The 139,254-nt window shown below is 44.9% G+C and overlaps 8 protein-coding genes across 20 annotated transcripts; 3 read left to right on the forward strand and 5 right to left on the reverse strand.

Annotated features, from left to right (window-relative positions):
- The first annotated feature begins 8,956 nt into the window (after nt 1-8,956).
- Nucleotides 8,957-10,693, forward strand: B3GALT9 (beta-1,3-galactosyltransferase 9). The gene is made up of 2 exons (XM_065648812.1): nt 8,957-9,151; nt 9,593-10,693. The coding sequence occupies exons 1-2, from the start codon at nt 8,957-8,959 to the stop codon at nt 10,691-10,693; spliced, it is 1,296 nt and encodes a 431-aa protein (XP_065504884.1).
- Nucleotides 10,694-11,410: 717 nt separating this feature from the next.
- On the reverse strand, nt 11,411-18,527 carry PSMD5 (proteasome 26S subunit, non-ATPase 5). The gene is made up of 10 exons (XM_065648580.1): nt 18,354-18,527; nt 18,045-18,189; nt 17,269-17,382; nt 16,697-16,825; nt 16,181-16,290; nt 15,627-15,769; nt 14,950-15,141; nt 14,579-14,688; nt 13,881-14,021; nt 11,411-13,397 (listed from the first exon to the last, which is right to left on the reverse strand). Exons 1-10 carry the CDS (start codon nt 18,524-18,526, stop codon nt 13,140-13,142), a joined length of 1,515 nt encoding a protein of 504 aa, XP_065504652.1. The 5' UTR covers nt 18,527; the 3' UTR covers nt 11,411-13,139.
- A 960-nt stretch (nt 18,528-19,487) lies between these two features.
- Nucleotides 19,488-27,128, forward strand: LOC135996604 (protein CutA homolog). Of its 2 annotated transcripts, XR_010607286.1 has the most exons (7): nt 19,488-19,565; nt 21,282-21,430; nt 24,274-24,333; nt 25,389-25,434; nt 25,568-25,617; nt 26,150-26,367; nt 26,450-27,128. XR_010607286.1 is itself a non-coding variant. In XM_065648721.1 (6 exons), the coding sequence occupies exons 1-6, from the start codon at nt 19,533-19,535 to the stop codon at nt 26,250-26,252; spliced, it is 441 nt and encodes a 146-aa protein (XP_065504793.1). In that variant the 5' UTR covers nt 19,488-19,532; the 3' UTR covers nt 26,253-27,128. The 2 variants fall into 2 exon arrangements, 1 of the variants encoding a protein (XP_065504793.1); XM_065648721.1 differs by having other exon boundaries at nt 26,150-27,128.
- Nucleotides 27,129-27,942: 814 nt separating this feature from the next.
- Nucleotides 27,943-36,611, reverse strand: PHF19 (PHD finger protein 19). 2 transcript variants are annotated; one of them, XM_065648709.1, is made up of 15 exons: nt 36,542-36,611; nt 35,024-35,224; nt 34,704-34,785; nt 34,432-34,527; nt 34,235-34,335; nt 33,971-34,119; nt 33,537-33,632; nt 33,302-33,370; nt 32,124-32,244; nt 31,726-31,793; nt 31,456-31,626; nt 31,287-31,371; nt 30,925-31,010; nt 30,655-30,750; nt 27,943-30,323 (listed from the first exon to the last, which is right to left on the reverse strand). In XM_065648709.1, the coding sequence occupies exons 2-15, from the start codon at nt 35,213-35,215 to the stop codon at nt 29,960-29,962; spliced, it is 1,776 nt and encodes a 591-aa protein (XP_065504781.1). In that variant the 5' UTR covers nt 35,216-35,224; nt 36,542-36,611; the 3' UTR covers nt 27,943-29,959. The 2 variants fall into 2 exon arrangements, with proteins under 2 accessions (XP_065504781.1, XP_065504783.1); XM_065648711.1 differs by lacking the exon at nt 36,542-36,611 and adding an exon at nt 36,029-36,230.
- A 3,792-nt stretch (nt 36,612-40,403) lies between these two features.
- Nucleotides 40,404-55,445, reverse strand: TRAF1 (TNF receptor associated factor 1). 2 transcript variants are annotated; one of them, XM_065648596.1, is made up of 11 exons: nt 55,369-55,445; nt 53,545-53,753; nt 51,769-51,853; nt 49,824-49,922; nt 48,170-48,331; nt 45,994-46,065; nt 45,798-45,863; nt 44,802-45,239; nt 44,116-44,293; nt 43,381-43,529; nt 40,404-42,234 (listed from the first exon to the last, which is right to left on the reverse strand). In XM_065648596.1, exons 2-11 carry the CDS (start codon nt 53,751-53,753, stop codon nt 42,016-42,018), a joined length of 1,677 nt encoding a protein of 558 aa, XP_065504668.1. In that variant the 5' UTR covers nt 55,369-55,445; the 3' UTR covers nt 40,404-42,015. The 2 variants fall into 2 exon arrangements, with proteins under 2 accessions (XP_065504668.1, XP_065504669.1); XM_065648597.1 differs by having other exon boundaries at nt 53,545-53,766; nt 55,369-55,393.
- Nucleotides 55,446-63,421: 7,976 nt separating this feature from the next.
- C5 (complement C5) lies at nt 63,422-84,582 on the reverse strand. Of its 2 annotated transcripts, none has more exons than XM_065648508.1 (41): nt 84,518-84,582; nt 83,387-83,579; nt 82,928-83,090; nt 82,285-82,355; nt 81,586-81,677; nt 81,163-81,245; nt 80,571-80,661; nt 80,141-80,246; nt 79,473-79,599; nt 79,040-79,155; nt 78,612-78,812; nt 77,818-78,021; nt 77,138-77,347; nt 76,830-76,979; nt 76,487-76,616; nt 76,322-76,387; nt 75,557-75,757; nt 75,275-75,365; nt 74,833-74,909; nt 74,136-74,275; nt 73,309-73,527; nt 72,657-72,717; nt 72,213-72,302; nt 71,739-71,951; nt 71,519-71,594; nt 70,958-71,117; nt 70,604-70,699; nt 70,134-70,305; nt 69,074-69,279; nt 68,136-68,288; nt 67,712-67,774; nt 67,105-67,186; nt 66,400-66,451; nt 65,977-66,079; nt 65,545-65,619; nt 65,343-65,448; nt 65,056-65,142; nt 64,678-64,767; nt 64,071-64,154; nt 63,831-63,969; nt 63,422-63,551 (listed from the first exon to the last, which is right to left on the reverse strand). In XM_065648508.1, the coding sequence occupies exons 1-41, from the start codon at nt 84,580-84,582 to the stop codon at nt 63,422-63,424; spliced, it is 5,034 nt and encodes a 1,677-aa protein (XP_065504580.1). The 2 variants fall into 2 exon arrangements, with proteins under 2 accessions (XP_065504580.1, XP_065504581.1); XM_065648509.1 differs by having other exon boundaries at nt 66,400-66,444; nt 67,098-67,186.
- Nucleotides 84,583-86,190: 1,608 nt separating this feature from the next.
- Nucleotides 86,191-115,651, forward strand: CNTRL (centriolin). 7 transcript variants are annotated; one of them, XM_065648288.1, is made up of 46 exons: nt 86,191-86,444; nt 86,956-87,069; nt 87,851-88,106; nt 88,543-88,676; nt 89,226-89,356; nt 90,458-90,599; nt 91,407-91,593; nt 91,685-91,878; nt 92,751-92,807; nt 93,656-93,775; nt 94,155-94,377; nt 94,827-94,936; nt 95,388-95,582; nt 97,951-98,104; nt 98,388-98,608; nt 99,300-99,476; nt 99,665-99,799; nt 100,288-100,433; nt 100,752-100,932; nt 101,213-101,392; nt 101,709-101,888; nt 102,313-102,429; nt 102,859-103,003; nt 103,575-103,714; nt 104,170-104,356; nt 104,598-104,896; nt 105,231-105,439; nt 105,610-105,802; nt 106,181-106,311; nt 106,450-106,590; nt 106,703-106,829; nt 107,156-107,320; nt 108,049-108,208; nt 108,420-108,535; nt 109,031-109,248; nt 109,655-109,812; nt 110,069-110,142; nt 110,717-110,905; nt 111,421-111,646; nt 111,943-112,148; nt 112,431-112,571; nt 113,200-113,472; nt 113,579-113,644; nt 114,205-114,408; nt 114,634-114,741; nt 115,133-115,651. In XM_065648288.1, the coding sequence occupies exons 3-45, from the start codon at nt 87,884-87,886 to the stop codon at nt 114,730-114,732; spliced, it is 7,074 nt and encodes a 2,357-aa protein (XP_065504360.1). In that variant the 5' UTR covers nt 86,191-86,444; nt 86,956-87,069; nt 87,851-87,883; the 3' UTR covers nt 114,733-114,741; nt 115,133-115,651. The 7 variants fall into 7 exon arrangements, with proteins under 7 accessions (XP_065504360.1, XP_065504359.1, XP_065504357.1 ...); XM_065648287.1 differs by lacking the exon at nt 86,956-87,069; XM_065648285.1 differs by lacking the exon at nt 86,191-86,444 and having other exon boundaries at nt 86,911-87,069.
- Nucleotides 115,652-115,954: 303 nt separating this feature from the next.
- RAB14 (RAB14, member RAS oncogene family) lies at nt 115,955-132,471 on the reverse strand. Of its 3 annotated transcripts, none has more exons than XM_065648618.1 (9): nt 132,264-132,284; nt 128,157-128,214; nt 124,326-124,384; nt 122,934-122,987; nt 121,267-121,444; nt 120,111-120,177; nt 119,153-119,240; nt 118,803-118,833; nt 115,955-118,033 (listed from the first exon to the last, which is right to left on the reverse strand). In XM_065648618.1, exons 3-9 carry the CDS (start codon nt 124,375-124,377, stop codon nt 117,856-117,858), a joined length of 648 nt encoding a protein of 215 aa, XP_065504690.1. In that variant the 5' UTR covers nt 124,378-124,384; nt 128,157-128,214; nt 132,264-132,284; the 3' UTR covers nt 115,955-117,855. The 3 variants fall into 3 exon arrangements, with proteins under 3 accessions (XP_065504690.1, XP_065504691.1, XP_065504692.1); XM_065648619.1 differs by lacking the exon at nt 132,264-132,284 and adding an exon at nt 127,710-127,800 and having other exon boundaries at nt 128,157-128,211; XM_065648620.1 differs by lacking the exon at nt 128,157-128,214 and having other exon boundaries at nt 132,264-132,471.
- Between the last annotated feature and the right edge of the window lie 6,783 nt (nt 132,472-139,254).

Raw genomic sequence — 139,254 nt, forward strand, 5'->3', positions numbered from 1 at the left:
TCTCAGGAGTTCGGTGTCCTGGTTCCTGAGGCACTGCGGTGCCTTGGCCACATCGGACACTGTGCCTCTGACAGACAGGATAGCAAGTGGAAATGATGAGGGACTTAACCCCAAGAACCAATATTCAAGGATTTTGCCAATTACCCAGTCAGTGGCAATGTACTGACAGTTAAAGAGCTCACTGAACAGACTGTTCCTTCTTTTTTCATCCAGTCTTTTAGGAATAAAAGACGGTCTCCCTAACTCATAGTGAGCAGATTCCAACATGGAAAACCCCAGCTGACCAGCCCAGGGCACAAACCCAGCCAGGGTCCTTATCTGCCACGAATGAACTGATACACAGATTTCATTTGCTCCTTTAAGCTGACATTTGATGGGTGTGAAGAGCCGTGCTGGTAAATATAAAATCAGATTAATGATAATATAAAGGAGTTATGAGGTAAAGCTGAGATACTTCAGCAACAAACACTCGTCCCCTTGTGAGACACGTCAGCTGCTGCTCAGGCACAAGAAGACGGTGGCACTGGGTCCCCATGATCCCCTCGGAGCAGCTCTTCACTTCTACACCACAGCCCCCCCCCGCATACTGGAGATTATAACTTTGGCATAAAAGCAGCCCAAAGCTGGAGCGTGGGCTGTGGTGCTCCTACAGAAATGCAGCATTTTCACCTGTGTGCACGTTAGTCCTCTGGCATCGGGGTGACTTTGGGGCTCAGCCAAAGCAGCTCCACAAAACACTGCCTGACCCACACACCATGGAGCACAGCCTTGGTCCGTGCCAGGTGACACAGAGACCCTTTCTCCATGAAGAATATGACCGGGAACAACTGGGGGATCTCCAAGCACCCCTGTACGCAGGTAGCCTCCAACCACTCCATTCCCAAGGGGATGGCGCCGTGAGGGGTGTCCGCAGAGGACCCCGGTCACGGCTGGAAGTGTCGTGGAAACTTTCTTCCAGGCGGGGGGCACGGGGAGGGCGGTGGGAATGCCGGACGAGGGTCCTGCCGGGCTGAGCCCGGTTCCCCGCACGGGGTCCCGGCGGCAGCACGGCCGCCCCGGAGAGGGAAGGGGCTCCCCCCGGCTCTGCACGGGGGGCTCCGCGGTCCCCCAGCCCCAGCACAGGCAGCCCCCGGGGCCCACCCCGACACCCACCGACCGACCCCCGGTACCTGTGGGCGCTGCCATCGTCGTAGACGAAGGAGCGGTTGGTGTAGCACTCGGTACAGACGGCCGCTCCGCCGGCCGCCCTGCCCTCCGCCGGCCCCGCCGGCTTGTAGATCCCCTGCAGGCTCCGCTCTTCGCCCGAGAAAGGCATCAGCGAAGCGGCGTGGGCGCCCGGAGAGCCGAGGCGGAGCAGAGCATGGGCGCCCCGCGCTGCCGCAGGCGCGGGCCGGGGGCTGCCGGCCGCGGGCAGAGCCACCGCCGTCCCGCTCCCGGCGGCCCATCACGGCGCCCCCCGCCGCCGCAGCAGCCCGCGGCCCGGCCGGGCGCTCCGCATGCCGGGGACAGGGCGGCCGCCGCGGGGCAGCCCGGCGGGGAGCGGGCGGCAACAGGTGCCGAAAGTTAGGGAGCGCGGGGCGGGACGCAATGGGGAGGGGGCTCCGCCCTACGCGCACCGGGGCGGGAGGGGGGGCGGGTCTCGCCCTACGCGCACCGGCCCCGCCCGCCGCGGGAGCCGCCCGGTCCCGCCGCCGCCCGGTGCCCCCGCCGCCGCAGCACGGCGCCCCCTGCCGCCCCCGCCGGCACCTGCCGCCGCCCCCGGCCCCGCGCCCCGCGCTGTGCCCCGGCAGCAGCCGCTGAGCTGAGCCCCGGCCCCGCACCGGGCGTCCAGCGCCCGTTTCGCCCCCAACCTGTGCCCGCACCCCTCCCCCGGAGGCGTTTTGGGTCGCTTTTTTTTTTTCCTTTTAAATTTTTTTAAATTTTTTTATTATTTTAATTTTCTGCTCGCTATACAAATATTTGTGTTGAGCGCTGCTGCGCCTCAGGGTTGTGCTGAAAGCAAACAGGGCAGCCCAGCCCTGGCCTGGTGCGGAATTCCTGTGCCGTGCTGCGCAGCCGGAACGGGGAGCATTGATCTTCCCGGGGGTCCCGCTGCAACAACACCGCCCTGCTGCAGGCACAGCTCTGCCCCTGGAAACCAGCCGGCCACCCCCGGGAAAGGGTTAACGGGATGCAGCTCAAGGTGCCTTCTCTCCCCATTAAAGTTCAGCCCGGTGCCAGGAGGTGCCATCCATAATGATGTGGCCCAAAACTGCCGTAGCCCAAGCTGCATCCCCCGTTGGGGTGCTGGATGTGAGACACTGTGAACAGAGCAGCCTCCTCGCAGGCCCCCACTGCACGCCCACCACCCACACTGGTCCGGGACACCGGGGACACTGAGCCAGCCCCGTGGCAGAGGCAGTCGTGCCACCCATGGTGCAGCAGAGCCCTGGAAGAGCAGTTCTGCTCCAGCCCTGCCCCACTCCTCTCCCCTTTTTCCTCTTTTTTATTTGTGTTCCAGACACCACGCTGTTGCACAGGCACTGGGGAGTTCGTTGTGGGATGTCGGGGCTGTGCGGGGTCAGTTTATTACAAAGGAAATGCTCCCACAGAAATGCAGCGGCCAGGCAGCCCCCACACCTTGTGTGACGCTCCCCTGCCAGTTCAGTCCCCAAAATGCCAAAGCCCACTTAAACCAGAGCCCAGGGCAGGGTGACGGCAGCCGGGCCAGGAGCTCGCTGCTCCCAGAGTGGTGGTTTCTCTCTGACAGCTCCAGGCAGCCCCTGGGCCCCCGGCCCCTCAGCCCCGCACTCCTCAGCCGCTGCTCCCGGAGCCCTGGCCCTGGTGTGATGCATCGGCACACGGTGCCCGTTCGCTGCCGCAGCCTCCAGCTCCGGAGGAAGGTGCCTACTCAGATGCGCTGGGGTTTACGCTTCTCTCTAGAACCGGAGACTTTGTTTCCCCCGCAGCATCTCTTCCTCCTCCTCTCTCTCCATATGGACTCTCCTACACGAGGAGTCGTTTGAGAGAAAAGCAATTAATACTCCCCGTGCAATCCATCCGTGTGACGCTTCCAGACCCATCATGCTTTTAAGCAGGAAAGTTATTCTTCATTCACTAATTGCCTCACATTAGCGGTGCAGAATGTTAACGTGCAGCTCTGCGAGGAGAGGGGTGGGTGGCACAGCGGCGTATTGACATGCTAGGTGATAACATAGGCGTGGAGGAGGAATTATTTAAAACAGCTACGGGGGGTTGGGTACGGTGAGAAAAAAGAAATGAGAAATGAAAGAGAAAGAGCCAGAAGAAGAGAACATCCCCATCCAAATGCTGTTGCCCTGCTCTTATTTAACTCTAGAAAGTATTTCAGGGCATATTGTGTGTTGTAATACAGAACGACAAGGGGATGGGGGTTTATTTACCCTCTGACATTATCAGGGCAGCAGTGTCGGCCCCTGAGCTGAGCTTGCTAGTTCTTCCTCTGCGGTTTGGCAGAGCACAGTCTGATTTTATCCTAAACTCAAGGTAGGAGCCCAGACAGTCGGATGTATTTGGGAGCTGGGTGCCTTTGGGAAATGTGGATGCTCCGGCCAGAGCCCATGTTGGATTTCTACTCCTTCACAGTGCCAGACAAGACTGTTTTGCTCTCTCCGTCAGAGGATAATGGTCTATGCCAGAGCCCAGAGGGGCTGACTTGGTCCCTTCGTCCCTCCCCCGGCACGTGAGGCAGGTGACATCGCGCCCCTGGCCACCCTGGGACCATCCGACCCCCAGGGAGGCGTCTGTGGATGCTGAGATCACCGCATCTCCCTCCCTCGGTACTTCTTTCCCGTGGCTTCCCCGCACGCCACCTCACTCGTTAGTCAGCCGCACGCCCTCCTCATAACGAGGATTCGTCTGACTGCAGCTTCCAGCCGCAGCAGAGCCTCTTCCCACTGAACCGAGCCTGCTTTCATCCTGCGTTTGCTCTCTGTGAAAACATATCGCAACACAAAACACCTCTTCCTTTTCTTCATGAAAAGCGAGGCAGGCTGAGGGCTCTCCCTCCTCCCCAGGTCATTTTCTCCAGCCTTTGGGTAATTTCGCAGGCTTTCTTCATGCTCTCCCCTTCCCACCTGCTCATCTGAGCACCAACCAGAGATGCTGCCCTTCCCCTCTGCCCCTGATCTTCCAAGGTCAATTGCAGTAAAATTAATTTTTCTTTGGAAACGGTGTTAGGTCTTTCAGGTTGCAGCCAGCACTACCCTGTGATAAAGGCTGTGTCTTCCCAGCTGCCTCTATTTATCATCTTTAATGTTGATGTTGCAGGTTCTTGGCCCCTCCTCAGCCCCTGAGATGCTGCAGGGGTCGGGCAGTGGTGCTGTCACACCTGCCCCACGCGCCCAGAGCCACGGGGGGACGGCAGGAGGAGGCAAAGGGAAGGCAGGGCAGGGATGGAGGCAGGGCAGGGATGGAGGCAGGGCAGCCCCCCAGCAAGGGCACCGTTCAGCATCTCGGGGGCACAGGGCAGCAGAGACTCAACTGCTGTTTCTGTGTCTGCAAGAGCAATAAATAAATCTGTGGGAGGCACTGGCGGGGATGAGTCAGAGACAAGAGGGAGAGTCATCCTCTCAGGAACGTGTACCCAGGTCCAGCACGTCACGGTGCTCCCGAGCCATGTCGGGATTCGTGTTGGAGGGTGTCCCTGTCCTGCTCGAGCTGCCCAGTAACCCCCTGCCAGGAGGGCGATGGGGCACAGCCCCTCTGGTCCACGCGGCCGGACCCAGCTCCGTGGGACCCAGGGGAGATGGGCTGGGGCATCGCACGACCTCCAGGACCTGCACTCAGCGCCTGTTTCCCTCCACGACCTTGAGAAATCTTTGCATTTTTGGGTACAACACACGCACATACGTGTACCCCAGTAATCCCAGCACGAGGGCCTCCCCAGAAAGAAGAAATGTCCCGACTGGCTGTCCAGCTTCACTGCAGCTACAGAGCAGTTGTGTAGTCAGGCATGGAAACGCCTGGTTTGCTCCAAATTGCAAATATTGTCGAAGCATGATTTGAATTTAATTGAAGCAAAGCTTAATTCAAGACTCAAATGCTTCAGATGTTGTGCGTGTTGAACAAATTTCATGTGAAATCTCTATTTGCCAGGCACAAACACAGCCTGCATCTAACTTCAGGGAATGAAAGGGCAAGGCAAAGTAACCTGCACAGCACACTGTGAAAATTAATAACGAGGGGAAAACTTCTGGTCAACTGCAAAATAGGCAACTTTTCTGTCAAGCTGACATCTTGGTGGGGAAACAAGCTCTCAGGACCTGGCTTGATCCAAGGGCTGGAGCCCTCTGGCCTCGCAACTTGACATTTTTAACAAGCTCCTGCTCTCCCCTTTCAGCTTCCATTCAGCTCGGTATTTCTGAGGCTGAAAGCAACACTTGCAAAATGCACAGAGGGTTTAAGCTGTCTTTATCAAGAAATATAGCAGTAGTTAGTTGTCAAAGCTGTCATTAAACTCAAGAAGTAATAATCAAACATACCCATACAAAAAGATAGAGATTTGTAACTCTGAGACTGATGTATGCCAAGAAAAAATGAATGCTAAGAACTCAGCTATAAAAACATGGTTTTAACCTCATCAGCTGAGGCATTAAATAGGAAGAAAAGACACCCTCATTTGCATACCAGGAGTGGCTAATCTATTTGTCGACTGCGTCAGCCCTCTATTTTGTTGGCTTGATTTTAGGTTTTCTACTTACGTTTAACACCCAAATGGATGTTAAATATCAAAGCCCAAATGAAATGCACACCGTGTATCTTTTATAAAGCCTTCTCTGCCGTCATCTCCCAAGCCTCATAGAGAACTTCAGGTGAAGAATTGCCTGCGAGAGCAGAATCGTGTCTTTAAGTAAAAATTGTTGCTCTGAGGTGACTCAGACCAAAACAATTGTCTCCTTTCATTTATTGCAACTGATGCTGTTATTAAAAACCAGACGAGTCCCTTCCCAGCCCTTTGCACTGTCGGGTCTGGGTGTGCTGGTGAAACGCTGCAAAGGCAGGTTGTAAATAAAGGGGGCTCTTTGGGCAGGGTCCGAAACACGGGGAAGGTGCTTTGTGCTCCAGGAGCTGGGGACCTGGCACGGAGTGACTGCACAGACACCTGGGGCAGGCAGAGCTCAGGCTTCTGTATTCAAGGAAATAAATATTGGAAAAATCAATTTTCATCGGTTTTCCCCAATAAACCCCGTCCGCCCGCCCTCGCCTGCACCATCGCCTGAGAACAGTGCGTCATCCAAAGCCTTCGCATTTCCATGAAGCGGAGTCGAGCAGAACCGAAGCAAGCCGGGCTCTGCTCCCCCTTCCCAAATGTTCGCAGCGTTGGGAGGGAAGCCAGGAGGATGTAAAAGACATTTTCAGAGCTGTGGGTACAGCTGCTCCCCTGCAGCACATGGCACCGCAGCTGCCCCCCCAGCAGCAGCCCCCGGCTTGTCCTGCCCAAGAGCATCTCCCATCGCCCTGCGGGCATCTCTGCTTCCATCTCTGAGCATCACGGGAGTTCAGACCCCCGGCCCCTCCAAAAAATCAAACCCTAAACATCCTTTGGTCTAAACATTCTCCGTTCATATGGTCGGTCAAGTTGTCTACAGCATCATTGGTACATCGCTGCTCCCGTTACGAGCTTTGCTTGGATGTAAAATATAAGAATAATGTGAAAACATCTTATGTAAAGCAAATTACAGCCCCGTGGCTCGGGAAAACCTGCTTTCCCGGTTGTCTCCCTAATTTACACCCAAAATATACTTCAGGGTTTCAGTGCAGCTGTAGGACAACACTCCTCTCCCCAGACTGACCCGACCGCAACCACCCCGGGTCCTCAATTCACGCTGCTTCTGGAAACTCTCAGACCTCACTGGGAGTGAGGTTTTGCCTAAATGTGTTTGAGCTGAAAAATGAGATAAGGTCACACATAAGCTGCTGTACCTCACATTTGCCTGAGGCCTGGGTTTTAAAGGCGACAGAGGGATCGCCCCCAGGCAAAGTCCCTGGAGCTGAGGGGTTTGTGGCACTCCCAGACCCATTATTTTACCCTTCGGCAGCCTTTTTGTCTCTGTTCCTCAGCTTTCTCCCAGCAGGACTCAGTCAGGCTCTTCAGATAAACAAAATCCTCCATCCCGGAGCTGCCCGCGCCCCGGCTGTGGTTGGACAGCGTTAATCTTACGCAGGCGATATCGGCGACTGTTTGAAGTCGCTGCCGCCACCACGGCGCAGCACTAAAGAAACGGCTTCAGAAGTGCTGCAAGCACCACGCTGCGCGCAACTGCAACAGGGGTGATACACATGTGGGGTTTATTATTATTCTAAAAACGCACAATTGGGAAAGCCAATATTTTTAATGGAAGTGGTTTCAAATGCTGGTATTTATTTGCTTATTAAATGGTTTAGCTGGAGACAGAGCATCTTCAAAGGGGGAATTTTTTTTTTCCCAGAGTGGGTATCTGGGGCTATGGTGCTATATTATTGTACGTGAGAAATATTTCCGTATTAGCTTTTTATTTCAGAGAACACATTTAACTGACACTTCCTGTGCTGACAGCTTGCCAAGCTTCAAAGCACGACTTCTGCAAGGATTACAGTGACTTCGAGGCTGGTCCAGATGAAGCTGTAGCCCAGATCACTTGCAAGCTCCACAAAAGGACTTTTCCCATTTTTTTGGAGACCCTAAAGCTGATGTCCATGTTGGACACACACACTGTGCATTCTGGCCATCTATCAGAGGGGCACAATGCACTTCCAAGTTGTAACCACATTTTGGGGACCTGGTTTCTTCTGTGATTCCAGCCACTCCTACAGCAACGCAGATTTCCCTGCACCCCCACAGCCCAGGGACAGGCACCAGGAGCGCTGAGGGGCTCGGCCAGAGCTGGGGGATCAACCTTTGCTCACCCAAAACCAGAAATCAAAGCTCTTTTCCATCCGCCCAGGACATTTGGCTCCTCTAAGGACGCTCCAGGGAGGATTGCAACGGTCAGAGCATCACACAGCTGAGGCAAACCACAGCAATGCTGCATCCTCCTTGCATCCTCTCACCTGAAGATGCATTAACAGAAATGCACCCTTACCTATGAGAAATCTTTTCAAAATTTAAACAAACAAACAAACCAACCAACCACAATCTCTCTGCTCTCTCACACAGGCTGGAGTTCCCACACTTGTGCTGATGAAGGCTGACACCTCCCACCACAGTTTGCCCATCAAATGGCACTGTTGCCATCACCGACCCCTTCCACCTGCTGTCGCTGGGGGTGCTGGGACCCACAAGCCCCTCTCCCCCTCGGTGCCCCGTGGGTCACAGACCTGCTGCCGAACCCGGCTCTCCCCCCGTGCTGAATCTCCATCCTGTGTGTGGTGCCTTTGGCGCTTCCCCTTCCAGCACTTCCAGTTCCCCACGGCTCCCCAGCCCCGTCGGCTCCCGCGCAGCCCCGGCTGCGCCAACACTAACAGGCAGAGGCTCCGGCACGGCCGAGGCCACCGCCGAAGGCAGGAGCGTGTCCAGGGGTGGGCCACCGCAGCTCTGCACCGGGACGTGCAGCCACCACGAAAGCATAAAGCCACACAGTCCTTTAAACCCACAGAATGACATTGTGCAGACAGAAAGCAAAGGACCATCAACGCAGCTCGTTAGGGCTCACGTCCCCGCTTCGGTAAACGGATGGTGGAGGGGCAAGAGGTGGGGAACACATCAAAAGCGCTCAGTTTAGGGGCCAATTGCTGCAGAGCAGGGAACCAAGGCCAAAATTGCACAGTTATAAAAAACCAAAACTCCAGACAACCGGCAACAAACCGTCAGACCTAACACAGCTTCACGGAGGGACCGGGGCCCCTTTCACCAAGGGAGCTTGAACAGTTGCTTCACTTCTTTTTTTCTCACAGACCCAACCCCAAGTGCCAGAAATTAATAAAGGGAAAGGCTAGAGTTTTCCTTGCTTTGTGTTTTATGCAGCTGCAACACGATCGTCCCCTGGGATCGCCTTTCCTCCGCGCAGGCAGGGTGGACGCCGTCAGCGCTGGGTGCTGGGCGGTAACTCAACCCCGCAGACCCAGATACGGACGCTGCCCCGCGAGCCTCTGCTGGGGAGAAACCACCGCGACTGCAGACCCCGCTGCGGGGAGAGCTCCCACCGCCATGCAGGTGAGTGCCCCAGCTTGAGGCTGTTCCCTGGGGACAGCGGGGACAATGGGGACAACACCTTCCCCTTTGCCTTCTCACCCTGCCAGGCGTTGTCAGGCAAAGGACGTCTCCTTTGAGGACACGTATTAACGTTACAGGTCCTTGTCAGCGTCTCAGGTCTTCAGTAACAGCTTAGAACCAGAAAATATTAATAGCAAGCTATTCTTCAGTATTTCCACGCAAACTACAGAGTGGTAATACCCTTCTCAGCTTGGGATCTTGCTGTGCTACAAGGAGTAGGGTTGCTCAGGTTTCTAGGAGGAAAAGAGCCTTACACAAACAATACAAAAACCACACTCTAAAAGTCATTATTCTGTTTTGCATTAACGTATTATAAAATGAAGGAAAACTTTTCTGTTCTAGTAGCAAGAGAATTCAGTGCCCACGTCTTCTCTTCCCCAGCTGACACCCTGCAGGCTCCGGACTCACCAGTGGTGCTTCATTCTCTTTAACGTCTTGCTTTTCCACGTGCTGCTTTTTGGAGCAGATTTAATGGAGGAATACTTCCTGCGGTCATTGCCTCTTTCTTACACTGACGCAAAGACTCTGGAAGTCAGGGAGAGGGCCAGGAAGCTCCATATGGATCCTCTAAAGGCCAATCTCTCTTTCACCATCAGCAGCGCAGCAACATGCTCTGATCAAGAGGTATTTTTGCTCGTTCTTGTCTGCAGCAGTCCAGAAAACAGGACAAGGCGCAACGTGATCAGGCAGACATGGGGCAACACGACAGATGCCAGAGGTTATGCTGTCCTTACTCTGTTTGCTTTAGGAAAGCCGGCATCAGTAACCACCCAGCTGGAGATCAATGAAGAGGCTGAGAAGCACAGAGACATCATTGAAGGCAGTTTTATCGATTCTCCTGAGACGGAGACACAGAAGATGTTGATGAGCATGGAGTGGACAGTGACTTTCTGTCCCCAGGCCAGGTATATTCTCAAAACAGATGAAGACGTGTTTGTCGGTATTCCAAGTCTGGCTGGATTCTTGCTTAGCTTAACAAAACTAGAGGACGTTTACATTGGGAGAGTCATTCATCAAGCAGCGCCTGACAGAGCCCCCCAAAGCCCCGGCTTTGTCCCCGTCCACCAATACCCAGAAGAGTTTTACCCAGATTACTGCGACGGGAGCGCTTTCGTCATGTCCCAGGACGTGGCTCGCAAGGTGTACGTGGTTGCCGAGGAGGTGCCGGTTTCGGTTCCCCCCGATGTCTTCGTTGGAATCTGTGCTGAAAAAGCTGGCGTCACTCCCATTCACAGCTCACGATTTTCTGGGGAGAAGCACATCAGCTACAATCGATGCTGCTATAAATTCATTTTCACCTCTTCCAACATGAAAGAGGATGAGTTATTCAAAGACTGGAAGGAAACCAGCGGTGGGGGAGATTGCTCGTTACTAGAGACTTACTACAGTCTGGTGTCCTGCAAGGTTCTGACCTATATTGATAAGTTCAAACAGTTTAACTTAGATAGAATTAAAAATGAGGTTCTTCATTTTGCCGATTAGGATTTAGCTTTTGTGAAAAAAGTCTGAATTTTCTTTTACCAGCTGTTTGACCCTGTTAACATTCAGTAATAACTATCTCCTCTCAAAGTTAGCTCTCTTCAACAGCAAATTAATTCTCAGTGCTATAGTGTGTTACAGCAGCAAGAGAACTGGATGTACTCTGGCTACATAAGTACCTACAAATGCATGTATACAAGTAAAAAAAAAAAAAAAAAAAAAAAAAAGAGTATTCCAAGGAACTTTGTCTGTATCCAGTATTTTCCAGACTTTTGAAGTCCTCTACCTTATGCCAAAACTCTTTTAAATCTGTGAGGGATCATCTACTTCCTAAGTATTTGGTAACAAAGAATCTTTCCCTCCACAAAAAGGGAGCAACTTCTGAGCATTTAAATTTTTCCATTGCATGAGATATAGCAGCAGCAACATGTAAACAAACCGTATGGCAACACATAGGATGGGTAGGGAACTACCCATGAGTAGTAAGGGGTAGGTGTCTGATCAACTCATTGGAATGTTGAGCTCAAAGCTCAACAAAATAAAGCATATGTGCATATATAAAAAAATTCCCTTTGTTTGGCATCTCTGTGTATTCTAAAATATTGTATTTGGCAAGTGTGCCATGCAAAGCAGATGCTAAAAACTTAGCACACAGAGTAGCCTTCAAAAGCAACAGCTGAAAACACACATGGAAGACTCATGAATTGCAGAAAAGGCTTATATATTGATTTATTTTACTGAGATGTTAGTACACAGCTCATAGAGAGCTACCAGCACACAAGGTCACCTAAAATAACAAAGCTGAACTAGCCAATACAAGTGCAAACTAAGAACTTATATACTCTATTTCCTTTTTAGTGCTTTCATGGTTTTTTTCTGGATGCGGGATTCACGAAGCTTCTGTGCTCTCTGTTCACAAATGAGACGCTGTGTGCCGCACTTCTCACAAGCAGATGTTTATTACGCACATCTAGGACGAAAGCGCCAGCAGGAGGATAATGCTGGATGACAACTTTTGTACATATTAGATCACAAGCAACAAGGCAGATCACCTACACCGAGAGGTTATTAAACATTAAAGGATCTTCCCCACCTACCTCTGCTCCTCTGAGCCCACTTCAACTCCCTGCCAGCAGTTTTTGGCAGGTGATACTGTCACCTCTGCTGCAGCACAAAGCTACTGCAAGAGAGGAGTTACTGCATGCCCAGATCATCCTGCTTCACTCGGCAGAGCAGGGACACAGGGCAACTACTTTCCACAGAGGTACACCTGACCTCACACACCACTAAAATAAACCCTAAAGTAGTAATTTCGTGCTTTATTATGCTCCTCCCAGCTATTCCTCAGATAATATAAACCTTTTGTATAAAGTACATGGTGGTGTCTGTTTCATGGACAGAGACATCACCTCAGTAGCATTCAGCTCGTCCCACATCTCACCCTCTGCAGACGATCAGCTCGCTGTGGAAGATACACAGCCTTGTAAAGTACTTACTACATTTCCATCCTCCTAATCCAGTTCATGGCCCTAAACACGAAAGCTTTATCTTCTTACTCCTTTTATTCTGACCCAGGCAACTAAAATCATACCCTTTTAAAAATAACACTTCAAATTTAAAAAATGTCTGTTAAAAATACTGTGTAAACAATCTAAGATTTGGTTCTGAAGTAGATTTGTAGTGCTATAGGTCGTTGCTCCTTTTGAGCAAGTAAACTGGGCTGCCACGCACAGTCGCAGTCAAGCAGGGAGACAAAGCTCCCAGTTTGGTTTTATACACTAGAGTGTGCATTCATTTTTAAAAGGGCTAAAAGCTTTTTTTATCCTCAGCATAAAATGTAAACAATATTTAGGATTATTTATTCCAGCAAGACTCGCATCCAGCAAGTTGGCAACAGAAGGGAATCCAGTTCGTACTCCCTCATGTGGACAGAATGTTACCTATTCTTACGGACAGGGTTTCTGACAATACAACTGACTACAAAAGTACATTCCACGTGAGTACCAATTTGGCAGATATAAACAAAAGAGAGAGACTATGGCAGCATCTGAGGTTACAAACCTCGAGGTGTTTTGGTGGGTTTTTTTAATTGAACGGTGATCTACTGAGAAAACACGATAGAAACTCCAAACCCATGAACAGTTTAACTAAACGCTGATAAATTCTGCAAAATAAAAGTCGGCAGGTGACAGAGTGCTCACCTTGGTTAGTTGTCTCACAACAGTACACAGAGAACTTCTGCCATGACATTCTATGGGAAATTATGCTGTGGCCTCGAGGTTTTTTATTTGCTCTCATAACTCTGATTTCAAAGAGACTCAAAGTGCTCCACGTTCCTTTAAAGAGATAACGTAAAGAGACTCCAGCGTGAGGAGTCCTTACACCTTATATCATAACACCTATTTCAGTAACATGGTTTGCAGGAAGGGGAACCAAGACACCAAAGACATTATTCTGCTCCTTCCACGGCTGTAGTAGAAGCTGCCTGAACATAGTAAGGGCCTTCATGCAAGTAAGCCCTAAGCCTCAAGTAATACTGATTTCCAAAGACTTCCGCAATTGTTTTAGAGTTTACAAGGGCCTTAACCAGTTCATATTTGGCATCCTTTGAAGCTTTGTCGGGCTCCACAGATCTGTCTACAATGTATTCCACAAATCCCGGACTGTCAAGCATCAACTTCTGGGCCCATGGTTGATTCGCAATAGCCTAAACATGAAGACAAAAGAGGGGAGAGGAAGAAACGCTGCATTTTAAAAACCCAAAAACCAGTAAGCTGTTACACAAATAGCCAAGAAACAGAAAAAAAAAATGGAATATTCATTCTCCACAGTAGTTGCACAACCACTACTCAAACCAAAGAGCAGGGTCTAACACTGGAAAACAAGTACAGCTCAGTGCTTATCATTAAAGTTTTAAATGAATTATCACAGCAGTGCCTCCGACATCGAAGCAGCCTAGAGCACGTCTTTCCCCCCCACTCCTCCAATTTATAAAATAAGCATTACAGACATGACATGTCTGCTGCATTATTTAAATGGTGAATGCAACTGGGAAACAATGAAAAGGGTCTTATTTCTGACCACTTCTGGGCTTCAGCAAGAAGTTTGTGGCATTCACTTAGAAAAAAACATCTCAGACTGAATGGCACTACAATTCACTACCTGATCTCCAAAACCAAAAAGCACTTACGGTAAATACCCGTAAAGCCCCACAGTGGAGATCAGGGAATGGCTGAGTACTGATGCTCCTGAAGAGTTCCAGTGGCTGGTTAGACAAGGATGTGAACCACGATTCAGTCATTCGTAAAAGGTCTTCAGTCTGCTGCTCCGGCTACACACAGAGAAACGTCCAGAAATGAAAGCGTTTGAGTAGGTTTATGAAAAGCTGTCAAGTTTGACTATATGTTCAACAGTTAAAGAAGTTATTTAAAACAAACCACTAGCAAATTAAACTCAAGTAGTATAAATTTTCAAGTTATTCTCATGAATGAAGAAATGGCTTTCTGTATTTCATTTACCTTGGAGAACAGATTTAAATAAAAAAGCAGATCACTGGACCTAAAGAACTCACACGGGGATCAGAGCAGTTTGCCACTATCCCTCTAAAGCAGAGGTACAGCAAATGTTTACTATCATTCCCTTGCTAAGGATGTCGTGTCTTCATGTTTTATAAATAGATTTCAGAACACCTGGCTTCTTACAAACACTCAAACTTTAAGTGAACAAATAAACCAGGGAATTTCAAAACAGCAAAGTTAATGACTCAGAATACTAGAAAGATACCACTGCTGCCTAAGCTAGATGCTGCAAAAGGTCTTCACACAATTAGCCAGATGCACAACAATTTCATTCTTGTAGATTAAAAAACAAAACAAAACACAGACTTACAGGCAAGTAAAGAAGAGCTGAAATCGCATCCAAGCACCGAAGCCGTAACTCTGTGGGGGCATTCTTTGCCTGGTGCCCTATTCTGTTTAACAGATTTTGAAATCGACTTCCTTTGAAAATAAAAACAAAGTGCTTGTAATTAATTCAGATAGACCTCTACTGGACTACAAAGTTACCTGTCAGTCACATTTGACAATACTCCAATAGCTAGCTGCTAATACAGATATTTCACTTAAAAAAAAAAACGAAGTATGGACTAGCAGCAAGAAGCCCAACACCTACTTCGAGCCCTCTGAGCAGTACTACATTAAAAGAAATAATGCCGTCTTTACAGGAAGCACCATTACATGAAGCAAAAAAATGATACGAACTTGCTTTCTGCAGAACCTGTTTGCCTTCCACAGTTGATCCCAGGACGCCCAGCGTGTCCACAGCCACTCCAATCATCGTCGGGTCGTGACTTTCTGCCATTTCAAAGACTTTTTCCATAAAGACCGGGTATCGTTCACAGATCTGCTGTGGACTGTCTACAACAGCCAGATTTCCAAAAAATTTAACAAATCCTAAGAATACACGACAGAAGAAAGCATTCAGAGTGGCGGAACAATCATTTTAGCAATGTCAAAATTAAACATACATTAACATAAGACTGTTTCGCTGCTGAACTAGCGTTATTAAATCCAAATACTGTTTGTGAAAGGCATCAGCATAAGGACAGAACTAAGGAACAAGCCAGTATTTTGGAAGTTACTTAATTCATGATGTAACAGCTGTATTCTTGAATTATATATTAAAAAAAAGACTACAACAACACAAACCTCAAACCCGCACTACAGTCTCCCCAGATCTTACCTGTACTACCACTGTTAATCAGTAATATTATTCATGTGTTAGACTATCCTGCAGCATTTTTTGTATACACCAAACATTCATGTTCTAATATTCAAAAATTCACATAAGCTACCAAAACAGAGGCTTAATAGTCCTCAATTTAACTCATTAATAAAAACAAGTGGTAACACTGGAAACAAGAAATGCAGGATGTAACCTGGTAAATAGAAGCCTGAGAAAGGATCAGACTCTGCACCAACAATGATGTTTGAAATTTTATCGATAATTCCTTGTTGAGCAAGATACTGGCGCCCATGTGGAGTGTGGGCCAGCGAGGTCACCATCTCTATACACGTAGCTCTGTAAGAGACAAATGGTTATTTTAGCCTATTTCTGATGGGGTTTTGAAGTTCTCAGTAATTAAGAAAAAGCAGGTTGCTCTACCCTTAAGACAAAAACCAACTAACCAAAAACTAAACACCCCCCAAGCTCACTCAGCTGTATCACTTTAGGTGTAGAGTTGGAAAGAACTGTAAAGCATTTATATTGCAGCCCAGCATTACAATTACGGAAATTTCATCTTGGTTCTCAAATTTAAGCACACCGTTTTTTACACTCAAGGTTGTTTAAGAAGAGGAAGATAAACTGCCTTCCTAAAAAGGGTTTCACAAGAAACACATAAAAGTGTGTTTAAAGAATGTTATTTTAAGACTGAACATGACAGTTTTAACAACGGGGGAAATCTCGTTGGCACACTCACTACCAACACACCTGACCAGCACGTCGTCTCCAGTCAACTCTCCAATTAACTCCGATATCAACCCACTGTTTGCACAGTAATTTAGCGATTCTGCTGATACTGAAGAAATCTCAACAATTAACTAAAGAAAAGCACAAAAAAAGGATGGTTTATAAAAACATTGTAATGTTAACAATTCACAGTAACGGCAAAATACAACTTATAATGCTAACCCTACACATATATTAAACATACAATTTCATTATGTTTTCATAATGAACCTAAACGTTTGCCTAAAACAAGCTCATAAGGAGTCGCAAGTTTACAGCACATGCATTTGATTTCTATTCAGAGTCATCTTCAGAGGATCATCACTGCGATCCCCAACCAGCTCTACAACAGATGGATTGTATTATTTCTCCTCTGCCACACATACCTACACTAACACACTTGGCATCTCTCTCTCGGTCTCTGCCCCCCCTCCAGAAGTTTCAGTAGCACTTCACATCCAAAAGTTGATAGAATGCCAAAACTGATTGTATCCCTACCTCATACACTCTGTATCGAACAACATCATTTGTTGCCATGACATTTTTCAAGTCACTCAACAAACTGCTCACGAATAAAGCCTCTAAGCCATCCTGCGTCTGTGCCAGTCTTGCGAGAGATTTGATGGCCTGGAAACAAAACCAGCAACTTATTATAAGAAAAACACAAAGAGAAGAAAATCCAAGATGATCTGACTTAGTTTCATTGTTTTTTTACTAAGACATTAAATCATGTTACACATCTAAAACTTGAATTGTGATTCACTTTTCCATGAGAATCACTGTATCATTGACAAGAGCGTGATGGTTCTTGTGACCCAAGTCTCCAGCATTAAACTCAGATCTATGAGTTCACTTTGGCATCAACAGCTACTGGAAGGTAACAGATCTGAGTAAATCTTCTATCACCTCTAAGTAATATTAGGGCACCTACATGGTTATAACTTCTTTCAAGCAACCCAGGCTCTCTTTTCTTCAAAGAAGAGCAGAGGCTGTCATCTCAGAGTACAAAAGGTATTTTGTGCAGTGTCTGCATCAGTTTGTACAGGAAAAAAAAAATCAGCAATGCTCACCTCTTTAGCCACTGCTATCTTTTCTCCACCAATGCAATTTATTATTTGCCGTAATAGCTCAGGACTGTTGAGAATTTCTGTAACAGCATCTGAATTTTCAACAATCCGCCCAACCTAAAGACATGATTAAATAATTAGAGAAAATAACATGAAAACAGGCTTTTTCTGCTATAGGGACACTCAAGCACTGAAACAGTTACTCAGACAGAATCACTGTTTTTGGAGAACCTCAAAACTCAAGAGGACAATGCCCTGAACAGCTGCAAGCAGGTCCCGCTTTTAGCTGGGGGCTGGACCTGAAACTTCTAGAAGTCTATTCCAGACTATGCTGCTCCACAACTCTGTTCTTTTAAATTAATGCAACAGGTGTCCAGCTACTACAGCCTATTCTTCTTCAGTGTTTCCACAGTATTGTTCAAAATATCCTGAACATCAAAACGCTGCTGCACTTCATTCTTATGGCACCTGCTGCCAGTGCTGGCTTAGAAAACTTTATCCAGAACATGAGAGAGAAGATTCATTTACAAGTTACTTATATCAAGACACAGTTTTATACATTGTGTTTAACAGACACATCATAAAACATGATATACCAATGCATTGCACATATTTACCCAAAACTGCATGGGCATGCAGGAGCACAATTCCTGCAGATAACACCTGATGTAGTGGTTTCGTCACAAATTAGGACGTGAAACAACACTAATAGCTTTGGACTAAGCCAGCCTGGCTCAAGCCAGAGCTCTGCTCCGTGCTCCCAGAGAAAAACCCCGTACCTGAGATATGCTGAGGATCTTCACGGAGTCCTCGGGGTGGAAAAGCCCTTTCTGGAGCTCTTCTCGGAGGTTCTGGATGACATAGAGCGGGTCCAGGGCCGGCAGGAGCCTCTCCAGGATAGAAACACAGGCGGACACCTGCTCCCTGGGCAGACACAAACCCGAGCCCTTCAGGAGAGGGACGCCCCCAGACCCTCAGCACTGCCCAGGAGGGCAGGGAAGGGACGGGGAAGCAGCAGGAGCCACCGTGAGGGGAGGCGGGAGGGGGAGGCGGCCGAGCTGGGTCAGGCGCGCCGGGCCGCGGCTCACCGGTCATTGACGCTGAGGAGGGTGAAGAGCGCTGCCAGGTGGTGGTCGCTGAGGCGGGCGCGGAGGGCGGCGGGCGGCACGGCCTGCAGGGCGAGGCGCAGGGCCCGCAGCTCCTCCAGCGGCGCCTCCCGCCGCGCCGCCCGCTCCAGCAGCGCCGCCACCGCCTCCGCCATCTTGGCGCCGCCCGGAAGTGTCGCGAGAGCCCGCCGCGCCTAGCAACCAACGCGCCTAGCAACCGCCGCGCCTAGCAACCACTGCGCCTAGCAACCAACGCGCCGTCGCCAGGGCCCCTTTCGCATCCGCCGCGCCGTAAAGAAAATGGCGGTCGCGCCCCGCCCCATCTTGGCTCTGATTGGACAGATGTGCGAGGGGCGGTGCCGGAGAGGGTGGTGCCGGGCGGGGGGCGTCTCCCCTGCGGTGAGGGGCGTGGTCTCGAGTGCGGAGGGCGTGGTCTGGGTTGCGGGGGCGTGGTCTAGGCTGCGGGGGCGTGGTCTCGGTTGCGGGGGGGGGTGGTCTCGGCTTCGGGGGCGTGGTCTAGGTTTGCGGGGGCGTGGTCTCGGCTGCGGGGGGCGTGGTCTAGGCTGCGAGGGGCGTGGTCTGAGTTTTGATGGGCGTGGTCTAGGCTGTGGGGGCGTGGTCTAGGTTGCGGGGGGTGTGGTCTCGGCTGCGGCTGTGGTCGGGGCTGCGGTGTCCCCGTGTCTGGGGTGCGGTGTCCCCGTGTCTGGGATGGGGTGTCCCCGCGTCGGGGCTGCGGTGTCCCCGTGTCTGGGGTGCGGTGTCCCCGTGTCTGGGATGGGGTGTCCCCGCGTCTGGGATGGGGTGTCCCCGTGTCTGGGATGGGGTGTCCCCGCGTCTGGGGTGCGGTGTCCCCGTGTCTGGGGTGCGGTGTCCCCGTGTCTGGGATGCGGTGTCCCCGTGTCTGGGGTGGGGTGTCCCCGTGTCTGGGGTGCGGTGTCCCCGTGTCTGGGGTGCGGTGTCCCCGTGTGTGCCCGCCCGGAGCTGCCCGCGGGGGGGCAGGGGCGGTGGGTACCAGCCCGCAGCAGCCGGGGAGGAAGAGGAGGAAGAGGAGGAGGAGTTAGAGCAGCCTGGCCGGGCAGCCGTCCCAGCCCGGGGCCGAGCAGGTGGAGGGACGGAGGGACGGAGGGACGGAGGGACGGAGCCTCTCGGCCGGGCGGGGAGATGGAGTGGCCGGGCCGCGGCCCTTTGCTGCTGGTGAGTGAGACCTTCGGGCTGGGGACAGGGGGACGCGAGTGACCTGGCGGGGAGCGCGGTGAATGCCGACCCGGGCAGCCCTGGCGATGCATCTCTCTGTACCTTTATAAGGCAACCTCTGCAGGGGGGAAAAAAAAAAATATATATATATATATATATATAAAATCATGCAGGAGGAATGTACTCTCAGTCTCTGCAGAGAGCAAAGCAAGTTTTTTTCCACTTGCACTGAGGACGCTCAAAACATACTCAAGATTGCCACAAGTTCTGTTTGGTGGAGTTTTGGTTTGGTTTGGTTTTTTTACAGAACCTCATCAAAACTAGGCAAAAAGTCCGAATTTTAAAACCTAAAGCTGTTTTTAGTTCACCAAAGCTGAAACAAATCTTGCAGGAGTCTTAGTCTCTCTGAACCCAATTTTCATTTTGTCGGTCGGTGCTTTTCAGCAAAACACTTGCAATCTCACAGCAGGTTTTTCAGTTTTGTTCACTTCAACATCTTGGCAGTCCTGAGTTTATTCAGTTTATCAGGTAGGAATCCTGAAGTTTCACTCCTTCACTCTTGCACCATCCCTTGGTAAATACAATTATTCTAGGGGGGGAAAAAAGGTGGGGGCTTTTATTTTTCGTTTCAGAAAAAAGATAAAGGGGGGGGTTGGGGGTGGAAACACCCAAAGAACCAAGAGACTGATCACTCCTGTACTAACATTCGGTCACAAATGTTCATGGGGGTTTCCTCATCACATGCACATACATCTACCAAGAAGATTAACAATCACTGTGCTGAACAGGTCGGATTTTTTTTTTCTTTCCTGAGCAGGAGCATGATTACATTCTAATCTGGAAAAATAGATACACCAGCATATCTCTGTTCAGTTTGTAACTCTCTGAGTAGCTTCTGGGACTTGTTGCATAATATTTGTTAAATGGTTCAGTAGAAAAAAGAAAAAGAGCAGAAAAGAAGCTCTGAAAATTATTATGAGCAGCAACCTTGTGATAACAAAGAATTCTTCCTCAAATGGAGTGGAAAAGAGGAGACAATCAATAAAGCACATCAGTCATTTTCCAAACAGAAAGGAGCTCCTGTCTTTGTGATGACAAGAGAGATTTTTTGAATTCAATCTTTAAAAAGAAGCCACTCTGACATTGGCCCTGTAATAGGAGGTATTTCAGAGGACAAAGGAGGGTGGAAATAAGGGGGAAAAAAGAATATATTCTTAGTCTTAGAAGCATTTTTTTACTACTGTAGCTGAATAAGGGCCAGATGCTGTTTATTTCAAAAACAAAAGACAAAGAGCAGAGCAGCTGTGCAGAGACAGCAACGCTGCAGCCCCGGGTTCGGCACCGTCCTTGGCTGGTACCCAGCACACCAAATTAACCCTGCTGGTCCCGCAGCCTCCCCAACGACATCGTCAGATATTTGTGACTGTGTTTATGGCATGTGAGTACAAAGAGCAGCTGAGGGGCTTGCCAGGAATAACATCTAATGTACAGCAAAGCCACCTTATTGCCGCTGCGCTGCCATTGCCCGGAGAAAGCATTATTGTTTTCTGCAGCCTTGTCGGACCCTACAGACCAGAGCTGCGTCCTGGTCCAATGTGATGCAGTTTATTTTAACAGAGGCAGCCAGTGGCTTACCTCCACAGATAATGTAAACGTCTAGTTTTACAGAGTGCGATATTTCACCTAACGTCATCACTCACGTATTTTGCATTTCAGGTGGTGATTCTGTCCCTGCTGCTGTACCCGGTGCTGAGGAGCCTCGCTCTCCAGCTGCACGCTGCCCTCACCGGCAGCTACGTCTCGGGGACACACTCCATCGCCTTCATCAACTGCCTCAACGAGCAGATTGCCAAGGATATTGCAAGGTACAGAGATGCTTCCCCTGCTTGTCTGCTTGGATTGTTTGAAAGCAGCTTCTTGTGGAAGAAAGCCTTTCCCCGTCGCTCGAGAGGAGCTGTACGTTTCTGGACTTTGCACTTTTATCCAAACGCTGTTCCTTTCCCCTTACACTCTTTCTCTGTCACATATCCTCTTACCAAGAACTGTGCTTTCTAAAACAAAGCTGATGATTGCCTCTGAAGTCAATGCCACAGTAACATCAAGCTCCTTCTCAATTCATTTTCAAGACCCATTTTAAAGCTGTGGCCCTAAAACTCTGGGTCCTCTCCTGGGTTAAGCCCCAGCCCCATGTTCTCTGACCTGCCACAGTCCTTCTTCTTCTCTGGAACAACACGGAAAAATTCCAGAAACATTTATGGAGAGGGACAAAGCACAGTGCACTGGCATGAAAATAAATAGAAAACAAAAGTTGTCCCCAGCAAACACAGAACAGGCATTTGTGAGGCTCCACCTGGCAGCCTGCGCTCTGTTCACCCCACTTCTTTTCATGTCTAAGATACTTTGCATGACGTTTTGCATGCAGAGGTTCTTTTTCAAATATCCGCCAGTGCCTGATTCAATAGATGGTTTGTTCAAAGTACTGAAACCACATTGACCGGGGAAATGTTTATGATGGACCATTTAGTTTCCTGCACCACCTCCTGCACTGTTTTCCCTGCTGCTTGCCAAAAACTCTCCCTGTCCTCTGCAAAGTGTTCCCAAACAGTCGTTCAGGAACTGACAGGCTACTGAAAGAGAGTTTGTGTCACCTTAAATACTGCAACTGTATTAAGAAATTCAAATAGAATATCTGTACTGCTTGATGTCTTCTGAAAAAAAAAAAAAAGGAGTAACTGTACATGGCTGGTGAAAAGAGCCTCAGTGCCTGAAAATGCTTCATCTCAACAGCTTTGCAAATGTTTTCCACTCTTTGTTCCTTATCTTGCAAGGAAGGGAGAGGAAATAAATCACTCCTCATTGCTGAGATACATGTACTTTCATTGCATTTTTACTGGTGGAGTAATCATTCCTTTGTTCTGGAATGTGGATGAATGAACCACGGATGACACAGGGCTTCTACACTTGTTTTCCCACCCACCGTTCTCCTGATGCTGTCGTGTTTGTTCTCGCTTTACACTGCTCAGTGGAACACTCAGTGTGACAGATCAGACTGCAAGGAAATTTTCAACTGGTTTTAAGGAAAAGGACTTCGGGGTTTGTGGAAGCAGATGAGCTGCAGGTAGAATTCAGCATCTGGCTTGTTCATTGCATCAGTTCCACCCCAGTTTATCTGGATTACTATTAATTTAAAATCCTCAGAAGAACCCCCAGGTCCCCGCAGGAGCTCCGGCCTCTCCCCTGTGCCTGCGGTGAGCAGTTGACCCTTTGGGTTGGATGCCGTGGCCATGGCACCTCACATCACTTACCTAACACCCCGTCAGCCTCCAGCTCTGCCTGGGATTTGTGCAAATCATTTTCTTTGCTTTTCTGCTTATTAATATTTCATCTATCTCAATTCAGAGCCTATTGTGAGACAGGGACAAAGTAACACACATTAAGCACCCGACCCAAGGATATCATGCATTATGCAGATGTTTTCCACAGATCACATTCAGCTTCTTGTAACATTTCCCGTTCCCATGGTGGCCACTTTTTTCTGCTCAGCTTGCTAGAACAAAGTTCAGGATCCCAGTTAGGATCCCAGTCTGCTGGGACAGAGCAGAAGCAATTAGAAGCTACTCACTCAAATCAAAAGGTTCCTGCGCTAAAGCAACTTGGAAGTCGCAGGCAGCAAAACCAAACTGATTTGTGCCATGTGTTTGACACGGCAAACGCAGCGGGGAGATCTCTGCTCATGCTGCTGCAGTTTGTTGCTTTGCAGATTAACTCAAGATGCTCTATGAGCACTAAATGCCTTGAACTGCCTGCACATGGTGAGAGCAACCACCACGGAGCCTGCTCGGGTGGCAGACAGCTGTCCTCCGTGGTCATGGTCCCCCGAGCCATGGGCAGAGAGAAACCCATCTTCATCACCTTGCTGTGCTTAAACATCTAACCCTGGATGCACAGAAAATAAACATTTTAACTTGTTCTGAGCCAAAAACATCCTGGAGAGCATTTCAGATTGGAGCAGAAATTAACGGGAATGGTTTTAATTCTTTAGCTCAATAAGGGTTAATTTTTACTGGTTGTTGAATGAGCCTTCCAGTATCTGCTAACACCTCCCTCCTCTGCAGTTCAAGGTCATCCAGAAGCTAAATGTTTGCATTGTCGAAGCACTTGGTACAAAGTACTGCCTGGCAAGGCCAGTGTTAAAGAAAACCAAAGGTGCCGTCACTAGTGCAGCGCTTTTAAAAGAGGGACGAGGCTGCGTCTCTGTGAGAGGGGCCCGGACATTGCTGTGGTCAGAAAACACAACATTGACCTAGTTCTTCTAAAAATCCACCCTGAGATTGCCCCAGTACTCTTTAACCACTTACACATCACTGCTGCTGCCAGACCCAAGCAGTTCTGCAATAACAAATCTTTCCACAACTAAACAAGGCAGCCGAAGGGAAGGCGTTTATTTCAGCTTCAGATTTCTAGGATGTTTTGGGTAGAAAAACCTTGATGTTGTTTATTTAACAACATCCACATTTGGTTTGCTGTGTGAGGCAGAGGCACCGTTTGACAGCATAAATACAGAACTGGTAGACCTTTGTCTCTGCTTTCCCAGGGTAATATTTAACTCCAAATCCTACATCCCCAGTGTCAAAGCTGGTCAAGGGCAGCATAAGGGAAAGTCCCGTGGCTGGGGACAAGCACTAACTGCCCCTCCTGTCTCACCCAGGGCCATCATGGACAAGAAGCTGGCTGCCTACGTGAACATCTTGCCGAAGAGCTTGGCCTTGTAAGTTGGGCTGAATATTCCCCAAGGGGAGAGGCAAAGCCAGGCACCCGGGGGGGAGAAGAGATGGACACCCCAGGAGGGAGGCCGGTCCCAGACGGCTGCCGGGTCCGCTTGTGGTTGCAGATGATAGAGGTGATCTTCACCCATGCAAAGTGCTCTAAGCTTAAAAGAAGCTCAGATAGGGACCAGAAGAAGGCCTTTACCATATTAAGCAGCACTTGCAGGAAGGAAGAACAGTATCTTTGACCTTGCAATACGCCCAGCCGTGCTCTGCAGGTATCCTCAGCCATCCACGCAAAGGGACCGCACTTGTCAGAGGGATTAAAGAACAAAGCCCCAAACCAGCCCTTCGCTCGCTGTCTGGGAACCCCAGGAGGGGCTTCTCCCCCTGCACACCCCTGGGCTCTCCCATAGCCCAGCTGAGGCTGCTGAGAGAGGGCAAACCCACTAACACCCTTTTCCCCATATGCTTTGATCCCTACGAACCACAACAGCCAACAGCAAGTGGCTGGTGCGCAGTCTGGCCCGGCCCCAGCCGGGCTCTGCTCCGCGCCCGGCTCAGGAGACACCGCGACGCCTCCAAGTGCCTCCTCGCGCAGGAACCCGGCGCGCAGATGAGATCACGATGGCCTTCTGTCAACAGAAATGTTCTGAAAGGTCATATCTGACTCACGAGAAACACATCTCCTCTCCCACAGGGAAAGGGAGGATAAAAAAATATGCGTGATGCTGCCGCGCTCAGCCTCCCATGCCATGCCACTGTCCCCGCGGGCACCGTCCCCACGGCCACCCTGGTCCCAGCTCCTCGGCCCTGCCATCGCCCCGGGCAGCTCTCTTGAGGCTGGCACAGCCAAGGAGGATCTGGGCGGTGAATCTGGGGTGCGCTGTCGCATGCACAGTAGAATTTTGGGGCCAGCGATGCTTCTTGAGCACCACTTTGTAAAGGAACGGCCACATACGGAAAGCACCAAGCAGGGACACTAAACCCTCCAGGGGAACCGGCAGGGCTGCAGCCAGAGCTGTATTTGCTGATGCTGCTTTTCTTTTAAATCCAGATATTTCTGGAAAGGAGAACTGGAAGAATCCACTGAAATACTGCTGGTAAGTGACAATTCACAAACAATCCCTGTCCCAGACAGCCAAAAAAGGGGCTGCAGGAACCATGCATGCAGGATTTCTCCATCACCTTTGCCTCTCCATTGGTTTTTGTTTTCTTTTGTTTTATTTTCTACAGTTAGTGAAAACCAGGACATCCAAAATAGGCGAATTGTCCAACTACGTCAGGTGAGGCTCTGGCTCTGCGGGAGCTCTGGGTTTCCTATGCAAGGTAATGCTGCCATCTCCAGCTCAGGCTTTGGGAGTCGGGTGCCTTGAGCCCCTTCCCACCCAGGGCGGGGTTCAGCGCTCCTGATATATCCTGTAAGCTAGAAAAACCCAGACATTGCATCAGAGGGGAAAAAAGAAAAAAAAAAAGGTTGATGGGAATATCAACTGTTGGGCTTCAACCAGCCCCCCTGTCCTGGGAACAAGGCAAGATTCTCCTTCTCCTAACTCAGGTTATTCCCTGCTGCCTCTGGGCAGGATCCCCTGTGTTTTGCCAGCTTTGGGCCAGGGCCCCTGGCAGGCAGCTGCTGGCTGTGGTAAACCCCAAACTCAAAGCAAAAATCTCACATGGCAAAAAGAAGATACAGATGCTTTGAAGTCAGGGGAGAGAATGGGGCCAGGCTGATGTGCATGGCTGGGACTGGGGACCTCGGTTTCCCCCGCCCGTGGGGACATTGGTGACACTGTTCCTCCGCATCTGCTTCCACTTTAGATCCATCCACCCCTTTGAAATTCCCGAAATCATCAGCCTGCCTATTGACCAAGGAAACCCTCTCTACTTCAAATGGATAGAGGAAAGTGTCCCATGGGACTGAAACGTGCAGAAAGCACCTCGCTTTGGGGGGCGCTGGAGGAAACGCGTGGAGCTGCACTGGTCTCTGTGCAGGCAGGAGTTAAGTACACGCAGGGAAGCAGCTTACATTTTCACAGGTTTGCTATAACACAGAAGCCTGGGATTGGGAATTTCATTTGCACTCCGAGCATCCCCCCCTGACCTGACCCTGTGCTCCAGGGAGCACTGAGCAGCCCAGAGCTGGCAGAGCGCAGAGCAGGGACGAGCTCCGTGCACCAAGGGCTGCTGCAGCTTTGCAGACGAGGATACATGGAGGTGCTCATGTCAGGACTCTGGAGAACCTGGGAGCTGTCTCAGGCACCCAGGAGCAAGTGCCAGCCAGTAGCCATGGCCTGGCAGCCCCCAGCAGCCCCCCCAGTGCCACGCGTCCCCACGGCCAGCGCCTGAACCCCGCCTGGCCCCCCGCTTCCCCGCAGCGTCCTGCCCACTCTGCCCGCCGCTTCCCAGCCTGCAGCCAGCGGGATGTGGCCGGGCACCCCGCAATGCGCTGGCTCGTGCCCTCTCCTGCTGCCGTGACACGTGCTTGTTGGAGTCTTGCAAAACCCAAGGAAACAGCAAACCGGAGCAGACGCTGCGTTAGCAGGAGCTGCGGGCAGTGCACACACTCACCCTGCTGAGCTGGGCGATGCCCACGGCCAGTTCAGGGAAACCAAACGCCAGCTGGACCAGCGCATCGCCCGGCTGTGGGATGGAACAGCCCCGGCCCTGCGTCCCCCACCCTGCCTGAACAGCGACTTTCTACCTGGGCCAAGTTTAACCTTGTAAAAAGATGCTCACGTTAATAGTTCAACAGGATGTAACAATACTGAGTTATTTATGTGACTGGGAAGGCAATAAACAGGAGCATTTCTTACCTGGGCAGGCTCAGGTTTTGCTGCAGTTTTGCAGGGAGCTGGGCAGAAGGGCCCATCGTGGGTTCGCAGCGACTCTCCGGGCGACGCTCCGCTGGCTCCCGTCTGCTCAGCTTGGGGAGAAGCCGCACAGGGCAACGTGTGGGCGTCAAGAGCTGTGCCCATGGGCTCGTGTGGCACCATCAGAGGAAGAGCGGGGAAGGCTCACAGGTGCAGGAGAGAGAAAATGAGGGAAAAAGGTCCGAACTCTGAGAGCAGGAAACCTCTCAGTGCTAAATCCAGAGAACCAGGGTTTTGCTAAGCACCCTGTCTGGCCAAAAGGAACAAGGCACATGAACTGAGTGCCAGCACCCCCAGGCCAGGTCTGCACCGCACCCAAAGCCAAGCTTTGTTTAGCCCTCTCAGGGTTACCTTGTACAACGCACAAGTTTTAGGCTAAGATTAAGTGGCTGGGGGCCATTTGGGACCTCAGCAGTCAGTAGGACTGTAAGGGTAGCTCATCTTGGCAAAACCCATCACTGCAAGGGGTGTCCCCGTCACCTGCTGTCCCCGCAGCCCACTGGGCTGTGCCCACACTCATCCCTTTGCTTCCTTCTGCCATTCTGGAGCTTCACAGCAGCATCTCTCCAGTGCAGGACACAGCTCATCCCGGCACGGAGCAGGACCCAGCAGCACCAGCCGCATCATGGTGGGCACTGGGCATCTGCCCGAGAGCACACACTGACCCCCAGTACCCAAACTCAATGATCCTGATACTACAAAGCACCAATTATGTTAAAAAAAAAAAAAAAAAAAGGACTTTTTAATTGTACATCAGACATATTAATTACAACTCGGGTATAACAAGAGTTGCTTATGACAAGCAGCAACCTGAACTCATAAATCTTTAGAAGGTGCACAGAGTCATTATAATATCTATTACAGCTAATGCAAAATATACTCTGCAACAAAAATATTTTTAAAGGCTCCATATTCAATTCTCTGCAAGAGGAGGGTGCCAAGAGAAGGAGAGGAACCAGGGCCATGCAATGTTGACTGCACAACGCCAGGCAACTTGTCAGAAAGGAATTAAAATGCTTTTACCTGCCAAGGCAAATATTCCCCCTCCTAGTACAGGCACCGAAGCAGCACACGCCTGGCCCAAAGCACACGGGCACATCCCGGGACTGCAGAGAACCCGCTGCTCTGCATCACGACCCTGTGAGAGGCACTGGCACGGTCACCTCCCAGCTGCACAAAGGCCTGGTGCCTGCTGGATGAGTTCAAACCTGCAAACACCCCTCCCTGGGCCTCCCCCTATGTTATTTTAGCAGTAACTGAAGCAGGAATTTGTTTTTAAGGACCACGCTTTGGCCTCTGGTTTGCAAACGTCACCTTGTGCTGATCAAGCCAATGAATTTTCTTAAGCACTTTTTCAATACAACAGCCTTTTCAATCCACCTTCTGGTCAGCAGATCCCACAAGCACAGGTAGCAACAATGATGGGGCTGTAGGAATGGGGGTGCTGATAGAGCAGGACCACGCAGCCGCCCCCGGCATCGCCCACCCTCTGTCCCCACGGGACAGCCACGGCAGCGATGCAGGACAGATGAGGAGGACAACATTAAAAATATATATTTCTCTCTTAGAAAAAAATCTAACAAATATGCCTGATGATATTAGAACTTTTTCTTTTAAAAAGACAACCGCTTTGCTCCTGAACAACCTGGCAGTATTGCTTTAGTTGAAGAAGGGGGCTGGTGCTCCTCTTCTGCAGACAAACCGACCCCACACGCTCACAAACATCGACATGATGCCAGTAACTCCAGTAAGGCACAGCCACGAGGCCATGGGGATGGCCACGGGGACCCCAGCACAACGCTCTCCCCGTGCCCCCACTGTCCTCTTTGGCCTTTTTGGTTGCTCATTTGGCACGTTCAGGACGAGGATTCCTGCAGGAATAAAGGCCTCGGGCCCCAGTCTGTGAAACGCCCGTGGTGGTTTTAAGGCGAGGGCGTATCTTTTGGCTGATCTCTTCCAAGACCGTGATTGTCAGAAGAACAGGGAAACGAAGCTGGTGCATCATCACACGCCGTCCAGGTCATGGGATGAGAACAACGATGTACATCTGCCCCGTGGCCGTGAAAACCGGCCGCGCGTGGGCTGTTTATGGGGCATTCTCTCCTAATTTAAAACAAACCACGTTCCTTTGATGAACGGATTTAAGATGAGGAAAACCCCGTACACCAGCTCTGGCGAGAGCCGCCCACTGTCTCCTCCGGGCACAGGGACGGGCTGTGACCGTGCAGGTGAGGGAGGGTTTTGCTTCAGCAGCAGGACCCCTCCAGTCTGCTCTGCAAGGCTTGGACACGGGGAGCAGTCAGGGTGCGCCGGGCACCGGCACGACGTCCGTCTGCGCGAGCAGGTTGTGGGCTGCCCACCAAAGGGGGTGCCCAGCTGCGGAGGGGGACCCTCCTGGAAAGGCGACCCGCTCACTGCTCTTACCGCCCCCGTGATGGTGCCCCAGGCTCGGCCAAAGGCTCCTTCGGGAAAGCGCAGCTGGGCCGCGCTCTTTGCGTATACATAGCCAATAAAATAATTCTTAAAACGAAAAAAATTACAGCGGCGAGGCTGCGGGTTTCACCCCTGGGCAGCATCGCTGATGGCGCCTGGTCGGGCGCTGCTTCCAGGGAGCCGGTCCCAGCCGGGACCCCGGAGCACAGAGGGGTCCCAGCCCTGCGCACAGGCCAGCGTCCCTCCTCTGCCTCACGGCGAGGGTTTCCCGTCATCCCCATCTCCTCCGGTGCGGCTCCGCGGGAGGTTTGGGGGTTGGCGGGGCTCAGTAGGGGGTCGTGCCTTCCCACTCCACCAGGTACTGCACCTTCCCCTCCAGCGTCACCCGCCGCGCCAGCACCTGGTACTTCTCGCCGCAGACCAGCCTGCCCGCCGCCCCGAAGTAGCTGCTGATGGAGGACTTGAGGTGGGAGAGCGAGGAGTCGTCCTCGCTGATGCTCTCAAAGGTGTGGCTGTCGATGCCGTCGTCGGGGCGGTCGGGGCCGCCAGCCGCCTCGCTGCCCTCGGGGCTGCCCCCGGCCGGGCGCCCGCCCATGTCCCTTCCTGCGTCCCCTCCTCTCCTCTTGGCCCCCGCCGAGGCATAGGCCGGCACGGCCAGCTTGCGTTTGCGGCTGCCCACGGTCCTCCGGCTGCGAGGGAGGGCACAGAGGAGGGGTGAGGGCAGCACCCAAAAGGTGACCCCCCCCATGCTGTCCCTGCCGCCCCGCGAGCCTGGAGGGAGCGTGGTGGGAATTGGGGTGAGCCCAGCAAGGTCTGACAGCTCCGATCCCACATTCCCAGTCCCAGCACCGCTTTGGGACCACCAGCCCATTCTAAGGAGCAGGGAGGAAAGGCTCCCTGGTGCGGGACATCCCTGTGCCAGGACACGGGGGTGCTATGGGGGGAGAGGGGCAGCCCCTTGTCTCCCTGGCTGCGCCACTGGGACCCCTCTGGAAGGGGGCGAGGGGACACAGCCCTCACCTGGACTCGTAGGAGACGCTCGTGGTGGCCGAGCCCGAGGTGCTGGCGGCATCTGTGGAGTCCACGTCCGATAGGAAAGTCTGTCCTGAGCTGGCACTGAGGACGGGAGGCAGCATTGGCCCCAGCCCAGTACGAGCGGCACCACGGTCTCCAACCTCCCCATGTCCCCCTGCTTCCATCTCACATGCACCTGCAGCCGGAGGTTTTCCAACCCTGCCTCACACTTGAGAGCTTAAAACAACCCCCTTTGCTGCCCACGCCCACACAGACCTTTTCAGGCTCTGAATTTCATCCAGTGTGAAGTCAAAGATGCTGGCCAGGTGGTGGTTGGTGCTCCAGGCGGAGGTGAAGTCGCTCTGCACCACAAAAACAGCTGCCCTCGTCACTGCCGAGCGGAGCGATGCTGCCCGCGGCCCCGGCATCATCATCCCCTGCCCTGGCACCACCGCGCTCCCTCCCATGACCCCCGGGCAGCAGCCTTGGCACGGAACATCTGCCAACCCCAGGGGGAGGGATGGGGGCTCTCCCTGCCCGCTGGAACCTCTTGGGGAGCCCCAGGGACGGGGCCAGGGGGTCCCACCCAGCTGCCGAAGCCCAGGATGGCCACACAGAGGAGGGAGCGAAGGACTCACGCTGGGAATGGCGTCCTCCAGCAGGAACTTGGCTCTCTTGCGCCGCGCCGCTCGCTGCTGCTGCTGGAGCTGCTGCGGTAGCAGGCTGGAGAGCAAGGGGGGGTGATGCTGCCTGGCCCCACAGGGGAGCGTGGCAGTGGGGGGTGCCCACGTGAATTTGGCCACTCACCTGTCTTTATAGACATATTTGCTTTTTCCCCTCTTCTTCAGCTCGCAGGAGTTGCTCTCGCCCACACTGGGAGCTTTCTCAGGCAGCACCTTGCTGGGGGGGTTCGGCGGGACACGGATGCGCAGGCGGAAGATGCATTTCTTCTTTTTGATTTCCTTCCCACACAGAAACCTGGGCAGCAGAGAGGAAACAACCCTCAGCCGTTGCGGGGGGCTGCAGGAGCATCCTGCATCCCGTCCCGTCCCCCGCCCGCCGCACCCGGGGGCTCACCTGCTTTTGTAGCTGTTGAGCGCATTGAGGAGGTGGGGGCCCCGCTCCGAGACGGGGGTGCCCGTCAGCTGCGGAGAGACAGCGCAGGTCAGGCAGGGCTCGGCGCCCGCAGCGGTTACGCAAAAACTAAACAGACGGGGGAACCCGAACGCCGGATTTCGGTTCCTGCCCAAGGTCAGGGAGCCCAGAGCTGCCTGGTTTGGCACCAGGCACAGGGGAGGGAGGCAGCTGCGTAGACCCGATCCCGGCCCTCGCTCCAGCTGGGAAACTTGTCAGGTACAGCATCCCATCCCTGCGAGCTGAGGCTTGGGGACCGCTGGCCGTGACCCACACCCCCGGCAGCACCTCTCTCCCCCCATGGCCGCTCTCCAGCCCGAGCCCAGGCTGCACGTTTCTACCTTCCCGAGCTGCAGCGGATCCCAGTGGTGGTTCACGAAGGCCAGGATCTCCTCGAAGTCAAAGTACTTCTTCTTGCTCTGTACACCCAGGTTGTAGAGGGCGAGATGGACGACATCCACCCTGCGGGAGCAAAGAGGGTGAGAGGGTCGGCAGCTCACCCTCTCCCCGGCAGGACGGTTCCCCCCGCGATGCTCCGCTCCTACCAGCACTGCCCGAGCACAGTCCCCAGCACGACCACCCCAAAACCTCCTCGCTGGGAGCTGGGACCATTCCCACACCTCATAGAGGGAGCAACCCTGGCCTGGACACACAGTGCAGAGGATGTCACCATGGCCATGATGGCATCCCCTGGGCTTTTGAGAAGGGTGGGACACTGCCCGCAGCCGAGGGGAACCCCAGATGCTGAGACCCTCAAGCTCAGGAGCTGGAAAACACGCTGCTCCCAGGATGAATTCCCAGTTTTCCAGCTTTTTAATAAGCCTCAGCCATGTGCTCTTGCTACAGTCGGGTATGGGAGCTGGACAGTTCTTATCCACATGAAAATACAGTCTACTTTAACAACCCAATCTATCCCGTGGGATTTTACACTTGCATCTCTGAAAATGAAAGCCAAGGAACACATCCTGCAGGATTTTCCTCCTTCTTCTTCCAGCCGGCCACGCTGCGCTGCTTGGTGTAACATCCCCAATGCAGCTGCGTCCCAGCAGCCCGTTGGCACCAGTAACGTATCCAACGCAGTCAAGCACGTCGGAACAGCAGGGAAACGCTGGGCTACTGACACTGTCAGTATTCTTTATAAAATGCTTTCAGACTACCATGGTACACTGGAAGGTACCACTTGTAAACTCTTATTTAATCACTTGTCACCCAATTGCTTTTTGCAGTTTGCTTCTGGCAAGCGTGAACCTCAGCTCCCGGACAAACTGTAGCTTTGGTGCGTATTGAGAAAGAGCTTCCCTGGGAACCAGCCTGGAGGGGCCGGGCACAACCGGGGCCCATGGCCAAGCAAAGGCCACAGCTCCGGGGTGGGATGAGCGGAAGATGCTCCGTGAACTCACACCAAAACCCAGCTCTGGGGCTGTCCCCAGGCCAAGGGCTCAGCAGCACCAGACACGGGCCAGCCCAGTGCCCTGCGGCCACCCCGGCACTTCCCAAAGGAGCCGGGGCCGTTTCTTACCATCTCAAGGGCAGACGCTTGATGTACTCAGGTCCTTGGTTGCATACGGAGCAGAAAAATACATAGAACCTGGAAAACAGTGGGAGGGAGAGCGCTGGGGTTGGGGATCATCCCTATAGCCCTGGAGGACCTGGGGACCGGTTGGGGTGAGGACACAGTGCTCCAGGTGCCAACAGGGACAGCACGGCTGGGAGAACATCCAGCACCAGCCCAGCGAGGTCCGGAAGGGACGTACCGGTCTCCGAACATCATGGGGTCACTGAGGCACTGGGTGCAGGCTTCGTGGAACCACTGCTGGCAGCGGTAGCACTGCAGCATCTTCAGGTACCACCTAGGGAGGGAGAGGAGGCAGGTGACGGCAAGGGCAGCGTGTGGCAGCCACCGCCACGGCACCCTCCCAGGCACAGACCACCCAGACAAGGAGAGAAAGTCAAGGCTGTAACTTGTATTTTCCACAGCCGCAGAGGCGGATGCAAATGGTGCCTCCGGCGGTGAGCAGAGGCCCAGATGGCAGCGGCAGCACAGGCAGCAGAGCCACTGTGCAGTGCCCTGCAAGCCGGGAACATCTCTCCTGGGGGAAAAACTCCCCACGCTGATCCCTCCTGCCTTAGCGAATACTTTTCCCCACAAAACTAAACGTGACAACCCTCCCGACAAGCAGGGGCTTACTCGCCGGGGCCCCCGCAGTAGCAGTAGCACTGCTGCTGGTTGGTGCGGTGCGGGGAGTCCCACTCCAGCAGGTCGGGGTTGTAGGACAGCACCATCTTGACGGCTTGCAGCGTCTTGGCAATGGCTCCCTTCTTCAGGGCACCCCCCTTCTGCGGGAGTGAGCGGGACGGGGCTCAGCGCAGCCGGCCGGGGGGCCGCGTCCTGCACCCCCGTGCCGGGGACGGGCGGCACGCAGGGCTGGAGACCCCGGGCAGCCCCACTCACCCGCACGGCCAGGGCAAAGATGCAGCGGCGGCAGAACCACGGTGTCCCCAGTGGGCTCTCGGTGCCGCTTGCCACCGGGATGTGGCACTGCTGGTGATAACCTGCCGGAGGGCTCAGCGTCAGCACTGCCGAGCTGGCCGGGCCCTCACCCCCGCGGTGGGATGTGACAGACCGCGGGGTGACGCACCCGCACTCACCCAGCCCGCACTTCCCACAGATGAGGATTTCATTCATGGGGCCCGACGTCTTTCCCAGGCAGACGTTGCACTTGGGCTCCTCCCCGGGGACGCCGGCTGTGGGATGGGTAAGGCAGAGTCATGGAATCATAGAATACCAGGTTGGAAGGGACCCCAGGGATCATCTGGTCCAACTTCAAAGTCAGAGATGCGCGAGGCACAGTCACGTCTCCGTGGTGCCGCAAAGGACCTCCCGGCATGGTGGGGAGAGGGGAGGACGGGGCAGCACTCACCATGCTGGATGTCCTTCCAGAGGACCCAGTACTTGGAGTTGTCCTCAAATGTGACAAGGCAGCTCTGCTTGGAGCCACTGACCTGCGGGAAGAGAGTGGGAAGAACGGCCGGGTGTCAGGTCCCCATTCCCAGCGCTTCCCCCTTTTCCCTGGTGACCGGCCCTGCGGGAAGTCGCCCGTGGGGTGTGATACCCAGGGGCAGGACATCCACCCAAAACATCCCGCTGACCCAAGACGCATTGCAGCTCACACAATCATGTCTCTGAACTGCGAGCCAGCCCAGGGAAAGGCGCTAGCTACACGTTGGGTGCGCACGTTACCCTTTTGATCTTTCCGAGGTAATAGAGCCCATCGGTCCAGCGGCACAGCACGTACTGCCCCTCCGTCAGCTTGACCATGAGCTCTCGGCAGCTGCTGCCCCTCCGCGCTGAGGCGGCAGCCGGTGCTTTCTGGACACGGCCAGCGGCTGCGTAGACATCCCGGATGATGGGGTTGAGCTTGGCGGTCTCCATCAGCAGAACCTGGAGGGGACACTTGGACTCATCACCCTGCCTTCGCGCCGCGACACAACGCGCCCATCGGCTGAGCACAGTGTCCCAGGGCGTTTTGTCCAGGATGGAGCCTGGGGCTGGTTCAGCCCTACCAGTGGGTGCTCGGGACCCACAAAACAAAGATGGATGAGCTGGGTTTGTCCACAGGTAATTTATGTGAAATCAAAGGGGGCAGCTGCAATCTTTGCTGCTGTTGAGTGAGAGTGAATTAACCCCCCAACTGCCTTGGCTCCCGCAGCACGGAGCCACCGCGCCATGGGGCACAGGGACATGCCACCGCACCCCGCGTGGGGCACAGGGACATGCCATGGGCCTGCACAGGCTGAGCCTCGGGAAGGGGCACATGAGGCATAACAGCTTTAAATTTAAAGTGATTTTTAACACCTAATTTCCTAGCAGTTCTGCAGGCTCCCAAACCGACAGGACCACTGCACAAGCAGGGAAGTGGCAGCCCTACACGCTGCGAGCGAAACCCAGCAGCTGAGTTTCAGAACCGTAAGGTCTGAAGCACAGAAGGCAAAAGAAACCATCCCCAGCCGGGAGCGCCGACCCCACAGCCTGGACCGCGACCCTTCACAGACATCAATAACGCAATTTAAAAGTTACTTTTCCCTCCCTTGCGCACCCGTCACGCCAACACGCGTGACCTCACGCTGCGGACAACACACGAAACCTCAGGGTGCTGCAAGCAACACGAACTCCCTCTGCCCGGACCGTGCTATTAATAACCGTTTCCCGAGAACACCCTGCATGGGCAGGAGCAATTCAACTTACTGTAAACCGGGTGCAACCTTAAAAAAACCCCAGCGAGCTCCTCCGGGCCCGGGGCGGGCAGGAGCCGCTGCCGCGAGCTGCGACATGTCACCCGCAGCGCGGAGCTTCGCCCCGGGGGCGATGATGGAAGCGGAGGCGGCTCCGCGCCCACCCAGCCCCGATCGGGGGGGCAGAGCCGTCCCGGGTGGGAGCTCCCGCGCCGCTCCCGTGCCGGGCAGCGGGACCCAGCGGCAAGCGGGGGGCACCGAGCAGCCCCCCCCCGCCGCCGCCACCCCCCGGCGGGAGCGGGCGGGCGGCGGGTCCGGCGGCACCTGCCGGGCGGGAGCGCCGCGGGCAGCCCCGGGAGCGGCGGCCCCGGCCCCGCCGCCATTGGCTCATTCAAAGGCGCGGCGGCGCCGTCCGACCCGCCCGCCCGGCCCCGGCCCCGGCCCGCCGCCCCGGGCGCTTCCCGCCGGGCTGCGCCCCCGCCGCCCCCGCGCTGCCGGGCCCGCGCTCCCGCGGCGCTGCCCTTACCGCTGGGCGCCGCGCCGCCCTCCGCCGCCGAGCGCCGCCGCGCCGGTCAGCGCCCGCCCGCCCGGGGGCCGCGGCGGGGAGCGGCGTGCGGCGGGGGCAGGGCGCGGGGCGCCATCTTCCCGCGCTTCCCCCCGCGCCTCCCGCGGGCATTGACGTCCCGCTTATGCAATTAGCGCGGGGCCGCCTCCGCCGCCTCCCAGGGCTCGGAGCGCATCGGCACGGCCCCGGGGCGAGGCGCGTGGTGCCCCCGGGTGGGCACGCCGCACCCCCGCTGCCAGGGCAGGGCGCACGCGGGGCCGTGGGGTACCTGCTGCCCCCGCCGTGGGTACCTGCCGCCGCCCCACGCCGCTTCCATCACACCCCGAGCCCACGCCCCGCGTCCCCACACGCAGCATCACCCTCACCCACCCGCCAGCACTCGGTCTGCACTCCGGCACCTGGGGGCCCGGGGACGCCCAGGGCCACCGCTGCACCCGCTGCCCGTCACTGTCACCTTGTGCCACACACAGGGACCTCCCTGCCTGCCGCCCCCCCGGCTGGCGGCTGCAGCCGTGTAGGGGCATCCCCGTGTCCCCCAGGATGGGGTGCAGACAGGGGTGTCCTGTTTGCACAGCCTTGTCCCGCGCGAGGGAACAACCTGTGCTCGTCGGGATTCCTAGAAACGGGGGCAGCCTTTCTCTGAATCCCGACAGAGCAAATCAATCACTGCAAAAATGCTTCAGTCTCTGCCAAGAAGAAATCTTAAGGATTTGCTGTTTGTTGGAAAGTGCTGCCAAAAAAGAGATGTTTTCGGGCCTGCTCAGGCAGCAGAGAATCTGATCCCTGGTGCAGGGTCTGGGCCAAGCACAAGCGGAGTCGATATGAATTGTATTGCCTGTAATTGACGAGCTCTGTGCAGCACCACGGGGTTCCCTCGTGCTGGGGTTCATGGCACACCTGCAAAAACCTCGCGCTGCAAGCGAGCAGCTCCCCTGGGCATCAGGGCACGGTGCTAGATGCCTTTTAAACACCTTTGTGTAGTTCTGTCATCTCAGAAAGAATTGTTTTCTAATCAAACTTTTCCATAACATGCTGTGCTGCGCCGCGCTGTGCCAAGCCCTGTCGTGCTGTGCCCAAGCCTGACTGCCCAAGCCCAGACTCGTGTTCGCAGAGGTTTGAGCAGCTGAAAAAAATGGCAGCTCGTTCCCCCGGTGTGAAACACCGTCCCCAGCCTTCCCAGGGAACCCGATGCATCTTCGAAACAGCCAAACGACCAAACTCCGTGGTGAGTCACGATGTGTTAGCCGTGAGTCACCGCCGGATTAAAATAACTCTTGCACCACAACTCTCCCCTGGACAGGCACCGGCGCTCCCTTCTCTGCAGTCGGTGGTGCCGGCTCTGACCAAATGTGAATCGTTTGTTGCCCTTGTAGAGCCGCGCTCCTATCCCAGCCTGGCCCCGCGTTCTGCTGGTGCAGCAGCAAGTGGGGATGTTCTTGAACCCTCCTCCACAACCACCACGGTCTGCATTTGCAGCATCTTGTCGTTTGCCACAGGAATGCAGATGATGTGACACGTAAATTAAACGCTGGATCAAGCTCTTGCAAGCAGGGATAACCTTCCCAAAAAGCCTCCTGCACGCTGAGGGCACCCCAAACCCAGCACCCGCCAGTGCAAAGAGCACAGCAGTGTTGCCCTGGAACAAAAGTCCCAAACAAAAAGCATCACGGCTCAGCCCGCTGGGAGCCCCGGCCAGAGCGGAGCCCGCGGTGTGCGCAGCTCCCGGCGCTGCCTTTCTTTCCGCTTTGAAAACTGCCCAGAAACCGGGCAGCTTCTTTTCAGAGTGTTTTTCTTTCTTTGAAAACAACAGTGGGAGGAGGGGTTGTATGTTGGCTTGTAGTCTTGGAAACCGAAGCCGAGGAATACTGAATGGAAACCCAAACATGAAGGTGGCTGTGAGCTCCAGGCCCGGTGTGGAGATGGGATCTGCAGAAAGGGCCGGCGCTGGCAGCAGCCGTTCGACGCGGGGCTGCGGCGGGGACCGCCAGACCCGGCACAGCTCCTGCGCTGCTCAGAGCGACTCACAAGTGCCGTTTCCATCTGGAGATTCAGCTGGTAAAATACGAGGCATCTATTCCAATGAAAGTAGCTGCGACCAAGGCAGCTCGAGGCTGTTGAGGTAATTGTCTATCCCCCAGCTAACGCCTCCCTCTGCTCTGTGGGTCTCAACAACCTTTCATCTGAGACCATCTGACTGACCAACACGACCAAGTTAAGCCTAAAGCGACTGTGTGTGAGGTTATGAGCTCTTTTTCTGTCCCAAAGAAGTGTTTATAAGCCTAAAACTTTGCCTGAGTTTTTTTCAGCTTTATTAGTCGGTTAAAAAAGATGTTCTTTCCCTGCAAACTTTGTCCTTGATTATTTTAGACCATCGTAGCTCCAGAAGCACTATGACTCTTTGCTAACCTTGACATTAAACACGGAGCAACCAGTCCTCACTTAGCTCACTAAAACTCTTTGATTTTCCTGCATTGTTTGATTTGGTCCAGACCAAAAAAAAAAAAATCCCTTCAGCCGCTCCTTTCCAACAGAAGTGATTTGCTGTGTTGGAGCACTCCTGATATGGCTCCCGTTTCAGTTTCTTTCCCAGTGAGCGTCAGCCCTTCCCTTATCAAGAGGGTTTGTGTCTGAAGGTCTGGGAGATGAGGATCAGGAGCCCGTTCCAGGAGCAGCAGCGCCCGGTGCGGAGCCCCGTGTTTGGACAGAGAAAAGGGAGCTACCGAAGGGCATATTCCAACCAAGGTATGGTTGTCATTAGAATCAGAGTCGTCAAATCTGCCTTTGAAACGAAGAGCATTTAGGCATTGTCTTTTTATTGTTTATTTAATATGAATTTAACCCACTTTTTTAAAACTTTCTTTGCGTGCTTCTATGCAATTGTGTATGAAGAGCTTGTAAGTGTTCTTGCAGCTGTGCAAGGTTGATATTAAATGGAGCCCTTACATAATTTTGACACGGAGATGTAACGTACACGTCTGCAGCTCCTGAGCATGGCTCAGAAAATACACCCCCCAAAAAAATTTTTAAAAAGGAAGAAAAAAAAGCCCAGAAGTGGGATGCTGAGCGAGGTCTCCAGCCCACCCCGTCCTGTCCTGCTCGTGGAACTGGGGCAGCTGAGGCCTGGACTGGCATCGATCACAGCGGGACTGACAGAGCGCCTGGGCATCACGTCCTTTCTGCAGAGTGTCTGTGCAGCCAGTTGGTGCTCCTGCTTCCCGCGGCTCATGCTGTGAGCCGTGAGCTGCCGTGACACGGGGCTGCGGCTGCAGGGACATCCCGGTGTGCTCCAGCTTTGGGGGAAATCAGCGTGATTGTTCCTGGGAGAATCGCACCAGAGAAAAGCCCGGAGGCGTCAGGTCATTCCCTCTCTGCTGGGTGTATCTCTCAACCCGCACGTGCACGTATGCGCACACGTCATATTTTTGCTTCCCTGGGTGCAGACACATACACATCAATATTCTCACACACATTCACATCTTCTCTCCCACACACTTTCTCTCTTTCCCCAGCGCTCACCCACACAGAGTTTTACTCATTTTCCCTCACCTCCTCTGTCTCCCACACACAAGGAAAATCCTCCTAATTATTTTTAAGAAATAACGGCTCTACGTGGAAAAGGATTTTGCACAAAAAAGTAACAGCCTGGGTCAGCTGGGCCCCGCGTGGGGTGAACCCCCTTGGTGCTGCCATTGTAGAAATAAGTGAGTTTTGCAGCACTGCTCAGTGTTTCTATAACAAACCGCTATCATCATGTCGCCAAGTTGCTCAATTCCCTATTTTACAGTGAAAATAACACACAAACCTTTTTTTAAGTTAGTGAGCTTTATTTGGGAAATAAATAAAATCATAAGAAAATACGAATGATTGTAATAAATACAGCACTTGTCAAAATTACACAGCCATGAAAAGCATAATATTTTTAGGCATATTACTCCAGTGTGGTTACAGGGTCTGGCACATTACTGCAAAAATAGCTTTCTGTCCCTGAAAGAACGTTTTAAACACAGAAGAGAGAAAAAGACACAGAGAGAGAGAGAGAGAGACCATGTGTGTGATGGCAAAGAATATAGAGTTCTTTCCCAAATAAGCCTTGACAGATATTTGTTTATAGGGTGATTTTTTTTTTTTTTTTGAAATTTGATACTTCATCACAACTAATTATTTTAAAGGGTGCTGTCAAGATAGAAATGAGAGATCTGCAAAGTCTCTCCATATGGCAGCAGTCACAGCACATGACATCTCAGCAGCTCTGCTGGACGGCTACGGTTTCCATGGTTTGCAAAATAAAAGTGGACAAACAGCTTCTCCTTTCCCTTCTCACGCAGCGGGCACAACATTGTCTGTCGGCTTCGTGTTTCCCATTGAGCCACGGGAAACATTGCAAAGGAAAAGTGAATAAAGTGCGTGCAGAAAGGCCTTTCACTCCTAAATCCACACCTGGCTCTCGTGGTCCCGCGCACGGGAGCTGGACTGCGGCAGGAGTTTGCTGGAAATTCAGAAACTGCTGCACCAAAACCCAGCTCAGCTCCACCGATTCCGTCACACAGTCGCTAAGCAGGGAATGCCGAGGGTGAGGCTTGCTGCTTTTTGGGGATAAGGTGTAGCATTTGGACTTCGCGCACATCCAGGCATTCCCAAGCTTGACTTGCTTATAAAAAAAAAAAAATAATTCCTTACCTCTATTAAAAAAACAAAACCCAAACAAACAAAACACAAAACGAAACAAAAAACCAACAAAACATGTCTAGTAGTTACTTCTGTTTTAGCAAGAGACAAGACTTAAACATCAGAGCACATAAAAAGAATCAAGGAAGGAAAAAAATCAATACCTTCTAATGAGTCACTTGCCTAGAAGGTTCAAGAAATGACTGAACACTTCAAAACAAAGCTGCTGAGGGGTCAGAAAAGTCAAACGACTCCTTTGCAAGTACAAGAGGACATTTCCCAAGGCACAGTGTAATCTGGTCTCTGATTGCCCACACAACAGAACATGTCTTTACAGAACACATAAATACAGGTCTAAAATAAATAGCGAGAAATAAATCATCTGGTATAAGGAATTCAAGCTACAAATGTGACCCACAACTCACTGATTCCAAGGTCATCAATAAGCACAGACAGAGACATACGATCGGTGTCTCAGGGGACAAATCTGCCCTTGTTCCTGCTGTCACCCCCAGCCAAACCAGGCGGGTTTTGGTGAAATAATCCCAAATCTCATTGGCAACAGCTGCACGGGGGCTCTGGGCAGACCCGGGCATGCTCAGCAGCACCAAACTCCAGCAGGATCTTCAGCTGATGAGATCGATTCAGGAGCTCGGGCTCTGGACTTTGTGTGCGCACGAAGACGAATACAAGGTCTCAAGCTGATGGGTTTTTTTCTTGTAAACTAATGAAATTCAGTAGGTGATTTCCAGACACCCACATTGCAGGATTTACTGGTTTGTTTCTATAATGCATTTAAGGAAAAGTGTGTCTTCTTTCACATAGGCATATTTAGGTGACTGCAGTTTGGACAGAGGGAGGAACAGGGGGCAGCCGCTCGCAACATTCATGTCATTCACGGGTCTCTGAAATGAAGCAGAAGTCAAGTCTGGGCGAAACGCATCAATAATATGTTCCCTGTTATTTTGGTCAAGCAACATAAACGTAACCTGAAAAACAGATTGTGAGAATGAGGAGTTATTGAACTGAAAAATAAACCAGAAAATATCCAAGACAGAAGTGCAAACGTGCTGCAAAAGCAGCTGCATGCTCTATCAATAATTAAATACAAATTATAATTGGTGTTTTGCAATCTGCAAGGTCAGTTAATGTGAACGAGGCAGATTGTAACAGTTCCCAGATGAAGTATTTAAAACTTTGCCACCAAGGAAATCAAATTAAATAAAGCAAAGTAAGGAATTACTTCTTAGTAGAGTGTAAAGACTTTTTTCCTCTCTCTCGACAACTTAAACAAACCCCAAGTTTGGTTACAGTCATCACAGTAATTTTGTTGTTGTGGTTTGGAATCAAAACAAACAGCTCAGCTGCCTGTACGCAAATATGTAAAAGACACAACCTAAATATCAGTATAGCATCTCCCCATCTCATTACCCCTTTTATAAACTCACTGTTCTTTCACTTGAAACACAAACTGTACATCATAATTTTTTAATACAGTGAGAACTGAGAACTTTGATTTCTATTTTTTTGGCCGCTAAATGCTAGTGAGGCTATTTATATGAAAGGCTCTCAGAATTATTACCAAAAAGGCAAGTGCTAGAGCAGAGACCAGCACCTTACGCACATTTTCACTGCTTTTCTAACCACTGTTGCCATTGTCCGATTGCACTTTTAAAATGAGAAAAAATGAGATCAGGATCCCATAAGACACCTATGGCACGTTTGTAAGTAGAAGTGGAACCTCGCATTTCTAACGCCTGTGCTTCAGGCACCAAGACGTAATTCCCTCATAAATTGATATTATCTGTATATAGCAAGAGCCAGGAAAAAGTGTGTCTCTGGCTTTAGCCCAGGTGGCCGCAGGTTGGGAAATGTCAAACACCAGCATTCCGGTGTTTGAAAATCCTGCAAGGCCACGTGTGGAACCTCGGGAGGAGCGGCTTTCCCTGTGTGTACATCACTCCGTTCAGAGACAAATTATTACCTAAGGTTGGAGTACGGCTAATAGCTGTCAGAGAGGAAAATGGGAAAACGCTCCAACTTCCACTAAACTCAAGAGAAAACATCCCCTTGTGTTCACGAGCAGAAGTCGCGGGTTGATGCTGGATCAGGTACAAAAGCGTCGCCTTTCTTACCTTGTGTCTGAACGGCCACGGCAGCAGAGCATCGTAGTCTCCTTTCATGACAACAAAGAACAGGGACACGTGGGTCCCTTTGCCTGTCCCGTCCCCGTTCAGATAGACCCGCAGACAGACCTTGTAGCCGTACTTTGCCGTGTAAAAAGCTGAAAATCAGAACTCTTGATTAGTAAAGCTTCCTTTGAAAAAATGTCATAATGAGTGTACATGAAAAGATAGTGTATGACGTGTTTTGCTATCACAGAGATGAGGACAGACAACTCAGTACACCCTGGAGATTAGACGCAATGAAAATCCAGCACTTGGAATCCTCTAGCGCCTCGTGTCTCCGTGAAAATTAACTGTTATTAGCCACACAAGCATATTCTACCTAATCAAATTACTTCTCCCATGGGAGGTAAGTGCTGCAGAAAGCCATTTGATGCCACAGGCACCAAGCTGTGGGCTAGACGAGATGGATCCAGCAGATATCAGTGCAAGTAGCTGCAGCGGAGGGCAAAGTGCAAATGAAAGCCCAGAAAAGAGGACAACTCAGCAGAGGAGCACATCACAGCTGCCCTGAATTACAGGCAGGAGAGCATGAGGTCATCCTATAAACAGCATCTTAGCTCGAGGAGCTCTCCTAAAGGACCTCCTGCCCACACGAGCAGAAACAAACATCGTTCTAGAGAAATACGCGGGTTTTCTAAAGGACTGGGGTTTGCTAACACACGTATACGTCCTGTGTTTTACCTGGTGAATACAAACTGACTGTTCTTCCAGTCACAGAGTCTTGTAACTTCCTGCCAACATCTGTTATTTTCCACAGAAAGACCCCATCATAGGAGGCTTGCTCAGAGAACAGGAGGCTCTTGTGAAGATTGCTCAGGCCTGTGTCCTTCTGCGTCAGGCACCGGTGCAACTCTGCGATCTAGAAAAAACCAAATCAGTTCTCAGTCAACACCCCTCTCCAGGCTGTTGTGCTGAGAATCAGCAGAATTGTCCCAGAAACCTCATGTTCTGGAGAGTCTCCTCTGATTTCTTTTAAAGTGACAGTTACATAACAACTCATAAGACAAATAACTCAATAGATGGTTATTTGGTCCTCCAGGCATAATGCTGATTTAAGAGGATCCATCAATTAAACAACTGTCTTGCTTGCTCACAGTCTGTCCATGGCAAATTCTGAACATTCAAAACTCTCAGGAAAATCTAAATACCTAAAGAGGGATTTAGATAACAAATATTAGAGATCTCCATTTGAAAATTCATACAAAATAACAAAAGGATCCTGCAGATGTGTCCAGAACTTCACACTTCACAGTCCAAACTCCTGTGCCCATCCCTGTCCTGATCTCTACATCACTTCTCTCTGATACGTGTAAACATTCGCAATCTGTAGAACAAGCACAGAGGCAATGCTTGTCATAACTATTTACCTTCAGTTCAAGGCCTCGTATTATATTTTGATCGAGTTCACTCTGTCTCCGAAAGGCTGTGATTTCCAAATTAGAGGTCTCCACCTCTTTATTGAGCACTGCCACGATATTCTCAAACACATGCAGCTTATTTTCTAGCTCAGAAATCACTTTCTCCTTCACAAGCTGTTGGAGAACAGATTCATCCTCAGAAACAGAAGACCCAGGAAAACAGTCTTCTTCCAGATCCCCACTGAGTTCCAGCCCCGCTGGGATCTGCAGGTCAGAGATGCTTTTTCCTGCACCATTCACATTCAGCCCTGGCTGTGGGACGAAACCGTTTGCAGCTTTGGCAGCAGAGCACAAGCTTGTCTTCAGTTGCTTTATGTGCTGCAGCAGAAGCAGCATGTGGGGCCCAACTGCAGTTTTTTCATGGTCTCTCATTTTCTCTTTGCTTCCCTGTAAGAAGACGACACTGTCAATCCTCTCCATACAACTCCCATAACTGGCCTGGGGCCAAGTCAAGCAACATTCTATAGAAAAGAAAAAAATCGTTTATAATTTTTTTATTAAACAGGATGCCAGGCGGTTCCAGCAAGATTCTCAAATAAGCCAGTATTTAATACACGTACTGTGCACAAGAGGTAAGGCATCTGCCAACTAAAATGCATAGAAGACCTGATACTGTTTTAAGAGGCATTGCCTTGAAGGCAATATCCCAAACAGAGTAGAACAGCATATCTGATGAACCAGCAGAATGGTAATAAACATCTATTTTTATCTGAAGTGAATGCACAGTGCAGGATAGAGTATCACAGGCTGAACTGCACCCTACACATGCTTTGTGACCATGGCAGTTCCACCGTCACCGCTGCTGGTCTATTGAAAGTGGGTAGAATTTCTCTCTTTTCTTACAGAAGTATTTAAATCAAGGAGCACAAAGGCTGGCTCGCCCAAAGACACCGAGCGGAGCGGTGCACCATGTGAGACCTTCCTGAAGGCAGCCAGGCCACTCACCCTAAACGAACAGCCGACTTCAGAAAAACGACATCCATCCTTGTTCGCTAAGGGTGTAGAGTGGTTCTGTTAAAAAAAAAAAAAAAGGAAAGGAAATAATCAAATACCAACTGAAGATGCCAAAAGCCAAGTGGCCCCCACAGTGATAGCACCACGCACACGAAAGCTGTATTGCATTCACTCATCTTTTCCCTACCTTTTCCTTTGGTGGTGTCTCTGCTTGCACATGTTTTTGTTCTTTACATAAATTGCCTTCACATGAATGTTCCTATCATTAAAACAAGAAGAAAATAATTCAGTACATTATTAAAATAATTGAGCATATTTACTTAGGAGTCTTTGAAACAAAGCCTGTTTTGGGGAATGCTGTTCCCATTTTACAGAAATCCAATAGGCTGCAGAGTTCTCTGGCTTCTTTTTAGAGGAAATAACATTCAGACAATGGGGACCAAAGCACATCTGCTGAAAGCGGGTGCTGCTGTCCCCTGTACAACGAACTGCAGACTCAGAGGTTCCTCAAGCTGAGCCTCTAAGCTCATCACGCTTCTTCTCAGCCTGGCAGGCGTCTTCAGGGACAGATCTCCAGATTAATATAATATAATATAATATAATATAATATAATATAATATAATATAATATAATCCTGTTAAGTGAAACTACAAAGCGTGATCTTTCACTTGTGGGGCCCAGAGCTTTTGGAAACTACTTACAGACGCTTTGCAAGGTCACCCTGGGAAATCCGATACTAGATTGGCGATGGACCAGCCTTGCCCAGTTCAAGCCATAGCGATGTGCGCACAGGCACATACTTGTGTGTACACACACATAAAAACGCAACGACACACAGGTGGGTTACAGGACAGAAAGAAAATATACAGGAAACCCAAATATAAACTCTTTTTGCACTGACTTCATACAGTTTGCTCAGCATGCAGACCCTTCTTGCATCCTGCTTATTAACATTTTGAAGGCTCGAATCCAAATTTTCCATCATGATGTGCTAATGCAAAATGCATTTACTGCTAACACAAGACTTCCTGCCATTTCTGGCTCCAAGAGGGTAAAGTAATCCTGCCACTGCTTCACACAACTGTAATATGTCTATTTAACACAGCAACTGTCAGCTTTACATTCATACTGTTCAGGGGGCTGGTTTTAATCTCTATAAACACCTTTGCACGCATGTTTCCTATAGCAGCCTAGAAGTTTTCTGATAAAGCCATTCCAGGAACCTTCAGGTCTCCTCTGCAGAGTCCTGAGGTTTCTCTTTCGATCCTCAGAAACACAGCCATAGGTTTTTCTCACTCTCTAACTCATTTTTTAATACTCTACATCTTAGCTATTGCACGAAGCGTGCCTTTATTTTCTTCCTTTCTGCTCTTTGACTCCTTCAGATTGCTGATTTCTTGAGAGTGAGAAGTTCCTTTAAAATATGGAAATACAAAAATCACAAGATCAATAACTGATTAGCTAAGACGGAGGGAGAGAGACAGCAGTGCCCAAAACTTACTATTTGCTCCCAGAGGATTGTGGATACATGGAATCCACACAAATTATCACAATTCATATGCCACGTAACTGTAAATTTAATAAAGTAGATCATGTAACCAGCAAAATTCCAATTTTACAAATGCTAACTAAGGCAGGTAGAGAAAAATCAACATCTCAAGGCCAATCCCCTGCTTGGTTGCCATGGTTTCCTAAGCAAAAAATTAATTAGCTGATAGCTAACTGGAATGAGTGGGAGGAAAAGAGTTCTTCCTTGCAGGGAAACGAAGGCGGCCGAGGTGGATCTGCAGAGAGCAGGTGCTGGGGAACAACACGGCTCAGGTTTTTTCCCCCAGCCTGCACGGAAGGTTAAAAGGGATTAAGTGTTGCCACCTTCTGGTATTTACAGTCTCTGGCTGGGTGCAGATGTTGTCTCTCTGTGAGTTACTCGGACACGAAGAGCACATGCAAAGGCTTCCCTAGAAGCAGGTTTTAGTAAGAGCACTTTATTCTTACCCCAGAAGGAGTTACTCCCATGCTGAGTAAATCTCACAGCTCAGTATTTGGAAAGGCATAAATCTGTGACACTTACAACATGCAAAGCTGTTCACTCCTACTTCAGGCTACATTTTTGAGATACTCACACGCCCTGAGACAGAAGCTAAAACATGGGCCCTGGCTGAGCACACAGGTGTTTATTTCTGTTGTACCACCACAAGCAGACCATCAAATACAGCTCATTTCCCCCTCCAACACATGCATGGAAAAATTAGCAAACTCAGGAAAATTAAATATTCTCCAAGTGCAACCTATCACAAACGTTGTGATGGATTATTCACACCATTAATATAAAGCCCTCATTTGAAACAGAGAAATGGTCTTACTTGGTACTCACTACTGGACAAGCTCCGCTTACACTTCTGACACATCGTCACATTATTAACACATCCATTTTCCAAATGATCTGCAAGCTTCTTTCTCATCACCATGTGTCCACAACCAGTGTGACAAGGGATTAAAGCATATTCACACAAGCTCTGATGCTCCTGGAAGTCAAAAGTTACAAACCAAAACGTAAACTGCAGATAGACATTTCATTATGAACAGTCTCCATTCTGCCAGCCCAAATCTTTGCTTTGCATTTCTTCTAAGTCTGGGTAAAGTCCCATTCCACAATGTTACCAAGATTACTGGTGAAAAATTCACCAACTTTCCTGGGGCTTTTTTGTTAATTCTTAACTTAAAAAAAACCCAAAAAAAACCCACAAAAAACCAGCAAACACCTTCTGATAAATTCAAACATGAGGTCTCCCTTGAACTGTCTTTCTCTTCTGCTTTTGTTTGAAAATAACATGATCCTGGCCTCAGCTTTTTTCCTTGTCTTCAAGGATTCCTAACTTTTAGCTTGGCTGTGTTTCATGGTTTTTTTTATTTTATTTTTTTCTTTGTGGGTTTTGGGATTTTTTTTGAGCGCTGAGACCATCCCGCTCTGGCTGGGAGGATGAATGTGGTGAGTCCGCTGACATCTCTGCACAGCGTAGAAGAATGGACATCTGACACCTTCTCTGCAACAATTAGGATCAACCCTCACCCACATTCAAAATAACTTTTAAAACATTTCCTTTTCACTATTTGCATCCTTTCATCTCAGCAAGGAAAAGCATCAGCATTACTTCTTTCACAATTACATCCAAGAGGTCTACTTCCATTTTCTTAGAAACATGGTATTTCAATAACAACTTTTCCTTCTTTTACGGGGGGTTCTGGCGGCCCCGTGTCACAAAGGATTTCGTTTTGGAGGAGACGGCTGTCCCCGCAGAGCGGGCGCAGAAATGCCAATCGCAATCACGCGCCCAACTCTCAAATCAGTTTTGCCAGGTGTTCATGCTGAGAGGGGCTCCAGTTCCCACAACTGTGAAGTTGCACAAACTGGGGAGATCTTTCCTTAAAGAGGAATTCACTCAAATAGAAAACTCGTGCAAAATTAGCGAAGAAAAGGCAGCAGCACCTCAGATGCTTATCAGATGCACAGCAGACAAGGCACGCAGCAGACTCCCTGTTATAAACGCAGAAAGACCCTCTGTTCCGACACTAAAATGAAGCTGCTTATTGTCAGAACGATCTGTGGATTTTCATTATTCTAATTGGCATGGCAGAGTCACAAATCTCGCCCATTTAAATATTTTACCTGGGACATTTCACATCCGTCTGAAAAGAATGATGGACACATTCAACCGATAGGAGTAATTTATGCAGGAGGAAATTATTTCTCTTATGAAAACATACTAAGGATATTGCCCATAACAACGTCCTGGAGACTGAAGTATTCTGGTCTGTCAAAAGCTGCTTGTAGCATCCTTGCATTTAAATAATAAGTAAACTCGCTGGAAAAAAAGCATCATAGTTGATGCAAATTTGTGCAACTTTAATTTCATTAGCATTCGGGATGGTTTGGATTTGGTCAAAGTCCTACTAAAGTCAATGGCATGTTTTTAGATATCCTCTTGGTTAATTTAAATAAACTGCCTTTAAACGTACTTCAAAATTTTTCATGATCCCAGACCAGCTGCATCCCAGCGTCACACAGTGGACTTTGAGCTCAGAAATCTCTTTATTAATGGCAGCATCACCAAAAGCCTGGAAAGTAAACACAATAAGGAAAAAAACCACTGGTCAGAAATGGTCCAGCATGCGGTTTTGACATAGGAATAAGGTGACTGTGTCAAAATTGCAGATCTTGCTAAATCCCTTATTTAAAAAAAACCAAAAAACAACTGTACTGCCATAAGACTCTCTAACGTAGTGAGTTAATCTTGGTGAAGTAGAGAAATAATATTTCTCATATGGTTCAAAAAGAAACTATTTGATGTGATATAAAATTACTGAAAATACGCCTGGCCAACTACAGCTATCATTTTAAGTTTCTTTTCACAGAAGCCTGAAATACATCACATGTGACGAATGTGCTGACAGGACACAAACTATAGGGTGCTGCCATGTGCCACTCTTAATTAATGCATTTCATTATTGGGGCCATTAACACCTCCTAAACGTGCTGCTGAGAGGACGTGAGACTGTTCTGCAGTGTGAGTACATTTCTGAGACCGTGGCTGTTTCCATTTAGTATGGCACTGTGCACTAAAGAAATGCAAACCATATGCGAGCGGGGTTATTTTTTTGTACTAGGTAGACTTTTTTATTATGTTAACCATGAAGAATCGTGCAATTATTATGTAAATTATGAAATGCTACACGCTTTGACTGTTGTATTTTGCACAATCAAAATAGGTACATACAAACAGCATAGGAAATAAACATTAAGCAAAACCACAGCTAAGGTAAAGCAGAGATTATCAGGAATAGAGATAAAGAATCAACCTGCTAAATGATCTTCCTATTTGTGTTGTTTACAAACCCTGACCGTTTGCTGTAAGCTGATCTGTGCAGAGAGCGGGGCCCTGTTCACAACAGCCTCCCCGCGGATTTGGCACAAAGTCCCAGCAGACGCAGTGAGATCCCACAGCGGAGAAATCCCAAAGTTCTATGACAGCTGACATTCAACACGGAAATTCATGAGGGTTTAGCTGTACCTATCTGTGGTTATGTGATGCATGAAATTCTGAGACTGGGAAATTTATTGCAGAATTGAGAGTTTTTCTGAGATACTACCAAGTTCAGTATTAACTTCAGATTCCTTATTTTGTTGCGGCTGCTTCCTAAACTTTGTCTTTTACCTTATTGCCAGTTGCCTATTGGGTTTCCATTTTCCCTAACAGATTTAGATAGAATGTGCGTCTGTTGGAATTGCTGCTGATGTAACCAGAAAGAAGGGAAGGAGACGAGCTGGGACTGAGCCCTACAGCCCAGTTTGCATTCAGGATATAGATCAGTGCAGTAATCTGCCTGGAAAATCACACAAAACCAAAAGAGATCTGCACTGTTAAATTACAGGTGAAACATTTATTAGTGCATAGTTTTTTATCAATTATTATGCTAAGCTCTATGTTTTCCACTGTTTCCTCCAGATACACTTCTGTCAAAATACTTCCTAGGCGACTCAGCAGCCAACACTCTCGGTTTTTGTCTTTGGGATGCTCCCCCTCTAAGCTTGGTAACATGTTTGAAGGATACAGAGAGCCCCGAGATTGGAAAATCCACCAGGATACTTACTAAGGATAGTTAGTAACAGCTAAGACATATTATTACAAGTAGGAAAGCACTGGTTACTTTGAAACAATACAAAGTGAAAATATTGAAGAGTGTGGGATTTTATGTTGCAGAGCCTGACAGATTTGGAAAGTCCTAAGGGTTTAAATCAAAAACTGTGGGAAATCCAAGTGGCTAAAGCATAAGTTAAAACACGTAACTATCAGCTGCTATCGCACTTTATATTTTTCCCTCCTAAACTGTAGTCCAATGATGACTATAGAGTAGCCCAAAGAGTAGTTAATGATAAATTAATGAACTGTAAACTACAACTCACCCTTTCTTCTGCCAGTAGGCTTCCCTCGCTTAATGTGCTGCTGTCTTCCTCTTTACATTTCTGGCAAATTGCATTTTTATTGTTTCTGGCAAAAGGAAAGAAGAATGAAATAACAATCAGCTGGTATGCTGTAATTCGGGAGGTCTTTGTATAGACACGGACACAAATAAAACCACTGAAATTGTAATTTCCGCTCAGAAACCATAGCCCTTGTTCATTAAAGGGCCAATTCTTGAACACACTGATGTAAAAAAGATCTTGCTGTTCTATTCCTCAAGACTAGGACTAGGCCCATAAATCTTATCTGTATTTCAGCAAAATAAGAGTAGCCTGGATCATAAAAAATAATAAATATGGAAACTTATTTTTCCCATGAATTATGCAGGAACACCATGTAGGAAAGGTAATTTGAAAACTAAAGTATTTTAAAACACAGAGAATTCCCATTTCCCCAAGATCGATATATAGAATTCAGATTAAAAAGTCATAGTGGAACCAGTGCAGAATTGAGTTCTAGAGAGTTAATACCCTACTGCATCTAAAAAGGGTTTTGATCTACTCAGAAAATATTTAGCGTAAAGTTTTATATAGGAAAAGTGAAAAATAAAACTTTACTAGGGATGTATTTCATCACCAGTGCTGTTTAGCATCCAGGCAAATAATGAACTAACACAGACTGAGACGCTCATCAGGAAAGCATCCATCCGACCAGAGCATAGCTGATTTCACACTGCACTAATCAGCTTGTTTGAGCCAGTTTTCCATTTGTGCTATAAGACTCCAGCAGGAAGATAAAACAATTCTGGTTGTGTTCTGCTGACAGTTTCCTGAATTTATGGTTTATGCTGCTTCATTAAGGGCCTTTGCTATAGATTTACTGTAGTGGATTTACGTAAGTTGGTCAAATACATTATTTTCAACACATTTTTACGTTATTATACATTAATCTTCAGATCACACGTGGCCAGGGCATTTCCTCAGCTTTTCGGGTGCCCCACACTGATCAGAGCTGGGACTACAAGGCTTGGCGCACACAAACTGGTTTATTAAGAACATCCACGGGGAAGCGCAGTAACAGCCTTTCGACCGACGCAGCCGCTGCCAAAGCCCAGGGCTGAATCTTGACAGCTGCTGTTTTCCAACACATCAAAGCTCGAGTCGGCTGTGCTCCTGGCACCGTTCTGCAGTGTCACCTCTCACCTGCGGGGCTGGCACAGCCTTTGCCAAGGGCTCTGGGTCAAGGCAGAATTGTGGAAAGAAAAGCAGGACAGAGGCAGCTAACCAACCAAAGCAAATCCCCACCCAGCCCCCGGTTTTCGGGTTCTCCAAGACAACGAGTGTCATGTTCGTCACTAATGGCTGCAGCACTTTAATGTGGAGCAACCCAGCTGAGTTCCTAAAAATCAAACTCTAAGATAATATTTATTAAAATCCTATAGCATCACTTATCAAAGGACTGTAAAGCCCCATGGAAGTATTAAGTCAGCCTTGTGCTAGTTCTACAAGATTAAATCACAGTCATTATCTCACACTTACAGGTAGAAAACCAGACATCTGTCAAGCCCAGTAACCCTAACCCTTCCCCAGCCCGCAGACTTGCGCACTGGAAACAAGGAGGCAGAGAGCAGCCCGCAGTGCACTGCAGGCAAATACTTCCAGACAGTAACACACCCATGGGCCAGCGGGCCAGGTACCCACAGACCCATCACCCAGCAGAGCGGCAGGTGCAGCCACAGACGGTGCCCCGCGGTGGGACCCTCTGCAGCAAGGACCTACCGTACGATCCAGGAGAGGCAGGCTGAGCAGTACCGGTGCCCGCAGAGCGTCTGCAGGGCTTTCTTCAGAACATTGTTGCAGTTGCTGCACAGGTACTTCTGGTCAGGCGCATCCTCACAAATATTACTGGGATATCCGAAAGGAAATTCGTTTTCATCAGGAGAAGAGCTGGGGACATCCTGTGGGCCTCTGGTTGTTTTCTCAGCCATCTGAAATAAACTACTGTCAGAGATAAGGAAAAAAGAAAGGTGCTCAAACAAGCAGACACACGCTCCCTTTGATGTGAGAAAATATATTAGGCATCAAAGTCTACGAGCAGCTCCAAACCTGTGCAGTGATCGAGTGATCTGTTCAATTGAGCCTGTAGCTGACATGCGTGACTAAATGTCACAGTGGGGTTTGACTAGGTACCAGCAGGAAATTACTGTACAGATTTAAAATTTCCCTCAAACACAACATGAAAATGGACAATATATTAAAATGAAGCCTTGGGGTTTTTTTCCAGAGCTTTTTAGCCTGTAGAAAGATGAAGTAAGTGTTGCCATCACCTTAGAGCTACAATCCCACCAGTCCACATCACACGCAATTATTTCCTGTAGAGTAAATCCCCAGCTACCTTCAGTTCCCAGCAGCCAAAATTCATTATTACACTTTATAGATGTAGCAACTGAGCAACTGATGTGTTTACAGTGTCTTTCCTGACAGTCATAAAACTAGCGGTGAAATGGAAAAGAAATCTCAAGCCCACAAAAAGCTTAGTGCTTGTGCTCCAACCAGATGCACCTCGAGCCACGCGTGCCAAGGTGCCATGCACGTTCAGCACTGGCTTGGGGTAAGAAGAGCTGCGCAGTTGAATATTTTTGGAAATACAACCGCAACTGATTCTGGTGTCTCCACAGTCAGTCAGAAAGTTCAAGAAAGGTTTTCACGCAGGCACCCGGTGCAGTTTGATCATAACGGTGCCTCTTAAATCTAGTTCTTCCCCTAACAGTACTGACACACAACCAAAAGGAACACTAACAAGTCTCTAAAAAAAGGAAGCCAGGCCAGGCACAGACAGCACGGCTGCCATGTGGTAACAGGGCATCCCCGGGTTTAAAACACCCTTTTGCTGTTGCCTGGCTTAGACTATTCACTTGGCTTCTCCAGGCATTTGATGGGGAGTTTAGCGCCAAATCCAGGGGGTTCCCAACCTGCCGAGAACCACAAATTAAACCCGGCAGCACTAAATGCGCACCCGCGAGTTGCCAAAACTGTGTCGGGGCATTGCGGGTGGGTACCGGGGGCACCGCGGGTGGGTACCGGGGGAACCGCGGGTCGGTACCGGGGGCATCTCGGGTCGGTACCGGGGGAACTGCGGGTCGGTACCGGGGGCATCTCGGGTGGGTACCGGGGGAACTGCGGGTCGGTACCGGGGGAACCGCGGGTGGGTACCGGGGGCACCGCGGGTGGGTACCGGGGGAACCGCGGGTCGGTACCGGGGGCACCGCGGGTCGGTACCGGGGCGGCCGGGGCAGCCGCTCCCCCGCTGGAACCCGCCCGCTGTGCCGGCACAGCCCGGCGGCTCGGGGGGCTGCCAGCCCACCCCCCGGGGCTTTCACACCCATAACCCCGGTAAACCCGGCGCGGGGAGCGGCTCCGGCGGGCCCTGGCTCGGCTGGCGCTCCGGCCCCATCCCCGGGGCCGGCCGGTGCCCCCGCCCGGGAGGCCGCGCTGCGGGGCCCCGGCCCGTGCTCTCGGGGTTCCGTCCGCGGGGCCGGGAGGCGCCCAGGCCGCGGGCGGCTGAGCCGGGGCCCGTTCCCCCCTCCCTCCCGCTCCCCTTACCTGAGCCCTCCAGCCCGGAGGCGCCCAGGCCGCGCCGCCCGCCGCGCAGCCCCGCGGGGAGGGCGGGAGGGCGGCGGGGCGGGCCCGGCCCCGGGGCGCGGAGCGGAGCGGCCGTGCCGCTGTTACCGCCGGCGGAGGAAACGCAGCCGGGCGGCTCGGCTGAATTTCGGCGACTGCTGCCTCGCTCCGGCCGGGAGGAGCGGGAGCCCGAAGCGCCGCGCTGGGGCCGTGGAGCCCCGGGCCGAGGGGCGCAGCCCGGGCGGGCGAGGGACCCCGGGGAGCTGAAATACAGATGAGATTTATGGGCCTAGTCCTAGTCTTGAGGAATAGAACAGCAGGATCTTTTTTACATCAGTGTGTTCAAGAATTGGCCCTTTAATGAACAAGGATAACGGTTTCTGAGCGGAAATCACAATTTCAGTGGTTTTATTTGTGTCCGTGTCTATACAAAGACCTCCCGAATTACAGCATACCAGCTGATTGTTATTTCATTCTTCTTTCCTTTTGCCAGAAACAATAAAAACGCAATTTGCCAGACATGTAAAGAGGAAGACAGCAGCATATTAAGCGAGGGAAGCCTACTGGCAGAAGAAAGGGTGAGTTGTAGTTTACAGTTCATTAATTTATCTTTAACTGCTCTTTGGGCTACTCTATAGTCATCATTGGACTACAGTTTAGGAGGGAAAAATATAAAAATGGAGTGAGGAAAGGCCTGAGGGAGCAAATTCCCCCAGGACACTGAGATGGAGAATCTGTTTGCGTCGCCGGTTCCTGCAAGCGGCATGGTTATGGCGATGGGCCGTGGTGACCCGGCCGGTGTCACAGCCAGAAACTCCTGCCCGAGCAGAGCAGGACAACAGTGAAACGTGCCCTGTGCACAGCCCTGTCTGCTCGGGAAACCCACCGAGCAAGGGACCCAGAGACTTTAATCTCCTCCTGAACCCAACTGGGAACCCTGCAGCAACGTTCTCTGCCTCGCCCTCCAGCTGCTCTCAAACGCAGATAATATTTACACCACCAGGCAAGTCAAGTAATATATGCAAATCCTTTTAAGATGTTCCCAGTGTGGTTTATCCAGAAAGCTTCCTACATTTATGTCCACAATTTCTGTAACTGTATTATTAAAAATTCACCTATGGGCCAAACGCTGTTTTCAGTTCCACTCTGTAGTCCCACAGGAATCAAGACTGTTCCCAAGGAAAGGATTTGATCCTTCATTTTGTCAGAAAATCTGTTATTTACTTTCCTTTGAATTAGACACGCTTTTGACAAGTGACTTTTTGGTTTTTTTCTGAAGGCTTTAACAGTTTAAAAATGATGATGCAACAGAAATTATCATTACAGAGGGATGTAAATGTAAGCCTGATGGAGGCAAATGCAGAATCAGTTTTAGGGTATCCATCCAGGTCCCTGCCATACACCACCGGAGTGGGGATGGATAAACCTCTAGCCTAGTAACTGCTTCCACCTTCCTGTGTGAAGAGGAAATAACAGTCACTTCCGTTTGTAAAACACTTGGATCTCACCAGATGAAAAGCATCATGTCCAGTTCAGTAACACTGTCACAGCACAAGAAAATGACTAATTTAGGAATGCAGGTGTGCAACTATCTGACCACATACAGCCATGGTACCTGCATGTGCAACCTCTTCGAAGAGCCAAGATGTTAATAAGATTTGGCGATGAAATTGTGGAAGAGAAAAAGGATGTCAGTTTTATTAAAGTTAATTTTAAGGCTTCCAGTTTAAATGTCAACATCCACCTTTGTGAGTGAGAAGACTTTCCCTACTAATACCTGCAGAATCACATGTAATGTCTCTTCATTTCCACTTCCTTCTGTCTGCTTCACCAGCTGGAAAAGTATTTGTAGATGTTCTAAGTGCAGAGTCATCAGGACCACGTATTAACTAAAGTTAAAAGCTTATTGGGAAAGTGTGACACGGTCTCAGCAGCCCTTACCGCCTGAAACTTTTGCTTTCATTATTTTGTGATTAGGGCTGTTAAAACCCATGGTGAGTTAACCTGGCACAGGCAGTTCCTGCCAGGATGTGAGTTAGTTTCCGAAAAAGATTTAAACATACTTCTGGATGTGGCTTTTTAAACTTTCAGGATATAAAGAGGTATAAATGAATAATTTCAGAAAGGCCGGTGTTACAGCAAGGGGTCGGTGTCTGTTCCGGGATGAAGGGGCATCTCTGCACCTCCTTTCTGTGCTGCCAGCTGGCTCCTCCGCTTTTGCTTTGACACTTCTCGAAAGTATTACACCTCTGTCTTAAAAGGTGCTGAATTACACAAAGAAACTACAGCTAAGTTTTTGGTACTTTCCAAAGCAGAGATATTTCCTCTGATGAATTTCCCCCCCTATGAGATCAGTTAACCAAAAACAGGATGTGGCTCAGAGAGAGATTAACATGCGAAACTTTTTACTGTAGAGCTCTTCCACCAACGCTCACCATCACAGGGCTCTGTGGTACTATTTAAGGTGATTGATCACTTTTTTTTACATCCAAGGAAAAAAAGCTCATAAAGGAATATATTTAATTTGAGTATTATGTTTTTAAAATAATCCAAGGGCTTGAGACTTTTAATGAAACAGATTTCTTAACACATTTAAAAACGGAATTTAGGCTCAAATTATAAGTGTTTTAAGGACCGTAGTCCAAGCGTGTAAGGGAAACCCAGGGAAAAGAAACTTCCTTAACAAGTGCAAACAGTATTTCCAGGGCTGAGAGTCTCAGTTCAGGGAGATGTTTGAGATAGGCATGTCTCATTCTATGAAAACATAATTTTCAGTTAGTATAAATTATCTGGAAATGTGCACGTGTTCTAGGAAACCCTGAAAAATTGGTAAAACACAGGAAGGAAAACTTGTTAATAAAAGGAGATCCGGTCTCCATGAGCTGCCGTACCTCTAGGAACAGGAGCTCCAAGTCCAAATTCCTGCCTGTTTGTAGCTCTGATTTTAAGTAGTTCTTTACGTTCCACGCTATCACTTATTTTCTGACTTAAGTGACCTGTGAAATAGAAGTACGACAGCTTAGCAGTGAGGTTTCATCAATTAATCATCAAGATTAAAAAAAAAAGTATGAAGAATCACGAAATTCGATGCATCGTTATCCTCAGCAAACTTGACAGCTTTGCCACTATTCAATCGCTTGTCTACAATAAAATCTTTTAAAATGTTTTTGTTATATCTGCCTGCATGATCTACCAGTTGTTCTGCTTTGTTATGGTGATATCCTGAGGTCCCAGCCCAACTTGTATCACAGGAGATGGAAAGTTTCCCACTAACTTCCAGAAAAGTTGGACTGTAATCCTCAAAGAGACATCAGGAATCAATGTTTTTCTCTTCACCCCTGCTCTGCCTCAAGACTTTTTCCTGGTCATATTCTCTGTAACACAGTATTATCCTCAGCTTCCTAGTAATTTTTTTTCCCCACAAATAATAGATGTTCTGGAGCACCTCTTCGGCATTTGTCAGAAAAAACCCCACCCATAAAATGGACACTATATACCACACAGAGCCTGAACTAAACTGGAAAATTCTTAGCTGCTTATTTCCAGTCTTAACGCTTTGGAGAGAACTCTGGGAATGGGAGCTGTGCCCGCTGGGCCACCTGCCAGAACGCTCCTTCAGAGCTCTGGATGGAACATGAAAACACAAGATCCAACATCTTTTGACTACAAACCAGCTGGCAAAATATGGATATTCTGTCAATAGCTCTGGTCACTTGTACAGTGTGCTATGGAAACCTGTACAATTATTGGAAAACTCAGTATATTTGAGTAGGAGTAATTAGTGGAAACAGAAAACAGTTTTCTTTAATAATGTCTTCATTAATTCTCATTAATGACAAGAATTGAGGGGAGATTGAAGGCTATGTTAAATCTCCACTAAGCCTTTTGAGGAGCTATTAATTTTGCTAATAACAGCAAAAAAGGAGATGCTTAGAAGATGATCTTTTACACATGATAGAAACAGAAAGACACTGACTATGACAATAATTCGCTTTGCTGTTGTAGAGTGACTAATAGCACTGGGCTTATCTTTCCAGTAGTATTTTTCACCATGGTTCATAAATCTGAATAATTTCCACAACACCACTGACAATGTCTATCTGTGCCTGTATTTTATGGGCAAGAAACCCAGGGAACACAGAAAATCCAAGCGGTATCCAAGGTTTCACAGGAGGAAAATGATATTGTAAAGAAACCCAAAGCCCTCATCAAAGCATTGCTACCAAAAGAAAACTCCTGACTGTCGTCAAAACGAGATGTTTTGAAGGAGAAAGGAAAATATGTTTTAAACATAGGAGATGCCTGAATGAAAAAGTAAAGTCGGAAGTGGGGGAAAGCATAAAGACAGGGCTATGTTCTGAACAGAGGCACGCACACTTAGTGTTTAAATTCCTGAACAGAAAGAGTCCTCTCATGAGGCCAAGTATCGTGGCAGCTTTGCCGGTGGTGGAAGCCCAAAAGCACATCGTCACATGCAAGTTCCCAGCAGCGTCTGTGGAATTCAGCCAAAAAACCAAACCTTGTAACTCCACGATGAATATCTGCATCACAAATTGGATGTCAAAACCCCAGAGCAAGTGAATGGGGCATAAAGTGCTTAGGAAACGAACACTCCCATCTGTTCAGGTTCAGTGATGATGGGTCATCCTGGTAGAAATCAAAATACAGATCGGCTTCAGAGTGCAGCAGTTGAGAATTGTGGCGAGTTTTCACAATCTAAGGTTGTATTTTCTTTGTGGCAAGATGTGTGCAGGACGGAAATTTAGCATTTTTAAATCTGGTTATCTAAAAATCACATCTAGTGCTTTTTCTTATCATGAATATTTTGCTTCAAAGCCCCGGGACTGGCAGGCAGGGCCCTGGGAGGGTTTCTGGGCTGGGCTGCCTCCTGCAATGCGGGCACGTCCTGAGGACGCGGCTCCAGCTGCACTTTGTGCCCAGCCTGTCGCCAGCACTCCCGCTTCTGTCTGTAGATTGTAAATCACATAAAACTGGCATAGTGAATCTCCTTGTGTGTGGATGTGCAAAGCGTTTATAAAATATTTTCTCTTTGGAAAGAAATTTTCACATTTCCTTTTTGTGATCCACTTAACTACTCCATCTCCAGATCTAGATATTGAGTATAAAAAGTACACCTCCTCCAAAATAATTGCAACGACACTGATGTGCGTTAGCCAAGGATGTGAGCTATGGCCTTGCGGTATGAACTGCAGAGAACATGTAATGATGAGTGGAAAGAACACGCTGTTGAGGTTGCTCTTGGAAAGCCAAAGGAGACGCTGCAAGACCTGGCCGGGACTCCCCAAAAGCAGCTCGCTGGGCACTAAACCCTGAGCCGCGCTCCCTCTCCTTGGGAGCACTTTGAACCGGCGCCACAGGGGCTGCTGTCGTGAACAGAAAAGGGATTTTCCACTGTAAACCCCAGTTTTTGGGGTGTAATATCTCTGCTGATTCAAAGAGCATCAAATATAAATTTTTGTTTGCTTTACTTGCAAAAGAAATGGCCAGTTTGCCAATAAAGGAAATACAGTCTGAACTGTGGCACTTTAGGAACAATCCGCATTTCATGACTTCTAGCTATAAACATGGGTAAATATAACTATTTTATAAATAGCCACCTGCGTGTCACAAATACTTCTTGGGGTAGAAAGGGTTGAACACGACAACCTTTACTCAAGATTTCTCTGCTATTGTTTTCTAAATTTGAATGTTCTTTTTATGACAGTTGTGGTGTCTAATTCAGTTTAGTATTTTCCAGGAAATCAGTTGCTGCTTAAACATGGATCCAAATTCCAAGTTCATTCAGAACTTGAAAAGCCAAATTTAACACAAGGAATGGAATTTTGTAATGACCCGGCAACTGGCAACACCAGGCTCCGTTCCCAGGAGAATGAAAGAGCCAAACCCAGATATTTCTCCGAATTAGAGGTGAAAATATTATTAAATATCTTAAAAATTGAAAGCATATGTAACTCCTAAAAGGTGGTTTTTTACTGGAAAATAACTGATGGCCATGCCAAATTTCAGTGTGTTCTGATGTAAGAATCCAGCAGGAGATTAAGAACACATTTTGCAGGAGACGTGCACAAAAATGAACATTTACAGAGGCTGAAAATAAGTGTCTGTAGGCAAACTAGCCCCACGGAGCGCGGGTTTCACGTGGCTCTGTGCATAACGGGCTGGAATTTGGGCTATTCAAGTCACTTACTAGCTTAGATCAATTAGATTAATTTCTGGTTGCAAAGAAGAGAGAAATCAGTTCATTTTGTGACACTTAGCTATCTAAAAATCAGTAAAATACAAGTGCAAACTTACAGAAATAGATCATTTTAAAAGAACTAAAAGGCTTACACAGAATTAACCCTTAGAATTGTTAGAATATCTCAGGAATTCAACCATTCCGGTCTTGTCTATCTCCCAAGAGCATTCAGGGAGAATCACGTTAGAATGGCGCCTGGTGAGTTTTCTTATTCAAAGGCTAATCTGGGAAATATATTAAAAAGGAATAGAAGTATCATGACTGAATTTATTTAATTGACTTTAGTGGGTCTTGCCTCAGAGATGACCTGTGCCCATCACTAGGCACAACTCCGCGGTTCACTCTGGACGCCAGGTTGACTATGATGCGCTGTTATGTTAATAAATAATAAAAATCCTGTTTATCCATGGCCCTTGGCAGAATTGGCAGATGGGGCCAGTCACCTCTGTTGTAGGAGACGTGAGAATAAATTTGGGCTAAAATACACAGCTCTCTGGGCAGAGCAGTGACCCCACATCCAGAGCCCGCTGGCCTTCGGGTGACTGCAACAGCGCAGCAGTCAAATGTGTGTTTTTCTGGAACCACTAAAGCTATTAGTGAGTGATTAAAAGCCTGGAACATTTTGAGACTTGCACACCACGTATATAAACAACCAAGGAATAGAAAAACACTGTGTACAATTCAGATCTAAAAGGACCTTTCTGATGTCCAGAATCCCCAGTAAGCACAGAAGTACTGAATGTGTTTGGAAATAATTTGCATTTCACAAGACAGATGAGTCATCTAAGCCGTGATTACTCCAAGAATTTCCATTTTTGCTGGGATTAATCCTGTGAATAGCTTAGTCCCTCAGAACTCTCCAACTACAAGTCACTAAGGTCAGTGTGGCAGTAGGTTCTAAAATCAACCCCACGGCATTTCCCTCTCCTTATCCTGCAACAAGGGGTATGGCTATAACAGAGTCATTCCCCTGGAAATGAATTACATATAAACCCAAGCACATTCAATATAATTTCTTACATTGTCCTTCTAGATGTTAACTATGACTTAACTTAGATTAATCTGATTGACCCAAATGAAGAAAATTTGGCCAAGAATCACAGAGACTGTGGGGTGGTTACTGTCTGGCAGGTGAATTTCTTCGACAAATAATTTGGGTGATATGAAGAAAAAAAAAAATTGATGGAGCCCTGAAATTACCATTATGGCACTACACAGGAAAATACATATTTTTCCATCCACTAGGAAATGAATACAGCATTTTCAGTAGCTGAACTTTCAAAAAATGTCTTTTAAAATATTTTGGGGGGAGGAGGGTCCTATGCAGCACCTATATGAACATGATGCTCTCTTGCTCCCTCTGCTGTTTCTGTCACAGTGGAAAACTGTGAGTGTTTCAAGAGCTGTGTCCATTCTTTCATATACAGTAAGAAATATTCATAACTGAAATGTCAGCAGGTATAGTTAAGGTTTTCCTGACTTCTTTTTAACATAATAAATTCAGATATTTATATAATGAAGTTGGAAACTGAATATTTAAAATAGTCACTATAAAAGAAGTAGGGCTGCAGTAAGGTTTTTGTCCTAAATCCAAGCTTAAAAATCATACCTTGAACATTATTATGTTATAAGAATATGGCTATGAAGTACAAGCAAAGACCATTTTTCAAGATGAACTATTAATATAAATGAATCTTAAGTTCAGGAAATAATTACTAAATATTTTTTAAAATGAGATTGGATCTATAGTTTTAATTTAAAAATTCCACAAGTAAATCAACAGCCACTGATTATGAGATCTTCAGTAAAATCTTCCATTGTATTTAAAAACTCCTGACAAAATGCACATGCTGTATTTGAAGGCCACCACTCAATCCAAGTGCTGGAGTCCAAAGGGTACTGGAATCTAAGAAGACAACAGAAAATGATCATTTGCTGCTAAGATTTGGGGAGAAAAATAAAACAGAAAAAAACCCCAACACAATATGAAATTGTTTGCTTTGTGTTCACAATTCTGTTTTAAATGTACACACCTGAAAACACATTGTGTAACTATTGGTTGAATTAATACTTAAAAAATTAAATCAATTATATATTACATATGAATTATTACATACAAACACTTGTCACTTCACAGCACACACTAAGATTAATTCTATACATATTCTCATGGTAAATTACTTACTTGAAATTGTAACCAACGCTAATCTTTAAGGCTTCTTTTCCCATGATCAAATACTGCTCTCCTGGGCTCAGTTCAACATCTGTGCAGGTTTTCTTTTTAACAAAGGTTACTTCATTATTTTTTTGAGCAAAAGCCTGCCCTGAAGTAGAATGTCAAGAATTAGAAAATTTCACAAAGAGAATTTCTAGTAACTCACATATTAGACAGAAAACACAGCCAAGGGATCAACAGGACACTCACCTCTTTTATAGAGATCCAGAAGAGTTGCAGAATACTTGACAAAATAACCTTCTTCACTGCGAGATAAGATGTTCACTTTATAAACTGTAGAACAACACAAACCAAACTTTTTATTATTGCTCATTCCTGCAATACATACTAAATCTCTTACAGATGCTCAGATGGAGAATATAATGTCCCTTTACAATAGTAATTTCTGGGAAAATGATGGCTGTAGCTGTACACTGTCAAGCTAAGAAATGTTAACAAATTCTGCCTGTGCTCTACGGAAGCTCTACCCATGCTCTCATCTGATGCCCCCCAACTTCCTCTGACCCCAAAGCCACAGGATCCCGTTAGAATCGTGCCAAGCAAGAGACACGCAGTGCTCATTAGCAGAACTTCTCAGGTCAGGCTCACTGGTGCACTAACCCTGTTATGTGACTGATTCAGCAGAAGGTATAGGCAGCTCTTCTCTGCTCCAACATCACCTTCATATACCATATGTCACTGTCAAACCTGCTGAATTTTAATCACTGAAGATCTAATTGGAACAAAATGTTTTGCAGCAGTAGTAAACACGTAAACGTTTCAGTTAGAGCACGTGAAATGACAATTCAAATATTACCATATGCAATATCACTCTGGCACGCAGCTTCTCTCCTGGTGTCAGCAGTTAGTGACCGATCCAGTCTCTCTTGTACTTTACTGCACTCGGCTACATTGAGAAAGAAAAAAGCCAGCATTAAGACAATGTCATCACATTCTCAAATCAAACATATTTAAAATAAAAATAACACCCTCAGTCACATGAACTTAACCCGTCAGACGTCCATGATCATACTGCATGCATTTTTATTATTTTTTTAAATGTAAAATTTGGAGAGGATAATTGCTGTGTTCTTATGAGGATTTTTTTCCCTTGTATTTAGTGTGGTTTTGTCCAAAGCACTACATTACTTTTTCCCATCAAGTGAAATGGGAAAACACCTTTAAAAAAGTTTACCTTCCATGCATTTGCATTCATCTCCTTCACACAATCTCACAAGTTTTTCATTTCCATAGGGGTTATAAAACATAGTGCACCTTTTATCTAGAAGATCCAAAAAGAAGAAATAAATACATGTAGAAAATCAAAGTCCAAGAAGTCAGCATTGAAACTTTGCGAGTCAAAAGTTACCTGAGCTCAAAATAACAAAGATTAAAAAGCTGTGGAAGAAGTAAAAATGTTGTCTTTAAGGAGGAATGAAGAGTTAAAAGGCAAACAGGAATTTGAAGACATGGAACACACACCTGGTGCATGATATTCATACACAGTGAACGTGGCAGGATTCAGCATTCCAACTTGGAAAAGCTCACTTATTCGGAACCCAACACAGAGAAAATTATTTGCTGGCACCTACTTGAAAGACACATGAGTTAACAAGCGATAAAGGAAACAAAATTATTCCAAAGAGTTAAGGTAGTGCTTACAGTTATGAAAAGGGTAACATACAGAGTCTATCTGCAGAATAACATGCCCGTCTTTTATCTCATAATCTGCTATCAACTGATCAACTCCACTTGCAAGCTGCAGGGGAAAAAACAAAACAAAAACAAAACACACAACAGAGAAAAATCTTTTATACAAGTTAAACATTTTTGGATGATCTTGGAGGTTTTGTAATCAGTAGCGTTAACACAGTTCTGAGATGTGAAAAAACAGAGACGTCAAAGTTTAACTAGATGTTTAGCTTCTGACTCAGTCAAAAATCCATAATATAAACTTAGGTAGATTATTCTCATTAGTATTAGAAGTATTTAGAAGCAATGAGGGTATAATGATATAAATCTGCACTACTTCTCTAACAGAAAAAGACAAAGAAGAGTAAATATTATAGTTCTGCCAAAAAACTTCAGTAAAAGAAAGAAGTTCTCTAATACTTACAGTAGATAAATCTTCTGTATTTGCTTCCAATCCACTGACCAAACCTATGTCCATCACGGCATGAGCAGACCCTGACTGCGGCTCCCTCACACCGGGCCTGTACCTAAGATAGATTAAAAATAGTATTAGTTAAACATAACTGCAATTAAAAAGAAATCTTCAAATGTGGCCCCAGAAAAAAACCTAAGGTAAAGTCTACTAACATTTGGACCACAGTAAACCCATAATGATGCAAAATAGTCCAGACAAATCATTTCAGATTTATGCCAACACCATGCAGAAAGAAGCTTTTCTTAATAGTTGTGTTCCAGGAGAACCCATATATAAATTAAAGAAAAACTCCCTCCCAAAGAGATCATGACTTTTGTCTCTAATTCTGTTCACACACATACCAACCAGCACAACCCCATCGGCTGTACTCACTTTGCACAAGCCTCCAAGCGCCCGAGGGGCTCACTGTCTTCTTTTCTGTAACCTTTTCAGATCAAGTAGAGTCAAATAAGTAATTTTATAATTCTCCAGAAGCAGCAATCCAGAATTCTCATATAGCATTTTCATAATTGAAAGATATTGTTTTGGTGGCTGTTTTTATAGGAACTCATTGTCTAGCCACAAACAAGTAACATTAAACTTCTTTTATAATTCAGGTGAAATGACAGCTTTAATGCTTAGTGTACTTTATAGTGTACTTTATGTTATTAAAATTACTTCACGGCAAAAGCTCAGAATGTGGCTATATACCCTTATACCCTGTTGTAACTGGACTTGAATTCTTAGTACCTTGTACTCACTGTAAACCCCCCTCCATCCCCCATCGTATTTCTTTCTTCTGCTAGGAGTTTGTATTCCTCACTCCCCCAACTGCAAAAACTCTTCCACAAATGAGTAAAAATACACCTAAGAGAAATACATTAAAAATTGATTCTATTCACAAAACCACAATATTTTCATAAAGGGCTAAAAAGGTTTCTAGCAATTTCTTTTCCAGTTTTGCATTTAGAAAGTGGCAGAAGTTACTACAGTTCCGTTCTTTACAAGAAACACTTCGTTAAACACAGTAAGGGTTTTTTTACTCCCTCCTTTTTACTGACCTGAGTAGTAATATTTAAAACTATATTAACCCTTTACCATCAGCTCTCTTTGGAACAATCTTCAATTCAAAGTTACACGACTCTTCAGATGTACCAATTGTGTTATATACTGTCTTCACCTACACATGTACAAATAAATTAGATAAAACAGAAGCAATAAACAATCCTCAAAGCTAGCATAAAACTGTGAAAACTCATAATATGGAGAACACCAGACCAGTAAAAACAAGCCTGTACATCGTGATTAGTTTTGATGGATGCAAAGCAGAGTAAATAAATGATCAGCACAGAAAGAAATGGGGAATTTTTGAGCAAAACTACAACCTACTTGCTGGTCATATTTACCAGACTGAAAATATTATCCAGACAATTCCTGATATTTTAGGTATATAAATACTAGCACACAAGAATATGTACAGCTCAGATGTTACTAAGTTTGATGCTAGAAGAGGCTGCGAAAGATTAGAAGAAAATACATCATGGCAACAGTTTAATATTGAGGCATACAAAAATTATTATTTTAAATTTTGCAAGAAAAGAGTTTCTCCATGACATTGCTTAATAAACTATGATTAAACACCAGAATAACAGAGAATTGAGCCATGTTAGAAGACTCCATTTATAAAAATTGGGTGCATGCTTACGTTTACAGTAGCTATGCCAGTGCTGCTTCCAGTGCTTACGTATATGTCATCACCCAAAGGTGCCTAAAGGATTGATATTAAACAAAAACGTATAAGTTAACAACAAAGATAGCGCTATCAGCAACAATTCAGGTGAGAGTATCTGCTTGTCCCTTCTACATTTTAAATACATGTTAAGGCCTGATGCTACAGATTCTACAAAAAAAACTTCACAGAAACAAGCAGAGACACTAAATTTAAATGAATATTCAAATGCATTAAATTTAGCAGATAAGTAAAGTCTTTAAACGTTTACTATACCAAACTACTACCAATTTACTGAAAGAAAAAGCTACTTTAGTAGTAATTTCAAAGTTCAAATAATTATTTAACAAGCTGCTAAGAATTCTGCTTTTACTTTTCAAAAGTGACACTATTCACTCACCGTTATAGTTCTTCCCACGAAGTTATCTTCTGTCAGTTTGAACAGATGAAGGTTTCCGTGGTTTTTGTACGCTACCTTAACACTCATGTCCAAGTTAAGCCGTTTGACAAGAAGGGAATATTCAGTCAAGGCCTCAAGGGCATTAATCGTGTCCTGACAGAAATCAACAACAAAGAATAGATTCCAGAAATGAAAAAGAAATGAAAATGTATTACAAAGCAATTTCTTTTCTGCCCCTTAACCACGATTACAATGGTAACCATTTCTAGCTAAACAGCTTAGCATTGTCTCAGCAGAACACTTACTGTGCTGGTAACATATTGAACACTATATTCACAGACATATTTGTGCAATTTAAAGAAATGCATGCAAGTGCTAAAAAGGAAGCAAGCAAATAGCAATAAACAAACAGCACTCATCAGCTTCTTAGTGAATTTTAAAAATTTTTTTAAAAGCGAGGTTGTATGAATTGGAATATTCTATATAGAGTGACTAGTTGATAGTGTATCAGAAATCTGGCAACTTTCACTTGACTTTTAGTCTGTTCATGCACACTAACACAGTTTTTACAATGAAAAATACATACCTTCTTATGCTGCATTCCATTTTTGTGGAAATCAAGAACCAACATCATGTCATGAAATGAAATATTGCATTTTATAAAAACCTCAGGAAAAGAGTTTTTCTCCTATGATTAGTTTTATTCAGCAGATCTGAAGTCAGTGGAATCAGCTTGCAAATTTCTGTTTATAATAGACTTCATGAAAAGAATTCGTATATGCCAGGGACAAAGAACATCGTAGCAACAGAGTCATTTGATGGTAATCTCACACATAGGACATCAAAGTTGTCAATGTGGTCTTCTCATGATATTGCCCTCTTAAGGTGTCTCAGATTTTGGTACTTGAAGAATGAGAACAAAATATTTCAAAGCTTACCTGAGTTGAATAAAATCCTCCACCATATCTTTGTTCTTCAGACAACCATTTGATGATTGGATTGGCGTAGTTTGTGTCCCCTCTTAGCAGAGTAGTAAGCAAGGCATATGCTGTAGTTTCAACCATTTGTGCAGTTACAGGGCTGGGAGTGTGTTGGTCTGGTGTTTTGAAAGTATTTTTCCAAAAACGATAGATAGGAGGATCACCTACAAAAGCATAAAATGAAGGTTTGGGATTGAAACAGTGACAGCTCTCTCCAGACTACACAAGCTGAAGGTCAAGGAGAAAAGCAGGAACTCGCTCAGCATTTAACAGAGGATGAAGATATACTTCTCTTACACTAGTACACTTATAAAATGTTAAAATGTTCTGATGGTTATACTAGAAACTGAAGATAAACAGACCCAATGCAAAGCATCTGATGCATATCTGAATACTGCTGGTCCTGAACAGAGTGGCCAAACAAACAGAACACAGATTTTATTTTTTTAAAGCCACTTTCAACAGACAGAACAAAGCTTTTCTATTCCAGTAGAAATCATTACTTGGCAAAGAACAGTCTGAGTCCCTTGTCTGTGACAATACACACTAAAAACACAGGGCATTCACAAGAGACTACGAAGTCCCTCATCAACCAGTGAGAAATTAAGAAGATGACCCAACAGAACAAAAGTGAGAGCAGTGGCAGATGTTGTGAAAAATCCCACTGTGAGCCAAGGAAGAGTGTGGACACATCACAGAGATGAGGAGGCAGACAAACGTAATCCTCCACGGACACCTGTGCAGAAGGGAAGCCGATAGATAGAACAAACTGAGACGACGGGGAGTGACAGACGCTTCGCTGACTCGCATCCTGCTCAGGAAACTGCACAGTTGAAAAGCTGAAAGCAGGATTCAATCTAGCGAAAATACCAGGCCACTCAGGACTAAAAATTCACTTATGTCAAAGCAAGAAAATGCAAATTTAACTCTCCAAGTAGCACCATCACATTAGAGAATTTAAAAATACTACAGCCTGAGAGTCAACTACAGTACAGACTGTGAGAGAATGTAATAATACCTATGACAGACGCTTCCTTCTTCAGTGCAGAGAACGCCGATCGTGCAGAGAGATGGTTCAAATCCACAAGAGCCAACGCATATGAAGCGATTGCCATAGTAAAGGGGCTTTGAGCAGACTGCACGTTTTTCATCAAATAATCTCCTGCTTTATTTTTAGCATCATGGATTTTCTGAAAGGATGAATAGGATACGGCTTACACCTGTTAGACTTGTAGTTAAAGAAACAACTTCTGTCCAGACAATGTAGGTATGCACAGTATCTTCTACAATATATCTTACGATGAAGTGATCCAGAATTTCATTATTGTTCTTTTACTGATTTTGAAAGACAAAGACTAACAAAGCAAATAAATCTTAATATTTGAAATTTTAAAAAGCCTCATGATTTCTTTGAACAAATGTTAAAGAAAATGAAAGAAATTAGAATCCCATAACAGGGCTGCTGGCAGAAATAAAAATATGATTTACCTGAGTAGGACATATTTGAATTGACTTTTCAATTCCAATAAGAGAAAATGCAGTGAGATACAAAGATTTTTCTTTAGCTTCTCTAGGTAATGTACCCTACAAAATAAAATATGTAAATATAAAAAAACCTAGAAACAACAGTTAATTTAAATACATAGAGCTTTTTACAGTTTAGGTGAGGAAACAGAAATTCCTGTAAGAAATATCAGTTTTGTTTAAACTGAAAATATGTTGACTCTTTTGAAAGTAATAGCATATTTGTAAAAAGAGACAAAATGATATAAAGTTATTGGCAAGCCAGGACTATTATACTGTAAAATCAACCTACATACATTTTTGGTTTGGTTTTCATACCTGTAGTTTCACTGGTTGGTAATCTGAAAATTCACTGAATGACCCATCTGGCATTTGACAGTTTTCAATCAACCACAGAAGTGAATTACAAACAGAAATTTGATCAAGATTTATGTATTGATTAACTTGTCCAAGAATCCTTAAAGCAAAAGCTGTCAACCTGCCAAGGAAATCAAACAAAACATATTGGTTTTGATTAGCAGATACTGTTACATTCCTCCATGCTAGACACAAATTTGCATTATTTATGATTTAGGTATTTTACACATTCCCTCAGTTCAAACCAATATTGTAGATGAATCTTGAATTTATGTTAACAAAAGTGCAATGCTTACTGAATTTTAAATCATGATTCCATGTTTCAGGATATGATTTAGCAAGTGAAAACAAGGAATCAAAAGATATTATTTGAAGTTGTAAGCACCATTAAAATCTACCATCAAGCTCACCTCCCATACTTACTAGAAAGTGTCACCCTTTAAAAATTCGTTATAACATGAAAGCAAAGGAGCGAAACAAGCCTTTTCCATCTGTTCTAATCAAAAGATCTTTTTAACTCACCAGGTGCTAGCTTGCCCATTCTTCCACATGCTATATGAGAAGTCAGAATTTCTGAATGACAAGATGCTTACAATTCCTAAGGGATATATTAGGCAGGAAATAAGTTATGAAAACAGATTTATATTAAAATTGTATTTTTTCATTCAGACATCTTTCTCATTCAGCAAAGTTTCTTCCCCTCTACAACTCAGAAGCAAGAGAAGCAGTTATATTTTTCTACCTTCTTTCATCTTCCTCCTCAGCTGAGTTCTTGAAGTTAAGGTTTCAGGACCCAGTAAATGCCAGTTATTTGACTCTTCCAAGTAGTGGAACACATAAAATACCGGGGCGATGCTCACAAGCTCAGCCTCCGCGCTGCCCTTCGGCAGAGCAGTGAGAACACCCAGACCGCTGGGACTGAGGACTGTGGCAATTGCTTCACCCATAAGATGCCCTGTGGAAAGAAAAAACAAAAGTTATTTAAATGAGAGACGATGAAAGTCAGTCCAAGGGCAGAATCTGATACTTATAAGTAATCATTCTATATGAGCTGTACACAAAATTCTACACCAAAAGGTGATTTGCAAAGCCTTTTCTCAAAAGGAGAACCTAGGAATAAAATCAGACAAATTTAAACAAAGGAATATGAAACAGGAGAAAAAGAAATATACAGAAAGTACATATGCGGTAGACTAGAAGTTTCAATTCAATTTACCTTTTACACTGACACTTCTATCAATTTTTGTTTTAGGGACCAGATTTAGTGGGATTTTGTATCGAAATTCTTGTCGTCTCTTGATTGAACCTGTAAATGAAAATGTATATATTCCATACTGCACAATCTAAATCAATAGATGATTCAGATGCAATAGCCAGATATAAAGGTTACAACTATCTGAGAAGTCAGACGCAAAAATACTTGGGATAACGTGAAAACTAGAAATATGCCCAAATGCACATGCAAACTATATCAGCCTTTGAAAAAGAACAGATGCACACACTTCAATCTTTCTTTTGCCTTTTTGGTTAAGAAAAGAGAGTCTGATCTGGACCTAAACTTTCAGATTCATCTCTGGTTAAATGAGAATATGCTCTAATTTCATTAATAAAGCAGCTGAACAAATAAACCAAGTAAAGACATATGTGATAATTCTCTTACCATAAACACCCTGTGGATCCAAAGTGAAACCTGCATGCAGTTCTTTCTTAACGCCTTCTGGCTGAAATCATTAAGAGGAAAGAAGTAGAACATGAAAACACTTTTGCTTAAGGAAATTTCTTAGCTGAAACAACAGTTTAAAACCATAGTGATTCTGTGATTCTGTGTTAGTACTTCTGCCTCCTACATCCTCCTCTGCAGATGATTTTTTACTTAACCGTTCTACATACATTTAAGCTAGTCTTCTGTCTCCCAAAATTCTTAAGAAAATTTAACAAAATATTTAAGCAAAAGCTTAGAGAAGTATAAAATGACAATAAAAAGGTCTTTCAATAAAGTATGCTTAAGTAAAGTATCCGAACCAAATAACTTACAATACAGTATTCTCCTTGCTTACTGAATTATAATCTATCTACATCTTTCTGACAATTCTTACATGCAAGATTTAAAATGTGCTTACTCAAATACTCAGTCATGCATTTTTCCACTGCATACACCTCAGTGAATTCAAGGATATCACACAATATTTTGGATTCTGACAATATTATATTAAATCAACATATAAATATTGATTTCTTTTATGTTTTTTGCTTGCGACTGAATCAATATGAAATTCAAGAACATTCCAAACATTTTGATTTTTTTTTCTTACCATTACGCGTAACGTTTTAACTACAATTTCGCTGTTCCTGGCTGTCAGCAATGTGAAGTTGACTGTGTGAAGACCTAATTCCAGTGGAAGTATTCTGAATGTAACCGGGGACGAAGAACTGCCATCGAGATTCTTAAAATTACAACTGCGCATCCTCGATCCAGCAGTTGCAGAATCAAAAGCACAGATTCCATTTCCAGCTGCTATTTTAACACAGAACTGAAATGTGGAAAGATCTTAAATGTTTCACCTCCATGACAGGTATAACACCAGAGAAATATTAAAGCCACCGAAATACTATGAGCATTCTACACTGTAATACTACTTTGCTGTTTACAATAACCAAGTGTTACTAACTTTGGAATTACTTGCACTAGAGACACACTAACAAATGTTCCTTAGCAACACCTATACTGGGCTTCATACACACACCTTTGCATACTATACTCAAATTTTTTCAACCATAATTTTGCACTTCTGAACGTATTGCCTGAAAAATAGACCTTTTTCTAGTCAATCCCTGGACAATGTAACCTGTGAGCTCTGGAGCAGGTAATTCAAAAAGCCCCACTGCTTTTTGACACTGTGTCCAAACAACTGGAATAGAAAAATTGTATTTTAACTTTCATGAGGCAAAGTTGCAAGAGTACAACAACATTGTAATCAGTGGAATGGCTAGAAATGAAACAATTAATGACTGGATTTCATTGTTACATGGTTATGTAGATCATACCTAACACCAGCTGAAGGATGGAGAAATCTGATCCAAGGATCAGATCCTGGATACTCCCAGGGGAAACGTAGAACTCACTAAGACCACAAATTACCTTAATTGGAGAATCTCTATGGTTATAAACTGATCCTTTTAACTCAATTTGTTCTCCTCGCACCACAGAATAAGGAACATAAATGCTCAGGAAGATGTCTTTTACAACTGGCACTTCCAACGGCGCAGCAACACATATACCTATGAAAATAAAAACCATAAAAGCAGATCATCTGATCCACCCATCTGATGAACAAGTTCAAAAGAAGCCTTCCCATACTTGCCACCTTTACTGATGATGTGTCATTTTTCAATATGTACTTTCAAATTGCCCAAGCTTTTTTAAAAGTGAGCAGGCTCTTGCATCCTGTTACAAGTTGCTGTCTCCTACTCTCTTTCTGTTTGGACTATAGGAAAATTTGTTTCTTCCTTTCCTTGGGTCCCTGAGCTATTGATAGCAGGACACTGGAAAGCTGTGCCAGGGAAGAGTCACTCACTGCTTGTTCTTACATTCTTCTTAGTCATTTATTATGGGCCGCTATTGAACACAAAATAGACTTTGTCTTCCCAGTCACATTAATAACAAGAAACGAAGTTACTTCCTTTTTCCCCAAATAGATACTTTGCCGCTTTCCCTTCCTGCTTATCAACCAGCAAATTAACATTTTAGAACATACTGCAATGAGAGGTTCTGCAAAATCCAAATGGAAAAGCTCCCTAATTCTTTAGCTACAGTCTAATCAGGTTGAAGTACCCACCTTTATCAGAAATGCCAACACCTTGTACTTCCCAGGTAGTCAGAGAATCAGGCAAGGTGACGGACAGAGTCTTTGACCTGTGTTTAGAAGCGTTAATACATTTATACATTATCAAAAGCCATCTGTTAACACCAACAGCTAATCAGCACAAAGACAGTACGTGCCCAGAGCTATCTGCCCGACTTTACAGTAACTGGTGTTTAGCAAGGTTGAAAGTGAATCTAAAATCAACAAGTGAAAGAAAGTCAACAATCTGGGCACCAGATAGCAGATCCTGCATGGAGGAAAATGTGGCAGGAATAGTTTGTCCATGTAAGACTGTGTTTTAGAAGGAATCCTGGGTACAACTAAGGCTACCCAACGCACCTCAATTTTAGCATTTACGTCCTACAAAACTGATGACTAAGTCAAATGTTGGTAACAGATTTGAGACGAGTAATACCTTGGAGAAACTTGGTGAACTTCCCATAACCAGCTTTCAGGGAAGTAGCTGCGAACTTCTGCTTCATCCAGTTCCAGGACAGACTCAAAATCTGAAGAATATAAACAAAATAAGTAAAAACCAACCAACCAAACAACAAACCACCTGCCAATGGCCTTCCATGAGAGTCTTAAAAATCATTCTCTTTTTCTTTTGTCATACTGTGTTCTGCTCACTTGCCCCATGTTCTGCTGCAAGTGTTTCACCACACGTCCACCGCAGAGTTCAAGCTCTCATACTTACGCATTCTCGCCAATATTAGAAGTTTATTGGGTTCTTCCTCCCGCAGCCTGTTTGCAAATTCACAGCAATCTCTGAATGCAGAAATGCACTTTTCATTACTCCGAATCCGTCGAGCTCTATCACTGCAAGTCTCACTGACTGGATATGCTTTCACTCCAGCCATGCAACATTTGCGAACTTCTGGATGTGCATATTTGGATGCTGAAATAATAATAAAATAATTCCCTTCTTTGAGATGAAATTTTTATTTTCAAATATGTCTCAACTCATTATACGGAATGTATTTTTAAAACTTGCAGAATTTCAGTGAAGGTACAGGTTTGAGGATGAATATAAACTTGTCATTATTCAAAAGCTAGTGACACACAATTCATCACTGCTCTTCTGAATTAACAGCATAAATTAGATAAGAGGAGTTTTATTACATTTTAACAGTCAAAGGTTCTTCTGACAGGTTTGGTCACTGGGATATCCCATATGGCAGCATTGTGAGTTTTCAGCCTATGCCTCTTCAGAAAAAGAAAGGATCTTAAACATATACTGTATTTTCAATGCACACTTAAATCTGGTTGACTTCAAATTCAGCATATGGCTAAGAGGCTTTTTAAATGGGGTCCTCTCTAAAATCACTTTCCATATTTGTCAGTCTCTCTCCACTACATTAAGTTGACGACAAGAATTAAAAGTAGTAAACAAACACTCAGATTCTTGATTTCTAATGGACTATTTTTTTCTTAATTATATACGTTTAAATTTTTTTAACACCTTCTTTGAGTATCTGCTCCTTGAAGTCAGATCGTTTGGTTCTTAAAACTTCATTGCAAGTTTCACCTGTTCAAAAAGAAATAAGTACAGTGGACATCAGCTTTTTTTGTAATAGCATAGCCCACTTAAAAATAAATTCCATAAAATTAAAACAAAGGAATACACCTGCTCCATTTGAATCATCAGCATTTGCATTCGTTAAAAATGTAAGCCCAGCCATTCGGAATACATCAATGTTGTTCCGTCCTCCTCCAGCACCACACCCAAGGTCACTTTTTTCCAAATGTAGCATTATCTGAGGAAAAAAACCCACATCAGTAGGTAACTAAAATGTGGAGTATTATATGATGAATGAGAAAGTCACACTTGCGGAAGTGCCACTTCTGGAAGATGAATCCCTCTTCTGCCTATTTTCAGGCTTACTTAATGCAGGTCACATAATAGCTATCTGAATATGAACATGAACAAAATAGCAACTTGTTTTTTTCTTTTGTGGTTGCTACTTAACTTTTTCCATTGCTCTCTTTCCGCTTCCTGTGACTCCATATACAGCCTTGTCAATAGATGACAAAGCAACAAAGGAATTGAATTCTGTTTTCATGTCAAGTGATACGGCTTCTGCTGGTTTCAGTACCTCTTTGCTTGATTGCAGCCTAATCTATAAATTGAAAACAAATATTGGTAATTTTAAAAGCACATGAAGCAGACACTTCAATAAGTCAAGGAAGTGTTAAAGACCATTTGTAATTCCAAGCTGAAATCTGACCATAAAATGAATGCACACCCACAAATTTTAGCACTTAGCTTGCTACTCACATCAAGACTATTCCCACACTTCTGTTCCACATTCAGCCAAACCGAATCAGCTACTAACTCGGCAGCTTCTTCTCCCATGACTATGTAATAAACAATAAGACGTGCTGAAGGAACCATTTCTTGGGTTATCTGAAAAGTTAGATGTTCATATTCCAAATCTTTAATTCTCTTCTGAGTTCCAAAGCTTACTATCTTCCCTTTCGATGTGATCTATAAAAGAAAAATGATGGAGAATTTTAAAAACTGCCGTTTTAGATTTAATATGTTTCTTACATGTAATAATTACTTGCGTTTAGACACAATCCGACACAAACACAAATGTATTTGGGACCAGTGGGTGTAGTTCAAGGGAAGGTCGCTCTGTCCCTCACCCCCTCAAAAGAAGTTTTGTCTCTGTGCATCTTCCTCTCTATTTCAGCTCCCAACTAGCACTACTGGTTCTTAATCCCAGTCTATGTCAGATGAGAATTCAAAACAATGGAGATTTAATATATCATTCAAACATGAGACTATTACTGATTTTTCTACTGTAAGACTGACAGATGGTATGTGGAAGGAATAGTTGTCTGAGCTGCGTGTATTTTGTATGCTGAGGATAATTCTTGATTGTTGAGGTTTTTCAGCTAGGACCATACATTAAATCACAATCCAGTATTTGTGTAGAAACACCTGTTACTTACCAAATAGCTGTAGTGATGTATTTTATGAATATACCGACTGTGTGGATATACATTGATATTTACGAAATCTCCTACTTCTAGTATTTTGTGGTTTGAAGCCCAGTCAATATATAGATAACTCTGACTTAATGAGGAATAAGCCTTCGCTTCATAGGTTTTACTTGCTTGGTTTTCATCTGAAAGACGTGGATCTGCAGTTTTTACCTGAAAAGATAATAAATGACTGAATTTTTTTTAGTAAAGGGGGAGAAAAAAAAAAGCTGTGTCTCCTGATTACTAAATAGTTATGTACAGAATTATACTTAAGAAAACAGTATTAAAAGCATTCTGTAACATATTATTCAGAGAGATTAATAAAATAAAAGCCAACTCAAGATTTTTACACTTTATTAAAAAGATCTATAAATATCAAATCTATTATAAAATGGTGGTGTAGAAGCACATACATAAATAAATAGAGAAGAAAAGGATAACGATATGCCTCCCTACATAGTCAAGGAAGCTCTCTGAGAGATTTGTTTTCACAGAATTCATTTAGCTTTTTAGTAAATAATTATTATGAAATAAATGTAACAAATTAGGATATTTTGTTTCACAATAATCTAGTATAGAATTTAATAGAGAAGCAGTGTTTCATTATAGCACTTACATTTCATAACTGATTATTTGTAACAGTCTCTAAGTTTATAAACCATTAACTTTGGAGTGTAAAATCTTCCCATCAGTGTTGTACATTCATGAAAGCACAGGATTAAACTCTTGAAGAAATAAATTAATGGAACGATTTAACTCACTTGAAATTCCAATATTTTGCAGTCAGATGGGATATTAACAACAAATAAAGCAGTTCCATCATTCATGCTTGTTTTTCTTCTCCCAGATTCCAAATGCTCTGATATCAACTCAGTCTCATCCGTTTGTTCACCGACTGATTTTGCAGAGATGGTTATAGGGACACTTCCAACAAAGTGATCTCCTGTATCTTTCACCTGCACCTGTTCATCACAATAGAGAACATTTCCTATACAAATGGAGACATTTATCAAGGAGAAAACTTTCAAGTTGCTAAGAGCTTCTACAACAGCAAACGAAGAAAACGTGAACTGACAATGGAAATTAAAAGCAAGTTAAGACCTACAGTAGTACAGAGAAAAAAGAATAAGGCTTTTGCAGGATGGGTTTTATGTTGTAATGTGCAACAATACTGCTTATGTTAACTAACCTTAATGAAGAACGGGAGCCCAGGCTTCACAAAGAGAGGAGTAGCAATCAAACTCAATTTGTAAGGAGATACAGCAAATCTGACTCCAGCAAATTCTGCTTCACCACTGAGGCCACCTGACAAAATATGATGCCCCTTTTAATAATCACATCCTAGAACCTGTGTTTTCTCCACTTGCCTTCAAAGGGCAGCACAATCTGTCTGTTATAGTGAAGCCCTTGCATCTAAAGGGTCAACAGCCAGAAAGATAAAAAGTTCAACCCCTAAGCATTTTCACAGGGACAGATGGACTATTCTTCCTTGTAAGTTTTTGGAAGAAGGATTTCTGAATACTAAAGAAGTCTGATACTAGGAAAGTTACCCATTTAATTCTGTTTTCTAGTTCTGTTTACATCTGCATATGTTTAAAAAAAAAAATTAGAAAGCAGCTTACCCTCAGACTCCAGCACTGATGCCACAATATATAAATAAGACCCATCCAATTCTTCCAGACTTTGAAACCCTATAAAACTCACTGCTTGCTTACTGTTAAAATTGATCTCAGCTACTCCATTTTCAATCTGGAGAAGAAACACAAGTCATTATTTAATGGTAAATAATTCAGAAATAATATAAAGATACACTATACACAAATCCTAACTTCAACAGGTTTCTGTCCATTGTCCATTTTCAGAGGAAACCAAAGGTGGAGATGTTTTAATGAAGAATTATTTATTCCCTAAAATTATTGATAATTAATCAACCAATAGCACATATTGCAAAGTCTCCATGCAGGCCCAACAAGAGGTAGCAATAACACCAAGGTATCTTCGCTAAATGAGGAACGATAATGCCTTTTATCATTCCTTGGTGACTAAATCAAAAAGGCCACATTGAAATTCCATTCTATCTCAGATGCTGCTTCTGAGTTTCATTTTAAAGTGCATTTCTATGACCCCTATGACAGGATTACGTAGGAAAAGCTGACACTGAATAGCTGTCAATGCGAACTAGGAGTTGGAACCCATTCTCATAAAATTTAATGGGAAAGCTTTAGTGGAATTGGATCAGTTCTGAACTCAGCATATGAAATCTACACAAACTAGGCTTGTTTCTTCTTACCCTAGTTACATGCATTGCACGAGGCATCATTCTTTTTTCACCTCCTTCAATTATTCCAAAACGAAGAAAAACATCGGCACTTGGAAGCCTTTTGTTATAAAAATAGCTGAGAACAAAACAACAATATAAATACTTTTCAGATGACTTCAATGGCTGCAACAAAGCATTTGTTTTTGAAGAACAGTAATTTCCTAGGCAAGAGATAGAAAACAAATGTCTGTGTAGCTTTCAACACTTCCATAGAAAAATCATCATTTTGTAAGAGTTTTAGAAAGGGTCACTTAGTTGTCTTACAGAGCAGAAAGGATTCTGATAACAGGGGTTCTTGAGGAAGTAAAAGAGGAAACTTCTGGACACTGGAGAATCATTCTTCAGGTAAAAGAAGAGGTACACACACATATATCTAGAAACCAAAGCCAAATTTCCTTACCTAGCTTTCACAACAATCCTGAAGTTCTCAAATTTATCAGAACTAATAAAGTTGCTTTCTGGCTCTATGGCGATGGAAAAGCTTGGCATTGCTGAAAATTGAATAGAAAAGAAAAAGCCACTTAGATGTGGTTTTGTACACTAAGCCACAGGTACCCAGAAAAACACCTCTGTATAACCAAAGAATCATATTGGTTTAGAGTGATTTGATTTACAGTATTATAGCCCCAAAACACAGCTGTCAGCTGGTCCACAATGAAGCACAAGTTCTAAAGCCATAATTTATCTGCAGCTGCTCTGGCTCCACATTTTGCATCAGTGCAACTACGTCAAGATGACCCAGCACACTGAAAAACAACTCCAGTCAGAGGCAAGTTGTATTATTAATAATACAGCCTTACAGTGATGTGACTGATGAGCTCAAACCGACACTACTGCTTGGCGTCACCCTGCAGTGCACTGCTGCCTGTAAGCAGGTCAGTGTTACCTCAGGCATGTCTGCATTTTTTTCCCAGTGTGCTGTATAGCTGTGCTCTGTACGTTTCACTGAGAAAACCATAAAAATTAAGGTTCACAGTATGGGCACAACTTACCATATTCCTTAACCTCAAATTTTGCAACAGCTGAGGTTATGAAATTATTCTTATACTTGGCTTCAATCTTCCAAATTCCATATCTATAAAGTGGCATCAATAATTCATGTTAATAATTATTTGGAGAGAAAAATTCTGCACCCAGTTTTTGAACAAATTCAGTGCATACATTGAGAAGATTCTGCTTTGATACTTTAATAACGAAACTTATTTTAAAGCATAGAAATAAATTGGAAAAGAATATGCCATTATTTATACTATGACTATTGTCAGATTGTTGTATAGTTACAAGCAGAGACACATTTTGAAGTCTGCAAATGCAGCATCTTGTACTTAAAAAAAAAAAAGGCAAAAGACAATCTAGCAGTCTAAGAAAAGGCAATATTACGTTAATAATTCTCAAAAAGCAATAAATAAATCTACTTAGGATTAGGAGGAATCTTGAAGTCAGGAAAAGAAACTATTCCAGTGAAATCTTCTTCTTCTACAACATCCACTTTTACTCCTTCAGGATCCTTTAAATCGTAACAGGAAAGAACCAGCAGTTACAGGTCATTCTCATCAAAAGGAAAATCTCCATTCAGTGATTCCAGTGGAAACCTGCCCATAACGTATTTTTCTAAGATTTCTGCCCATTTCATGGCATGAAAACACAATCAATTTAGAAACAACTTGGACTGACATTCTGATAAAACATTTTCTTGTGGTGCTGACAATTAATGGCTGTTACTACACAATGCTTGAAATTGCAAAAAAGCCACTGTAATACCAACCCTATTATTAAAGGCTAAAATATATAGTATAGTAGACACTGATTATTTTATATCTTAAATGAAATAAACAACAGCATGAAAAACATAGTATTAAAATTCCCTCAAAAATCCTTTCCTCAGATGTTAAAGATAATCCATATTATTTTTTTTTTCTTCCATTCTGTAACCACTTCGGATCTGGACTTAAAAAGCAAAAGTCATTTTTAGATCTTTTAAAAGATGTCTGGCTACCTGCGAACATATCTCAGAGTTTTGTTAAATATTGATTGCAATCTTGATTTACTCTCCAACTACATTTATTGTTTTTGTGATATACAGAATAATAATAATAAATTCAATGACAACTTACCACAAAAGTCAGGACAGTTTCTCGCCGAGCTGGCTGCAGTTCTTCATTCAGAGAGTAAACTCTGACTTTCACTGTAAGAATTATTACAATAAATCTCAGTGTCATACCATTATAACGATTTAAAACCAAACAAATGAAACTCAAAAAACTCCAACCTTTTATCCCTACTAATATTTTAAGTTTTTTGTATTTATAGAATGCTCTTGACCTTTTGTCAGTATAGTATCCAAACAGTATTTATTCCTGCTAACAACAAGAGACCCCCACACCACCAAGATATTTTTTTACTATCACAACCCAAGCATATCACTTTTGTAGGAAAAGAGCTCAATCTACACAAATCCAATGATTCAGTCATCATTTCTTCACAAACGTTTTTAAGATATTCCCAGTAATATCTTATTCCCACGGATGAGTCCTTTAGGCTGCAGAGGGTTGGGACTAAGAGGATATTGGGAGAAGTGATTCATTCCTACAGTATGATCAAATAGTTCAAAAGATTCTGATGATTAAAAAATAAACCAGCAGCTGATGGCAATAAAACATAATCAAGATCTCAAAAGACATTTAAATCCTAGTTCCTTAGCAATGTCAACAGACTTTAAAAATTAACTAACAGCCAAGAGAAATAAGCATTATTTACCTGACTGATCAGGAGTATAAATTGGTTTGTCTGTGTGAATAAAAAGAAACCCGTTCTCATAGGAAACAGGCATTTTTTTTAGTCTTGTAAAATGTGGAGAAACAGCTTCCAAATACACGTAATTGACTGAATCCTCTGTTCTTGGTAAATCTGTTGGCTGAAGCTGGGGGAGATTAAATAAAGATTTTAAAATAATATTAAAATATTTTTCAACTATTTTTCTCTGCAGTATTTTTTGTTGAAAAGAGTATCTGAATAGCAATTACCGTCCTTCTGTTAATTATTATTAAATAAAAACATCAACACGCACAAGGGCTTATTCTTGCTTACATCATAGATGACAGTCTGGAGTATTAAGCTACAAACAGATATTTTGAAATCTTGCATTTTATCTATGTCCAGAACTAAAATAGCAAATGTGACAATAAAAACACTGCAAGCAAAGCCTGAATTCCTTACTGTTAAAGTTGCAGCATCTTGGAATTTGTTGGCTGGAGTTAAAGAAATACGACCAGAAGAATAAACAGTAAGCTTATCTGGAAAGCTTTTTATGGCAATATTGACTGGAAATTCCTTCTCAAAACCAAAAGCTTGAACTACGACTTTCTCAGATGCCCCAGCTCGGAAGATCTTTGGTGCTGTAAGGACGTATCTGCATATGAAATATAAAACAATAAAAGGGCAATGGAACTATATTTCTTTTGGGCTTCTTACTTCCGTTTGTAATTCACTTATGTACACACTGTTAAAGCAAACAAGATAATCAAGCAAAGTAATTCTAAGAGACTAGTTAAAAACGATAGAACCCCAGTCAGAATAATTTTTATGAAAAGTGTAATGTAACATTACCAAACAACAGCTTAGGTAACGCTTATGGATTTGATTTTGCAGACACAAAAGCCGGTCTACTAAACCAGGCTATTTAAACGGAAATAATGATTCCTTTTGCCAAATTAAACCCCAAAACGCTAACCCTCCAAACAGCACACTTGTGTCGTTTCCCCACCAGTCCTTACTGCAATGAATGGGGCAATTTACAGTAAAGTCCAATGTGAATAAATTTGTGCAGGAATACTCTAATTTCTTCAACACTTTATAAACTAAAGTGTGCATCGCTCCACAAAAGTACAAGCCAGGCTTTAGTACCTGGCCACACAATGTATCTAAAATACCTGCCGTTGAACAATACACTTGATATATGTGCCCTTCTTTTTCTGAAATGCCAAAAGCACTTAGGTTGGCTGCTTTCTATACAGCATTGTTAACAGATATAAGAATCAAAAAAGCACCACCAAGTACAACTGTAAAATAAACATTTAAGTAAGAGCTTTCATCAGACTGTAGGAAAGTATCTGTCTTCAGGCACTGCAGAAAATCTCATTCTGTGGCAGCAAATACAGTAATTCCAGAAGCATCAGCCATTTTTCTAGCATTAGTCCCACACAGACTAGTGAGAATTTTGTTTGTGAAAACACACCAGTTTGGATAGCACCTTTTGTATTGGTTCTACTGAAATTGTATCTATTTACCTAAAATAGCAGACAACAATCAAGTAACATTTCCGGTAAATTCTCTATTTGCTTTACTTACGTTTTCTCTTGGCCAAAAGTTGTTCCAGAAAATAGAAAAACAAAAAAACATATTAAAATAGCCATAGTGTCTATGACAACAAACAGCAAACCATAAATGCTAACAATTCTGGATCAAACTGTTTGGCTTCTGCTGTCGGTGAACAGCAACAGCACCAACATGGTTCACTCACAGTTAATAATTAATTGCAGATCATCTTCTACTAAAACATTATTGCCCCCAGGAAGCCAGAACGGCTAAACTTAGGAAATTTTCAATTCAAAATTTCAGTTTTTTAATATGTTCAGAGCAATCCTATGTCAGTCTCTCCCTCTGATAGCTACATTAAAAATATCATTTTCAGATGTAGCAAAAAAAATCCAACAAAAATTAGATTGTTTGTCCTTCAGAAAATAATTTTATTTAAATCATAGTCATTTTAAATTTCCACTTGAAGAAAAAAAAGCATTTAACTATATCAAACATAATGCGCTGATACGGTTAGACCAGATTTTTTTTTTTTTTTTTTAATAATCCTTCACTTGCAAATTTCTTTTAGCCATTTGTATTCCTGGTTATGCCAACTTTCGGAGTACTTCCATTACAAATAAAACTGCAATATGAAAATATTCGGGCACCTCTCAAGATGTACTATTTTACACAGCATTTACAGAAAAAAGCATTAGAGACAAAACCTTTGCATGTCTGGTATTTGAGCACAGGAATTCAACAAATGAGTTTGTGAAAAGTTAAACTAAAGTTATGCAAGACTTCTCGAGTTTAAACAAATACAGTAGTCAATGTTTACGGGAAAGACATTTACAAAACTATTTCTGATCAATAGGAAATTAAATTATAAGAAGGCAAACATGGGCTTCTCAACATACGCAATAAGCTTACAAGGGAAGCAACAATATATAGGACAAAATCTGTATAATGATGTATACATAATGTAAGTTGCTTAATATTATTAAAACTAATGCCCAAATATCTATCACTAAATGCCAAACACTGAGAATTCATGTGGTAAGTTTACATGGGTTGTATGTAAACAACAAGAAGCAAACAGTGAAGAACACTGGAAAACACTTTAAAAGTCTAACAATATTCTGAAACAATGTCTTTTAAATTATACGTTCCATACATTCCTTTCCAGATACAGCCCGCTGATTTTTCAGCCGTACATTTCACACAGATTTGTACAGATTCCAAACACTGCCCAGAACTTTACATGAGATTTACTTCAACACTTCCACGAAAATGGCGGCAGTTGAGGCCCGCTGTGTCATCATGATTAAATGCAGTATGTATTTCCAAAGCGACATAGAACGTTCCAGAGTAAAGCCCACTTTACACTGGCAGACTATTATGACATATAAACAGATACACACAGCACGGAGCAAAAAAAAACCAAAACAAAACACAAAAAACCCACCAAACCCAGCTATTACCAGAGCAGGCTTTGATATTTATACGGTGATTTGGGCTTTATTTAGAACAAAACCCCCCAGAACCGCCCCTCTCGCAGCTGAGGACGCCGCTGAGGTGAAGCGGCCGCTACCGGCGGGAACAGGAAGCGCACGCAACGCGGGCGCCATCACCAGCGGGAAGCTGCGCTGCAGATGGGGCGTGGCTCCGCGAGGGGCGTGGCTCCGCGAGGGGCGCGGCTCCGCGAGGGGCGTGGCCCCGCCCTTTCCCCGGGGCCGTTCACCGGTCGCCGACCAACAACCAGACAAAATGGCGTCGTCTCGACTCCTCACGCCGGGCTCTTAAAGGAGCCGCAGCACCTCAGGCCTGGCGACCGGTGGAGACGACGAGCGGTCGGCGGAGGAAGGGAGGCGGGAGGGAAGTGCGTTGGGAGCCGGTGCCTCCGCTCGGAGTCGCCCAGAGGCCGCCCTGCCTGCCACTGCCCCGGCGAGCGGGAAGCGGCGTTACCATGTCAACGCAGGTAATCAAAGCGGCGGCCTGAGGGGAACCGCCCTCGGCGGGAACCGGGATCCCCGTTCAGCGCGTACCGGGATTCCCGGGGTACTCTCCGGGGTACCTCTCCTCACTGCGGGCTGGGGCGCGGTGCTGCCCCGCAGCCCGGCCCCGCGGAGGGAGCTCAGCCGGGGGGTCGCGGTCCTGTCAGGGGCGGGGAGCGGGCGGTGGCTCGGCGGTGGCGGATGGAGCTGCGGCGGGTGCGCGGCCGTTAACGGGGAGGCGGGAGGGAGGGACCGCCCCGGGGGCCCGCGTGCCCCCCGCCGGGCTCGGGGCTCCCCCGGGGGCTTCCCCCGGGCAGGTCCGCTCGGCGCTCGGCCCACCCGGCTCTAACCTGAGAGGTGTGGGGGTTTCAGTGCAAAACCACAATGTGTTCTCAAGGAAACGCTTTAAAATGCCCAGCTGCTCTCTTTAAATATGACGAAACTTCCCCAAAATAGCTTTCCATTAGCTCACCGCTGTCTTCCTGCCCCTTCCAGTCTCAGGTTCCCGGCCTCGAATGAGTTGTGCCTCCACGTGTTGGGCAGAAGAGAGCGGCTATTTCGGGGGAAAAAAAATCGATTTTCATGAAGAAAATCAACTCAGGACACAATGTAATCCCTCATATAGCTCAAAGCTCCCTTAAAAGCATATATTTATCTTCTGGAATGCCCTAAAATGTTCTTTTTTTTTTTTTTTTTACTGGGTCTAGGTTTTTGTAAAAACGTGTCCCTCGAAGACCGTTCCTACAAGGACTTTAATGCACAGAACATGCACATGATGCTTGTACGCTTACCCCAGGGAAATGTGTTCGTCTCTGGGGAAGCTTCTGTTAACATATTCTGGAATTTCCCAGGCAGTCACAGAATAACTTGTTTGCAGAAAGGGAACACTGATGGAATGCTAGCGCTAGACTGATGTATTTTTTTTTTCCTCTGTTGCCTTTTTTTGCTTGTATTTGCTCTTCCAGCTGCACAGTGGGTGATTTTCTAGCTTTGGTAAAAAACAATTGGGATCCTAGTCCTCTCCTTCTGTCCTGTGCCAACTATGTTGGTCAGAGTTGAGAGTATCTCCAGACCTGACAGGTTTTGTGTAAGCCGTGAATTGCGGGACAGTTGCTAAAGTGAGTTGGAAACCAGGAAGCAGTGCAGCCGGTTCCTGGTGGTGTGCTCTAGAATGGTGTAAATAAAGACGTGTACACTGTTCCTCCAAATACGCATTAGCCCGTGAAAACTGGAAGCTGTCACCCTTTGGAGAATTGGCTTAGATGTGGGGTTTTTGGCACCATATCATTGCTGGAAATATTTTCTTATGCTAAAAAGACAATGTTGTTGGCACGCAAACCACTAAGATTTAGCCGTATGTCCAGACTGATGTTTATTTCCGTTCTTCCAGATATTCATCAAATGATATTCTGTATTTTTGGCAATGAAGAAAGGCTCGGTAAGAAAAGCATTATGTAGAAAACCACAGATACAGGCTTCTCGGACACCTAGTCCAATGTCTCCTGTCAGTTCAAGTACCAGGTCACCGTCTCCTCTCAGCCAACAGACATCTCCATCTGCTTGCAAAAGCACAGAGCGGAGGCGCCAACAGCTTGATATTACAGCAGAAAATGTCAAAGCTGCTTTTGAGGATACGTTTCATAAAGGTATTGTATAAATAACTGCTGGTATAAAAGTACATAGTAAAAGTCTAACAAGCCAGTGCTCTGTGAACTGTATGATTAAAGATGTATGATATGTTGGAAAGAACCCTGAGAAATTTGCTTTCATCTCTTGGCACTCAAATGTGGAAATGACAGTAATGAAAGCTGAGTAGAATAATGAGACTTTTACTCCTTATACTGTGTGCCGGGGGGAAGGCTGGCAAAGAGAGACGCACGCTGTGGCTTTTTCAAAAGGTTTATACCCACTTACTCTCACATGCCATTTCCTGTCAGTGCTTGTGCTGTGCTGGTACTTCTCCTCCCCCATCAGGGGGAATAATTTTCAATATTTTCCCAGTATTCAGTGTGAAGTAAAAGACTTAATACAAAAATCATGAATTCTTTCACTACTGAAGGCAGTTTCTCTGTTTAATTTCAGATGAAAATGGTGTTAGTGCAGGAGTTAGGTACATTACTGAACCCTTCATAAAAGGTCTGTCAAAACAAGAAAATTTGGCATATATAAGCTCACTGAATCTTTCTTCCCCAAAGGATGCGGACAAGAAATTTAAGGTAAGTTATTGAAAATAACTGGTAACTAAACAAAATAAAAAAAAATTGTTTGGTTAGTAAAGGTGTATTTTTAAGTGGATGTAAACAGCTATATTCTGTTAGCCTAGTTCTACAAGCAGCTTCTGTTTAAAAAACCAGCTAAACCCAAACAAAACCCAAAAAACCTGTCAGCAGACGCTTGTGCAAAATAAAAAAAAAAAGAAGTTAGAATGAAGTTCCATTTTTGTAATTTCGTATCTTTTGGATTCTGCTGTGTTTTGGTGGTGGTGTTTTGGTTGGGTTTTTTGTGTGTTTTTTTTTTTTTTAATGGCTTGTTCCCTTTTGTGTAGATGAGACTGGTCCACTGTAAATTTAAAATCAAGTTTTCCTCTTCCGACACTATAGAAGGATGTACCTAAAGCAAGGTTTTAGAATGCAACAGTGAAACTGATCAATAATATATTAGAATACTTTGTATGTTTTAATTAACAGGTGGTTGTTAAAAATAGAAATCTGCCTTTGTATTTAAAAAAATCTGCAATGCTAAGAGGTTAATTCTCTGTTCTTCAGTACATAGAAAATTTGGAAAAGTGCTCTAAACTAGAGACACTAAATCTTAGTAACAACCAGATAGAGAAGATTGAGAAGTTGGATAAACTGATGAAGTTGCGTGAACTCAATTTGTCTTGCAACAAAATCAGGTAAGTTAGAAACACTGATGGTCTGGTAAGCACAGATAAAGTTGACATTCTCTTACTGTATAAGTGGGTTCTCTCACGGGTGTAAACAGTTAAGGTGAATTTCCCATCAGTTGTATATCAAGACTAACAGGTGAGATCATCTTAAAAAGCATCAGCTCTTGAGTAACAGGAGAACTAGTTCTGGGAGATGCTGTTAGTGAACCATGACTGCAGTTGAACTTGTTTTCTGGGAAACCAAGCCAGAAACGCAAGTTTCCAGTTACCATAATGAAGAGGGTACAATAACCCAATTAAATGCATTAAAAATGTAATTAAACTTTTACTGCATATTATTATGGGTAATACAACGAGTTTTCTTTTAGGAGAGGAAGCCAAATGGGCTTGATCAGGCAGGCCCTAAACTCACTAAATATTAATAGCTTTTTCACTTTCACTGTTCTGAGAGTGTGGTATCTTTTCTGAGTGGTGTAAAAGCATTGAAGGGTAATGGTTCAGGTAATAGCAAAATTCTTTGTTTCCTTTAATTTTTCTGTTACTGAATAATGATCTTGCCATGAGACTGACCTTGCAGGAGAGAAGCTGCAGTTTCAGTAGAGAAGTTAACAATAGATGCCGTCATTTCTACACATTGTGTTTGCAAAACTTTTTCTCTCAACAGAAATTGAAGAAGTCAGAGTAGCTTTTAGCTACTGCCCTGTGTTTTCAGCCTTCAGTTATATACAGTTGGTTCCTACTCAAAAAATTGTATGTTCTTGGGAGAAGAAGAACCAATTTTACGTATTAAAATGGAATTAACACACAGTAAAAAAAAAAAAAAAAAAAAAATTGAAATGAAGTTATGTAAAAGTTAAGGTTTTACCACAGTGAGCAAGGAAGTCTTGCGGCAATTTTTTTTTCTTTTTGTCTGAATGTAATACTTGGAAGTAAGCTGGTGTAATTTAATTTGAATAGTGAATCCATGGCAGTACCCAATGGTTTTTGCTAATACCTTGAATGATAACTATTTGAGACAGATTTTGCTGTAGTTTATCCATAATGCCTCCATTACACTCTAGAGTTGCTATGGTTCATGGTAAGTTATGTTTTTCTTCTTATTTTCAGTAAAATTGAAGGTATAGAACATCTGCGGAATCTACAAAAGCTGAACCTTGCAGGGAATGAGATTGAGCATATTCCTGTGTGGGTAGGGAAGAAACTGAGATCTCTGCGCATCCTTGACTTGAAACAGAATCAAGTGTCATCAGTAAGTGATTATAGTTAGGAACAATAATTGCTCAGAATGTTTTCATGAAGTGAACTGGTATATTTATTTACACTGACGAACTTACTCTGAATAATTGCTGAGTGTCTTTCCACAAAGTGTGTTGTGAGCCTAATAAAGCTGTTTATCAGAAAAACTCTCATTTTGTGCCAGGTATTCAAAACATAAACCTATACGATGTTGTTCAGGAAAGTGCAAGTTTCTGGAAACCTAGTAACAACTTGGTGAAAATATGGTGTCGCTTATTGTAAGTTAATTATATAGTTTTGGAGACCCGTAAATAATCTATTTGATTATATTTTAGGACATAATTAGATTTACTTCTGTGGTCCAGGTTAATTTCCATGTTTTGCAGCTACTAAAGGATGTTTGTGAAATGAAATCACTTAATACAAGGAGTTGTGCTATTTAGGGGGAGAGGTGAAGGAGCTTTATTTGACTATTTCTCATGATAAAAGCTCCATTTTCTTCTATATCTGGCAGAATGGAAGGTTATATATATGCGCAGGCCTTGTTTTCTTGAAATTTCCGAGGTCGAGCTTGATGAAATTTGCCCTCTTTGCAGTGTTATTTTTTCATAGAAGAAACAATTTGATTTTAGGAAGTTACTTTAGTCATAGTTCTCTGTATTTTGGTAGGTGTTTAGAGATTCCACTTTAGCATCAATGTTAATAGATCCTTTGAGATGGATCTAACATAAAAGATTCCATACAATCAGAACTTCAGTAATGGGGGTTTAATTGCTCTTGGAAGGATGTCTAATCATTGTTCCATTTATCTTTGTTTTAGCTCCATGATATAGCTAAACTAAAGCCTCTACAAGAGCTGACTTCTCTGTTCCTTGCGGATAATCCGGTTGTGAGTCTGCCGCACTACCGCTTGTACACCATATTCCACCTGCGAGCACTGGAGAACTTGGATGGACAGCCAGTAACGAACCACGACAGGCAGGAAGCTCTAGAGAGGTTCAATTTAGGTAATTGTGATATATTAGAACTATAGCGAATGACACCACGTTTAAGTTTAGATGGAAAAGATTTGAGTGTTTCTGTTACTTCGTTTTTCAGAAGAGATAGAAAAATTAGAAAGAGAGTTGGAAAACACAGTAAAGGAGCTGGAGAACCTTAAACTTAACCAGTCCAAAGTACTTGAGCAACTTCGCCATCAAGATGAGGTGAACAAATCATTAAAAGAAAAGACTTTGCAACAGAAACAAAGCTACGAAGATATACAAAGGGACCTGGACACTAAAAATGAATTGGTAAGATAATCACTTGCAGTAAGTAAATATTTGGAATAGTTTTGTTGTCAGAAACAGAGTCGTCAATGTGAGAGTTCACATGGCTGGAGATTTATATTTAAAATTGAGAGACAAAACTTAATTACTTCAACTTTTAGAGAGTTGTTATTCCTTGACCAGTTCTTCAATATTATTTCTGTGCAAAATGTAAGTATATGGAACCAGCCATCAGTATTGCACTTGTAATTTATAGTTCAGAGTAACTTATTTGTTTGTCTCTAATAGTTTTGTCTTGTTTGTTTAAAATTTTGTCAGTTGATGACAGGTTAAGTATCCCCTAGCTGCTAAATTGCTGATGTACTGAATCTCCTGTGTTGTTCGGACTTCAAAGTGCTGCTGCAATAAGGGAAAAGATGCTTTTACAAAACCAAGATGTGCATACAAGTTGCACGTCAGTAATACCCCTTGATTATTATTTTGGATAATGTCCATTAGTTTACTTTATTCACATCATCCTAAAATCTGAAGTTCGACAAGTATCTTTCATCGGTAGGTATAAAAAGCAAGAGAAGTCCTGTTTACTCGAGAGTGCTCGGTTGTGAATGACCTGATGGAAACTTAATACATGGCTTTTATCTTGCTTGTTAGACTTTTCCTTTAAAATTTTCTCCTTTAGAATCTCTATAGCTAATATTTCTATAGCTGCTTTATCCTTCAGAATCTCTGTAGCTAATATTTCTATAGCTGTTTCTTCTGTGAACACAGACACTAACCAGCAGCCTGTTTCTGAAATGTAGTTTTCAGTATAGTGACATTTAGCAGCATATATTTTGCAGCTTAACCCCCTCTTGCCCTTTGGATGACCGACTTTGCTCGCTTCTTTCTTCCTTCAGCTGGTGTATGGGTTTGTCACAGTTCCCTTTCCGCAGAGCCTTTATTCCTCACTAAAGGTAGCCCCACTGTGCTCCTGGGTTGCATGGTTATTTTTATTTCTAGGATTTATTTGCATGTTTACTGAAGTAGGAACATTTGTATAAAGTGTTCCAGTGGGACTTCATATTCACTGTGGGTTTTGGATACAATTTTCTTGGTCTTTTTTTTTTAAAAATTTTCTCTGAAACAGTTACTTTTTGCATGACATATATCAGTTTCAAAATCTTTCTTTAAGCCTTTCCTTTATTCCAGTCTGTTCTGTTTCTTTTCCTCCATTAGTCCTGCTTTCCACTGTCTATTGGAGTTTTGCTGCATGTTCTCCCTCAGGTATTGAGCGTGAAAAGTTGATTTAAAAAGAAATCACATGATGGACCTTTATTTAAAAAGAAACTCAAAACCTAACTAGGTCAAGTTTAAGCTAAAATGAAATGCACAGGCTCTATACACTTGCCAATTGAGATGTTGTTTCTTTTACAGTGTTAATATTTCTAACTGCTCATTAGTAGCGGTAAATTCATTTGCTATTTGGTGCAGATTTTGCTAAAGGATTATACCCAAGTTACTTTTCATCCTAAACTAGTGGCAAATTTACTTTCAAACCTTTGTGCGTAAACTTGAAAGGCCTTTCATGTGATCATTTGTGTTACATTAATTGTGGAGTTCTTGTCTACTCTTAGTCATATTGTATCTTGTAATAAGTTGCACTTTGTGGTATTCTTTATCCAAAATACACCATCTTAACTTTTTCTGATGTGAACTTTGTTTCAAAGCTAATGTCTTTGCTATGCTCTCTGCTGAATTGAAGTGCGTGTGATAATAATGACACTTGAATTAATGCAACTTAATTTGTTTACTCGTTTGTTAGTTGAAGCAGAAGACAGTGGAGCTGACTCGAGCTTGCCAGAAGCAGTATGAATTGGAGCAGGAACTGGCATTTTATAAGATTGATGCAAAATTCGAGCCATTAAATTATTTTCCATCAGAGGTACTAATTTCGAAATAATGGATCTTTTCATTACTGAACAATTTTTTTAGGTTACACTTGGGTGAAGTTTAAATGCAACAATGTAATGGACTAAGTATAATCTATATTACTATGAAGCCTAAAATTCCTCCAGTTAAACATCCACTTGCATGACCCATTTGCAACAAACTGATCATACCCCAATTTGGTTTGTTCATTAATTCCATTATAAAATAACAAGAGCGCTCAATGCCAAACACATGAGATGTAGACGGTTTTCTTCTAATTTTTCTAATTTCAAATTGGTTTTCTTTTCCGTGCTTGTTAAATGTATATTATGAGTTGACTGCAAGCATACTTCTGAGGGAGATATAAAGACATATTACTTCATCCATTTCAGGATGTTGAACTCGATAATGTACCTGGTGAAAGCCCCTACATTGGTAAGGCCAGGTATAAAAGAAATATGTTTATAGGAGAAGGCTACATTGCTAACAAAGCTCAGCAGGTGGAGATTGGGAAAATGCAACTGGATGATGATTTGTGCAGGAAACCCCAGCTGAAACTGCAGCTACAAGCGCTAGATGAACTACTAGAGGGTAAAGAAAAAAAGATTCATTCAGGTAAAACCTTAATTTTTATCAAATAAAAATTAAAATATGTACACTGGTGTAGCTTATTCCACTGATTAAATACTTGATGCGTATTTAAGGTAAGAAAAGCCGTAGTGCATCAAAGCTGTAAGTGCTGTAATTTCTAAACACTGTCCTTGGTGCAATTTGGGTCAATACCATTACAGCTCCTGTTTGCTATTATTTTAAGGTAACAGGATGAAAGGATTAAACGTTATTGAAGAGAGAATGCTAGGGAGTTTTCATATTTGATGCATTAATTGTGTAAGACTCATTAAAAAAACATGAGATACTTTTTGAGAAACCAGAATGTATTAGCTTTGATTATGACTGTTTTAAGAAAATGCATTCTGATTAATGTGTTAACAGAAAATATGTGTATTGATGTTATACAGAATATTATAATGTATTTTGTGGGGTGGTTTTGTTTTCGTCTGTAGCACAAAGAAGATTAGAAGACCTGCAAAGTGCAATAGGAAACGCAGAGCAACAAGTTTTGAAAGTAACAGGGGAACTGCAACAATTGGAGGATGCTCTGGCTCAGAAAAAGGTACATAAAGAGGTTGCTACGTGAATAGCAAGGGACCAGGATCTTCCATATTTTAACTTAAGAAGTTGTAACTGTGGGAGGGGAAAAACAGACATTCTAGATAGTCTTCTTAGGGCTGCAGAAAGAATTATACAGGAGACTTTTGAAGTATTGTCTGAAAACCCTTGAGGATGATGGTAAAGATGAGGGTTCTGTTGTTGCCTGGGGTGGTAAACTAATGTTATGAAATGTCTAGTTACCATAAGCAAACTGTCTATTTTCTCTTTTTGAGAAAATCCTATTTTTTTTTGTTTTCTTATGAAAGTAAAGAAGATTCAAAACAATGAATAGATGATTTTTAGGCAACCTGTTAGGCAAAACTAGCAGTCTTATTTAACTTCTTAAAATGTTCTTGATCAGCTGTGTATTTCCAATCAAACTATTTTACCCAACGTCCTAATTCTGTCTCCAGATTTCACAGGCCAACAAGGAAGGTCTTGAACAGCAGCTGAGTGAAAAGATAGGAATCCTGCATCAGCTACGCAAGGAGGTTTTAGACCTGGAAAAGCAAATGGAGAAACAGAAAAGAGAAATAGGGAAAAAACAGAAAGAGCTTGAAGACTTGCAGAATTCTCTTGCTTGTATAAATCCTAAAGATCCAAGACATGTAAGTAAAACTGAAATCTCAAGTTTTTATGTAGTGCGTATATTCACGTACTGAGAACTACTAGTAAAGGCTATGTTAACAGATTGCTGTGCCTATTTCATGAACTATATATTCTTTTGCTATTTATCAATTTCTTTAGCTGTTATAATTTCAAAAACATACAACTCCTCACGATTTTAAAAAACAACTTTGGTAAAACACTTGGGCAACTGATTTTCAAGGCAGTTTCTGTACGACACGCTAAGAACTAGATCTTTATGCTTTGCAAAAACATGCTGTGCAGATCCTCTGAGACGATTTCTGTGTAAGAAATCTTTGTTGCATCTGTTAGTAGAACCTGGTCTTCAGGTTTTTTAAAGGTCTGTGTAACTGCTACAGGCCTATCGCTGAAGTCCTGCTTTGTCAGGGAATTCTTGCATTGGCAGAAAAGTCTCTTTGCAAGAAAAACTGTCTGGGGTGGCAGCTGCAGCTGACCTGGCTGAAGTGGTGACAGCTCATATTAATATTCCAGCCTGTGAAGTGCAGACAGCTGAAGGCAGCAGCAGCCTTGGCTTTCTGAAGTAATCCAGCATCCTGAAACTAGAGTCAATTTTCAATGAATCATTCAAATTCTGCAAAGATGCATACAGCCTTTTTGGTGGGGACTAATGCCCTTTCTCTGCTGTCACATACAGTCCTGTCATTAGCAACAGATTTGAAAAGGTCTCGGAATTACGTCTTACAGGGCTGGGGCAAAGCCCCAAGAAGAGCTCCAGCTCTAGCTTGATAGTCTTGGTTTTTTGATGTCCGGGGAAGCAAGACCTTTGATTTCTGAGTTATTAACTGGTGCGAGTACAGCAAGCGTTTATTGACATTTGAAATCAAAACGAAATAGCCTTTTTAAAAAGCAGATGTATTTTTAAATGAGAGCTTCTCAGACCAGCTCGATGCTTTTAAGCACACACAGAGTTTTCCTGCTTGGCTCCCGTTTTCAGCCGAGCCCTGCAGACACTTTTAAAAAATGCACGTTTCCCCAGCTGTAAGCACCGGGCGGGCCGTGGCGGCTCCGGGCGGGCTCCCAGCGCCGCGGGCCCGGCCCCCCCAGCGCTTCCTCGCTTGGCGCTGCGGGGCGGGAGCGGCGGGAGCCCCGGCCCGGCCCCCGCGGGGCTGCGGGGCCGCTGGAGCCGCCGGGGCCGGGAGCCTGGGGTGGGAAACTCCGCTTAACTGCTGTGTGCGCGGGGATTGCGGGTCTGGCCTCGCATGAATTCTCCATCAGGGGTGGGGCGGTTCGCTCCCGATACCGCAGGAAGAGGAGACAAAGGCAGAGCTGTAAGTGTTTGGCTTTTTCCAACCGCGCTCTGGGGACGTTCGGCAGCTGCAGCGAAATGACTCAGCAGCAGCAGCACCTCTGCTCGGGCTCCACTTGTTGAAATGTCGCCGTTCAAAGCCGAGCGGTAGTTTGTCTTTAACAGGGGGACGAGTTGAATTGTACTAGTGCGAATATTAAAAATAACTTCCGGTTTAATCTGTTAAAAATTCAGAAAGCTGTTTTGTACCCATGGCTCTCGGTATGGAAGGAACTTTATCAGTGATTTTCCAGAGAACTTGTATTTAAAATTTCTACTGCTAGGTCAATTTTTAATTTTTTTCGAGTAGTAAGAAAAAGATGCTGTTTACCACGGCAGTGTAATTCTGAGGTTTTCTAAGTTTTCTGGCATTTGAGCTGTTTGAGTCATTTCATACAAGTGAGGAACAGATAGCACTGCGTTGTGTTGATAACCTAGTTTTGTGTACAGCTGTAACAATCGGCTACATTCATACTGAACGCATGAAGTCCTGACCAAAATCTGTGTGAGCTGCAGCTACAGTGTATTTCCCAGAAATATATATTTAAAAAAAATGCTGTAAGTAAATCTTTGCTATAAAGCTGGCCTGACTTGCTGGTTCGTTGGAGTATTTTCCTTTGGGCAGTGACCTGACATGTTCTAAAGCATCATCTGCTCTGAAGGCAATGCAGGATGACAGGTCTAAAGCTTCTGGAGAAAATCATGTTTGTTCTTGACTGAAAGAGGAAATGAGTATAACAAAAAGTAAAGGCAGGAGGAAAGGTGGTAGCCATGAGTAATAATTTATAAATGCAGGCTTTATTCATCACGCTGGGGTGAGGGGGAGACTACACAGATTGTTTGCCTATATGGAGTTCTTTGTGCAGCAGTAACGAGGAAAAAAAAACCAAAACAAACCACCACCAAGCACGAAAACATAAGCTGCACTTGTGACTTTTACTGCCAGTAGTAAGACACTGCAGAACTGAGCTAAAATGTTAACTGGACTTTTAAAATCTGTATTGATGTTATCCCACTTTACCTTTCCCACTGTTAATTTACAGGTTCACATGAAAGGTCAAAAAGCAAGTAAAGAACAGCAGTTTGATGTCATGAACAAACATTACAAACAACTCGAGAGTCGCCTGGACGAAATGCTCTCTAGGATTGCCAAGGAAACTGAGGAAATCAAGGACTTGGAGCAACAGCTTACTGATGGTAAACGCGTCTTTTTATTTTACAGTCTTTCTTGTGTTCAGGATAACATGACAATTGATTTGAGGATTCAGTTTTGTTTATCTTTGTTTAAATAAAGTACAGAATGTGTAGGAAAAGGTTGAGAAACTATTCTTAACTGATCTAGGAGACCTTTTCTTAAGGCGAGGGGGAAGTTTTGGAAACTGACTTATTTAGTTCATTGACTTAATTAAGAAAGGCAGTTTTGTTTGTTTTGTAAATAAGTGTGTTTACTTAACTATCTCAAATGTCTGTGTTTCCGCAGGTCAAATAGCAACAAATGAAGCACTGAAAAGGGATTTAGAAAGTATTATCCTTGGATTACAGGAATACCTGGGAAGTGTTAAGTGTCAGGCAAAACAGGCCAATGATGAATGTAAGGAGTTGCGGAAGGATAAAGAGTCTTTGCTACAAAGATTGGCAGATCTAGAAGAGGAAAGAAACAACCTGGAAATAGTTGCCATGGATGCAGAAAATATGAGAAAAGTAAGCCTTAATACTATACTTCTTTCCCAATTCAGATACCTAGGAATAAACTTAAAAAAAAAAAAAAAAAAAAGAAAAAGCCAAATGTCCTAACTGTGAATAGCAAAGCACAATGTTTTTATTTGGTAACTTCACTTAGATGTGCCCACACACACTAAGAACAGAATTTGGCCTTTCAAACCATTGGCAAGAGACGCACAGTAAATCTGTACTTTATGGAAGATGTTTCAGAAACACAGGCTTCACCTTTCAGGCGTTACTAAAAATGGATTTGCAGTCTGCATCACAGTGAATTGCGTTAGTGAAAATGGGAGGGTAGCCGAGGATGTGCGTGTTATTATTTGTGTCTGTCCTATCAGCCAGTTACACACAGAGCTGTTTTAGTGTCCTGGTAAGTTTTATGTAAATCTTAATGCCAGAGACAAATATGTATCACTTCAAGCTACATTGTTCTAATTTGAGCGTAGATTTTTGTACAGTCCGTTACAGCAGCATCACTGACCTGACTTTGTAGTAGTGCTGCCTAACTGTAAGTTTTAATATTTAGTGATTAGGGTTAATGTCTCTTTTTTGATCTATTTGTTTTCACATCGATGCTGAGTTCCAGAGTAACAGAGGAAGAGGGGCAATGTACTCTAAGAAATTCTGGCTCTCCTGTGTGCGTATTTCTAAAATAAATTTAAAATTCCAGGAAATTACAATGCTACAAGGCGCACTGCAAGAGCAGCAAGAAATAAATGAAACGCTTAGAGACGCACAAGGGGACATCACTGCCTACGAGGCTGAACTGGAAGCCCAGCTAAGAGACAGAGACATTGAAGCCAAGCAGCAAAAAGAAGAATTGGAAAGACTGAAACAACTTAGCCAGGTAAGAACAGAGCTCTTACAGTGCCAGAGGGATAATAAACCCCCAGACGAGGGACAACCAAACTTTCCTCCACTGATGGTTTTGGAGATGTTGCAATATTGTTATAGTTTTAAGAAATACAGCTGTTGAGTATTTGGGTGACAGGTTGGAGTCAGGGATATTAATCTGAAGTTTTTCTGTGCTCGTAGATGGAACTGTCAGCCCTGCAAGCTGAACTTGAAAAAGAAAGGCAAGCCTTAGAGAATGCTCTGACCAAAGCACAACTAGCAGAAGAGAAGGAACAACAGAATTATAAGCTCCTTTCTCAGTTCAAACAATTGCAGGTGAAGTATTGCCTTTAAAAAGTTAACTGGTAAGCGGTACAGAAACACCTCTGCTTAAATAGAATGTCACAGATCAGTGCCTCATCTTTATTGACTAGAAACTGAGTGTTTATCTTCCTAAAGCTGCTGAAGGGCTCAATCAACAGCATTTCTCCAGGCAAGAGTGATATACAGGGTTCAACATCTTGAAAATATGGCCTGCAAATAAACCCCCTTCATTCCTGAACTGGCATTTAAATACTTTTCAACATAAAGGAAACTGAAAGGCAAAGATTGGGGTTTCTTGTTTTGTTGTTGATACTGGTTCAGACCACACTGATAAAAACGTTTGGACTCTTTTATTTTAAAAAACAGAAAAAAACCAAAACAAGACCACCAACAACCAAAACCCTAAAACAGATCTAGGAATTAAAAATTCTAGCTCTTATCATTTGTGCATTTGTTTGCTTATGGTTGCGTGGGCGTGTTTTTGTTGTTGTCTTTTTTAGGGAGACAATAATCTCCTGAAACAACAGCTTAAAGATCTTCAGAATCAGCTAAACCATGCGGTTGGGAACTTGATTCATCCTGAGGAAGTCTTAGCTTGTATAAATGAACTCAAGCAACAGCTTCACACAGGAGCTGGAGAGATTCAGTAAGTAAAACAAAAGTACAAACTGTTAGATTTGTGCAAATACATGTAAATACATGAGAGCAACCAGGTGCATATGCTGCATCCCACTGAGTGCAGCCTGGAGCAGTTCAGACCTGAGCTTCAGCGCCCTGTGGTTGTTGAGAGTGTCACCTCAGCCCAGTAATTCCATTACTGAGGGAAAGGACATTCAGTGCTGCGCCTGATTACATTTACACTGGATGTCTGAAACTTGCACTATTATATTAGGCTTCATTATTTCGGTATCTGGTATCGCAATCACTGTTTTCTGTCTTGGAACCTGGATTGTTTCTCTTTCAGATGTCAGAATTCAGGTGATGTTTTAGGGAAAAGCCTTGCAAATCTGCAGAAAGAATTGAATGACATGCTTGCTGATGCTCAGAGGGAAAAAGAGAATGCATGGGCTAGACAGAGGCAATTGCAGGAAGAAATGGGATCCCAGCAGGAAAAACTGGAAGAAGTACAGGAGAAATACAGACAGGCACGTATCGAAACAACAAAAACAAGAGTAAGACAATTTCAGCCAGTAACCTCCTTGACAGCTCACTATACATACTAATACCAAAATAAACCGAGCACTTTAAAAATGTAATAGTTCAGTGGCAAAGCAGTTCTTTTTCCTTTCTTTTCTGGTACAAAGTATACTGGTAACTGCACTTCCCAAAAAGTTATTTCTCTTCTATAAATCATTAAAATAGGGTGGCTTTTTGTTGAAAAACTAGATATTTCTGGCTGCTCATTCTAACTTATTTCACTTCTAGGTTAAAGCTGAAAACAAGCAGAATAAGAACAAGGTCCATCAGTTGGAGAATGAAATTAAACATTTACATGAAAAAATAAAGAGCATGGAAGAAATTCAGGGCCTTGCTGAGCAACAACTCCAAGAGGCCGATGAAGAGAAAGAGAATATTCTTGCTCAACTGGAGGATTTAGAGAAAAGGGTAGGAATGAGTGAGGACAAGTCTGTGCACTGTGTTTGCTCACAAAAAGAAGATGCAGAAACTTCTGAATTATTTTGCTTTCTAAGATAGATCGAATACATGAAGGAATGAAGAGATGAAATATAACACCTTTATTTTTCTTAACTTTTATTGGTTGTCCTTGCTTTAGGGTTTGTTTTTTGTTTTCCTGTTACTTCTGTGCATAAAATAGAAAATGAGATACGCGTGAAGGACAAAAGTCATACCAAGAGAAAGCCTTTCTTCCATGCTGCTTTTTACTTAAAACTTATAAAACCTTTTGTTTTCCCGGTTTCAGAAAAAGAAGGAAGATGCCAGGGCACAAATGCAGTTTGTCAGTCTGGATAAAGAACTGAAGGAATTAAAGAGAGCAGTCGTCACTTCAGATAAACTGGCAGCCACAGAGCTCTCTATTGCTAAAAATCAGCTGAAGGCTCTTCATGGGACTGTTCTCAGAATTAATGAGGAGCGAGCTGAGGTAAATCAACGTTGATCATTAATTGCTTGTATATAAGTAGTGCTTTCTAGCGCCATCAGAATGGGAACGGTCCTGGTGTTAGAAGGCGATGGAGAGGCAAGTTTAGCCTCTTACTAACTGAAAGTCAAACTATAGATTATACAATAAGATAGAAAAGCAGAAGAAGGGACCGTGGAAGTTCTTACGTTTCATGTTTTTAAAACTAGGAACCATTTTTGGCTACATGTAACATCTCCTCTGTTGAAACACTGTAAAGTTAAAGGAGAAACATTATTTTACATAAACTTTTCTAGTTTCTGGAATTCTATAACAGACAAGTGCTGATGCTTCGTATTAGTCAGCTTTTCACAAAGCTGCTTGAGACATCTGCAAGCTTGCAAAGTATTCCTGCAAACTAAAGCTCAAACTCAAATTTCAATTTCAGGAGATTGAGGAAGCCGAAGAATTCTGTGCAGAGGCAGCTCGTGCAGCTCGGGATCTCACCAGAGCAGAAGCAGAAATAGAATTGTTACAACAACTCCTCAAAGAGAAGGAAGAACAAGTGGGTTGCAATGCTGTTTGCTCTGTATTGTATGAGGAGGATGAAACACTTGGATATATTAGTTCCATGAGTTTCTGAAAATGCCGTATTTAGAGGTGTCCATCCTGCCCGTTTTCCTCACGCTTTCCCAAGTCACGATGTTCTTTGCTCCCTGACTTTTGCCAAAGAACAAAATAAAACCCTCACTGACTCCAGTAGGGACTTTTAAGGAAAACTATCACCTGTTCACTTAAATACCTTTATGTGAGTTTCTGTGAGCCTTGGTTATGTGAGGGGTTGGGAAGAACAATTCTGTTGCATGACAGTGGTGCAGGTGTTTTGCTGAATGAGCATTTTTGTAGGGATGGATGGACATGTTTGAAAACATTTAATCACAATGTAATTTCAACTGAAGTGCTTTGCTTTGATTTAAACTTACATTTTAAACAGTTTCAGCATGAAATGGAGAAAGCCAGTGAGAAGACTGTTGCATCAAGCTCTCAGAAGTTCGAAATCGATAAATTAAAAGAAGCTATGGAGCAACAGAAAGCAGAAATTGGACGTTTAAGATGGTTGTTGGATAATATCGGTACAGGTAATTTTTCTCTCTGTTTCTTGTGGGTAAGCATGGACACAGAAGACTTCACTTCTCCATATTTGTTGCTGTTTGATCTGAGAAGCTGTTCAGAGCACAGGAAGTTTATTGTAGGAGAATAAACTGTTTAGGACAGCTGATGTGCCCATGACCTCTGGAAATTTAGTGAAGTTCTGCCTCAGTTGGAAAATCAGAATGGCAGTCTGTTGGTTTTCATTAGTTTGTGTTAACAACTACTTAGAAAACACAAATTGTGTTGTGCATTCCATTTATACGGCTCTAGAACATTGTCAGAGACCTGCATATAAGGAAAAATAAGCATCAGGTACCTGTATATGAACTTGTATTTCTACAATCTTAAAATGACGAACTTGCAGGGACCAGTATATGTCTGCATCGTTATATAATAACATTTAGTTTGTTGCCCTTGGCAATTAATTTTTTTTAGTGTTGTTTCATATTAACAGGGTAACAATAGGGGAAGAGCTTTGAACTGTTACTTTAATGCTGAATGCAGGATTTATGACTTAATTATTTGCCTTATGCCTTTTAAATGGTGATTAATTTTCAGGTAACAAAGATGAAATTGATAACTTACAAGATGAAATTGCAGCACTCAAAAATCTGCTGTCATACCAGAACGATTACATCACCAGTATAGCGGATCCATTGAAAAGAAGGGGATACTGGTATTACATGCCATCATCACAGGTCAGAAATAAAAATCTTGTTATGTGGAAAGTCATTTGATATGGGAAAGTCTATGATAAACTTGCTGGATCTAGGAGGAACTGAAGAAAAAATATCATCTGGTGTATGAGAGTAATACTGAAACACACACAAATGTTCCTGTGTGGGAATCTAGTATATGTAAAATTTTGAGACAGCTGTTCAAAATACCATATTATGAATTCATTTGGGTAAAGGTTAAAAGGGCACATTGCACACAGACATTTTTTGCAAAACAGCATTTGTCTGAGATTAAGAGAAATATTGTTCAAATATCTTTAGTATTCTTTTTAAAGAAGCATCATGGTTGGAAGTAAGAGAAGGCAGAGCTTGTATAGCCTGCTCTTGGAAAAGCAGTGCTTAGCATGTCTGTAACAAATAATCGATTTTACGTGATTTGTTATTTCTAGGTTAGCACGTGTTCTTTTTTTCTTTAGGCTTCAACTCCTGCTTCCCACAGCACAAAAGATTCTGGAGTTTGTTTGCTGTGTTCTGGCACGTCCCTGCCCCGGAGAGGCTGCGGGCAGGACGGGCCGCGCGGGACGGGGGACCTGCCCCAGCCAGGAGGGTGCTGGGTTTACTCACCGCTCAGAAATAGGCCGTACAAAACAAACTCTGGGAAAGGTAAGTCAGCCTCATGGTCTCAATCTTTAGGAGTATCCTAAAGAGGGACTTGCTTTAGAGTTCATAGGGAATTTTTTTATGTGCATGAATGAATTATAAATGCTTGTTACTGTTGAACTCATTATTCAGCTTAAGTAGCATGTCTGACATTTTTGTACTTTACATAATTTAAAATGTCCATTTGAAGAATATCTTTTACTGGAAAAGTGATTTAAAATAACTTTTTTTTTTTTTGGTGAAGATAGAAGAGCAAAAGAAGATAGTGAAGGAAATGAAGAAACTCGTGTTCCCCAAGACCCTCCCTTTGTGCCACCACCCGGTACCGTTATTTACACGGCCCTGCCAGACGGTGCCTCTGTGCCTCAGGGAACGGTGCTTTACGGGCCTCCTCCTCCTGCTTCTGTTGCTCCTGGATCCGTCGTCTCTGGCCCCGCTCCCGCGGGAGCCGCGCTGCTGTACGGGCCTCTGCCCCCAACGTTTGCCGTCCCGCTGGTCCCCATGGGCGTCCTGCACTGCAACGTGCCCGAGCATCACCATTTGGTACGGCCAGAGCTGGCAGCAGCAGCTTTCACCATAGGGAACCGAGTGTGAATGGAGTAGGAGCATCTTTTAACATGTGCTTTCTAAAATAAAAACAAACAAAAATGCAAAAAAAACCCAAACCCTGATTTTCACAGATTAGATTAGTCCAGGGGTTGGTTGGTTGGTTGTTTTTAAAGAAGTCTCTGCTAGGAAGGTTCTGGATCTGAGAGAGCTTGCTGACTCAATCTCCAGTGCTGATTGTCTAGTTTTTCTATCTGTAGCTGTTCTGTGTCTCAGGAGGACTGAAATAGAAAATAGGTCTTAATGTTGTTGTTCTGTTTCCTGTACATAGGAGAGTGAAGTCTCAAGGCTGGAAGACACTGTGTATTATTTAAAGTCTCGGAAATACAAAGATAAACAGTCAGAGGTAGCTGAGCATAAAAGCAAAAAAGAGGTGGAAAAATTGCATCAAACCATTGACGAACTTCTGTGTGAAAGAGAAGAGTTGGAACGTGAAGTAGCAGAGCTACAAAGAGCAGCTCAAAAACATAACAAACGCAAGTAAGAATATTGCACTAGATGCATTTGAAGTAAGTAAGCGGAAATACCTAAAATTTTTCCCAACAAAAGCCAGTTCGGACTCATTTACAATTAATGTAAATGGACTAGAACTTCATGAAGCTCCAGGCAGTTTGTATTTTAATTCCACGTCTTTGTTCCTGACCTTTCAGGGCCTTCATTGAAGGGTATACTGACAACCTGATTGCAGAACTGCAGTTAGAAGAGTCTCTTAAACATCACGAGGATGTTGCCGATGAAATCGAATGTATAGAGCAGACTCTGGTGAAGCGGCGAGCGGAGCTGCGGGAGGCAGACAGGCTGCTGGCTGAGGCCGGAGTGGAACTCGAGAGTGCCCGCGGCAAGGTAAGGAAAGCCATTACTCCAAGTGCAGAGGGATTTACGTGTTGCATTAAGGTTGTTTCAAGCAGAGGATTTTTGTTTGTGTAATCAGTTTATTTTCATTTGGATAACCTGAAGCCTCTTAAAATGCTTCTATTTGAAAATTAGTCGTGGGATAACCTGTGCTAAAAGAAGAGGTTTCAGTCCTTGCCAAAGAGGAGGAAGCTTTTCTGCTCTGGATGAGAGAGGAGAAAAGGTTCACCGTCATGGTCCACAAAGGGAGAAAGCTCAGGTAGAATACTGGAGCCAGGAGTTGATCTTGACAGCTAACCTGCAGGTTAGGGATGTGGAAAGTATGAGATGGGAATGTATTGCCTCAATAATCTTCAATTTTTGCTCTAGACTAAAGATACTCTTCAAAAGTACAATCATGCCAAACAGCATTTGTGCCGTACTGAAACCGAGGCAGAAGAGCTGGAGCGAAGGGCTCAGGAAATGGCCGTTAAACTGGTGAAAGCAGAGCAGCAGTTAAGGTACATGCACTCTTCTTGGGACTTTGTATCGAACGGGGCTGAGGAGAAGAACAAGATTCTTTCAAATATCAAGATAGTGCTTTTGAAGAGGGAGAGCTGTTAAAATGTTAATACGAAAAGGCATAAATGCTTCTTTAGGTTACTGCAGGCAGATACAAGGGATTTAGAACAGCGTAAGAGGGAACAAGAAGGTATTTTGAAGGAAATGAACAAAATGGTGGCTGCAAGAGACTCCGAGTTCCAGTCATTAAACCAGAAGATAGAAATGCTAACTGAAAGGTAAGTATTTGTAATTTACCATAAACTCTAATAGATAAAGATGTTCTTTTCCAGTAAATTACTGCCTAAGGGATTCTTGTTTCTTCTGAATCGTTTTTATTCTCACTGTCAGTCTTCAGAAGCTTCAAGGAGATGTTAAAGTTGCAGAAGGTAATGAAGAACATCACCTTCAGATCCTTAGAGAAGCTGAAAACCTTCTTCAAGGCAAGAAAACTGAACTGGAAGGATTAAAAGATCAGGTAAGGCTTATCTTATCAACTCTGGACTATCAGTTTTGTTGGCTTTGATGTAACTGAAAGCTGGGAAGCGTCTTAAGTTCTGAAATGCCTTGTCTGAAGAAGTTAATTCTGCCTGACTGCACTGTCCAGATCAGAACTGAGTCTTTGGTATTGGCTTTATTATCCAGGTTTAGCACCTGATATTTATTTATCTGATGGGATCATTACGCATTTTGCAGTTCAGATAAATCTCTCTGGCAGGGAGCAGTGTCCTGCACTTGTGCATGTGTGTAGCTGCACAAATAAAAGCCTTCAGATGCTCCTTCTGTTAAACTTGCACGTTGTAGATCACCGCTCAGCAAGAGGAGCTCTTGTTTCTGGAGGAACAGTTAAAGCAAAGAAGAGAAGAGCTCCATGTCCTTCAAGACTCTATTGCTCAAAAGAAAGGTGACCTCAAAGAAGCTCTTCAAGATGGAGAGACTGAAGTAAATGAAAAACTACGCCAAATGAGGGTAACTTCCAAATGAGTTTTCAATTTGCTTATCTCTCGCCGCAGTGAAAGAATAAAGTACCAAAAACATCTCATAAAGTTTCCACAAAATCGGTTTTGCTTTCTGTGACCTCCCAAAACCCACTGAAAAATAGAACAAGCAAGTTTCCAGTTGTGTGACTGAGAGCTTGGTCCAGGTGTGCAAATCAGAAGTGGAACTGCCCAGTTCCAGTAATACTTAGAGAGCTGGCCCCTTGAACTAAAGTACATTGAATAGAAGTCTCTGAATGACTTAGTGTTGCAGGGACAAGCGGCTGCTGCAGCAGATCGGTCTGATCAGCAAAGCCTGGCCTAGGTCAGCTCTGTCTGCATCCCCATTTACTCAGAAAGGATCCTGTACTTCCTTTCTTTCTGAAATAAAAACAAAATATCGAGGTTAGTTGTATTTTATGGGAGCTTCTTGTCTGACTTTCTGTTTTAAGGCCTACCTGTTGTTCACTTGACAGTGTTTTTGTTCAGAATTTGCAAGGTTACTACTCTAAATTGTCAACAAGCAAGACTTTAACCTAAATACTACATTTTTTTGTTTGTTTACACCATTAACTGTAACTATAAACTCTGGAATTAAATTGACCGGAACATTGACAGACTTTTAAAATTTTATCAATATTTAGAACTTATATTTAAAGAAAAGCTTTATTTAAAAAGGCAAATACTGGCATTCCTTGTAATGCTGGTGCATTTGCACAGGAAATAAAACTACTTCTGGAAGAGCTTCTTGTTGAGAGGAAGAAACTGGATGTGCAGATTGATGAGAAAAGAGCCCAGCTTGCGTTCGTAAAGGAGGATATTGGAAAAGAGGAAGAAAATCTTCAGGGAATCCTTGGGCAAATTACCAAGCACAAGATAGGTATGGGCCTGGCTTCACTAGACAGTATTTGTTGTGGATTGGAAAGAAATACACTCTGAGCGCTTAATTGTACATCCCTGCAGCATTCGGTTCCTCCCTCCTTTTCAAACACTGTGAGCGACTGCGGAGAAGAGTTCTCTGTGATTCTTGTGGTTCATACAGAGCTGACAAACACCCGTGTAATAACCTTGGATTTCTTTCATCTCACTAGAACTGAAACACGTTCTGGAAATGCTGGAGCTTGAAAATAATGAACTTCAAGGTTTGAAACTACAACATGACCAAAAGGTCAACGAGCTCCAAAAGACTCAGGCTGCAGTTCTGGAAGTAAGTGCTGCTTCTGTAGCTAACTGCGTGTTCTGTGGTTCCAGGAAATCTGACACAGAAGCAGATCCTACCTGCTGCTTGCTTTTAGAAGCATTTACCTCCTCTCTCCGTACCTTTTTGTGGAGGACAGGGAAAAGAAGTGACTAGTCGATATCCTTGGTACCACGCGTACAGTGGTCACCTTCCTATCTCACCCGAGCATCTCGCAGCCCTTAAAGTGGCAATTTATGGATGGGGGGAAAATAGCGATTAAACTATGATGGAACAAGGGATTGCACCCCTGTCTTCCAGTCCTCGTGCTCATGTTTGTCATAAACACACTCACATTTATCTGGCGCTTGAAGCAGTTGTTGCTGTTCTAACGCTGTAGTTACAGAGGGCACTCCAGTTGGCCTGTGAACGAAAGGGGCTTCATCTGCTGCAGCTAAAGGTGTTAATAACTTGTTCTACTTCTTGACCGTATAAATGTGGTGTTCACAATCCCTTCTTCTGTAGGAGAAGTTAAAATTGGAGAATATTCAAAGGTTATTTCAGTGCCAGCAAGGGGAAGTAGACTGGCAGGAACAACTGCTGGAGAAAGACCGTCAGGAGAACGAACATCTGGTGTCTCGAATGCGCACTCTGCAAAGCAACATTGAGTCTTTGAATAAGGAAAAGGAAAAGCTTGAAGAAGATTGTCAGAGTTTGGAAAAGAAGTTGTCACAATCCAGAAGGTGGGGCAGAATATTTTTTCTGCAAAGATCAGAAGTGATGGGGAGCGCCTTGAATGTCTGCTTATCACAATTAAAAATTTAGCTATGACTTTGAGGTGCCTGATTATACAGAATATGCTGTTTCTTATATCCCGTGGAGGTTTTATTTTAAGCATGTCTGAGCAGACTCAGGGAAAATATTCAGCACTGGAGTGGATGAATGCAACAGCATTTGTTGTATCACAGCAATGCAATGAGAAATGTTATGAAAAGCAAACTGTTAAGTGTTGGAACAGGTGGGTTGTCCTGCTCCCATGGCTGCTGGTGGCATCTCCTGGGGCTGAGAGAACTTCTGACATGCAGCTGGTTTTTAGAGTCCTCACCAAGTACTTCCAACAATCCGAGAACATGTATTTGCATTTTACAGAGACTTAACTGCTACTGAAGAAAGCAGCAGAACTGCATTGTCCAATGTGGAAAAAATGGAACTGGATGCTAAAAACCTGCAGCAGGAGGTGGATCTGCTGAACAAACAAAAAAAATCACTGAATGGAGACATCATTGTGGTACAGAGGGATCTTCAAGGTAAAGATCCGGTTTTGCTTTTAAGCTATAATGCATTTTCAGAGAAACTGTGTTAAAAGAGACACTGTAACTGTACTGTATGATATTAAATATCTAACATGCTCAAATATCTGCAGGCAGAAAGTATTTAACATGTCAAAAAGACAGAAATTTTAGAAGCTGTTTTTCTGTGTATTAATTTATGAAAAGAGATGGTTTATTTGTAGTGGTATTTCAAATTGCTGATTGAAAAATCTGTTGCCAAATATTTTTCTAGGAAAAAAGGAAGAACTAGAAGCACTGAAAGGAGAGTTAAATGATTCCAGGCAACAGCTTCAGCGGGTAGAACAGGTTAGTTCTGGTGAACTCTGCACCGATTTCCACACAGTGACAGACGGGAGCTGCTTCTCCCAGCTGAGGGTCCATCCCCTGTTTGTCACCAGGCCCAGAATGAGCCCCTGGTGAACAAGGGCTCGTTTAGGGCCTCGTTTTGCTGAGTCGGAGTCCGATGGGCGGCAGCGGGTACCTAACGAATGAGACTCTGGTTTGGTGTTTTCTCTTTAAGTTGTTTAGTTCGTTTTGTGTCTATTACATTTTTTGCTTGATTTTGAGGTGGTTTTTTTCTAGAAAACAATCCAGATACAGAAGCAAAATCACCCTGGTTTATCGTTTTTTAGAAAGAAGATATGGTTTTTAGTTTTGTTTGTTTAAAAAAAAATAAAAAAGGGCAGCAAAGCAGCATCTTGTAGCTTTTTAGCTGGTGGTTCCTATTGTGTGAAGTCACTCAGTGGCTGGTTTCAGTGGAAGGTGCTGTTCAGTGTGATGAGGGGCGATCAGCTGTGGTTTTGCAAATGCAAACGTCTCAGCCAGACCGCTGTTCATCTTACCAGCTGCTTACGTCGCTTGCTTTTGTTTTGTATTGCAGGATTTGAAAAATACTACGAAGCATCAGGACGAGTTGCTTAGAGAGCAGGCAACTCTGAAAGAAGACATCCTGGAGTGTCTAAGGAAACGGAAAGATTGCCAAGAGAGACAGAAAAAGAGGGAGAACCAACTGCAGCAGCTGCAGAAGGAGCTGGAGGAGAAAGCAGCAGAACTGGCCACGCAGGAGGCGGTAACGAGCCACTCGCTTTCACCCGCCCGCGGAAAATAGCGCGGGCCAAAAAGCTTTGGGTGCTAGTTTATAAATACTATACCAGTGCTTTAAGAAACATGAAACCTCATTTTTGAGAATTAGCTTCGATATTCAGTTCTGTTTTAGTGAAAACTGGTGTGTCACCCCAAAGGGCCGGGTGCTCCTTCCTCGCAGGGGCATTTTACACGAACTGGGAATGAAAGTGCTGTAAGATCAGCACTGAGAGGCTGCGCCACAGTGGTGGATCTCATTGTAAAATGAACTTAGGTTGGCTGAGCATCTCAACAAAGTGTTAACCAAAAGAAAAACTGAGGGAGCTGTACTGAAAATAAGAGAGGCAAGAAAAATTGGTACTTTTTTTGGCAGTAGGGAGTATCAGACTACGGTTCTTTCCAGTTCATGTTGCTTTATCTTCTGAAATGTCTTTTGGAGATGGTATCTGTTCTCATCCAGTTGGTAGTAGTTAAAGCTTCAAGTGGCGCATTTTTTGGCAGATTCTTCATCGCCTCAAGCAAAATTCAGAGCGTGAAGGAAAAAAACTGGAAGAGTGCACGGCTAAAGTGAAAGATCAGAAAATGCTGTTGGAAAAGGAACTGGCAGATCAACAAAAGAAGCTGGAGCAGGCGATGGCCAAAGGGAGGCTGGGGGAGGAGAACCTCAGGAGGCTGGAAAAGGAGGAGTCCCGATGCGCAGCGCTTGAAGAAACCGTCAGAAAAAGCAGTAAGATTCATTGCACGAATAAATTGCTACCGTCTGTGTGTTCTAAGTCTAGTGAAGCCAACAAATATTTCTGTTAATCTCGTTTGGTTTCTCAAGCAGCACGGGGATTGACTCTCAAACCCAAAATTGACTTGCTGAAGTCAACTGGTGTCCGTCCCCTCTCACCTTGTGCCTGTGTTTTTACAAACCATTGCTCAGCAGATTAATGTTTGAAAAATACCTAATGTGTATGAAATACGCTGAGATACTCAAGCTTCTGCTAATCAGGTTTGTTTTTTTAAAAATGTTAATTACAGAGCATCAGCTCTCTGAAAAAGAATTGCAATTACAACAAAAAACCAGAGAAATACAGTCTCTTCAAAAAGAACTGGAAGACTCCAGGTCTGAGCTCAACCGTGTCCAGGATCAGATGGCATCCGAGAAGAAAAAAGCAGAAAAACAAATCTTGAGGCTGAAAGAAGCAATGAAAATGCAAAAGATGCAGCTTGAAAGAAAACTTCGTGTAAGTCCTGGCTGAGGGGAGAACGGCTGGGGATTTGGGTTAAAGAGCAAAGTGCCAGGACAGCCCTTTTTATTGTAGGGGGAACAAAATAATGCATCAACTTCATGGCTGGACTGAACTTGAGGCAACCAGACTCTGGTATTTCCAGCTTGTGCTCTAGTTACTCCTGTTTAATGCTGTTTCTGCCTTCTAACTTGAAGAACTGGTGTTATGTGGGTTCTCGGTTGATTTTGCTACAGTGGATGCTCACAGTAAAAAGCAAATCTTCCTGCATTTTCCTAGGAACAAAAGCATGAAAACACCTGTTTGCAGAGTGATGTAGCGACTGTCGAACAAGTAGCACACGACAACCGTGAACGAGCCAAGCGCCTCAGCCGGGGCCTGGGGCAGATGCAGCGGGACTGCGCGGATCTGCAGAGCCCGGTACGACCGCGGGGCGAGCACGGCGGCGGTTCAGGGAAAGCTTTGTCTTTCACACAAGTTGATATTGTTTTGGTTTTGAATTTCCTCCAGTGCGCTGTATCACAGTTAGAAATAGACCTACTTAAAATTGCCGTGTGATTTTTCCCAAATCTGGGAGAAGTTAAGCTTTGGTAACAATTGGCAGGATCAAGCAGCTCAGTAATCCTGGTTTAAAAATGAACGAAGCCGCTCCAGCCAGCGGCGACGTGCGGAGTTTTCGGTGCAGGGCTGCCCGGCTCCGGAGCAGGGCCGGGTTGTTGGGATCCCAAAGGCCGTGGCAGAGCGGCACAACCCTGTGGAGCACGGCAGGCGCTGCTTAGGCCAGCTCAGATGGATCAACCTCTTAAACAAGCAGGTTTAAGTTACCAAGTGGTGTCCTGGTAACTGTAGGTGCCTCTGTTACTATCCTGGGGCTTCACAGGCCAAGTTACTGTCAGAATTAGGGCTCAGCAGTTTTGTGATTCCTGATTGCAATAGTTGAAGTGCCGACACTACAGAAATAAGCCTTGTTCAGTTACACAGGAGAATCCCTCTGGATTGACGCATTTGTAACGTGACAGCAAAATAGTGAGACTGTTCTCTGATGTAGGTTAAAACTGAAAGCCTGGAAAAGACACAAAGGGAAATGGAGAGCGCAGCAACGTTGCTTAAACTGGAGGTTGAAGATGGAATTAGGAAAGGCTTTGGATCTTCAAGCCCATCTTCTCTGGAACCACTGGAAGATTTGGAAGCCTGTTCTGAGGCAGAGGGCGATCTGCAGGGTGAACCTGCTGACCCGGAGGAGATGGGTCTGTTTGCTGCTGCTGACAAAAGATTCGTCCCAGTGGAAGAAAAGTTGAATTTTTCCAAAGTCTTCTTAATGGTAAAACACTTTCAAACAGCAGCTGTTCCTCGCACTACAGCCGAGCACGTTGGCGTTTGTCCCTTTAGCTCTAATGCTCCGTTCCTGAATGTGCTTTTGTTTCCAGAAGGATGAGCAGTGGCGTGGAGAGGCTCTCCGAGAAAAACTGCAGCATCAGGAAGATCGGCTGAAGGTGACACATCTCCCCCTGTCACACTCGTGTCCCTCTGAAAAGGAATGTGAACCACCCGGAGCCTGGGGGATCCTCCAGCTCCGCGTGTCCACTCTGGACATCACGAGGAGCTACAGCCTCCCGGGGTGGGAGCAGTGAAAGCCTCGCGCTGCAGGCTCTTATCAAGCTGAATCATTTTAATTAGCAGTTAATTAGATTTTTGAGTATTCCAACAAGATTCCCACACTGACATCATCCTGTGGTATATTAGCAACGTGACCAGTTACAGTTCAGGAGCTCCCGCAATCATTTTCAGTACAGGTGTGGCCAGGTTGAGTGAGCGCGTATCTGCTGTTCTCTCTTCAAGCAGTTCATGATAAAGGCCACAAAAATGGAGCTTCTTGCTGACGTGGGGGGAGGCGAACTATTAAAAAATAATTCACAAACCCATTGCCATTGGCTTGTGGTTTGAGACTCTTCAGTCAGGCCCTCAGGGATGTGATGTTAAGTCATCAGACTTTATAAATATGGTCTTGAAAACTGCACGGCCTGGCTCTGACTGGAGCTCCCGCTGTGTTCAGGCGCAGCTCCGGCAGGTCATGTCCAAGCAGGTGGACGTGCTGCTGCGCGGGAAGCGGCAGACGCAGGGCAGCCTGCACAGCCTGCAGCGGCAGCTGGATGCACTGGACCAGCTGGTCAGCAGCGCCTCTTCAGATTCACCGGTTCTGCCCCAAAGCTCAAGTCTGGTCTCTCTTCACGATGCCTTGAATTTAACAGAACCACAGGTAATACTCTGCTGGGTACAGGAATTCTGGTTTGGGTTTGTTTTTAATGATTTTTTCGGTGGCAGTCTGTTGCAGCCATGTGCTCACCATCCTGGAGGCACCGCAGGGGTTTGCTGCAGGTGGGGTGACCGTGCTGGACACCAGGTTACTCTGGCAGCAGCCAACTGCTTTGGAAAGGGGCTGTTTTTCCAAAAGCTGTTACTTTTACTGGGATTTTTTTTCTAGACCACTCTGACAAGACTTGCCCACTTCCCCAGCCGCCCAGCAGGTTTTTCCGTGGTGTCTCCGACGCTGCATTCCTGCTCACGAGGAGTTTCTCAGTAAAGTCCAGAGGTGAGACCTGACCTCAGCCTAGTCCAGCCTTAGGCCAGGCCTGGAGGTGGAGGCACATGGGGGCGGTTGCCCAGGGGCTGTTGTCTCTTCCCCGGAGAAGGGCTCCTGGGGTTGAGGTCCTGCCACCTCATCCTGGTTTGGCTCTTTTGGGTATTTTCAAACCAGTTGTTGGTGAGAGCTGCCTGTAAACTCTCCTGTGATGGGGAGAAGTTGCCACCATGTTGATAAACGTTAAGCCACTGCCATCCTTCATCTTTCAGTACTGCTTTTCTGGTTTTAATAAATTTACATACAGCCTTGCATCTGAATTCCAGTTACAGCTGGTTACAGTACTGGCCTGGTGCCTAATTGTTCTTTTGTCATGATTTAAGTTAAAAATACTTTACTTCAGGAGCTGCCATACGTTGGAAGAAAAGCTTCAAGCACAGCTACAGCTGCTCCTGGGCCAGTGCCAGCGCAGAGATGTCAGCTGGAAATGTTGCCTATGCAGTGCAGCAGCTGAACCGCTTCATGTGGGGCTGAGCCGCTTCCTCGAGGCACCGCCAGCCCTGCGTGCATGGCCCCTCATGGGCCATCAGTTCCCACCTTCCCAGCCTCTACCTCAGGATTTACAGCAGCCTTCTCTGAAAAGGGGCTTTGCCACCCCCGGCCAAGAGCTGCCTGCGGTACTGTGAAACGTTTGTAGGACTGAACAACTGCGCTTTATGTATATAAGTTTTTTTTAAAAAAGTATTTTAAATGTGGATTGAAATCTGTGTGCAGAACAACTCCTACTTGAGTGGTGTTTGTCCATTTCCACTTTAAAGAAAACTTGGACCAAGGCCAGAGTTGTCCATTTACCTGTTGGCAAATGCATGGATGTTTTAAATTTAATTATTTTTGAGTACTTCTTTAAAATAAACTTCCCTGACTGATGCTTGCCTTGGTCCATGGGTGGCTGGCTCTTTTGTTTGGGGTGGGTTGTTTTTATCTGTTTTTTTTTTGTTTCTGAAGTACATGGCAGTTCCAAGCAAATTGCTCTAATTGGTAGTGGAAAAAACACTTTACAAGGTTTTTTCCCACTTAAGGTCTATCTTAAAGGTTAAACGCAAGCAACTGAAGCACAAATACCATCACTACATGGAATTCTTACCTCAGCTTGGGTCATGCTCACATTCCTCTTGCAGTTTAATGAGAAGTTTTTCTCAAGAACAAACACCACAAGCCACTGCAGTTTATCTAGATACAGGTACTTTATTTACAAATATTTAGATTAATAGCATTGTTACATCAAATGAGGAGTACAGCAGTCCAAACCCTTTCTGTGACAGAAACAAGACCTACTGTGAGTTACTGGGGAATACAGGTATTGCACCTCAACAAGCTGTAGTCACTGGGCAGTGACATCGCGCAGCAGCAGGTCCTGGTCCCTGGGCAAAGCCCTGGTGGTGCAGCCTCGGTTTAAGCAGGATGCATTAGCTACAGATCTCAAACATACCCATCTACTTAAGAATATTAGTTAAAAAAAGGACTAACCAGACAAAACAAAGGGACAGTGCACAAGTTACCCAAATCCTATTGTCTGCACATTCCAGTTTTGGCTTTTATTTAACATTGACTGTACAATACTCCGGTACCACTGTTTACTTACAAGTCTGAACGTTGTATTGTTTTAGTGTCTAGAGAGGGATTTTAAGACTACTTTGTATTTTAAACACTGCAGTAAGACTAAAGTTGGACATTTGATCATGGTTAAGCACTTACCCCTTCCATTTTTACCCCCCAGTGATGTTTTAAGTGAAGCTCGGGGTGAGGTCCAGCAGCACTGCACAGACACATTCCTGCCCGACACCACCGCAAACCCCCGGGTGGTTCAGTGACACTCACACGCGCACGGTCACCACCCAAAATGTGCCCTTCATACATGACAGGTTGTGTCACCCATGAAGGGTGTACTCGAGGGCTTGACGAAAAAGCCCATCTTAAAAAAAACCTCCACGTGGGACTGTTAAAAAATACAACGGTAGTTAAAAATCCCTAGAGAGCACACGCCTCGTTCAACTGTCTGGTTCAGCTTCTGACCATCCCAAAAGGTATAAAAGCGCGAGATGTGCAAGAGCACCAGCCTTTGTATATGGCGCAAGGCAGGTGATGAAGCCCAATAACGCAAAACGCTTACCGAAGAGAAAAGCGGGTTAGCACACTGCTGATTGCACAGAACAGGTTAATCAAACGGCACCGCTCGAGCCCGGCGCGAGATGAGAGACAGACCTTCCACTAGTGTTAAATCCTGCAGCGGGACCAGCGTCCCCAGCACAACGGCCACTCCAGGAGCTGAGCCGGTGTTAGGGACCCGCGGGCGGCGGTTCTGCGCTCCCGGGGCACCGCGGGCACACACGGCTCACACTGTACAACTGGGGGTTTCTTACATACTGTTCTAATGCCAGTAATCATTTTCTTCATTAAAATCATATACACAGGATGTATTTAACTGTTAGCTCAGTTCCTTCAAATTTTATACATATTTACGTTCTGTTAACAAATGTAAAGGATAAAAGTGGCGAAAAAATGACGTAAAGCTATGAGCACAAGAAGGAATGGATTGTTTCCCTGTTTAAGTTGTACGTCCTGCGCCAGCCCCCCCAACCCCAACACACACCACAGGGAATTCCTTCAACAAAAGCACATTGTTACAGCGCCCCTCGCTACCATTGGAAATCATTTCACAGCAAAAACTTATCCTGTACTATGGACAGCTCTAAACAGTTAGAGGTGGGGAAGAAAGGCCAAAGAACCATAAAATTAAACCGTACAAGACAAAGCCCTGCGAAAGTGTAAAATCATGAGTCCAGCGTCAGTGCTCAGTTTAAATTATGTATCTGTGACACTATCACAAGGACAATCAAGGAAAAAAAAACTTCTAGATTTACCATGCAGGAGAGGTTTTATTACTCTACTTGCCTTTGATAACCTGATTACACCTAAAGTTGTTTAGCAGTTTAGTACTGTGTTAAACTTGTCTCAGAGTTTTAATTAAACCCAATAAGATGTACAGAAGACAGGGAAGCAGCCAAAAGCGCCGCCTCCAGCAGACAGAGGTGAAAGGTCGGAAATGGAGCCATGGAACAGAGGTCACTAGCAGCCGCAGCCTTCTCTCTGGGGCTGGGGTTCACTGGTTAGTCGCCCCCCCTGCGGAGCTGAGGGTTTGTGCTGTACGCCCGACTCTGCGGCGTTCAGATCCAGGCTTCCGTCTTGAATGTTCTGGTAGATTTTCTTGGCAGCCTCCAGGAATGCGTCCTCAACGTTCTCTCCGCTGGGAAGAGAGCAGCAGGAGTTACTCAGGGTACAGGGCGGCAAAGCAGCGGAGGCAGCTGCCCAGACACCCTGCCTGCATGGGACAGCCCACCAAGGCAAAGCGGTTGCTGCCCTGTCCTCTTACACACCAGAAGAACTTTGAAGTACTTAGAGGAGACACACCACAGTTTGATAACGTGTCCTTGGGACAGCCTTTGATAGGGCAACTCGCTCCCTGATCAGTAAACCTCTCAGGACTAGCCAGGAATACAAAACACACGCAAAACCAAGAGTAGCAAAAATAAGCGAAGGCGTTGAGCTACATGCACAGCGCCGTTTTGAAAGAGGCTAAAATAGAGGGGAGCTACTGTTAGTCGAAACGTTGTGCTGTGCCAGGGTCCCCGCTGAGCACAGCTGCGGTGCAGCGACTCCTCGCTTGCTGCTTACTTCAGCCCTGGCTGACAGCTCCAAACAGCCCACAGAACACACGGCTAACTGGGAACGCGCTTACCCACACACACTCGACACTCAAGTGACGTCTAAAAAACAAATTGCTTCATCGGAATTCATTCAAAAAGTCTTTGCCTGAAATGTAGCGAGGTCTAATTTCTAAGTCATCCTCAAGTCAAAGCTGACAGGATAGAAACCGCTAAAAATATCCTTTAAGAGAACTCAAAAATCATGTTGGGGGTTTTTCTACCCGAACCCTGTGGCTGTACTTAGTCATAAGCAATACTTTCCTCTCAAACACATCACATCCGAATCATTACTCTAACATAGTAACTTACGTTTTTGCACTTGCTTCAAGGAACAATAAACCTGTTCAGAAACAGAGGTTGAACAGTCAATGCACAATACACTTCAAATAGCCACGTCAGTCACATTATGACCTTCAAATTACATGCAAGGCACTATTTTAGTAGTAAACACTATTTTATGACTAAGTTAAGGCATCAATACACAAGCTGATTTCTAGAACTAAGCACAGTTAAGAGTTAAGCCAGACTGAGGCACAGCAGAAGTCTGTACATATAATTACATTACTTCAGAAGTGTAAGCTTGCAGCTATCAATGCTGAGGATGCATTTTAACGTAACTACCTTGTAGGAAATGTAACAGTTCAAGAGAAAAAACACACCATTTTCTTCAGCAAATTGTTTGGCTTCTTCATATGTAACATCCCTCTGTGCTTCCAGATCTGCTTTATTTCCTATGAGGATTATCACCTAGTTCAGAAGAAAGAAAATTAGTCTGGGAAAAAGCCTATTAGCTTTTTCACTACTACTCTCGTTATTAATAAGAGGAAAATAAAAAGGAAATAAGCAGAATAGTTTAACTACAAAGCCCATGCATCTTCAGTGCCCCCTCTGTAAAGTTGGGATCAGCATCTCCAGCCATCCCCTTCCGATGCTTTAGGCTGTTCTCACGAGACGAGGTCCTGAAAAGCAGTAGTTCTACTCTTTATTCATGAAAGTCGTATTCAGAACCACTTCTTGTATTTGCTTAATCATCCGCTAATCCAGCCAGAATCTTTAAGTTTTCTTTCATCATGGCAAAGAGTCTTCCCATGGTGCTAAAGTATTTTAGGTGCATTCAGAAAAAGACTGAAAGACAACAGTTCTGTGGTCAAAGAGACACAGCCAAACCTCCTTCCCCACCCCTCCAGAAGACCTGGTCAGCTTTTGCTGGAGATCCAAGTTATTTTCCATTCTAAGATGGGCCAGAGTTCACCTCATTACTACCACAAAACAAGTAGTAATGCCAAAAATTAAGGTTTGTCCAGAGTTAATCACGATTTTGTCTCCCAGTGCTGAAAAAGGCCCCTGAAAGGTGAGCAGCACAACAAGACTTTAGAAGAAGCCTCTGCTCTCCCGCACAGGAACCTGCACTTGTGCTCCAGTTCTAGTATGGGAAGAGAGTCACTGGTGTGACGCAAAATGGGGCCATCAGGACAACTGAGAGGTGAGTAGTTGAGAAAACACGGGCAGCTTGTTAGAGGGAACAGCACTACCGCTGCAGATGCCTTGGCCTACGCCTTCCACCTCCTCCTCAGAGACTAGCGACCTTGCTTTCAAGCTAAATGAAGTCCAACTTACAGTATTTGGATTGGTGAGGTTCCTTGCATCTGTCAGCCAGCTGCTTAAGTGATTATATGTACTTCTTCTGCAAAGAATCAAGCGAGTACAGTTTTAGCCATGGTAGTTTTTAAAATAAGTAAAGTGCCAACAGCACAGCCAGCAGCCACTAAACACACTGACACCCATCACCCCTGTTCTTCTCCCCAACCTCAAGAAATACAAAACAGCAGCACCTTCTTTATACTCAGACCAAGGCTTCAACAAGTCAACTTTAAATCCTGAGAGCAATTCTTACACCACAGGTAGGAAGCCAGACCAATTCACACTTCCAGTATGCGGTAGCTTTACTGTCTTTACAAGGATAATATTTGTATTGTTTCATTTGGAACACATTAAAGGATTTCCTGTCAAATACAGAACACTTGACAGCACAACAGCAGTTCAGTAACAAACAGGACAAAAGATTGTTTATGTTTTACTCAAGAGTAAAGCAAACAGGATATATATCTATATATGCAGAAAGAAAAAAAAAAAAAAGAGGTGCTTAAAGAACATCAAGAACATCCCCAGAGGAAGACTGGAGATATGCGAAAGCATAAGTATGTCGGGTTGCACATTGATTAATTATTCTTTTAGCAGCATCTTCAATTTTCACAGCTTCTGTGCGGTCTCCTGTTGTTGGAGGAGCAGCCCGTGCAGAGCCCCAGCAGCCGGACCTCCCCAGCGCTCTGGTCTATCCAGAGCCCGTTACACACATGTCCACAGCCCACTGCAGCAGAGGGAATACCCTGCCCCGCGCCCACGCTGAGAACATCCCTGCCAGGTGAGCAGCAGCACCCACTGCCTCCCAGGAACACAAGAATCCATGTACTGAAGAGTAGATTTTAAGGGCAAAGCCAGTTCTTTAAACAACTTTAACACAGGCAGTCAAGGCCTGGAACACCAAATCTTCAGTTTTCCGAGAAAAGCAGCTCACATAATTCCTCATGTTTCATTTTCAGCTCTTCAAATACTTGAAGTATTTAGATAAAGAAGCGTGATAAGCATCACACAACAGGATACAAACCCACCCAGCCAGAGACAGAGCCCGTTAAATCTCAGTCAAGGGGACAGACAGGACAGCACGTAAAGGCTGGGTAAAGCACACAGAGCTGCTCCAGTCACCTGCACCCACCTGGTGATGTCGTAGACCATGAGAGCTCCCGCTGCTCCTCTGTAGTAGCTTCGTGTGACAGCCCTGAATCTCTCTTGTCCCGCTGTATCCCAAATCTGTAGTTTAATTTTTTGGCCGCTAACTTCAATTATTCTTGTGCCAAATTCAACACCAATTGTGTGGGGACAGTCTGCCATAACTGTCATGAAAAACAAAACCAAAGATGAAAACTTTCTAGGACAAGGTCTCCTTGCTACTATCGCCAGTTTTCAGTTCTCTTTACTAGACTTTCAGTCTCTAAGCAAGCATTTTTTCGGATACAGTATCCAAACTCTATCACATAACCAGAACTAAAATTATTTCCTGAACTGCTGTTAGTTTTAAAAAGAGGTATAGAAGTCCTTGCCTTCTGATGCATGTATACTGATGGTGTTTGGCCATACATATCAGAAGGTATCAAGTCAGTTGATTCTCAGTCTATCCTTGCAGAAACGGTTAACTATTTTAATGCAGTAGGAAAAGATAACTTTTAGGGAATGACCAAGATACAGTTAAAAGTCTGTAACACAGCTCCAAAAACAAATATCCGAGTTGTTTCAACCAGAGAATAGCATGACTGTCCACAGGAAAACGCCAGGTTCATAAGTAGCTATAAACACAGGAAATCAAAACCAAAAAGGCATCTTTCTAGGTATAATAAGCTCATATTTGAGAAGGACCAAGAAAATACAGAAAGGATGATCACCTATTCAAGCCATGTACAGTTAGTGCCAGGCTTGTGCTGGAGGCATTTGCCATGTTAGTTTGTTCGGTTGTGCTGCTTTGGCTTAACGCTGACAGACTGAGAACAAGACACATCCTCATCCAGACTCAGACTGTATGTGAAGTAGCTTTTAAACAATTGGCTGATACTGGATTTTAATCAAAAGCAACAGTTAAAAAATTCTATTGCTACTAGAAAACAGAAAACTGTAGCTCCTACCCACTTATTACCACATCTGGAGCAGCCACGGTAAAGACCAGCTTTGTATAATAAATACCTACAGACTTATCTACTGAGCTTGAGCTACATGGGACGTCATGCAGATAATAGCTGCTGCAAACTCTAGTGCAACACACAGTAAGAAGAACTGAAGGTAATTCTTAATTAGTCATGGTAGCATACATGAAAAAAATCGTTACAGTTGAGACTGATTGCGGTGAGCCTTAAACACCATCATACAGGGCAGTCCAAGCGTCAGGAGTTACAGCAGCTGCAGAGAATGGCAGCGCTACTTAAGTCTGCAAACAGAGCCAAAGAAAAATGAATCCTTTCTTCTGCTTGAAGTGCTTAAAAGCACTAAAAAACTCCAGCTGCTTGTGTTTAAGCTAAACCAATACTGAAAACATGCAACTTTCAGACAAGAAATTTCACTTTGTCCCACATTAAAATGCCCTACAAAGCTGCAAAAACAGACATGGTCTTCCTGCTCACAGGTAGGACACCGAAGCAGCAGTTTTGCCATTGCTACATCAACATTTTGTTTCTACATCTGCAGGAGTCCAAACGAAAATCTGACCAAGCACAATTCAAACCTATACAGATGGAGACAGACACCACATCAAGCTCATGCATGACGGAAGCAAAAAGGCAGGAAAAAGAGATGAAGCGTACCAGTTAGAGTAAATAGTGTAATTGAAATACTCACACTTCTTTTCTGTAAACTGATGAAGCAAACAGGACTTTCCTACACCCATGTCCCCTGTTACAGAAAGAACAGTTAAGGTTGGCACCACATCATGGTTGCAACAAGCACATTTTCTTCATCCCATACACACAGTAAGTGGTACAGAGACAGTCATTCCTTTCTCAGGTCTAATGGGCAATATTCTATATCTGACTACAGTCCTTAAATTTGGCAACTTTTGTGCTATGGTTTTGGTAACAGGCACAGAGTTGCAAGCAAGGGTGGAGCGGAAAACTCAAAAGAGAAGTCAATCTGTGTTACTGATTTTACAACTGTATTTCACAAGGTTATGAGAAGCAGACCTGTAAGAAAGTGAAATGTAAAATACACCTTTTGAGTGTTTGCCCTGCTCCTGTCTTACTTGCAATTAGGGGTAAGGACATCAAATCCACTGACAACCAACCAGAACACACTAAGAAATCGCTTCACTTCCACTGATCCACTTACACAATGCCAATAGTGAGAAATAGCAAGATAGCAAGATATTTTAAGAACCAGCACAGCAGCCTGACTTACAAACCATTACAATAAGATTGCAGATCACTTACACCTACACAAGATCATTAAGAATTAAACAACTAACAGCAAGACCAGTTCTTCCAGGAGACTAATAAATGCAATCAAGTCCCTGACTCTAAACAGCCAAGGAAGCTGCAGCTAAAAGCAACATCTAAACACAAAATTATAGCCTGACAGAGGTTTATAAGCCTGTCTAAAGCAATGCATTCCAATTATTATAGCACTCGTGTCTTCAACATAGATTCTAAAACCTTTGAGACTAAAGATGCAGAGGCTGTCAAAGCACTATATAGTGAAACTGAATTAACACAACATCCCAGTTGTGGTGATTCCATTAAAGGTTTTCCCATTTCCAACGGATTTTGCAATTTTTCTAATATGAACTTGATTTAGGGAGAAAGGGACCATATAGATGTTTTTAGAACACCCTTTTTTCCTAGTGTTATGCAGAGGGCTAAACATTGTGCTCCTACCAGGGAAGATGACATACATACTTCGGTATTCTTGAACAAGAACAGTCATTTTCAACAGTAACTCATCAATAAAGTGAACTCAGCCCAGGCACTGGTACTCACCCTCACTCCCAGTTCACTTGTCACAGATCACACAGCTCTAATTCTGCAGCACGAAAGGCATCTGCCTCTATATTGTCAGCCGCTAAAGATTTAGAGCAAGTGTGGAGCTGCACGAGGGGCTGAGGCTGGACACGGAACTTCTCAAAGAATCCCCCCTATGGAGCAGGCAGCGCCCAGCAGAGCCCAGCAGCGCATGTGGAGGGGCTGTCACGCACACACACACATCGCCACAAAAAGGTACGTGCCCCGTGGTACTTACCAATAATGATGTACTTAAAGATGTAGGAATAGTTGTAAGGTGCAGTTGCCATTGTGGCACTAAAACAAAAAACAGAACATATCAGAACCGCTACTTGGTCTCCAAACTCAACCCAATTCATCCAATTTAGTTCATACAAGCAAACAAACCCCCTTTCCCCTTCCTCATCCCCCAGCTACCCTTTCATTCACAGTTGAGATTTCTGTGTGCCTCCCCACAGTCACTGAATTTGTGCCGGAGACATTCAGCAAAATTCCCACATCATTTGCTCTGAACCCATCAGTAAGGCCTCTTAGTAGAAACACGCTCCGCATAGTATTGATACTCATTCAATCTTATCCAGAAAGACTTAAAGCTGTTGAAAAGCTCCAGTAGCTTCTGGCTTTGTACAGAGTCACAGAGTGGACCAACGCTCACAAACCAAATAGCTGATACGTAACTCAAAATAAAAATCTGAAGAGGTTTAACAAAACCAGCAGTTTGGAACCTCACACTTTTGAGACTTGCAACAGGAACAAAGGAAACAGTGCAGCTTGCATCAAACAGCTAAGAATTACTTAGAAAAATGCTGTAGTAGCATCAACAGGGGTCTGGACTGCTACATGTCAGGAAAGTGATACAAGCCACAAATCAGATGTTCAGGAAGTTAGTTAACATCTCAGTGGCTTTGTCAGCATAGTAGCATTACAGCAAGGCTTCACTGTTTCTCTTTTTGAAGTCATGGTCAAAATTAGATTGGGGTAGGTATTTCCAATATTGGAGAGTTTTCCTAAGCTTTCCTAGATGTAGGAATTGGAACTGGCTTCAGCTGTGTAAACCTGCAAGGAGTACTAGCTAACTAATACAATACACCAGTTAACCAGGTTCACCTGGTCTATACTGGCCAGATATTGCCAGCTAACACCAAGGATGCAAAATGTCTGCTTTTGTCCCAAGTCTTCCGTTAAATTAGATATAGCGTGATCAGATAAGCAAATGGAAAATTTGTCCTAGGAATTCACCATTCCCTTTCCTGCTCCTGCCTGGCAGCCAGCCAGCCACTAGAAAAACATGGTACTTCTTAAAAAGAACACCGCTTTAGCCTAGGAAGACTTTCATCCAGTCATGTGTCATCCACATGACAAACTAAACCAGTACTGTAAAGATAAAAACATAAGAAAGCTGACAAGTCTGTAACTTTTTCAAAAGCAAAGTGTTGTTTCCTTAACCACAATTAATCCGTAAAAGTGAACTGTAGTCATAAGAAGGTGACTGACAACAAATCCCATTCACAGTGTAGAGCCAACAGCCGTCACTTCACATGGCAGAGGTTTAAAGCAAACGCTCTTATCTAGACCTTGGAGGAGAACAACTCCAGCAGGCAGTGACGGAGGGTTTACCGTGTGCCAGTCACTGCTGTGCACCTCGCTTCTCCTTCACGCTTGGCTCATGATGTGCGAACTCTCAAGTCCTTCTGTCCCAAGCAGTATCCAAAGCATCTACGCTAAGTCCTATATATACACACACACATTGTTCTATTAAACAAAGTTTAATTCAAGATAGTAAACAAAAAATTTTGGACAGTAATTCTTGGATGTGTTGGCAAGACAGAATTCCACACTAAGTGCTGCACAGGCTCCAAGAACAGTAATTTCGATCAATAAAATCTGAGAGGAAACTCTTCCACCGTAGCAGAGGGAAATCTCTTGCAGCCGTCCCACACCACCTGTGGCTTCTCGGTCTCTGGCAAATAGCAGCTCAGTGGACAGACCACTTACTGCTGTACCGGGTAAAAATTCATACCCACGATCAGAAATGTGCTGCCCTTTACCACACAAGCCAGGAACTTTACTGCCTTATTTCCTGGAAGCGGAAGATTCCAGAGTCATAGTATCAGCTTCAATACGTGCACTGGTTATTTTCATTCAACACCAGCAAATAAAGACAAGTAACTGCTCCATACAGAGTTCGAAATTCATGTGTCACTGCGAAAACATCCGATACTTCCAATTTTCTGAACACATCTCCATGCATTATGTTGTTCCTCTTTCCCAGTGCATCCCAATAGTAGTAACATTCAAACTGAGCATCTTCTGATCCAACCCACTTCTTCTTACAGGACACTTGCCACTTGCTTTCCAAGTAAAGCTGGAGGACTGTGTTTGCCACTCAATGTGGTTTGATAGCTGACAAGGTTAAGTACGTCGTACTCCTCCAGTTTAAGTGTAAAAAACCAAATGCTTGGAAAGGTCAATTCATACACAAATACTTCAGGAGAATAGCATGAACTGTACTATTTTCCACAGAAAACAGGTGGGTGCTACAGCCACAATAAAGGTGAAGACACCGAGAGCACTAATATGCATCTACTTTGAAAGATCTAAGGTGCATTCTGAGGATGGCGGGATCTAGTAACTTGCTTTTAAAAAAATTCAGCATTGTAAGCTCCGATATAGGGAAGCACTCAGGTGGCTCTGAAAGCCATCCTGCAGAAAGCCAGGGGACCTCCCTCCCTTCACCACACTGCCTAAGGAATGCTATTAGTTAGTACTCACATACAGAAGTCTCACATTTCTGAGCACGTGACTTTACAATATTGCTGCGTCTAGCAAGTGAGGGGAACATGTCCTGCTATCCAGACTTGTCAGTAGCATCACTGGAAGGTGGAGGAAGACTACTTTAAAAAAAAAAAAGACAAACTAGGAACTCTGTACAGGCTATATCACAAACTGAATGTGAAGTGAGTCTCTAAACTAGAGTCTTTACTGCTAAATATATATCTGTATATTTGACAGACTGTTTTTGCTTGCTAAGATATGTCAATTTTCATTATACTCTTTAACTAGACAAGTCTAACTATGCTGTTTCAATAGAAAAGAAACTGTCACTGCTTTGCAACATATGCATCAAAACCAGCTCCTGCTTCAAAGTGAGAGTTAGAAAAAACCAAATATCTGAGCTTGACAACGTTGTCTGTTAAGAAATGGGTGGGAAGGGAGGACTAACTTCAAGCCACATCTCACTGCTAAAACTTACAGAGACATTAGGCCCTTAACGCAGGCACGAGACACCCCACCGGGCACAGCCTGAAGAAACAGATTATTAATAGCAACACCAATGGAGAAATTGTCCCATACGATGAGTCTAGACCTCCTCTCAAGTTCCAGAGAGCTGCTGAAGAAGTTACTGTGTCTGACAGACATATGTACTGAAAGCTTGCAGAAACACAGATATTAAGTTTAAATACTGAAAAAATAAAGGCACACTTTGGTATTACATTTATTCCAAGGGTCATGTTACAGAAAAGATTCTGAAATACTCCAAATTATTAGTAAAGGTCAGGAATCTTTTTTGGAGAACAGATGACTTCTTAAAAAAAAAAAAATGACCAAGGACATAACAAACCTTTAAACATTCAAATTCAGATAAGGATAAGCAGGGATCCAAACTGTACTGGGATCTTGGAATAAAACCGATATTCCAGAAGGGCTCTGTGCTGAAGAAGAAAAATAAATGCAAACTCAACACAGAAGCCATGTTGAGAATTCAGCCTTAGAAAACTTACCATCTCAGCATTTACTTCAGCTGAAAGAAGGAAGTCTAGACAGGAATAACACACAAGATTCAGCAAATGCAAAACTATGAGCTACATGTTAACGCAAGGGGTTAATATATGTTGACAACAGCAGCCATCTGTAGAATCTGGAGTTCTACCTCCACTTCACAGCTCTCTGCTCCTGACACGTTAATCTTCATAATCCCAGTATTGAGGGGTGGGACTTTGCTCTTGGGAGAGCATGGAGGCCAGAACTGCAGCACTGAGAAAGTTGCACACGGGTACATGCAACTTACCTCCAGACACTGCTGCCATTAGACAGTGGGACATCCAAGTTAACCAACCGTGAATTTACTGTTAAATAAAGTAAAAGAAGTTTAGTCTGGAACTTGGTCGACCTGCCATCCTTCTTCCGGGAAAGTCTGCCAGCTTGGAACAAGTCTGGGCTCCCCGTCAGAGGTAACACGGCCCCAGAGTTTAGAGCATTATTTCAGGATGGCAACTAAGCAGAGGATCATACCTCACTATACGCAGATTTCTACTAGTTTCAAAGCCTGCACAATCAATTTCTGTACTACAGTTAGGACTAGAACTGTTACAGTGAACAGTGTCCCCACAATCCATATTCCATGTAGCAACTTCTCCCTGAGAGGCCTCTCTTTATTAAGAGTTAGAGATAACCCTAATGGGATCCTAGTGGCACCTACATTTCCTCCTCTAATCACCAAGCACTACACAGGGATTCTGACATTCCATTGGAGCTTTATTTCAAGTATCAGCACACATCTGTACAAACCAAGACAAGGTTGTTCCAGGCACATTGCCGCAACATTCTTTATCAGAACAACTGTAAATGTCATATCCCTACCAGCTTTCGCGAGACCCATGCAGTTCCTTCTAGCTCAACTCAAGGACATAGTGAATTTTAACTCCTCACTGGATATCATTTGCATAGAGTAATTTCCCAGCTTTATGCTCAGCATAAGCAGGTGTGCTGGTAGAAGAGACTAGAACTTGCCTGCACAGGTTTTACTAGACCCTGCAGTGGTTAATACCACCAAGTGGCCAACCCACCTCTGCAGACCAGACAGCTCTCAGCTCCAAACTCAGGACTGCCTAATTAGCACAGGTTCTTCTCAAAAACATACCACTCTGCAGCCAGAGCACCACGGTTTAGTTAGACTGGAGCAAGAGGCATTTGGAACCTCATCTGCCATCCAAGTGTTCTTTGGGTCATTCCTCAGGGATATGCAACAGGCAAGGGTCTCACAGTTGAAGTCCAGCTCCCTTCTATAAAAGGCAATATAATCTCATTCCTTGCATAAACTGAAACATCTTTCCAAGAGCTGTTAGTTTTTTCATTTGGAAGAAAATATTAGTTGTGTACAAGGGGAACTGTACACAAGCAATAACAACTATTATTTAGAACAGCTTCTAGATCTCTACACAAAATGAATAGGTAGTTACCCTCCTTCCCAGGGCATCGCCTCCCGTCTCTTCCCTGCGTATTTACTTAGTATTAATCAACAGTGAACACTGAGAAGAGATAAATAAGGGGGGGAAGAACTGGAGAGAAGTAGAATTGTTTCTATTTGTAATTGCACTATTCCCCTAATGAAGACTTTTGTCAAGCACACAAAACACCAGTCTAACTGGTACCTTACTTTAGAAGGCTGCTAGAAATACTGTCTGCAATTGCTTCAATTATGGTCTTCTGTAAAAACCACACCATACTGGAAGGTGATAACAGTTTTCTTATCAATTAATATACCCAAGTGGTAAATTCCCACAAGTCTGTTATCCATACCAAGCTATGATGTCTATTACAATTAAATTTCATTATAGTTCTATGACTTCCACACACCAAGTACACTAAACATATAAACATCTTGCCCTCTATAAGATTGTGGTCCCACAGCCTCCCTGGTCTGTTTGGTTTGCCTGTGAACAGCCCTTTGCTGAGGCCAATCCTGAGGAGTCTCATGAGCGGTCGGTTACCAGCCCAGCACTCTCTCCACATCTCCAACAACATGACCTGTTGCTGCCCAGTTCCCCACTCCCCCTCCAGCTCTCCCAGGGTCAGCCTCTCCAGTTCTCCCCACTTGGACTTCATTAAAGCATCTGATTAGCACATGACAGTAAATTTGGCAGAACAGATCTCTGATCAGACGGCAACCCAGCAAGCTCCTTATGATCTGCTGCTGAAGCTCACTTTGCATTTCCTTATTACTCCCATGTCCAGTTATTCTTCCTCTGAAGGCACACAAGGCCTGCATGCCACTGGGCTCAGACTAACAAGGTTCAGCTGTGCAGAGCCCTGTTTCAAGCTGTTCTTGAAAAAATGCATTTGCTGTACACTTTAACAACGTAAAACACCTTCACTCAGCCAGAGATCTAGCATTTTGAAAGACTTCACGGGCCTTCACTTCTCTTCATAGACAAGAACTTTGACTTCATCTATTTTTAAATCAAGCCTATGTATCATATTATCTTCACCCAGTCGCACACACATTGTGCGCATTATCCCTTCGATGGTTTCACATCCTGCTCCATCAAGTTCCTCCATTTTGTTTCCTAAACTTCCTGCATTTCCAGGCACACCCCTCATCTCTCACGGACCCCACCCTGCGCCAAACGCCCGTACCTGCCCTCAGCACTGACAGCTCCAGTGGCCATTCCCTCAGCCGTAGCTCTTTATCTATTGGTGTACCCTCATTTATCCTATTTTCCTCTTCCTACAGAAGAGTTTAACCTGTGGCACGTCTGTGTTCATCGCAGGAAAACTAAGCTCCAGAGATACCAGATTAGTTTAGGGACAATATATGCAGAAACCAGAAGAGTTTTTTATCAGTCTATCAAACCAGAACAACATGCAACTGTCTGGAGTGGTCACCTTGGAAAACAAGGAGTCACAAACACATTTTAGAACAAAATTAAGTAAGGTCTACCTCCTTCATTGCAAAAAGATGGAGCAAAATGAGAAACGATCATAAGCAGGTTCCAGCAGATGCACAGGAGTAAGCAAGTAATTTTAAAAGATCTATTTACATTTTAAATCTGGGCACCTCCAGTATAACAGGTTTGTTTTCAAACTGTTGTCCTCCACAAGTGCTTTTTTAAAAATATATATATTCGTAAAATGGAAAAGGAAAATAGGAGCTGCTTCTTTCCACTCAGATTTATGACATTTTCAAATCCGTACAAGGGAGCTAGTAATTTCCTTTTTAGTCCACATTAAACTGTGATATTTAGTTATTAAGTCCCCCAGGGCTGATATTTTCTTCCCATTCCTGAGCAATGTCCAAGCACCAGAGGCTCCCCATCCAAACCACGAAAGAAGTGAATCCCAAACCCAGTGCATTCCACACGATAACATCTGGCTACTGAAAAGGTTACACTTCTGACTTGGGGTTTGAAATGATTTAGGATACAGACAACCTGAGTAGATCTTGTTCACAATGGGGCACTTTTACCTCTGTGAATATATGTCATTCAACACAGATCCACTCTGTTTCAGGGGCCAAAAAATCAAAGTCCACATCAAGAAACCTCCAGAGCAACAGAACCGTCTGCCAGAGAGACCCCAACGCACGCAGACACGTTTTCCTGGCTTTACAGCAAGGATAATTCAGTACAATTTGAACTCAAGACAAAGCCATCCACAGATGTCAGAGAAACCTTAAGAGTTTACTGCAAACAGGCAACAGACAACTAGGTGAAAGAGCAGGACTTCATTCTTCAGTTTAGCCTGAATAAGCACTGACAAAACAGAGAACAAGTCTATAATATTTTTGTTGCCTTCTCGACTAGGAAGTGCCATCCCCTCCGCCCTCCTAAGAGCTATTTTTTAGTCCAAGTTCACGACAGCACAGGTCAACTTAAGAATCCACAGCACAGATAACACTGCACGTGGGCCACATACACAGCATAACACACGCATACAGGAAACACCCTACATGCAACTGCAACAATTAATACGGGATATATACATATACACGGCATGAGCACAAGTACTGGACGGTGGCGAGTTCCACACGGGTGTGCGGTGCAGGGGCGGAACGGGAGGCGATGGCGACAACCAGCGCAGCAGCAGCCCCGCTCCTGCCCGGCAGCCTCGCCCCGCTGGGCCCAGCCGCCCCGGCCCCTTCCTGCCGCCGCCGGGGCCGCGGAGGCCGGGCCGAGGCCGGGCCCAGCCCGCACCACCCGCTGCCGGGAGCGCGGCCCCGACCAGGCGCCGGCTCCGGGCGGCAGCAGGAGGAAGCGTCGTCCCCCGGGCCAAGGGGCGGCCGGGACTCAGCCCGTGCCCGCCGGCGAGAGGATCCCGCCGCAGCCGGGCAGCGGCGCGGGGCCTAGTGCTGCAGGCCCGGCCGAGCGGGGGCCGCCCCTCCCCGGCTCCGCCGTACCTGGGCTCGGGGAGCGGGTGGCTGTGCAGCGTGGCTCTGTCGGCGGCAGCCCGGTCCCCCCTGCGGGCACTGCAGCGCTCTGCTTCGGGCTGGGCGACGGCCGGGCCGGTGTCCGCCTGTCCCCGGTGCTCCCTCAGGCTCGGCTCCGCTGGCTCCACTGCGCCCCCATCACCCCCCTTGGCCAAGATGGCGGCGCCCCTCGCACGGGGTTTCCCCGCCCACTCTCGACGGGCGCCGCGGCTGCACAAAGGTGGGCGCGAGAGGCTGCGCCGCAACCAATGGCGGAGGCCGCGCGCCGGCGCCGCCCCGCCTCCCACGCCGGCGTGCGGGGCGGGGCTAGGCGGGGCGGGCAAGCGGCGGGGCGGGGCGGGGCGCACGCCACCTGAGGCGGCGCCTCCTCGGCGGGTGCTCGCGCCTCAGGGCGGCCCGGGGCGGGGGCGCGGGGACGCGGGGGCGCGGGGGCGCGGGGGCGCGGGGGCGCGGGGGCGCGGGGGCGCGGGGGCGCGGGGGCGCGGGGACGCGGGGGCGCGGGGGCGCGGGGAGCAGGCGCGTTAGCGCTGCGGGAAGTGCCGGATTTCCAGCTCTCCGTGCTGGAAAAGTGAAGTGGCCCGCCTGGAAACTGCAGCCCGCCAGAAAATCCTCCTGCCCCTTGGCCTTCCGCGTTCCCGCCTCGTTAGTCACCGCTGTAGCTGCCTCCGAATCGTTACAATTCTCTTCCAATTTCTACTTTTAGATAATCTCCAGAACCGAGAACACTAATAAAGTGTAAATACAAAGACTCCAAGGTGTTTGACACGCTGTCCAGAAGCATTACCCCCATGCTCGCTGTCCTGCCTCAGAACCATACAAACCCGGCTCCTTCCCGGATTCCTTGCATTTCCTACTCAATAAACTCACCAGATCCTCAGCTCAACATCCAAACTTCCCCCACACAAACACAGAAATTACAGAAACAGTTAATGAGCGCAGACATTCAAAATCAAAACCCCTGGTATTCCAGATTAATATTCAGATTGTCAGCTCTACATTGTGTTTAACCAAAACTCCCTTGAGCTAGTTTTTCGCTTTGGTTTCGGGTTGGTTTTTTTTTGAAAGCTGCAGGGCCTACAGACCTGTGGAAGGTATTCTCATCCCCATTTGAAGAGCAATGCCCGGCAGAGCTGCTAGAGGGCAGCCACTCGGCTTCTCTCCAGCGGATGGTTTATGCTCTGGAGAAGGAACAAGATGCTTTGTCAGCTTCAGTGCTGCAAAAGCAAAGAGCTTCAATTAAAGCAAGTGCAGGGATCCTACTTATTTTAGAACTGAGAGTTGATTAGGGCTTAAGTGTGACTGAAAAGAGCTAATGGTTCTTCCTGCCCAAATACATATTAGACATTGAGCCTAAATAATGTAATTTCCTCTCCTAACAGAGTGCTAGAGGCCAACAAGGATTTCATTTCAGCCCCACACGTTATAGAAAGCATCAAATTCTGTTGTGTGTCAGTGTCCAGGATTCAAAGCGCCCCTTCCCATACGGCAGCATGCTGCTAATATTAACATTCCTGTGGAAACCTCTTTCCAGAATGGGCATTTTCCATCTCCATTAGCATGACGTTACTAATTCCATTTTCTCAGTGTAGCAATGGCCCGGGAATCCCCTGCTTTCTGCAGTGACTGCTTCCCATTAATCACTCACCCCCTAATTATTACTCAACCCCTACCAGGGAGGCACTGGATGCTCCACGTCACCTGGGCAGAAGCCTCTGACACAGGGTGAAAAGCACAGATGAAAAATATTTTTTATTTTTTAACATCTACATAATAAATAAATAAATCTCTGAATAATGAAAAACCAAGGACTCAGTAGAAAGATAAAATCTGCTAGCAATCTGCTACAGTTGTACAACTACTGTCTGTTATTGTCAGGGTCCCAACTTCTAAACAGCTAATGCTGTGCAACAGAACCGCTTTAAAGTTTTGCGATACCTTATATGGAATGACTTTTACTAGAAAAATAGGTCAAACCAAAGCAGTAAGAATGATTTCCACAAGAGGGAGTCTTTAAACGGAAAATGATCTGACTATTTTGACCCAGTTACTGTCTGGTTGACCATCTTTAAAATATACATTTCCTTCAAGCACTTGGTATCTCCCCAACTATTATTAACACAGACAATGTAACATTTGCTTAACAGGCATTAACATTCAAAATTGTGAAAATATCACGCAAAAATCCAGGGGTGCTTTTCTCTTTGTGGTTCAGGCCTGGTTAAGTTAGTCAAACAGGTTTAGCTTCCCCGTTTTTACAGGACAGAACTAATGACAAGTGATCATCACCGTTCTGCGATGCCCTGGAAAGGCCTTTGCAGCCTGCAAAGGGCGTCGGCAGCCGATTTGGCCCATTTTGGTTAATGTGAAACTCGTATTTCTGTGATCTACTCAAACATATTTTACATAAAACTGTCTTCATCTGTCAGATGATGTAAAAGGCAATATGGATTTGCTTTAAAGGTTCTGGTTTTGAATCATTTTGTACGCTTTTATCAAACATTCCTATAAAGTACACAAAACATGTGAGCGAGCCAGAAGATGGAGTAATGGCATCTATATTTCTTTGATTCTTTTATTCTTGCAAGCGCTTGAAAGCCTGCAGCAGTTTTTCAGCAACAGTTACTGAGAAAAGGCTGACTTCAGCCTATTCATTCTGAACATCTGGACAGAACCTAACAACAGTAATTAAAACCCACTAAATTGGTAACAATACCAAACTGCAAGAGATGGAATCCTGCCCCTCGTCCCACCCTTCTTTGTGGATTTCTGCTGGGTCAACGCAGCCTGCTCTTGAAAAGCCTTTTCTATGTGTCTCTTTCTGAAGTCTCTGTCAAGAGAGAACAGCATCCAACTTTTCTGGTAATACGAGAATTGCTCTGGGATCTCTTTTTTACCACAAACCTCAGGAAAAGTAAAGACTCAGAGGTAATACAGTTGATAGAAGGTTTGAGGATTCTGTTCTCTTCAAATAAATTACATACAATAATCTATAATATCTGCTTCCTTGTTTTAGAACGCATCCTTGTAAAATACTTTTAAAATAATGATTAAGTTAACCCTCACAACATTCCTATCAAGGGAAGTATTCGAATCCCCATGCTACAAATACAAGGACTGAAGATGAGTGTGATTGAGGGCCCTGCCCTAGGACACAAATACACAAAAAGACAGAAATAGGAGCCAAGTTTTCTGAGTCCTGAGTCCCTTTTCAAACCACGGCTACGCTCTTGCTTTGGGGGGACCATTGCTTTACACAAATCACTGTATCTCAGTCAATCTTTAGTTTCCTTATTAAAACAGATTTTCACAAAGAAAATGAAAAAAAAATAGTATCACAAACATCTATAGCATTATTCACACAGGAAGCTTGATAAACTCCATGACAAAGATCTTGTCATGGCCCTGTGAAGTGGTTAATCTTCTCAGTTACTTGGTGGATCTACAGACCCGCAATTCCCACGCATGCGCGGACAAAGAGCAAGGCTCCGGTAAACCAGCCAGCATTTGTCTTTCCGTTGCAACCCAGAAGTTTTCATGCACTCATCAGCATCTGAAAATATGAAGAGGTGATGGCACTACAGAAATGCAGAAAACAACAACATCAAACCCCATGTTTGCAATCCCTGAGGAAGCCGCCCTTCCACCTCCTGTGCACAGGGAAAGCTGAGGGAACGCTGTGCATGGCAGACATGCTCCGCAACAGGGAGTAAAAGCAAATGGCAAACAATTAGTCACCAGTTCCTTATTTGCAGTCACAGCAGCTGCTGTGAAGTCGTAACGCGGGTTCCCAATATTGCTATTGCTAACACAAGTTTGCTTATCCTACAGGAAATGTGACTTCATACAGTGCAGCAGAAACCTGGTTATAGTAGAACTGATCCACTGCAAAGCAGCAATTAGCAACACTCAGGAAAATCCGTTACCCAACAGCAACCATGGCTAGATTGACACCATTTAAACTGTCACATCACAAAGTCAATCAAATGGAACTTAAAGTAAGGTATGTCTGTACAGTCTTGGTTTGTCTGTCTTCTTCCTCTGAAACCCAACTTCTTTTTTCTTTGTTCAAGTTTATGTAGGCAAACACAGAAAGAAGAAGCGTGGGACATTTCAGGAACTATTTTGAAATAGACTTCTGTGAGAAATGATCATGTAGCACTGGATTGGTCTGAAATGACTAACTGGTCTTGGGTATTTTAAGTTGCCAGGTTCTCCTTTCATGTCTTACCATTTCAGTTTTGTGGTATCTATAGAAATGTCTTTGTGGCCAATTGGTTTTTTAGTTCCTCCTTTATCTTTTTTTTTTAAGTTCCTTCATCTGTTGTAAAATTGGTAGCCCAAAATCATGTTTTCACTGGCACTTATACAATCTCAAAACTTCAAGTTAAACTTATTAACAGCATAAGAAATTTTGGGCCAACAGTAATTCTGGTGTAAGTAGGCCCAGATCAGCTGGGTTCTCTCTGCTGTGTTCCGTCTCCCTGAAGGCAGGGGATGGCAGGACAAAATGAACACCCCTGCCTGCCTCTCAACACTCACTTTCGAGCACGGCTTTCAATTACATACAGAGACAGCTCCAGTTGTCGGGGTCAGCGCTCAGCAGGACTCCTGCTATCCTGACCAAAGATAAAGCTGAGCTGCATTGGCTTTATTTGACTTTTTCTGGAGATCACTCTTGAACTCTGCTGTCCAATTCACTTCTTTAGCTTAATCCTCTACACTGCATTCAAGCTTGTATGTGTCATTTAGCAAGTAGCTTATATCTTAGCACCAAAAAGAAATTGTTACAGCAATAGAACTCTCTGCAAAATACCAGCATCAGCCTTTCAAAGACATGAAAGTTGTGCGGTTTTCCTGGTTGATATGACAACACACCATAGACCAAATCTTAAAAGGGGTGAAAGAACGTGTGAGTCAATCGTCTTGCACAAAACAAGAATAGAACATGAGTAATGTTCATGAATAGAATAAGAATAATGATTTACATTAAACATATTTGTCTGACAGTTAAATATTTTTGTGTTTTGCTGTGTAATGATTGTAAGTGCAATTCATATTATGCATTATAATGTGTCTACCTTTGCTTGATACGAACATGACGCAGAACATCAAGTCAATAATTCATGAAAAGAGAATCCATTTTGTAACAGTGTTAATACCTCTTTGTAATATGTGTTCCTGGTTTAATGAAAGCCTTACTAGTGCCCTGGCTATGCACAGTTCTACCAGATGGCAGAATAAAAATGGCAGATAGTTTCTAGCCCTTCTAAAATATTCTGGAAAATAATGTTCACATAAAACAAAAGGATAACAGCAATCTTCTCCAGTTACCCTGATGACAGAGGAGAAATATTGACCATTGGCTTCTATCATTAACCATGTCATTGTTACATTTCCAGGCAATTCCAGCAGCCACTGAAGGCATTGTTGATGGCATAGAAACGGTTTTTGTAAAAACCCAGGCCAGGGCGGCACTGTCTCGGTACAGTGCGTCTCTCAAGAACACAACAGTTCTCTGATTACATGATGTGGAGAGAGAATGAAAAACAACAGCCGTCTGTGGCCTGCCTGCCTGTCTCAGATTTACCACAACTCACTTGTCGCATCTAGGAAAAACTACATAAAAATGCAGGAAGGTAGAAATTTCTGAGTAGTTGAAAATATATTACCAGCTTGCAGATGTGTTACCACATACAATGTTTCACAAAAAATGGTTAACAGTAAATTGATTCTAAGGATCATATTCCTTTCTTGATCTTCGACAGAACCATGGGAGGAATGAATCTGATTGTATGATCTATACCAAGTACACAAGCCATAAAGCCCATGTCTTGACTTGAATGTATTTCATGAGACGGGGATAAAGCCAGGAAAAACTAACAACCAGAGAAGAGAACAAACCTCAGGATATCTTAACACAAGTTAAGGTATGTTAAAGATATGAAAGAAACGTGGAGAAGGATGAGTTGGGGAGAAGCTGTGGACCCAGTTCAGAGACAAACCGTGTGTCGCCCTGCAAAGAGGCATCGACCCCGTGTGCGCTCACAACCCAAACACCACAGACACGGCCCCGCGGGGCCTCGCGCAGCGTGAGAGCCACGGCCTCGCAGTGCTTACTGCGCCTTCATCTCCTGCTTCGTCGCCCAGTTTTGGGTGGAGAATCAAGTCTCCGGCACCGCTGTCTCCCGCAGGCCCGCAGCCGCGGAGCCTCGCGCGGCACCGAAATGAAGGGACACTGTTCGGCGGGCTCAACGCGCCTCGCTCCTTGGGGAGCGCAGGGGAGCCCCGGGTGGCCAGCGCGGAGGGGGACGAGCAGCGGGCTGTGGGGGCACCGAGCTTTCCCCACACTTGCCGGTGCCTGTTCCCCCGACCGGGCCCTGGGATGGCGCCATGTTGGCCGCCTCACAGCCCGCCTGCTGTGGGCAAGAACGGGAGTGAAGGAACAACCGCAGGGGCCGGAGCCCACCGGTGGGCACAGCTCGGCCCGGGCGGGGCTGAGGGAACGCGCGTGCAACACGACGGTGGCTCTCGGGCCCGGGCGCTCGGGAGGTGACGGGCGCGGCCGCCATCGCTTCGGGCTCCTCCGCCACGGGCCCCGCTCCCCGCCCGGGCCCCGCTCCCGGCAGCCGCGCCCCCTGGCGGCGGGCGGCGGGGCTGGCGCGGCGGGAGCCGCCCCCGGGGCTGCCCGGTCCCGCCCGGCCCTGCCCGGTCCCGCCCGGCCCGGCCCCGCTCCCGGCAGCTGCTGCTACCCTGCGAGCGCCAGCACAGGTAGGGCTGCGCGTCCCGCGCGGGTGCGGGGACGGGCCGCAGGGAGCCCGCCGGGCTGAGGGGGCCGTGAGGGGGAGTCCCCTCCCCGCGACCCCTCCGGCTTGCCCGGGCTGAGGGAAAAGCCGCGAGCTCCGGGCGGGGGGTCCGGCGCGGGGAGCGGCCGTGGCCCCGGGGCTTTCGGCCCCTCGGCGGA

The sequence above is a fragment of the Caloenas nicobarica genome, chromosome 19 (genome assembly GCF_036013445.1).
Source record: "Caloenas nicobarica isolate bCalNic1 chromosome 19, bCalNic1.hap1, whole genome shotgun sequence".
NCBI classification, from domain to species: Eukaryota; Metazoa; Chordata; class Aves; order Columbiformes; family Columbidae; genus Caloenas; species Caloenas nicobarica.

What these genes read in the sequence shown, in the direction of transcription:
- CNTRL (XM_065648288.1), top strand. Translation starts at nt 87,884, where the DNA reads ATGAAGAAAGGCTCGGTAAGAAAAGCATTATGTAGAAAACCACAGATA. An exon ending in GGAGCAACAGCTTACTGATG is followed by an intron (nt 98,105 to 98,387) that starts GTAAACGCGTCT and finishes GTGTTTCCGCAG; the next exon opens with GTCAAATAGCAACAAATGAA. An exon ending in AAGTTGTCACAATCCAGAAG is followed by an intron (nt 109,249 to 109,654) that starts GTGGGGCAGAAT and finishes TGCATTTTACAG; the next exon opens with AGACTTAACTGCTACTGAAG.
- RAB14 (XM_065648620.1), bottom strand. Translation starts at nt 124,377, where the DNA reads ATGGCAACTGCACCTTACAACTATTCCTACATCTTTAAGTACATCATT. An exon ending in CTTTAAGTACATCATTATTG is followed by an intron (nt 122,988 to 124,325) that starts GTAAGTACCACG and finishes TTTCTGTAACAG; the next exon opens with GGGACATGGGTGTAGGAAAG. An exon ending in TCAGTTTACAGAAAAGAAGT is followed by an intron (nt 121,445 to 122,933) that starts GTGAGTATTTCA and finishes TTTTCATGACAG; the next exon opens with TTATGGCAGACTGTCCCCAC.
- B3GALT9 (XM_065648812.1), top strand. Translation starts at nt 8,957, where the DNA reads ATGCAGCTGCAACACGATCGTCCCCTGGGATCGCCTTTCCTCCGCGCA. An exon ending in GAGCTCCCACCGCCATGCAG is followed by an intron (nt 9,152 to 9,592) that starts GTGAGTGCCCCA and finishes TCTCTTCCCCAG; the next exon opens with CTGACACCCTGCAGGCTCCG.
- PSMD5 (XM_065648580.1), bottom strand. Translation starts at nt 18,526, where the DNA reads ATGGCGGAGGCGGTGGCGGCGCTGCTGGAGCGGGCGGCGCGGCGGGAG. An exon ending in AGATAGCAGTGGCTAAAGAG is followed by an intron (nt 16,826 to 17,268) that starts GTGAGCATTGCT and finishes TTTTGTTTCCAG; the next exon opens with GCCATCAAATCTCTCGCAAG. An exon ending in GGAGACGACGTGCTGGTCAG is followed by an intron (nt 15,770 to 16,180) that starts GTGTGTTGGTAG and finishes TGTCTCTTACAG; the next exon opens with AGCTACGTGTATAGAGATGG.
- PHF19 (XM_065648709.1), bottom strand. Translation starts at nt 35,215, where the DNA reads ATGGAGACCGCCAAGCTCAACCCCATCATCCGGGATGTCTACGCAGCC. An exon ending in TCTTTGCCCTGGCCGTGCGG is followed by an intron (nt 34,120 to 34,234) that starts GTGAGTGGGGCT and finishes TCACTCCCGCAG; the next exon opens with AAGGGGGGTGCCCTGAAGAA. An exon ending in ATCCGCTGCAGCTCGGGAAG is followed by an intron (nt 31,794 to 32,123) that starts GTAGAAACGTGC and finishes GTCTCTCCGCAG; the next exon opens with CTGACGGGCACCCCCGTCTC.
- C5 (XM_065648508.1), bottom strand. Translation starts at nt 84,582, where the DNA reads ATGGCTATTTTAATATGTTTTTTTGTTTTTCTATTTTCTGGAACAACT. An exon ending in GGCTCCCGTTCTTCATTAAG is followed by an intron (nt 78,813 to 79,039) that starts GTTAGTTAACAT and finishes TGTGATGAACAG; the next exon opens with GTGCAGGTGAAAGATACAGG. An exon ending in TCGTGGGAAGAACTATAACG is followed by an intron (nt 67,775 to 68,135) that starts GTGAGTGAATAG and finishes TCAATCCTTTAG; the next exon opens with GCACCTTTGGGTGATGACAT.
- TRAF1 (XM_065648596.1), bottom strand. Translation starts at nt 53,753, where the DNA reads ATGGCTGAGAAAACAACCAGAGGCCCACAGGATGTCCCCAGCTCTTCT. An exon ending in TACGAGGCCTTGAACTGAAG is followed by an intron (nt 44,294 to 44,801) that starts GTAAATAGTTAT and finishes GGTTTTTTCTAG; the next exon opens with ATCGCAGAGTTGCACCGGTG. An exon ending in AGTCAGTTTGTATTCACCAG is followed by an intron (nt 43,530 to 44,115) that starts GTAAAACACAGG and finishes TCTGATTTTCAG; the next exon opens with CTTTTTACACGGCAAAGTAC.
- LOC135996604 (XM_065648721.1), top strand. Translation starts at nt 19,533, where the DNA reads ATGGAGTGGCCGGGCCGCGGCCCTTTGCTGCTG. An exon ending in AATCCACTGAAATACTGCTG is followed by an intron (nt 25,435 to 25,567) that starts GTAAGTGACAAT and finishes TATTTTCTACAG; the next exon opens with TTAGTGAAAACCAGGACATC. An exon ending in GAATTGTCCAACTACGTCAG is followed by an intron (nt 25,618 to 26,149) that starts GTGAGGCTCTGG and finishes CTTCCACTTTAG; the next exon opens with ATCCATCCACCCCTTTGAAA.